General features: G+C 35.9%; 1 protein-coding gene across 1 annotated transcript; it reads left to right on the top strand.

Moving 5' to 3' along the window:
• The first annotated feature begins 77,163 nt into the window (after positions 1 to 77,163).
• On the top strand, positions 77,164 to 112,197 carry LOC131067384 (uncharacterized). Its single transcript, XM_058002362.2, has 8 exons — positions 77,164 to 77,327; positions 77,417 to 77,748; positions 79,429 to 79,649; positions 79,976 to 80,134; positions 80,591 to 80,621; positions 111,071 to 111,206; positions 111,326 to 111,409; positions 111,586 to 112,197. The coding sequence occupies exons 1-8, from the start codon at positions 77,281 to 77,283 to the stop codon at positions 111,650 to 111,652; spliced, it is 1,077 nt and encodes a 358-aa protein (XP_057858345.1). The 5' UTR covers positions 77,164 to 77,280; the 3' UTR covers positions 111,653 to 112,197.
• The last annotated feature ends 31,982 nt before the right edge of the window (positions 112,198 to 144,179 follow it).

Here is a 144,179-nt window from a genome sequence, read left to right as displayed (position 1 = left end):
TATATATACATATATATATATATGTATATATATGTGTATATATATATATGTATATATATGTGTATATATATATATATATGTATATATATATATATATATGTATATATATATATATGTATATATATATGTATATATATATATATATATGTATATATATATATATATGTATATATATATATGTATATATATATATATGTATATATATATACAGTTCCAATACTTGCAAAATTACTTGCAAAATTATTTTAATTATTCAAAAATAAATATTTTTGTTGTGGTTACGAGGCTAATTATTTTAATGTGGAAGATTTTATTTTTTGAGAAATAGGTGATAATATTTTTCTTTTTGTTGTTCTTTATTTATAATATGTTTGACTTCTTCAACTTTCTTATCATGTTTATATTTAGTTAGGATGGAGTCTTCTTCTTTTTTCTCATCATTATCATCATCATTCTTTATTTCATATATTGGTTGTTTTTATTTTTTGGTATTTGTTTAATGTCTTGTAACTACTACAACTTTGTTTTACCTTTGTATTCTACTAGATCTTTTTGTTTTGGCTTTTATTTTCTCTTTTGGTAATCATTTTCTAGGATTTTTGTAGATACTTGAAATTGACCATGCCCTTCATCACCTAGTAATTTAGACTCTCAATTCCAACTTATGTCACCTTGTGACATACTTATACTATTTCTCAAATTAATTAAATAAATTATATTTATTTAATTAATTTAATCCATTTTCTCCATCACTTGATTAATTGAATAAAACAAATTTTCCATCTAGCCAAATCAATAAAATAAAGCTTATTTATTTAATTAGTTTATCCTCCACATTACCCTTCTTCAATAACTAATTAATTAATTATATTATTATTGAATTAATTATTGGGAGTCACATGAATAAATAAGATCCTGTCCAAATTTATTGAACCTAGACACTTGCCACAAAAGTCAAACTTACTTTGCATCTTAACCACTCATTCCATTTACTACATCTCCAAATATCATTCACATAAGTATATTTCCCTAATGTTAATCCTAAACCTAGTTCTAACACCTCATGTGACACTTGTCACATAATTACTTTGATCTTAACCCTAATCCTCATTCAATCCTAGCCATCCATCAACTAATCTATCTAGGCCCTTAATTTTCCTCTTGAAAATTCTATAAGTTAGAGGCATCTCATACTATTTGTAAACAAATCCAATCTTATCATATTGTTATGCTAACCATTTGTCTATTGGATCATCTCCATCATACTATCATACTGCTGGAATCTTGAGAAACCGTGCATCCATCTATCAAAGAATCTACATCACTTGATCTTCTAAGATGTGCATGTATTTGGTTTGAATAGGCTATATTTGATGCATATTTTATTTTTCATTTGCATGCAATACATTTTGGTGAACTTAATGTGAATTTTTACATATAACACTTGTCTTTTTGAGTTTTATCTTTTAGGTGAAGTGCTCCTTTGAGGGAGTCTTTTAGGTCAATTTTGTATGCAAGTCTTAAATCATTAAAATAACCTCACGATTAGTTTTGAGAGGCCCAAGAGATTAATTTTGATATATACTTGTTTATATTTTGTTCACTATCAATTTTTGCAATTTTTTTGAGGGCCCACCATATGAAAATTCATAGAGCTTAGAATTTCTTATACACTTTCCAATATTATATTTGTAGAACAATTGATGTATATATAGTGAGTATTTTCATATGGCTTCACAAAAAAATGTACATAGATCACAAAGGTATTTCTATCACAAGTATGTTACATAGTTTTTTGCCAGACAAGTATATAGTCACACAATATTCACCTTGTTGTAGGTATATACACATGTTTAACGTTTTTTTAGTATATATAGGAGTATATCTATGTTGCTTTATTCATATTTATATATCATTAGATTTGGTTATATTTCAATATTTTGTGTATTTTGTAATAGTGTGAGCCCTTGGTTAATTTTAGCAATATATACAAAATCCATGATGTGTATATATTGTGGACTAAAAATGCATGTGTTTTTTTAATAATAGTCACAAATTTATGTATGAAATAGGTTTTATGAGTTTTAATTCATGGATTATTTTATTATAAATTTAAATTTATTCTCTTTTTCATTTTTACAGTATCATAGCCCTTGGTCATATGGGTGACCAGGGGTGCCACTAGAACTTGGTTCCAATAACATATAACCTAGTTCATGGTCACGAGGCAATAAGAAATTGGTTGTGGGGGCTTAATCAAAGCCCCTTACCTTGTAAAACTACCCCTAGTCTTGTGGATCGAGGGCTAGACTATTAATCCCTTTGTTATGGGCTTGTGTTGTAGCAGGGCATGTAGAGCCTAATTTCCAACGCCTAGGAGATAAATATACCCCCCTTTTCATGCCTGATTTTAAATAGCTATTTTAAAACATCAAGTATACCTTGTTGACATATTAAATTTTTAACTTTTTAAAAGCATTGGAAAGTTGGTTTCAACTACTCAAATTTGTCTCTTCTTTTCAAACTATAAATGTTCATAACTTCTTCCTACAAAATTGTTTTTCAATAATTTTTTTAAATTATTAAAAAATCATAAGAAATCCATTGGTGGTATCTATTTTTTTTTAGAATATTCTATCTAGTGTCTTTTATCACATTTGAAAATGGTCTAAAATAAATACCCCTCACTCTTTATGCTTCACATTACAAGACCTTAATTTGATCTCGTCCTTACCTATTTTTCTTAAATAGTCTATCATAAGTATAGTTAACAGATCCTATCAACTCCTGAGTAAGATATTCTCCTATCTTAAATAGAAATCAAATCCATTCAACTTATGCTAAAAAAACTATCTATAATGAGTATAATAATCATCATTTGTTACATTCAATCATTTTAAGGTCTTGAAATTTTATATCCAAACATCCACCACCCTTTGTCTTCCAAATCTCATCCATATCCAATATCAATCCCCATCTATGACATTCCCTAATGCTAAGCTAAAATCTACATACAGACATCATGAATATGATTTACAAAATGGTTATGGAAGTTAAATCATCTATTTAAAACCCCATCCATCAAACCATACCTTCCAACCCAACTCAACACCATCCAATAATTTCTAACTATATTCATCCATTTTCATCCCATCCAACATCATGAGCCCATATCTTACCAAACAAGGTTGAAAATAGTGATCAACGGTATCCCAAATTACATTGATGATGCTGACCAACTTGAATATGATACCTATAATGATAATAAGACTCTTGTGGACCAAAGTAATATGTCCCCATCAACCACTATTAAGCTCAACCTTACCCACCACTTTAATAATGATAAAGATGTAATTTCTAATGTCCCCTTCTTAGCCAGTGTCAATCAATCGGGGTTAGTCTATCACTATGGCCTTGTAGACTAACAAGATGGATATAGGACCCATGTCAAGTTGACTTTATATTGGTTCAAATGGGTTCCTTGAGTGAATTGGGAGGTATCACTTATTAATTTAATGTTTGAATGTTACCAAGTTAAAACATTAAAACCTAAGTTATACTCCTCCAAAGTTCACTTAAGTCCAGAGAGAGTATGGACACCTTAGGAGAGAGAAAGTGGAGTTATTGGTAATATTGCAAATGATATTAAAAGGTGACTTCAAAAATATAGAATAATAATATTATAAAAATGACTTTATAATAAAGTCACTTTCCTTGGACACCACCCCAAGTGGAATTAGAAATGATAAAAAGGTGTTAGTGAGATATTAAAATTAAATAAACTCAAATTAAAAGTATAAAGAGAACTCAAGAAAGAAACCCTAATAAGGGAAAATGGTTTTGGAGTTCTATAAAAAGGCACTTGGAAAATATTTTGGGGTATGTTATGTTATGATGGTTATTTTTTATTTTGGCCTTCTGAGAGGAGCTTAGTTGAACCCGAGGGTTTGAAGTAGCTTGTGGAGACAAAAACCTTCATAGGTCATCACACCTGCGGTTGTGAAAGATCTTCCAAGGGTGTTCAAGGAAATCCTACTTCAAGGGTTTCATTTGGGCAACAAAAAAAATAGTTTTTGAATCTTCATTGATGGTTTTTCTGAGTAAGCAGCCTACGTGCCTAGATGCACCCTTTCTTGACCATTTTGGAGTTGAAATCAACTATCCTATTGTTGTTTGATGTTGGGTTCCATCAATTACTTTTTGCACCACAATTTGGAGCAAGTTTACTACAACTTTCAAAGGTTCAAGGAGTTATTAAGATAAAAAAATTAGACTCAACCAACTTGTGCCAACTCTATAGGAAAGTGGTGATTTCTAGGCTAAGTTGTCTATGTTTTGACAACTCTTTGTACTTGTTGAGTGCCAAGATGAGACTACCTTGTTAAGAGGATTTTTTGAGTTGAAAAGGGCAATTTTGAAAGAGCTGCAAGTATTTTATGAGTGAACTAAGTGGTTGCCAATTTGGTGTTTTCTAAGTATCCTATGTGGCTATTATCTTAGCGAATCAGACCTACAAGACAACTGTTGGGAGCTTTCATTCACCAAGTTTCAAATGACTTTATCTGGGTAAGCTTATTCTGATAAGTAACAATTCCTTGAACTGGGTTGTTCTTAGAATCACCAAATCTTGTCATTTCACACCTGCAACTAAATCTGGAAACTATTTTTAAAGAGGATATTGTGTTGTTGCATCCATTTCTCGTATTAAACAATCATTTCTAGGGAAGCAACCATTAAAGTCATTGTAACAACTCCTATATGTTATTTTGTTATCATAATTCATACCTGAACCAAGGAGCTATTAAATGGGCATGTCTTTCATATGTTGTATGTTTAAATTATTAACTTGATAAGGTTTACCGGTGCCTATTGCAGTTTGATTTTCATATGAAAACTGAACTATTTTGTAATCAGACTCATATCAGTAGTAAATAAAGTTCATTTGAAGTTGGGTTATCATTTTTATTGGTGGAAAATAAGTGGTATATGTTTATTATATGTTGGTTTATACATTTTCATTGAAAAAACCTCAAAATACATCCTACAATCACACAAACATCAATAAATCAGTCACAATTCAAAATACAGAGGATTTATGTGTCGTATGTTTGACAAAATTCCAAAAGAACAATTATGATATTTTAAGACATAACTAGACTGGGAAATTACACAATTTTTAGATACTTCCTTAGTATTGGTACCAGAATTTCATCCTCCTCATCCCCGTCCAATCCCAATCCATCTATTATATCTTATCCTTCATCTTTCACAAGGGAAATCCATCCTATCTCCCATCTATGTCTTCTTTGTAAACCTCACCTACATATACACTCCATCCAACATCAATACCCGCATCTTCAACCTTGCATAATACCCCCAACACCCCCATACTCCAAGCTATCATTCTAGTCCCCTAATCTATAATTATAGCTCTTCACCTAATTCTAATCATCCAATCCATAACCCTATACCCCTATCTAGTCATAATCCTCCTTATAAGCCTAAACTATTTACTCCTAAATTTTTCTAAGGACTATTTGCAAAGGAGGCTAAATACCAACCCACAAACAAAATTATGAAAACTCCCCATGTCACATATCCACCTCCATCCCCTCTAAATCAAGATAAACCCAAATCGCCTAAAATTAATGAATCTCTCATCCCTCCATCTACCCAATTTGAAGAGTCTATCCCAAACTCCTCTTCCATCACACCATCCACACAAATAAAAATATGCCAAGAACATAATACAAATTATGCTAACATATATTCTACTATATAACAAGATCAAATCCTCCTTTCCACTCCATCCAATGATCCCCTTCCATCTCATGATTTAAAGGAAGCTAAGGTAGAAAAACAAATTCCTAGACTAATCTTGAGAGGAGGGTTATGCAAAAAAAATCAGATCTTTACAATAGCTATAGAAATTAAATAGTAATAAAACAAATAACATTAATACCATAATATAATGATTGACATGGGGAAAATTCTTTCGAGACAAAAACACACAGTCCAAAAGCTGCACAATATACTATTTAGAAATCAACAACTGAATACAATATATTTTAGAGAAAGCTTCTCACAAGAGTATCACTAAACAAATATCTAGAGATAGATCAAAAACTATAAGAGTCTTAATCACCTCCATCTCATACACCTAATATATAGGAGATACAATATATAAAACCTTCAAACAATATTACAAAACCGTGAGCTAAAACCACCAAAAAGTGACACCCAACTTATCTTCAATCCAAGATGCCCTATGATGTGTCAAAAAACACACCAAAATGTGTAACTCCCCTTTACTACTCATTTATGTGTCACCACTTTTAGGGAAAGCTTCTCACAAGAGTGTCACCCACCAAAGATCCAGAGATAGCTCAACAAATAAAAGAGTCTTACTCATAACTTCCATCTCTTAAACCTAATATATAAGAGATACAATACATGAACCTGCCAAACAATATTACAAAACTATGATCTAAACCACCAAAAAGTGACACCCAACTTATCTTCAATCCAAGATGCCTTATGATGTGTCAAAACACACACCAACATTTGTAACTCCCCTTTACAACTCATTTATGTGTCTAACACATTTTTTATATTTCCCATTTCAATAGAACCAACTTTTGGAGGCCATAACTTTTGATTCGAGATTATGATTAATGAAGTCTTTGAAGCACCAGAAATCTTGTGAAGTTATCTACCAAGCTATAACTAGCTACACCAGTTATGACCACTTTTGGGCCTTAAAATGCCTCTAAGGCCTTCAAAATTGACTTTGAAACTTTAAAAAATGGAAACTTTAATATCTTCGAATCTAGCTATGATCTCACAATGAAAATTTACCATCATTCTTATTTAACCAATCCATAGCTTTGGGATTTTTTTTGGATCAATCCATTCTCAAATGTAAAATTACTATATATAGTAACTTCATATAATTGCAAGGTTGGGATACCATTTTCCTAAAATGATCTCATCCTTTCTACTCCATTACATGATCCCATTTTATATAAAAATCAAAGAAATCCTTCACCTCATTATGACATCCCTTCCATGACCTTTCATGATACCCATCCATCTCAATATCACATCATCCCTTTCACTCCATCCAATCACTTCCTCCTTTCCTCCCCATCTCAAGATCCAACCATCCCTTCCACTCCACCACAAGATCTGTTAGCAAGAGACACTATACCGATAGGAGTTAGTACATGAGGATTTTTTTGAGGTTGTCATTGATGGAAACTCAAATCAGAGATCACATCCGATAATAGTATATGCAGAATTGATCTATCAGAAGTTTTGATATTCATTCTACTTAAGTCTGGAAGGTGGAATACAGTATGCGATAGAGTATGAGTACATTGAGTAAAAACCAAATTTGGTTGTATATTTTTTATTGTAGTAGAAGATTTAGGTGATTGGATATTCGAGATAGTTTATTTCATGATTATAGCCTCTAGTATTGATTCTCACGCAAGTTAGAAGATCCGGTATCCAATATTTCAAGAAGATCATAATTATTTTGGTGTAATGTGTTATGCAAAATCCTTGGGATGATTTCGGTGATTGGTTTTGAGTTTGAGGTGATTGAGCTGAAATGTGTGATGCATATTATCATTTTGTTTAGGTCCGCATATGGATTTGTAATTGGATTGAGCCAACTTATTGTTACACGTTTCATGTTGTGTGTTATGCGATTTTTAGGCCGACATGGATTTGATTTAATCTGATGGTGCACATATATAAGACTGATTCATTTGATCTTTTTGGACATAGATGTGAGTATGCAAAGAGTGTATGAGTGTCGATGCACAGTCTCACATGCATTATCATTGGATTAGTGCTCCAGTATATGACATATCAACATAACAAAGTAGTAAGACAAAATAGTGAAAGAAGACCTTTTGTGCTTAACCAGAACTGCATTTTAGCATTAGTAGATGCTATCCATCAGTTTATTCAATCAGTTGGTATTTATAATCTTTTGTAGGAAAGTGAGTCCTTCGGGGTTGTAACCCTCTTTTATAATTGAGCAGTGAGCTCTAGGTAGTATGCCTGAATGCATGTGCATTCCCCTCTTGTAATATTATTATACTCTTGATCATAATATTATAATATTGTGGGTCTCAATACCACCATGGTTTTTCCCTTTTCTGGTTTCTATGTAAAATTACAGTGTTATAGTTTTATGCTTGCTTCAATTTAGCTTCTGCACTTAACTCTTATTTGATTACATCTGGTGGTTTAAGAATTTGATTAAGAAAGTTATTAATTGCACAAAACTGATTCACCCCCCCCCCCCTCTCAGTGTTCATTGATTCCAACAATTGGTACCAAATTCTAGTTCCTCTAAGGAAGCCTAACAACTTGAGGAAGATCTGAGAGATTAAATCAATGGACTCCAATTTATAGAGAGAACTTATTGTGGCACTTGAATAAATAGATGCATCAAGGAAAGAAGCAAGTAGGCTAAGAAGAAATATAAGTGATGCTGAAAATTTCATCGAGTCATTAAAAGAACAAGTAAACACATCCAAAGAGAAGAGAAAGGAGATGACTGGGAAACTCAAGGAGAAAGAAGAGAAAAGTATTAATGATCAAATTCTGAAAGACAAGATAGATGAATGTTAAAAACATGTTAGAGATAATATAATCTTGAAGAATGAAATGCAATCCATTGTGATGAAGGTGAAAAAGGAGATTGAAGACAAGAAGAAGAATGGAGAAAGTCTAACTCAGTCATTGAAGGATAGATCCAATGACTGTTGTAGATTGAATCATGAAAATGACCTGTTGAAGCTTGAATTGATACAATCCAAGAATATTGAGCAAAAGCTTGAAAGATAGATCATAATTTTGAGAGATGAATTTACCATTGCTAATGAGTACAAAGAAAAATTCAATGCTAGCTCAGCTAGGTTGGATGAAATGAGATGAAGTCAGAAGAATAAAGGTGATATGGGAGGACGTGGATTTGAGAAAGGAGATAGCTCTGTATTTGGTCAAATAAATCGTCAGAAGAACAAGAGATCTCTGATAAGATAACCTAATGCTTATAAATTCAATGGAAAATGTTTTTTTTGCAATAAATTTGGTCATATGACAAGTTAATGCAGAAATAGAGCTAATTAGAATAATTCATCATTCTCCGGACAATGTATTGCAATAAATATGGTCATAAGTTAGTTGAATGCAAAAGTATGGTAAATAGGAGAAATGTGAGATGATATGCTTGTGGAAGATTTGGACATATTGCTAACCAATGTAGATAAAAGGGAAATCAAAGTAATTTTAGGGTTAATCAGAGAAACAACATTGTTTGTTATGCTTGCCACAAATCCGGTCATATTGCAAAATACTGTAGAAGCAAGAATATGGATAAGAATGCTCCGACAAACAAGAAAAAAGCAGATAATAAGGGAAAAGAGAAGGTTGGAGAAATCAAAGAGCAACACAAGAATATGTGGTAAAGAAAGATGATTCAGATGCAGCAAATGGGTCGAAACTTGATTCGGATGTTGGATCCTCATCCGGTAACTAAGGCATTTGGCCTTAGGGGGGAAGCTTTTCATGCAGATCCTTACAACCCCCTTTCTAAGATCTGTGACAGACTACAGAAGGTTGCAGATGATCCTATTTGGTTTTGCAGATGATCCTAAGAGATATTCTGAATATTTCATGTCGATTTGATGCCTCGACACGATATTCATGAGATTCAGGGTATCTGGGAGAACTTTAGTTTTGATAATTTATTGCACCTTAAAGTTAGGTATGCAGAAGATAAAAAAGTGTTTTAACTTTCATTTACCACATTACGTTTAAAGAGGAAGAGCAAAATAGTGTGGTGAAGAAGATTGTGCAACTAAACCAAAGCTTGTGAAGATTTGACGAAGATTTCTAGCATCTAGTTGAAGTAGAAAATATATTTTCTAAGTTTGGGCTATTTGTTCATAACCTAGAATTTGATAATGGCATCATCTAGTTCTAGTGTGGTGAATCTGTTAGTTGTCGAGATAACTGATAGGGCAAGGCCAAAATTCAAGAAGCATCCCTACAAATCAATGGAAGATGATCTGAATGGAGCATTTTAATCTATTATGTATGGGTTTTGCATGTTGAAGATATTAGGGCATACATCCATTTCAATATTGAGGAGCTTGGGAATGTTGAAATGCTATCTCTATACACCAAGCACATGATAGATGGTATGGGCAACCTTAAACCCGATTTCAAGTCTTTGTAGGATAAGGGTTTCATTCAGTTTGTGAACTTTCTGATTTTTGATGAATCCAAATGGGTTAGGTATATTTTGAGCAAGGTCTATGATGAATTCATATGGCTCGAAAAAACATACAAGATAACCAAGAATAAAATCAAAGTGGTAACATGTCTGAATGGAACCGGTGAAGTTCCTGGTATGAGAAATGTGAAGAATATGACAGTGAAAGAGGTAGTTGGTTCCCAACATGATACCATATCAATGACAATAAGTGATATTATTGAATATGATGTTAGATTTGAATCCATGGTTATAGGGTACAAGGTATATTAATGTAGCGGACAAAACTCAGTCTTCGATACAACTATTTATGCAGCCTTTCAAATTATTAAGGAGAAAAAGTTGTATGACTTGTGTGGAGTACTTCTGAGTGAACTCATGAGCAATTTGAATAAAATAAAGTAGGATAAGAAGCATGTATTTAAGTTTGACACTTTGATTATCTATTTATCCTTCTACTTCATGAAAGAGATCCCTAGTATAGGCAAAATTCAATGGGCATATGACAAACTGGTGGCAGTATAGATCAAGGAAGCCTTACAAGAATTAGGAGATGCTCAAACACAAAAAGATATCCTACGAGGTTACTTCAAATCCTTTCAAGGCATGATGCAGTGCAAGGAAATTATCCCAAAGGAGATTTTAGAGAAGTATGAGGACACCATATGCTTCATGGTGGAAAATGACCAATGTCGAATGGGAGTTGTTGAACCATGAACAATGTGGATCATGCCCATGGGTATGAAATTGATGCAAATACTCTTGATATGCATGCTCAACATATTTTGAGTAAGCAAATGGATGAAAAGGAAGAGAGATTTGTGACTTATAAAGAGAAAAGTTCAATTCTACAATCCCAATTCACTAATCTCGGAATGCAAAAGAGAGTGATGAAAGAAGTAAAACAACTTGTTGAAGATATGGGAATGACAAAGGAAGAAGTCCATAGAGCCCAAGAGAAGAACATCTTGAAAGAGGAGGACATGGTCCAACCCAAGAAGACTAAATCGACCTCTACTCCTCCTAAGCCAAGGCAAACCAAGTCACTCTAGTGCTCAAAATCCTACCCCTCCACCTGATAGTCCTGCAAAATGACCTAGCTAAAATTTGATGTTCTTGTGAAAACTTTGGTCATTTCAAATTAATTATGCTCTTTGTTATTTCCCTCAAGCTTAGGATTTAGGATTTATGCATTTTTTATTAAGCCTTATTAATCAACACCTTAAACATGTTATAATTTTGCGTTACTTCATTAAGTATGAGGGTCATCTTGTCATAGAAGGGGCCATGTCATTTTCCTAGGTATTAATTTGTTTGGTTGGCCCCTTGTTATTTTTCCTAAGTATAGCACGCTATATTTTTATTAGCCCCATGGTCGGGTCCCCCTTTATTTCCTAACGTTATGTCTATCTCTATCATCCTAGGCGGGTCCCCTTTGATTTTAATTAGCAAGTGCTTCAATTTTTTCCTAAGTCTGAGCCTTATATTATTTTTGTCGGTGTCTTTATGCTAAAGATCAAGCCACTTAAGATTCTTCTATTTTCACATGCATTAAATGGACGGGGATGTTTCAATCACAATAAAAAAAGGTGCTTGATGGTTAAGTGGCTAAAGTGGGCAGTCAGCGTGGCAGGAAGATAACATTCAAGCAGATAAGATAGTTCTTGCGACCCTGCAGTCAAAGATGTGAGGAGGATACTCATCATGAGATGATGCCACGTGTCTAAGGCAGGCCGAGGTAAACCGATGGAGGGACCGTTCACCGCGGTGAGATGGCAATGAACTGGATATGCTACGTCATACTTTTGGCGTGCTTGCTTGCCACATATGATAGTCAATGTCAGATTGGCCAATATGGTTCATGTGATTTGCCAGCGTGGAAATGATCAACGGTTGAGATTTAAATTTGATTCAAATGCAAATGGAGTCGTTTTCTACACTCTCATGAGCAGTAATGGTAGATAGGACGGTGACTCTTCATTCCAAAAAGCAAATAAAGACATTTTCTAAGTTATTTTGAGTCACCAAAGCATTAAGAGGAGATTGAAAACCGATTCCAGAGCCAAAGGAGATTTGAACAACTTCTTGCAGAATGAAATTAGGGTTTTCTGGTGAATTTAAAGGAGTAAGTTCGTCTGAGCTTTTTTGATATGTTTTAAAGAAATTAAAGTTATGAATTGCATGCAAATCGTATGGTAAGAGTTATAAATTATTCTAGGGCTAGAGATTAGACAAAAAGAAGTGAGAATTTTACTAAATTGTTGTTGCCATTAAGTTTTCGTGCTAGCCCTAGTCTTTTCCTTCTGGATTCAAAGAATTATAGTAGAAACCCTAGTCTAAGAGATGACACCTCAAAGAAATCATTCAGGACAAACATAATACTTGAAAAGAAATCTTTATGATGATTTCTTGGATCAATTGGTACCTTAGACCAATGAAAAATATCAAGGATAGATATTGTTGATGGGTAATACCCTAGGGGAGGGTTTGGTAGATAAGGATTTTAACATTGTGAATGCTCAAATGCCTATGTCTGGAGTTGACATGTTCAAATTGTGGTTCAAGGAGAGGAATTTAGCTTCTCCATTTTCTAGTGTATTACGATAGTATGACATGCAAATTGGTTTTGCCTAATATGTTCATGGATGTTGATCTACTCAGAGCAGTTGCAGATAGATATGACCCAATTTTGAGGGTCATAAGAAGAAATGAGGGAGAAATTCTGTTGTCTCTCACAAGAGAGGAATTTCAGGAGGTATTTGATTTATATAAGCCCTCTACTCTCTTGGTACCTATAAAATTGGAGGAGTTGAAGGAAGAATACCAGAGAATGAAAAATTTTAACAGACCTAACCTTCTTCCAACCCATTTGGCAAAAGGCAAGTGAAACAAAATTTTATGTTGGCCCCAGTTCAATCGAGCCATTTCCAATTGATACCTTTTCCCCATATTTCAAAGCAACATTTTATTCACTATCAAGTCTTAGGATTCCATCCTATTACAGTTATACCTATGGAATTCATGCACATGTCAATTCAGATTCAACATCCTGATTTCATAATGGTTTTTTACTATGCCCAATACCTTGAAGACAAGATTCATGAGGGGTTGCAGGACATTAAGAGTAGTGTGTTGGGCAGAGATTTCTTCTGGTATTCATTGTTGATACACATGTTCCTATATAGGAATGCAGATTATTTTGAAGGCACCATGAATTTAAGAAGGACAATTGGTGGTGAAGAAATGCACGTGCAACTTTGGAGTATGGACATGTCTTGGGATAGGATAGAAGCTAGTTTTGTCAGATTTGACAACTATTTTGCATCTAGATTAAGGGGAGGAGTGACAATGAATCCACCTAGGATTCCAACATAGTTGCATGATTTTTTAAGACCTAAGGAAAGGTTGCCACTTTTGAGAATTGAGCATAATTGGGGGGATACTATCCCCTATCCTCTCAACATAGTGATTAGAGTATATGGTTTCCCTGGTGAGCCTCATGTGTTGCCTTCCGTGTACCTTTTAGATTGGGATTTGCAGAGGTAATTTAGAAAATTTGATGCTTTCGTGACAAAGAATTGAAAGGGAGAGGTAAAGGAACCATTTTCCCTGATTTCACAGTCATCCCATATTTTGTGATCACTAAGGGAGGGTGGATTCATTTTGACAAATTGTTTGCACCATATCATATGGGTGTCATCTCAACAAGACACAGTGACCCCGAAGGTTTCTACATTTTGTTTAGGACCAGAATAAAAGGAGGTCCACTTCCCCATGAGAACAATTTACCTGAGGATATAATCAGGAATGAATTTGATTTTATGGTTCATGATGAAAAGAATGAAAAGTGGGTTGCTTACAGGAAACTATGGAATATTGTTCAAAGGATGGGTCCAAGTTATGATCCATTAAAATATTTTATCCCATTCTTTGCTAAAATTAATTTTTTGATGAATAACTTTGAGGAGGTAATGCTCGCCCTAAAAGATAAAAGAGCTAGGCTAGAAGAAATTCATGGAAAGCAAGTTGAGAGAAGAGTTCAAAAGGCTCCAACACTACAAGAAGCAACCCTGCTACAAAAAATGAGAAGAAGACCATGAGACCCACCACCTCCGCTATCACATAGAAATGATAGATTAGAAGAGGATAGACCTGTGTACTCACCTTCAACCAGTAGGCCCTTTTTCAAGAGGGTAAGGAAGGAAATAGACAATGAGGAAGAAAGCAATAGTGAGTCTGATGAAATGTTGAAGAGAAAAGGGAAGAAAATAATAAAGAAGGAACCACCCCCTAAAATGCAAATAAAGCCACTTAAGGGGATTAAGATCATTGATCTTGTGGAACCAAATAGGAGCTCTTCACCACCACATGTGCCCCTTTCACTTCCAATACAAGTAGAAGAACAAGTTGTTGAACAAATGGAGGAATCACATATAAAAAAGTAACAAGAGGAGGATACCTTTGTTGTAACAGATGTAGATTTGCAGGTTGGTATCCCTCCTATGCCAAGGCCTTTGGAATTATATTCAACTCCTTTGGATATCCAAGGAAGAGTTTTCAGAGATGTAAGAAAAGAGGCCTATGATAAATTTATTGAAGATGAGGCTTTTGTACAAAGCCAAGCTTTCTTGCAGCTAGTATGGAAGACAAAGATTGATGAATACAAAAGGAGATATAAAGAAAGGAAAACTCAAAATCCAGATAAAACTAATCAGGAGAATCAGAAGGAAGTAAAGGGTGAGATGATGGAATAATTCAGAATAATCACTGCTGAAGAAGGAAAAAGAATCATCAGCTAAGCAGGAGTCTTAATTCTGCCTAAATGGGATATTGTTGATGCAGTGGCCTTTGATGCCATTAAAAAATCAAAACAATGACCTTTGAATTCTAAAGAAGCTAGGTTGGCATTGAAAGGATATGAATTTGTGCAAGATTATGACACACAAGCCATTTGGCCATTGGAACAAGGGCCTAGAAGACCTGATATTGGTGATATCAACCCTAATTTGAGGGGAAGCCTAATAATTAAGAGAACTGAAGATACATAAAATGTGGAAGCTTCAAAGTTAACTGTGGATGTGGCCAAATTGGCCCATGAGACCGCTAAGAGAGAAGAGATAAAGAAGCAGGAACTTATGAAGAAGTTTGAACACATTTTTGGTGAATATAACAAGGTGCAACAGAGATGTATTGAGTTGCAGTCTAAGGTTCAACTTTTAGAAGAGAAACAATTGGAAGCATCCCCTGCTGCCCCTATTACTTCTTCAACACCTTCAACATCAAGGTATCCTCCTATTATCCTTGTTGATTTGTAGCAACTCAGTGTTCTTCATCAGAGCCATTTGTTGAAGAACCAACCAGGTCAACTAGTCCAACAAAGGCTCAACTGTTGGAGAAGATCACTAAATTGGAGAATAAAATGAAGGAATCAAAGGATTGGTCTACTTCCAAGCAAAGAGAAATAGTTAGCTCTGTGTTAACCTGTTTAAATGAAAAAGTTGACAGTAGGTTACACAATATTCATTCATTCTATTTTTTATTGTTTGAAGCCATAAATAATTTTGTTGGGGATAAAGAGGTGGCAATACCTCTATTTACCAAATGGTTACAAAGGGAAAATGAGCTTAGACTAATGTCAATGGCTTCTAAATATCATGTTGAGAGGCCACATACACTCCAACCAATATATTTGTTGGTGAAGTCAATGAAAGAAGATCAAATCCTACCAGAAAGCATAGAGATAAAAATAAGAGAGTTGATGAGGAATTTCAATGAGTTAAATAATACACTTCTGTCAATGATTTTGGATGAGAATGGAGTTGTCAAGCCTTTGCAGCTATGGAAGGAAGAGATAGAAAGAATCATCAACACTTGGGTGGAACTAATTTATGAGGATTTGGATACTGATATGCATGAAGATAATATGGATAAAATCATTAATACAATCACATTTTTTGAAACTTTTGAGAGGGAAGCCATCCAAGTAGTTGTTAAATATACTCCATATAGGACAAAGGCAAATGAGGTTATGAATTTTGAATGGCCATTAGAAGAGGAGTATAATAATTTGGTGAAAATGTATTTAAATGAAGAATAAAGCAGGAACAATCAGTTTGCTACTTACTGTCGAAAATAACAACTTGGTTCTCAGTTTTGGCATTTTGCAGCGGTTATTACCTCAGGAAGTAAATCGAGAATGCCATGAGCCAGCACCAGTATCATCTTCAACAGTTTCTAAGAAGGCCAAGCATAAAGAATATTTCAAGAAACAGTTAGAATATTTTGCCACTAAGGAATATTGTTGTAACAAGAGTCACAAGTGGTCCAATTAGCTTCTAACGTGTATCTTCTCAGGCTTGAAGCTTGTTCGCTCCCTTGTTTAATAAAAGGGAATTCAGGGCCGTGTAAAAGGGTCTTTTTTTGGTTTCTAGAATTCTTGGTTCCAGATGAGTCATAATAGAGAGTTATAAGTGAAGTTGAGAAAAGTTTGTAAATCTAATACAAAGCAAATAGTTTGAAAGTTTAGTGTCGAATTCTGTCAAGTTTTTGAATCATTTGAATGTATATTGTTTTTGGTAGAGCCTTTTATATGAGATTATTTTCTTTGTTGTAGTGTTATTTGCAATTGTGGTACAAAGGTTGTAAATTAGCTAAGGGATCACTCTCCCGGGTTTTGCAGAGCCCAAAGTGCAAAAGGATTTTTTAAAATCCTTGTTAGTTGGTCCAAGTCTTGGAGATTATTGAGTACTGGAGTTGGCTTCTCCATAGATAATTGAAAGACTAACTTGGTTGCTACATTAGATAACATAAATCATATTTGGGAACCAACACTGTTGGCCATTTGGTGGAATTGATTATGTGTTGCATTGATGTTTTGTCATTGATTTCAATACTAGCTATTTTGGATGCTTTACTGACACCCTTATGGTCTCGGTAGGATGAGTTGTTTCTGGTTGGTTTGGATCCGACATGATCCGATAGGCTCCAGTATGGTTTGGTTATGGAATTGGATTGTTCATGATACTCATGTTCATATTCAATCAGTTGGTTTTGGTCTGGTGATCGGATGCTATCATGTTTGCTTGGAAGCTTGGCTTGCGGTTCCGGTGAGGGTTTCACAAGTAGAGCTTTTATTGAAGATCTTTGATGATATGCATAAGTGGTGTTGGTGCAGCTTTTGGTATGGTTTCAGGATGTTGATGGTGGTCATGTTCGAGACTTAGCAGATAAAGATCATTGCTTTAGCGCGTGGACCTATATTGGCTCTCAATTGATCTAGGTTATGGAATGACTTAATGTAACGTGTGGATTGGACCTCTCGATGTGTTTATGGGATGTCTTATGTTTTGGATATTATTTGTTTGGTCTAAGGACGACATGTTTTGTAATTATGTAATTGGTTTATTATCTGGTAGCCAACTTGATTGTTTATGGTCGAGGGTTTGTATATATATATTTATATATATATGTTGTAAGATATCATTGAAGATCATATCATGGGAATGGGATATGGATATGTAATGTGAAAATAATGTAATATCATTCAGGCAGAGGATTTGGTCGATCATTGGAGATCGAATTGGGTTTATGTAAGAGGATTTAGTTGTCCGGTATTGAGCTTAACCAGAACTGTACTCAGGCATAGGAGATGCTATCTTTGCAATTCAAACACTTCTTCGGATTGTAGTATGGATTTCTATGTAGTCAGTGAGACTCCTTTTTGTGATGAGCAGTGCGCATGAGTTCACCCCTCTAGGCTGTTGGCCTTCCTACAAGTGCAGGCCCCTCAATTATAATTCACATACTTACTGCAGAAGTTTTATCTGACTGTGGGTAGGCTTCCCACCATGGTTTTTCCCTTTACTGGGTTTTCCATGTATAAATCTTGGTGTCATGTGGATGGTATTTATTCTCTATTTATTGTTTATGCTTAATTGGTTTAACTACTATTCTGATATTTGGTTTAAGCATTCTGGTATTAATGTTTTGGGTTCCGGTGTTAAAGTTTTAATTGCTAAATATTTTGATAATCTGAGACAAGTGAGTCACCCCCCCTCTTAGTTGTCTTCTGTTTAATTGAATTGTCTAACAATTGGTATCAGAGCTTTGGTCCTCTTTGTAGAAAGCTTAACCACTTGAGGAAGATCCTATAGTGACTAACAATTCAAGTTCATCCAGTTCATCTGGAGGTATCTTTCGAAGAGATATTCCTAGGCTTGATGGAAAAAATTACACGGTATGGAAGATTCAGATGGAGACTCATCTGAGATGTCTTGGCAAGGAGATTTGGGAGATCACATAGAATGGTGTTACACCTTATAATCTGGGATTTGGCAATCCTCCTCCAACAAACCTGGATAAGGAGCTTGAGAATGATTGTAGTGCAATTGAAGCCCTCTTGTGTGCACTTTCTGATCAACAAATAATGGGATTAACTAACAAATCATCTGGAAAGGGTATATGGGATAAGTTGGAGACTCTTAATGAAGGTGACCCTACAGTGAAGATTGCTAAACTTGATGGTTACCGGGTGAGATATGTAAACCTAAGGATGGAAGAAGATGAAAGGATTACTGCATTCATGGAAAGGGTAAATGAGATTATTATGGGAATTCAATGTTGTGGTGAAATTCTGAGTGAAGATGAAATTGTTTCTAAAGTCCTGAGAGCCCTACCACCAGCTTACAAGATGAAGGCTATTGCAACTAATAAATTGAGAATAATGGCTAATACATCTATCAACAGAGATACCTTGGTTGGGAAATTATCTGCTTTTGAGCTTGAAGAATTTGGACCTTCTGGAGCTGTGAAGTTTGAACCTGATTTTCATGCATCTGCATCATCAATCGGTAAGCAAGATTGGAGAGTTTTATATGCAAAATAATTAGATGATATGAAGAGAGAAGATAAATAATTTGAGCAACTTGAAGCCCTCTTTTCTAGAAGAGTACCTAAAGGACCGGTAGGAAGTAAGTATGAAGGAAAAGTACCTTTTAAATGTTTTGCATGTAATAAGATTGCTAATTTTGCATCTAGATGTCCTCAAAGGAATTCAAGATTTGAAGAAAGAGTTAGAAGATATTTTAAGCGTAACCCTTAATATCAAAACAAGTATAAGTACAGGAAAAACAAAGAAAAGTCATGTTACATAGCAGACGAGGAAGGAATTACTGATTCTGATGATGAACCGGTAGAAGACTTTGCTAGTGGTTCCGGAAATAGAAAGGAATGGGTGTTCTTGAAAATCAAGGAAGATGTTCTGGCACTGGAAGATAATGTACCTGAAGAGAACGCACTTGCTGCTAAAATTGAAGACAAGGATGAATGGGTAATTGACAGTGGTTGTTCACACCATATGACTGGAGATAAAGGGAAGTTTCTATCTTTGCAAGAATATGATGGTGGTCTGGTTAGATTTGGAGATGACAAAGCATGTATGATCAAAGGAAAGAAAACTATATCATTGGATGGTAAGAACAATACTGATATTTTTTATTATGTTGAAGGTTTGAGGCATGATATTTTGAGTGTAGGACAATTGGTGGATAAGGGATTTAAATTACAGTTGAAGGATGGAAAATGCAAAATCATTAATAGATCTGGTTTGGAGATTGCAACCGGTACACAAACAAAAGGTAATATATTTCATTTGAATTTTGGTGAGAAGACATGTTTGATAGCACAAATTGATGAGAGTTGGCTATGGCATAAGAGGTTGTGTCATGTGAATTTTGATTGCATTGTAAATATCATTTTAACTAAGGCAGTTACAAATATACCTAAAATGTGAAGCTCTATAATCCGAGATGTAAAGAATGTCAAATGAGTAAATAGGTCAGAACCTCTTTTAGGAGTATACAAGATAAATCTAATGATGTTCTTGATCTTATTCATACTGATTTGTGTGGCCCTGCTAGTGTTAAAAGTTTTCAAGGTGATAGATATTTTATGCTAATCATTGATGATTATTCTAGAATCATGTGGGTTACTTTTTTAAGGGAAAAATCTAAGGCATTTGAAAAGTTTAAAATCTTTGAGGCTAAAGTGAAAACTGAGATAGGATTGAAGATTAAATGTTTGAGGTCAGATCGTGATGGAGAATTCACATCCGGTGAGTTTAATAACTTTTGTGAGAAGCATGGTATTAGGAGATAATTTTTTGCTCCCCGGACACCTCAACAGAATGGAGTTGTGGAAAGGAAGAACATAACTATCTTGGATGCTGCTAGAACAATGATGATGGAAGCTAGTCTACCTCATATCTATTGGAGAGAAGCAGTGAGAACAACGGTTTATACATTCAATAGAGTAAATATAAAAGGAGAAACTGGTAAGACACCTTATGAATTATGGTTTGGTAATACACCTACAGTTAAGTATTTCAGAATCTTTGGTAGTAAATGTTATATCAGGAGAGATGATATTATTGGCAATTTTGATCCTAGATGTGATGAAGGCATATTCCTTGGTTATTTTAATGAAAGAAAAGCATATAGATGTTATAACAAAATATTGCAGAGAATTATGGAGAGCACTAATATCAAAAGTCAAATCAGAGCTTATGAGAAGGAACCAGCAGTGGAAATGACTGAACTGGTAGCACCTTTACCGAAACAGAGTGTTGAACCAATTACTCTGGCAGTATCAAAAAATTCTACATTAATTGAAGAACTGGGAAGAGGAACATAGAGTCAGAGGACTCCTAGGTATGTGAGATTGAATCATTCTAAAGATCAGATCATTAGGGATAAAAACAATGGAGTTATGACAAGAAGAAGATTGGCAACTAACAAGGTATGTTTAATTTCACAAGTTGAACCGGTATCAGTAATTGAGGTATGTAAAGATGAATATTGGTTGAAATTAGCTATGGAAGAAGAATTAGATCAGATTGAGAAAAATAACACATGGACTTTGGTTCCCCGGCCTAAAAATAAGAATGTTATAAGAACTAAATGGGTTTTTAGGAATAAATTGAATGCGGATGGTAAAGTTGTAAGGAAGAAGGCTAGATTGGTTTGTAAAGGATATTTTCAGAAGGAAGGAATTGATTATGGAGAGACTTTTGCACCTGTAGCTAGGATTGAGGCTGTAAGATTATTTCTTGCCTATGCTGCCCATAAAAACTACAAGTTTTATCAAATGGATGTTAAGTGTGCATTTTTTAATGGGGATCTTGATGAGGAGGTTTATATTGAGCAACCTGATGGTTTTCAACTATTAGATGATACAAACATGGTTTGCAGGTTAAGGAAAGCTTTATATCGATTGAAACAAGCACCTAGAGTTTGGTATGCAAGGTTGGATAAATATCTTTTGAAGCTTGGTTTTACTAAGGGTAATGCTAATAGTAATTTATATTATAAGATCATTGATGATGATATATTGATTATTGAAGTATTTGTTGATGAAATTGTTTTTGGAGGTGAAGATAAGTTGTGCATGGAATTTGCTAGAAATATGAAGAATGGATTTGAAATGTCTATGATTGGAGAAATGAGATTTTTCTTAGGTTTGCAGATTACTCAGACTGACAAAATTATTTTCATCTGTCAAACTAAGTATGCTAGGGAATTGTTGAAGAAATTTGGTATGGGAGATTCTAAACCGGTAAGTACTCCTATGATTACAAGTGAGAAATTGACAAGGAAAGATGTTTCTATATCGATAAATCCTACAAGATACAAATCTATGATTGGAGGTCTGTTTTACTTGATTCAGACTAGGCCTGACATAATGAATGTTGTCTCTATTGTATCAAGATTTCAGAGTGATCCTAGAGAAAATCATGAGAGTGCGGTGAAAAGGACTTTTAGATACTTGCAAGGTACATCAGAATATGGTTTGTGGTACCCTAAGGATGATAACTTTACTTTATGTGCATATATAGATGTTGATTGGGCTGGAGATGTTGATGACCATAAAAGTACTTCCGGTGGAGCTTTCGTTCTTGGAAAGAAACTTGTTTCATGGATCAACAAGAAACAGTCATGTACTTCTTTATCTACTGTTGAAGCTGAGTGTGTTGTTGCTACTACTAACTGTACAAAAATTTTATGGATGAAGCAAATGTTGAAGGATATAAAGGTGGATTATAATGAACTGGTAGTTATTCACTGTGATAACTCTGCTGCTATTGATATATCAAAGAATCCTTTATTTCATTCCAAGACAAAGCACATATCTATCAAGTACAACTTTTGGAAGGAAAAGGTGGAAGCAAATGAAGTTAGACTAGTTTATGTGAACACTAAAGAGTATATTGTAGATATCTTCACTAAACCTTTGCCTAAGAAATCATTTGAGTACTTCAAAGACAGATTGGGAGTTTCTGCCCCTCTGGTAGAGACTTGATTGATGCAGTTTGGCATCAGTCCGATATGCATTATCAGAGATACTATTCATTTTGGCATTAATGTGGGGATGGCACTGCTCAGGGGGAGTAGTTAGCTTTGTGTTTTAGTGGTTTATGTTTTTGCTTTGATATTTATGTCATATTTCTGGCATTGATGCCAAAGGGGGAGAGATATTGATGTGAAAAAGAAAAACTTAAGGATTTGTATACATTAGGGGGAGAGATATGTGTAATTTAGAACTTTACATAGATATCATTCACAGGGGGAGTTTGGTCTTTGTTTCAGAACTTCATTACTATATCTTTATGTGGGAGATTGTTGGCTATCTTCCATTTGGGGGAGACTTGTTTTGCATTTCTTGGTACTTAGATGTTTTTCACATCTAGTGTTTCCATCAATGCAAAAGGGGGAGATTGTTGTCCATTTAGTAGAATTGATTATGTGTTGCATTAATGTTTTGTCATTGATGTCAACACTAGCTGTTTTGGACGCTTTACCGGCACCCTTCTAGTCCAGGTAGGATGAGCGGTTTCTGGTTGGTTTGGATCCGGCATGATGTGGTAGGCTCTGGTAAGACTTGGTTATGGAATTGGCCTGTTCATGATACTCATGTTCATATTTAGTCAGTTGTTTTTGGCCTGGTGATCAGATGTTATCCTGTTTGCTTGGAATCTTGGCTTACGGTTCCGGTGATGGTTTCAACGGCAGAGCTTTTATTGAAGATCTTTGATGATATGCATAAGTGGTGTTGGTGTAGCTTCCGGTATGGTTTCAAGATGCTAATGGTGATTGTGTTTAAGACTTAGCAGATGGAGATCATTGCTTTAGCATGTGGACCTATATTGGGTCCCGATTGATCTAGGTTATGCACCGACTTAATGTAACATGTGGATTAGACCTCTCGATGTGTTTTTGGGGTGTCTTATATGTTGGATATTATTTTTTTGGTCTAAGGCTGACATGTTTTGTAATTAGGTATTTGGTTTATTGTCTGGTAGCCAACCTGATTGTTTATGTTTGAGGGTTTGTATATATGAGTGTGTGTGTGTGTGTGTGTGTGTGTGTGTGTGTGTGTGTGTGTGTGTGTGTGTGTGTGTGTGTGTGTGTGTGTGTGTGTGTGTGTGTGTGTGTGTGTGTGTGTGTGTGTGTGTGTGTGTGTTGTAAGATCTCATTGAAGATCATATCATGAGAATGGGATATGGATATGTAATGTGCGAATAATGTAATATCATTTAGGCAAAGGATTTGGTCGATCATTGGAGATCGAATTAGATTTATGTAAAAGGATTTTGTACTCTGGTTTTGAGCTTAACTAGAACTGTACTCAGGCATAGGAGATGTTATCTTTGCAGTTCAAACACCTCTCTGGATTATAGTATGGATTTCTATGTAGTCAGTGAGACTCCTTTTTGTGATGAGCAGTGCGCTCTAGGTTGTTGGCCTTCTTGCAAGTGCAAGCCCCTCAATTGTAATTCACATACTTATTGCAGAAGTATTATCTAACTGTGGGTAGGCTTCCCATCATAGTTTTTCCCTTTACTGGGTTTTCTACGTATAAATATTGGTGTCATGTGGATGGTATTTATTCTCTATTTATTGTTTATGCTTAATTGGTTTAACTTCTATTCTGATATTTGGTTTAAGAATTCTAGTATTGATGTTTTGGGTTCTAGTATTAAAGTTTTAATTGCTAAATGTTCTGGTAATTTGAGACAATTGATTCACCCCCCCTCTTAGTTGTCTTCTGGTTAATTGAACTGTCTAACAAACACAACCATAGCCTCAAACCAAATCATACGATGGAGCGGTGAATAGAAAGAAAGGGAAGCCAGAGAGAGTCTATGTGGCAACCACTACTGAAGAAGAGACAAAATCTGATGAAGCAGTGACGGAAGTAAAGAAGACTGCTACCTCTGCCAGGGTAGTCAAGAAGCCACTATCTGGTGAAGGTTATCTAAGAAAAAAGCCTAGAGTTGGAGTTGAGCATTTCTATAGACCTCGACCTAGCATGAATCCCAAGTCTAAGCTTGATGAATCTCTGAAGTCTGGAAAATTAGAAGGTAACAACACTATTTTGCCCCCAATTTTATTACGTGAGATAATTGATGAAGTGATAAAGGAAGGGAACTTGAAGCATATATTTGAATTCTATGAGAATTGTGATGAGATTGATCAAAGAGAAGTAGAAGAAGTCATTGTAGAGTATATGAATTTCAATAGCAAATCCCTAATAGAACTATCATCAATGATTTCAAAGGGTTTATATGAAATTTTAGATGCTAGAAGGCATACGACTAGTTTAGAAGATGAGAGAATAAAAAATATGTATTGGTTAATTTGTGTTCTATAATTTCTAAGAGTGCAATAGATTGACTCCTTAACCTTGCTAAGAGTAGATTTAGAAGTAAAACTAGAGTGGAAAAGATCATGTTTGGAAAAGTTGCTGAAGCAGCCAAGGAAACAAAAACAATTTTGAAGCAAGTTTTGGAAGAGCATAAGTATGACATCAATCCAGTGAAAGATGATACCCATTCGAAAGTGCATACACATGATACCTCCATTCCAGATGAGTAGGCTAATGAACAAGAAGTAGTTGGAGATGATACTATTGATAATTAGAAGGTTACAGACTCTAGTGAAGTTGATCAAACTCCTCCAGTGACATGTTGAATTAGAAAAGAATGTTGAGGAGGTCGATGGCATGAAGGGTGGAGAGACAGAGAAGGAGAAGGATGGAGATAAGTTTGAATAGGTTCTAGTAGAAAGAAACACTATGACTGTGGACAAGGGAAAACAAATTAGCAGTGACACAGATCTCACCAAAGGGCCTATTGATTGTAACTTTCTCCTGTCCAAGCACTCAAGCTTGCAACACTTGCACATGCCAAGGCGAGTGAAGACTTATTGAAGTATCACTCTGAGGATAAAGAATTGTTATCTATGGAAAAAAGTGTGTTGCAAAAAATTCTATCATCTTTTAATCAAGATACAACAGACTTACCCTCTGGTAAGCTAAGGAGTATGTTAAAATTAGTAGATTCTCATTTTGTATCTTTAGAGAAAGCTTCCAAGGGAAAGGTTCTAAGCCAATTCAATGCCACGCGATTAAGGATAATTTTGAAGATGGTTGAAGGTGATAGGGTTAGTTTGACTACCGGTTTGAAGGTTGTTCAAGAGGCACTAGATGAAGGTGGTAAGATTTACAAATCATGTCTTCTTTTACCTAAGTTCACAATTGAAATAGATAAGAAGATCAAAGAATGTGAAGGGAAAACAGCTGGTATTTCTCAATCTTTTTCCCCCCAATCAGTTTTTATTAGCAATATGGAAGCTTAGTTTGAACAGGTTTAAGAATCAGGTGATGGCTCTACTTGACAAAATCAAGAGCCTTAATCAAGAAAAAGACAGAGTACTTGGTAGAGTGGGAGAACTCGAGAATTTAATCACTCCCCAGTTGGATACCTTGTTGAGCAGTCAACAAGATTCTATGAATACTCCAAATAAGAGTGTTCTATTAGATCTGAGAGGAGCTAAGATGCATGCTTATCTATTTAGTTCTCTTACAAATATTTTGGATAATTTGAAGAAAGGTTGGGACGATCACCTACAATCCTTGAAGAACATTTTTGTAGACATTTTTAAATTTGTGTAAGTTATTGAGTATACCCTTGTACATAAATTTTGGTGGATACCTACCTTTTCCATTGATGTCAAAGGGGGAGAGAGAGAGAGAGAGAGAGAGAGAGAGAGGAATGAAAAATTATGTATATTCTCAAGGGGAGCTAGTTGAGTTGTTGAAGTTTTGAAGTTTTACAGTGCCATTTTTCATCAAGTGTTGCCATCAAGGCCAAAGGGGGAGATCGTTGGCAAGAGACATTGTACCGGTAGAAGTTAGTGCATGAGAAATGTTTTGGGGTTGTCATTCATGGAAACTCGGATCAGAGATCACATCTAGTATATGAAGAATTGATCTACTAGAAGTTCCAATATTTATTCTTCTTAAGTCTTCAAGGTGGAATACAGTATGCGGCAGAGTATGAGTACATCAAGTAGAAATTAATTTTAGTTGTATAGTTTTGGTTGTGGTGGAAGAGTTAGGTGATTGGATGTTTGAGACAGTTTATTTCATGATTCTAGCCTCCAATATTGATTCTCATGCAAGTTAGGAGATCCTCTATCCGATATTTCAGGAAGATCATAATTATTTTGGTGTAACGTGTTATGCAGAATCCTTAGGATTATTTTGGTGACTAGTTTTGAGTTTGAGGTGATTGACCCGACATGTGTGAAGCATATTATCAATTTGTTTAGGTCCCCATATGGATTTGTAATCGGATTGAGCTGACTTATTGTTACACATTTCATGTTGTGTGTTATGTGGTTGTTAGACTGACATGGATTTGATTTAATCTGATGGTGCAGATATATAAGACTGATTTATTTGAGCAATTTGGACATAGACGTGAGTATGCGAAGAGTGTATGAGTTTTGGTGCATAGTTTCATGTGCGCTATCATTGGATAGGTGCTTTGGTATATGACAAAGCAACATAACAGAGAAGTGAGACAGAACATTGAAAGAAGACCTTTTGTGCTTAATCGGAACTGCATTTTGGCATTTGTAGATGCTATCCATCAGTTGTCATTTATAATCTTTTGTAGGACATTGAGTCCTTCAGGGTTATAGCCCTATTTTGTAATTGAGCAGTGAGATCTAGGTAGTGTGCCTGAATGCATGTACATTCCCCTCTTGTAATATTATTATACTCTTGATCACAATATTATAATATTGTGGGTCTCAATCCCATTATGGTTTTTTTCCTTTCCAGGTTTCCACGTAAAATTCTGGTGTTATGGTTTTGTGCTTGCTTGCATATAGTTTCTGCACTTTAATCTTATTCATTTGTATTCGATGGTTTAAGAATTTGATTAAGAAAGTTATTAATTGCACAACGCTGATTCACCCCACCCTCTTAGTGTTCATTGATTCCAACAAGATCCTCTACCATATCAAGAGAAAATTGTTCCTTTTATCCCATATCATGGTCCCCTTCCAAATCAAGATCAAGATATCCTTTCCATCCTATCTGATGACCTCCTTCCATCTCAATATTGCAAAACCATTTCCATCCCATCTAAAGACCCCCTTCCTAGTCATCATCAATACATCCCCCCTCATCACCCTCATGATGCCTTCCAAAATCAAGATAAAAATATTCCTTCACTCCCATATCATGATCCTAATCCATTTCAAGATACCAAATACTCAAAAAATCTTCCCTCTCACATGATCCCTCCTTAATTTGAGATCAAAGTCCCATCATCCCTATTCAAGTTAACCATGAACCCCAAACCTATTAAATGGTTTCTTCCACTTTTATCCAATATTATTTACTTCATGAACCTATATTTCTTTACATGTCATATGCCCCTCAAAATGGACTTGTGTCTGTTTTTCAAAACAAAAAGTATCTCATTGGCAAAAGGATTTGTCAAAACATGGACTATCAAGGAAATGATTTAGGTCTCCATGAACAAGGTATATTATAACCCCTTTGTATCAAAGAAAATCTAAATTAGTGTTCCCTTGGATACATTTCTCATACTCAAGATTTTGGTTTTCATCTAAAATCCCAAGTTTAAATATCCACATTCTCCATCCTCCAAATCTATCTTCTGTCCTTATATTTGAAAGCTCAATCCTTCATCCATTCTATTTATTTTGTCTCCTTTAGTCCTAAAACAAAGTCTTCAATCCCTTCCATCTATCTTGGGTCCTTATACTCCACCAACCATCACTTTTATCTCAAAATTCATTGATCTTATTTATTTATCACCTCAAATCTCAAAATAACACATCCTTGAAATTCATCCAATATCCTACCTACATCAACTTAAACATAAAATATCTTAATAATTCATATTCATTTACCCATACCATTTCTATTGCAAGCAATTTGGATTCCAAATCTAAATGCATAAAGCAAAAAAATTATAAAAATTGAAGGATTAACATGTCCCCTCAAAAAGACATGCTAAAGAAAGTCCAAATCTAAGCCAAACAAAAAGATAAATCCGAAAGTCCACAAAGGATGATCAATCAAAAATAAAAAACCATGTTGATTCCCAAATTACTCAAAGAAATAATGAATCCCCAAAAAAATTAAAATTGATATAAAATCTTGCTAATCCAATAGCATCATCACTCCTAAGTCGTTCATTCCTCCATCTAAGAATATTCCATCCAAACCTATTTTAGGCCCTTATGTCCCAAAAATTGTTATCCTAAATCTTACATTATCTTATTCGTCCATTTTGGGTCCCTATGTCCAAAAATAAATATCCACTCCTCTATCTAAATATTGAATTTCGACAACCTCATCTCCTCCATAACTCCACCACCCCTCAAGGTGTGTACCAATGTTGGTCTTGACACCACTCCCATCCACTCATCCAAAATTATTCCAACAACCCATCTATTATCCAACACCCATTACACATCATCCTTCTTTAATTCAATCCTTTGCATATATCCTTATCTCTTTCCATCTTCCCATCCATTTCATTCACCTTGCCATCATTTTACCAATGTCTATGTGCAATACTTTTAATTTGAATCATTATTTAAGGACTTCTTCAAGGGAAACTATCCATGGAAATAGATGTTTGATTCTTTCCTCCATCCCATTATCACCCATCCATTATCTTCCAAATCCATTTATCCACATCCCTATCCACATGCCTCTTCATCCATACTATTTCAAAAAATAAAAAGTAAAAAAGTAAAAATAGATCATTCATCCAATGGTTAAAACTACTTCTTATGGTGCCTTGAGAAAATATCATTACAAAATATTAGCAAAAGGGTTGCATGTGTAGTCCACCATCCTCATGCACTCTACAATTGGGAGAAAGATTCATCCATGATATCCTAACCGCTCATCCTAACCAAATCCACCCTCCTTTCCAACATTTGATCTTGATTATAATATGCACTTCCTCCATCTTGTTGGTTCCCAAATCAAAAAATCATTAAATCCTAAAGATTAACCAAGTATTATGCTTAGATATAATATTTAATCTAGCCAACGAACGAGATTCAACCATAAGACTAAAATCTCTTATACTTCATGCTTTTCTAGACCTAGAAGGTTGAACCTTACAACATCCTAAAACTTAACACAAATTTTTACAAATATTGTACATTTACAAGATATTTCCCAATGAAAATATATCAAGAAAAGATGATTCAACCTTAATTTTGCCTACACTCTTGGTTTATCAACATTATATCAGCAATTGGGAGAAATTCCTACACTAAACCTAACTCTAATAAAAAAAATTAAAAGGATTTTGATAAATGAATATTTATGAACCAAACATGGACACTTCAACAAACTAATGCCTAAATCCTTGGGTATGGAGTCAAGCTTCAAATTATGAACACATTCACGTAACAAATATAATTCTAATTAGTTGGAGTTTGACATCTATGCCTTACATAAATGAATCCACTCATGTAACTACAAAATCCTTCTTACAGATCTGTATTGTTCCTCAAATTCACAACAATTTACATATATAATTTCATTCCTTAAAATAAACCCATAAACAAATTACACAACCACAAAAAAAAATTGCACTAACAAATTATTGTACCCTTGATATTACTAACTTGAATATGAGATTCAAGAATACAATATGGAGAAGACTTTTTGGGGGCCAAATCGGGTAGTGTTGCATTCAAAATGGCTTTAGGAAACTAATCAAACCTGATCATGAGGTCACAATATTGGACAAGAACACTAGCATTTGACATGAAAATGTTGTTGCCAAACATTTCTATGTGATTCCTTCTAGCTTGTAAAATTTTAAAGGTCAAAGGTGGGCTTTGAGGCTAATTTGATAAAATGCAGACATCAAACCTATCTAAACCCTAATCTCTTTGGACTCTAAATACTTATCAAATCAAGTCCTGGGGTCATGAAACTGAACATGTGTACTCATGTATGTCATGATAATATGGATACCTAGGGGTACCTCATGACAATCAATAGGTTTTAAGATATTCACTACCAAAGTGGGAACTTTGACATATTCAACAATTGCAAACATCAGAACTTCCTTGGAACTCGCCAACTAAGGGCATAAAACACATCAGATTTGATCTTGGTGATTTGTAACTGGTTAGATGTAGTTACATATGACACATGAACATGATTACAAGTCCATTTCATATGACAATCAACTAGGTGCAAATTATGACCTTCCAAAGTAGGCTACTCAAGTAGATTTGGCAGGGGTTTTTTGAGTGCACTGCCTCAAATTTAAGATACAATGACACTTCAAATTGTAAAAAATTAAAGTTCCACAATGGCTCTAGTTTGGAATTCATGCCCCTTGTAGGCATGTCAAGAATTTAGATCTCCAGGACATATACTGAGTGCTTACTCCATTGGGTGACAAAATCAAAAGCTAACCTCTGCCTATTATTGTTATGGTTTAAAAATAAAACCATGGTTGATGGCCCAAGGCCATCAGAGAAGAGAATTTTGTTCTTACCTCTGACTTACACATGATTTTAATCTAATTGCAACCAACCTAATTGGAATGAATTATTGCATTTCACCTTATCAGACACATTATCACTAACATGTTTCACCATAATGTTGATTCTACCACTGCCAATGCTTCCCTTGTCAATATGCATTAAATAATTAGGACATATTGAAAAAATTTACCATGATATGACAAGCAAAATTCATAATCATCAACCAAGCATACTTAGTTTCAATGCAATAGTTTTCACTGCTTTGTTTATTGTCACATACAAACAAATTTTCACCTAATTGATCTAGAAAATGAAAGCACTTAAATTTCATAACATAACTAGGATCATTAGGTATGATTTCATCACAAATTTGTAGGTAAAAAATAATTTCATCATTAGAATATTGTTGCAAAATTGGACAAAGAACTTTCAGGTTTATAACAAGGAAAATATTCATACATCGATTTATCTTGTGACTGCAATCCATGATACAAGCAAGAGCTTTCATCTTGACACTCTAAATCTCTTTCATCACCCTTTTCTTTATTTGTTGGTATGTGGAAACTAATCATGCAACTGTTGTACACTCGTAGGGGATTCAGAGCCGTATCCCTCGAGGAAATTTTTCTTTTTGACATCGATTGTTTTTTGAAAAACTGACTTTGGAAATAGCCCTAAAAAGCCAATTTGTAGGTTTTCCTAAAATTGTATGTTATAAGCGATTGGAATGAAAAATTCTTTGTAATGGTCTTATTTTGTTTTACTGGATAATAAGAAAAGATTGGAATACTATGCTATGTGGATGTGGCCCACCTTGGGTGAACCACATTAAATCTCTGTGTTATTTGTGTTGTGTATGTTTCTTCATTTTTGTGTATTCTAATTTGTATATAATTGTTAATTTGTATTTGCTCTGGATCTGCCTAAACCTTAACAATTGGTATCAGAACCGTGTATTTCTGTAAATTGGTAGGGACTTTAAGATTTGAGTGGGAGCAATGGAAGAAACCAAATTAAAGGTCGAGAAGTTCAATGGCTAGAATTATTAGTTATGAAAAATACAAATGGAGGATTACCTGTATCAAAAGGATCTGTGGCGGCCATTGCAAAGAAAGTAAAAGAAACCTACCATGATGTCAAATGAAGATTGGGAGATTTTGGACAGAAAAGCACTAATGACCATTTGGTTGTACCTTGCACCATCTATAGCATTCAATATATCAAAAGAAACAATGATTGAAGCCCTGATGGCATAAATGACTAGATTGTATGAGAAACCCTCGACCTCAAATAAGGTATTTCTTATGAAGTGTTTGTATAATATGAAAAATAAGCGAAGAAGGATCTATAACATATCATTTAAATGAATTAAATACAGTTACCAGCCAGTTGACTTCTGTAAATTTCAGCTTTGATGAAGAGGTTAGGTCTCTCTTAATTTTATGTTCTTTGCTAGAAAGATGGAATAGCTTGGTTATGGTTGTAAGTAACTTTGTCTCTGGTACAAGCACTTTGAAATTTGATGATGTTGATGTTGTTGGTGTTATCCTAAGTGAGGAAATATAAAGGAAAATCATAGGTGAGACTTCAACATCGTCGGATACTACTTCGAATGTAGAGAAGAGGGGAAGACCAAAGGAAAGAGGGAAAAACCCAAGAAATCATGAGAACTCACAAGAGAAGTCAAATAAAGGACTATCTTGATCCAGAGGAAGAAAGGATTTTCGGTACTGTGAAAAGATGGGATATTTAAAGAAAGATAGTTGGTCTCAGAAAAACAAACAAGAAGACATAAATCAAGATGACGGTAAGGAAGCCAACGTTGCAAGTAATACCTTACAATATGCCTTAATTTTGTGTTTAGATAATATTAATGATTCTTGGGTAATAGATTCAAGGGATTCATTTCATGTCACACCCATAGAAAATATTTTCTAGATTATGTTCAAGGTGATTTTGGACAGGTACACTGTTGGAATTAAAAAACATTGAGAGGGGGGGTGAATTCGTGTTCTGCAAACTTTAGTATTATTTTATCCTTTCAACCACTTAATACATTTAATCAAAAGAAAGATGCAAGAACATTAAAAAAAAAAAACCACAACACCATAACACAAAAATTTTGTGTGTGGAAACCTGGTTAAGGGAAAAACCACGGTGGGGATGAATCCAAAATATAGGTATACTTTGTTAAAAGTATTACATTGGGGAATGCACATGCATTCGGGATCACTACTCAAGAGAGAGACTTACTGCCCAAAAGAGAGGCTCACTGCCTACAAATCAATTCCAAAATATCACTAGAGTGTTTTAACTGAGGAATAGCATCTACAAATGCCTAATTATAGTTTTGATTCAACACATTATGCACACTTTTCCACTTTATCTTATCCTACCCTGTTTCACTGCACTGCTATGATCTGGAGCACAAATCTTTATCCTGCCCACATGAAACTGCACATACTCGATCACTAACACCTTTCACCTCACCAAAATGATCAAAATAATCGATCATATATATCCACAACAAGAAATTAGATCCATTGCCAATCATCTCATGAAGACTTAGAACAATATTCAAATGAGTAATGAACAATCGGCGAAATTCGAGCTCTAATGCTTATGCAAACCAAAAATAATTGTTCACACATTGACACAATTATCGACAAAACCTCCTCGATCACTAAACCAATCACCAAAACTGCTCCATCAAATCCGCACAAAGATCAACTACACAAGTCGGCTTGTTCTTTACCAAGCAGAATGAAAACCGGTACTCATAAGCTTCTATCTTACACACCAATCATCACCAAAGACCAAAACCCTGGAATAGGGTAGTCCAGACATCCATCAACCTTTCGTCAAATCTGCAACACAAAATGTTAATCAGAAAAGACGTATCGACCAAAATATTGAACACTATCAGATGCTCTGTTCTTAGCTTGTCGGACTTGAACAAATCTCCAATCTGACTTCTAGTAAGATCAAATAATGCAATGTGGATGGGTACACTGACTTTGGTTGCCATCAATGACAACACCTGATAACATGTGTAGTGTCTCTTGCCAACATATACTTGGGTGATGATGAGCCCTATCAAATTGTTGGAAAAGAAAAGATAAAAATCAAGTTGCGGAATGGAAATGATTGGTTGCTAAGGAGGTAAGGCATGTCCCTAATTTAATAAGAAATTTAATTTTTGTAAAAAAATAGGCAATGAAGGCTGCATAGTTACCTTTACAGATAATGTCTGGAAGGTCACTAAAGGTGTATTAGTACTACGTAAAGGTACAAAGGTAGGCACATTGTATTTGTGTATTGGTAATACTTATTCTACCTTAGTTTCTACAAAAAAAGTTGTTGCAAGGACAACTACTATAGATGTTGCAAGGACAGATACAAAACTATGGCACCATAGACTTGGGCACATGGGTGAGAAAGGGATGAAAATCCTTCACTCTAAAAAATTGTTGTCGGGATTGAAGCAAATTTATTTAGAGTTCTGTAAAAATTATGTTTATGGTAAATAGAATAGAGTCAAATTTCTCAAGGTTGGGAAATAGAAGAGTGAGAAGTTAGAGCTTGTGCATTCAAATGTATGGAGACCAGCTTAGGTATCATCTCTTGGTGGCTATTGTTATTATGTTATTTTTATAGATTATGCAACTAGGAAAACATGGGTGTATTTTCTAAAACAAAAATCAGATTGTAGCTAGGAAATCGGGCATAAGATTCATAACCTATGAGTTAGCTAACCACAAAAATTAACAAGTTATGAAAATGAATCCTAATACATTCAATGAAGGAATGAAAGACTACATTTCAAAACAAAAGCGCAAAATATATGTAGAAATCTCCTTCATTGACTTCCATTGTCCTTCTTTCTCCTTCAAATATGATGTTTGTGGATATCACCTACAAGATTGCAAGTGTGATTGGAAGCAAGATTACAAAGATAGAGCGAAATCAACAGAATAAGGGTACTCGAAGTGTGGTTGAAAATGATTGATGAAAGAGACTAATTTATAGATAAATTGACAAGGATAAGAAATTAGCATGAAAGATGATAGAAGAAGCAACTTAATTTGAAATTGGCCAACTGATTTGAAAGAGGCATGATTATGAAAAATTAATGACACGTTTCTATGTCAAAAATTATGACATGTTGCTAAGCAAGGATAATGACAACTTGCAATGAAAGGCCTATGATTACTACTTACACGAAGAAATAAGCTAGCTCCTAATCAGCTTTGTTTGCTCATAATCTTCCGAAATGCTAGAGATTAGGGATGATTCCAACTTATGACAAAATGAAGCATGAAAATAGTAGAAATTAGGGGAGAATAATTAGTGGGAATTTGAAATTTGAAAATTAGCAAATTAGATGGCATTAATTAATACATTTATTAATTAACTCACAAAAAGGGAAACAATTAGCCAGTTAAATAATTCATTTAATTGTGACATGAGAGACTTAGGATAAATAGAATTAATTCATTTAACCTAAAGAAAAATGTTAATAGGATTAAATGAATAAATCATTAAACCCTAGGGGACAAACTCGAAATGGAATTAGGTCATGACATGATTAAAACCAATAAATGATAAGGATCGCAATCAAAGGGAGAAATGACAAAGATTTGATAATGATATAAAGCCAAAATTGACTGATAAAGGTCAATGACAAATTGGTCATAAAGATTGAATTGATAAACGACAATTGATAAGGATCAATGACTAATCGATCCAAAATTGATGATAATTGATGATTGATTGAGATCAATGATGAATCAATCAAGGATTGACAAAATTTGATTTGATGAAGGTCAAATGACAAAAGAAACCGATAATAAATCGATCGCAAATTGATATGGGATTGATAATTGACGATTGAAAAGGGATCCAAAAATGATTCAAATTGATTGAAAATTGATGCAAGATGATTGATAATTGATTGAAAATATGAAGACCTAGGTCAAAACTCTAATTCAACACAAATTAGGATTGACGATGTCCAATTAACATGATAAGGTTGATCACGACCCATGATTGCAATTCGAAGATGACATTGACAAGACCTAATTTGAAAGCGAGAGAATTAGGATCGAATAGGAAAGAAATGGAAAGGAAAGATGCAATGTCAACAAACAATGAAGATCGAATTCACAACATAGAGGAAATGTCAATAAGATTTGAAAACCCTAAAAGAAGGTCACGCAGACATGTTAAAGTATGGCACCACAACGGATGTTTTTGAAACTTTTAAGAAATGGAAAGCTTTGGTTGAGAATGAGATAGGAAAAAAGTTAAAGTATTTCAGATTTGATAATGGAGGCGAGCATTGCAGAAAAGAATTTGAAGATTACTATTCTTACAAAAGAATCTGAAGGCAAGATATGGTTCCAAGACCCCCTCAAGAAAATGGTGTGTCTTAGAAAATGAATAGGACCATCATGGAGTGTGCAAGGAGCATGAGATTGCATGTTGGACTACCCCTACATTTCTAGGTAGATGTTGTATGTACTATTGTTTATTTGATAAATAAAAGACCTTCAAATCCTTTAGATGGTGGCATTCCAGAGGAGGCATGGACTAGTAAAAAGGTAAATTATTCTTTTCTAAAAAACCTTTGGTTGTGAAGCTTTTGTCCATGTTGATAAAGAAAATAGAACCAAGCTTGATGCTAAATCTCAAAAAGGTACCTTCATTGGATATGGAATAGATAATTTTGGTTATCGATTATGGGATTTTGAAAATTAGAAAATAATTAGAAGTAGAGATGTTATATTTGTTGGCATTACATTAAGTTTGTTGGTATGATGATATTGAGAAGGTTGTTGGAGATTGTTGATATAATTGATAAAGGATGATTACTGTCTTAATAATATTATTTTGTCATTGATGTCAAGCAATTGATTTTATGATTCAGTATGATGTTGCCATATCTTAAAAAGTATGTTTTGATGAGTATAAAGATGTCGGTGAGTGACGCAGAAAGAATGTGAAAATGAAGGGGAGTAATAAGTTATTCAATGGGAAACTATTACCGAGTTAGACAGTGATGAGATTATGTTATTTTGATTGTTTTGATATCCTATATATGTGTATTCGAAGACTGAATAAGAAGGAGAAAAGATTTCATGCATCAGAATGAGTAAAGGTTTGATACTGTTCTATTTTGCCGAGCAAGGAGCTAGTCGGTAAACACCAAGGTTATCAGTGTCGGTTAAAGTAGAAAGAATGTCTATCGAGTATCAACCGAGCAGTAACAGAATGCATTGGATGAATAAATACATTATTAAATGAAGGATGCCAATGAGTTGGATATTTATAGGAGATTGGAATGTCGTGCAAGAAGTTTGTTAAGGATCAACGACAATGAAAATTCAAGAGTTGGATCTACAGCACAGATTGAACGGTCATAACCGAGCACAAGTACCAAGGAAGGTATACAAGTTCCAAGGCAAGATAAAACATTTTTCAGTTCGAAGGATTCAATGAACCTAGTCAAGTTTGAAGATTTGATGACTGAGATTAATCATGGGAAATGTGATTAAGGAGATTAAGCGGTTTGGAATTGCTTATAAATAAGGAAAAGTTGATGAACAAAGAATGCGGGCAAATAGAAGAGCAGTGATACTGCAGAGGTGATTATCGAGTACAGAAGATTGGAGATCTGATTGAAAAATAGATTGAGAAGCCTAGCAAGGAGGAAGATAAGTCTTATGACAAGATTATTTTGAGCACATAGAGTCTACTTGAGCATTTCAGATGTGAAGTTGCATATATGTTTTATTACTGTTATTTATTTTGTAAGTGACAGGACCGAGTGGACCTAACAGTCTTATTTGTAAATCCTCTAGCAAGGTAACATTCTGAATGAGTGTTTGAAATCCTTTGACAAGGTCACTTCTAACAAAGTGCAAGATTCTGATAGATCTGAGGGAAATCCCTTGACCAGGTAACATCTAGCAATGTATTTATGTAATCTTTAACAGGATTGGCTTTTAACCGAGCATACTCTAGAAGAGTATATTTTCTTAGTGGGTCCGAAATCCCACAGTGGTTTTTCCCTATTTGGGTTTCCACGTCAAATATGGTGTTAAATGTGTTTTGTTGTTTCAAGTTTATCAGTTTATGAGTTTGAATGATTTACAGTCATAGTTTCATATCAAGTAAGTTCTACCAAGGTTGAATCTGATGAATATTTTGTATTGTGAGTTTATCTGATTCACCCCCCCCCCCCCCCCTCTCATCTAACTAACAATATTCAATGAGAAGGTCATGTATAAAGAATAGATGCAAGAAAAGAAGCATGGATTGGTCAAAAAGGAATATATGGTGCTGGATGAGATTCCTAAAAAATAAAATACCATTGGTACCCTAATGCTCAGCAACAAAAAAATATCCACAAAATCTTGCAAGTGTTGGACATTCTACAAGGTTAAGTAGATCTCCTAGAATATTTTCTCCTTCTTTGTATTCTATTTTATTAATTGATTCTAGTGAATCCGAAGGATATGAAGAAGCAATGTAGGTGGATGTCAACAATAGTGGGAGCTAGGCATGAAAGTGGAAATAGATTCCTTGATGCAGAATTGAACTTGGGACTTAGTCCCATTACCTATAGGAAAAAAAAGCCTTGCCAAATAAATGGGTTTATAGGCTGAAGGAGGAGGAGACTCATGGTAAAAGGTTTTGCACATAAAAAAGGTATAGAGTTTGATGAAATATTTTCTCCAGTTGTAAAAATGACTTCAATTAGAACTGTTCTAAGTCTTGTGGTTGCAGAAGACTTGCATCTTGAACAACTAGATGTTAAAATAGATTTTATCCATAGGGATTTGGAGGAGAAAATCTACATGCAGAAACCATAGGAAAATGAGGTCAAAGGTAAGGAAAGAGTTAGTGTGCAAGTTGAATAAGAGTTTGTATGGCCTAAAGCAAGCACCCCGACAATGGTATTTAAAATTTGATAGTTTCATGGTTGAACAAGGTTAGCATAGATGTCATTTTGATCATTGTGTATATTTTAAGCAATTGGATAATGGTAGTTATATTATCTTGTTACTTTATATTGATGACGTACTTGTTGGGTCTCACATGTAGCATATAAATGAACTTAAATAGAAATTAGAAAAGTCATTTGCTATGAAGGATTTGGGTGCAGCTAAGCAAATACGTGGTATGAGGATTTCACGATACGAGAAAAATATAACATTAACTTTGTCCCAAAGTGAGTATATAGAGTAGGTGTTGAAAATAATTAACATGCGGAATGCAAAAGCAGTTGGTACACCTTTGGCTAGTCATTTCAAATTGACTAAGGAGATGTGTCCAAAGACATAGGAAGAGGTAAATAAAATGTATAGCATTCTTTATTCATCAACTATTGGCAGTCTGATGCATGCGATGATATGCACACTGCCATCTATTCCACATGCAGTGGGAGTTGTGAGCATGTATATGAGAAATCCGAGAATAGAACATTGGAATGTAGCCAAATGGATTCTTAGGTATTTAAAGGGTACTACTACCAAGGCATTATGTTTTAGAGGATCAAACTCTGATCTACAAGGGAATGTTGACTCTGATCTGGCTGGTGATATTGATATAAGGAGGAGTACTACAGGGTATGTTTTTACTATAGGGGAGGACTGCATTTAGTTGGATTTCTAGGCTACAAAAGGTTATTTCACTTCAACCACTGAAGCTAAGTATGTGGTTGCTACTAAAGCTGGCAAGGAGATGATTTGGTTACAACGTTTTTTTCTAGAGGAATTGGACAAGACGTAGGAGGATATCCCATTGTACACTGATAGATAGAGTGTCATTCATCTTGCAAATAATTTTTCTCTTCATTCAAGGACAAAACACATTCATCTTAGGTACCACTTCATACAGTCCATTTTGGAGGATGGCCAGTTATGGCTTGAAAAGATTCACACAAGTGACAATCCCAAATATATGTTCATGAAGGCGATCACATGGAAGAATTTTATTTCCTCATTAGTTTCCATTGGCCTTCTTGACTAACAATCATAGAATTAAGGGACAGTTGTGTTCAAGTGTTTTATCTAGTGGGAGCTGCAAGTGCAATAGTGTCATCTAGGATTAGTCTCCAAGTGGGAGATTGTTTGGTGTGGAGCCTGATTAGTCTCCAAGTGGGAGATTGTTGGTATGTGGCAACTGATCATGCAATTACTGCACACTCATATCGTATCCTTGTCGAGGTTTCGAGGGTGGTAGCCCCTGAAGGAAATATTTTTTTGGCATCAATTATTTTTTGAAAAAATAACATTGGAAAAAGCTCGAAAAAGCTAACTTTGTAGGTTGCCTTAAAAATTGTATGTTATAAGTGGTTGGAATGAGAAAGGTTTTGTAATGGTGTTGTATTGTTTTACTGAATAATAAGAAAAAATTAGACGATTGTATTATGTGGATGTAGCCCACCTTGGGTGAACCACATTAAATCTCAGTGTTATTTATGTTGTGTATGTTTCTTCATTTTTGTGTATTCTAATATGCATAAAATTGTTGATTTGTATTTGCTTTGGATCTGCCTAAACCCTAACATTAGTACCTTGCAAACATAACTAACTTGTGTTATCAACATTTTATATTTCAATATAATCATACAATTCTAGTTCTAAAATATAATCTAATTTATCTTTCAAAATAATACCCATGTCCATATGAAAAAACACATGATTAGGCTCATCTAAACTAGATTATAGACACTTGAGAAAATTTGCACTTGAAACATTCTAACTTTGACCACCACTACAATGAATCTCACAATCATCAACTATTTCTATTTCATCAAAACAAATTTTTGAATTTACATCAGCATGCACTTTTTCAAATTCATCATGGCCATCACCAGTACAATCCAACAAACTCGTGCCTTTATGGGCATTGTCATCCTGGAAGTTAACTGGTCCATATGTAGAAGGAAGATAAAAAACACATGTGTCATATTTGGTGCAACCAAAAGTACCCTCATTGTCTAAAATAATGTGTGATGGGCATAGGAACTTTTGACTACTCTCATAAGCATATCTCTGATATTCTATAGCTAGCAAATCTAAGATTTGTTCATTACTTAGTGAACCAATGTCCACATCTACATCTTCCATTATTTCTTCCTCTTGGCTTCTACAAGAGTTGCAAATATCACCTTGTTGTTAATCAAACTCCATAATATTATCATTGTCATCATTTAAAGCTAAAGATTCAATAGATTCATCATAACATACATCTCTCAAATCAGGTGAAATTGAATCTCCAAAAACCTTGTCAAAATTGCAATCATAATCTTATATAGAAAGTAAATCTTCTATTTTCTCATCTTCATTTACATTTGGATTGTCATGAGAAAAAAATACACTTGTACATCCATCCTCTACAAGCATATTACAATAATTACCTTCTTCATTGTTGCAAGGTACATTGTTATCTTTTTCTTTAGCTCCTAATTCATCATTATTAATACTTTGGAAATTCATTAAAGGATGCACCTCTATTGTTTGATCATGAAATGCACTCAAATTTGTATACATCATTTTCAAGTGCACCTACCATATCACTTGGCTAACTACAAATGTTATTCACTTGTGTATGAGACAATACCTCAACTACAATACACTCCTTGCCTTCATTAATTTCATTTACAACCATACTATCATAATTTGATCTATATTCATCAATAGTGTTATTATTATCAACATTACGAGGCTTCACATTGAATGTATATTCATACCTAGTCACTTCACCAAAGTCAATCAACTCAACTACTTGACTTAGGCAAATTGGCTTCCCATTTTCAGGTAAAAGATTTGGATCTAAAACAAACCAATTAAAACAAACTCATGAGGCCCAAAGCTATCAATAATGTTTATATAAGCATTCAATATCCTTTTCTCATAACTATTCTATCACAAACTCATTGGGGTTGTCTTTCTTTTCCTCGCCTACCACCAATGTTCAAGAAGATCGTAACTATTCTACTGTACTTATGTCAAACATTTCCTAATTATTAATCAACATCAATAATGTGTGAAGTTTGTTGATAATTCATTTGGGGCTAACTATGGTGTGAAAGGTATTGAGGTGGACAAATTGGGACAACAGGTGCATTTTTGTAAATTGAAAGTTGCTCTCAACCCCTGATGTATATTGCACATTTACATGTCTCATTTCACTGCTTGTTGGAACATTTACAGGTCTAAAATCTTGTGATTAACCTTCACTAATGGCTCCAAAATGACAATAACATTATCTTAAAATCTTCCCTCGAAGATATACTTTTCATGGGTAAACCACTGCACCATTCACTTGCATCATCTTTCAAAGACCTTGCAAATATCTTCATGGCTAAATCCTTTGCATGAATCTAAAAGTCTTTTGCAAATTCACAAAATGATTGTACATGTCTACAAGCCGATTCTTACTCTCCTCCATGAAACTTAGGCACATGCTTTTTAAGATCAAGGGGGTAAGGGTTTGGGTAACCCTAAATATTACTGAAGTTCAATGGGTTGTATTTTTCTAAAGCGATTGCCCCTCTTTGTGGATATAGTTGAAGTTGCTCATTATTCATTATATTACTAGAAACCAGATAAGGACTATCATAAGGATGATACATCTTGTTTATGACTTCACAAATATTTCATATAATCTTTTCATATATTCATTTTCTAACACTTTTCCTTTACAACAAGGTCTCAATAAAAAATAATACATAAACTATTTCAGACTAGGCTTGAGATGATTTCGAGTTAGCTTAATTATTTGAAACCAACATAGTTCTAATGTTATTTCTAACTGAAGCTTGCAACATAGAAAAATGAAAACTTAATACTAAAACTCTCTTCCTTTTTGAGCTACAACACTTGATAAGGGACTTGATTCAGACTTAAATATACATGGTTTTCACATGAATTTTTAGTAAACCAAAAAATAAATACCTAGAAAAATTGTAGCAATCGCTCACCCCTTTTCTTTAAGAAAAAACTATAAGGCTATGATATTCTTTATGCCTTCTTGAAGGTTCACTTCACAGAGGCACCACCTTTGTTAAAGAGGACTGAATTTCAAGAAGGAGGAGGCTCCTTAAAATCTGATTTAATCTTATGGGTGTCTTCCAACAATAGATTCATTTGAATCTTCTTCATGTATACCATAACAAAGCTTTTCCAAGATGAAAAACTTTTAACCAGAGGCTCTAGACTGGAACCAAAATATTTCAGATCTCTTCCCCAGTAGAGTCACAAATTTTTTGGTTCCCAAATCAACAAATCATTAAATCCTAAAGATTAGCTAATTCTTGTGCTTAGATTTAATGCTTGATTTGGCCAACAAACAACATTTGGTCATAAGATTGAAATCTCGTGCACTTCACGCTCTACTAGACCCACGTGAATGAACCTTATGACATCCTAAAACTTAGCACAAATCATGACAAATATTGTACTTTCAACTAATATATCCCAATAAAAATATACCAAGGAAAGATCAATCAACCTTGAGTCTAGCTACATTCTTGGTTCATCAACATTACATTAGCAATCAAGAGCAATTCCTACATGTTATCCTCAATTTTGGCTTGCTCAAAATTGTTGGATAACCCTTACAAAATTTGTCCAATTTGTAGCCAATATGTTCTAAGCATGTTGATCGAGGTAAAATTTTGTTGTGTCCGTTCGTGACTTGGTCCTTGAGAAATCATCTTGATTTGAAGTCTCAAGTTGTCAATTTGAAAGATTGAAAAAATGCCTTTTGGGAGTTAGTTTTATTTCATCATTATAGATTTTGGTGTCAAATCAGGTCTTATACCCAATTCTACACTTGTGCACCTGTCTTGGTGTAGTTCATATCCGTAGACCTGAACTGCACCTGCCTTGGTGTAGTTAGGATCCGTAGACCCGAATTGCACCTGACTTGCACTTTTCTAGTGTAGTTCAGACCTGTAGATTTGATCTACACCTGACCTTGGTTTTTCCTAAGTTTAGTTCAGGTCTATGAACTTGAACTGCACCTTTTAGCCACACTTAGTCTTAAGTGTAATTCGGGCCTACAAGCCCGAATTACACCAAATTCACACATGTAAATAGGGCTTATAGGCCCAATTTACACTTGTTGTACCATGATACAATGAGGGTTTTTGTAACCCATATGACACCAAATGTGGCATATGCATTATCATGTTTAGTTCAAAATAATCAAGATAATTAATGTTCACTCCTCTCAAGTGTTGATGATTTCTCTATACTACAATGCTATTTAGATGTCAGAACCATCTCTAGGGAAAAGACAATAAAGTTCAAGAAGCAAGACTCTTATCCTCTCTTCCTCCCATCCTTAGTGGTATCAAACATCACAAACACTAGATGATTCTGAAATACGGCTACCTGGCAACAATATGAAGATTTTTTGAAGAAGGATGATCATAATAAAGATTTATCTCTGGATGCTTAGTCATTTTTATGCATCTCTAGTGCAGTGGCATTTTGTAATTCCAATCAACACCTCAAGTGTCATTCTATGTATGCACTAGTACACATATAGGATTGCATGTGTTCTAAGTCAAATAGGTCTCTACTTTTGACTTGGTCACAAATTAGTTGCACTTTCCTAGTTTCATGTTGCACCTCTCCTCTATATATATGAGGATTTTTATTGCAATAAGGATCTTTTTCCATTATTATTTTATGCAACAAAACTCTGCCAAAGTGAAGAGCAAATTGAGACTTGGTGTTCATATTGTGAATTTGCAAACTTATTCAAAGAGAAGACAAGTTTGGCTTTCAATCTTTGTGTTGGAATCACTCTTGAGTATGATATAAGTTTTCATATGTCATTTATGTTATATGTTCTTGGAAGATCTAAGTTGTGTATTGTTATTGCTGCAAAATATTGAGGAATATTTTGAGTAACTTATAAAAGTAGACTGTGTTACTTTGAGAATTCAAGAATAGGAAATTAGGGTGGGCAATATTGGAAAGTCTTTGAGATTTTGTTTATTACCTTTGGAGTTTATATTAAGTAGATAAGAAGGTAAAGTCTTTGTGGTATACTGGGTTATCTTATTAGAGTAGAAAATCTTACGATATATTTGAGAGTCTTTGAGCTAGCAATATATCGGTTTTTTGGGTTACAATGGTTGATAGTACTTAGGTATTTAAAAGAAACTTTGAGTTCTTCGTATACATAAGGCTCGTCCCTAAATCATTTTTAGAATAAGGAAGTAACTAAAGACTTTGTTCTTTCATGGACACTTTACTTCCTAATTAGCATAGTTTTCATATTACTGCAAATTTGAGTTGTTTCAATTGAAAGAAGGAATCTGTTCTAAATAGAGAATTAGATAGAACTTGTTTTGAAGAAAGAGAATGAAGTTGTAGTGACATCTTGGGTTAGTGTAAAGTTAGTAGGTAGAAAATGGAAAATATAAATTACAGTAGAAAGGGGGAGCCTTCCCTTAGAATGAAGAGAGATTGTACTTTGCCTTCTAAGAAGTATTATCTCATGTACTATCATGAAACTCAAATTTTGTAACCCTTCACCAGTTTACAAAATTTTCACTCAACACTACACTAAACCTAAATCTAACAACATAAAATTAAAAGGATTTTTATTAATGAATGTTTCTAAACCAAAAATGGACACTTCAATAGTTAGTGCCTAAATCCTAGGGTAAGGAGTCAAGCTTCAAACTATCGACACATTTACATAATAGAGTTAATTGCAATCAACTTGAATTTGACATATATGCCTTACTTAAATGCATCCACTCATGCAATTACATAACCCTACTTACAAATCCATATTGTCCCTCACATTTACAACAAGTTGCATATAGAATTTGATTCCTTCCTTAAAAAGAACTCATGAACAAATTACACAACCAGAAATAGATTGCAATGACACATTGTAATACCCTTGATATTACTAACTCATATGAGATTAAAGAATGCAACAAGGAGAAGACTTTGTAATATTTCTCATTATTTACTCAAAATTTGACTAAAATTGTTACATGAATATATACATTTTCTGCAACCATCCTCTATTCATATGATAGACACTTTTTTATATCAACCTACCCACAAATGAAATTTAGAACCAATACAAAAGAGAAAGGAGGAGAATTAATATAAGGAGAAGAAACTCTAAACTAAACCTAGAAATGACACTTGGCTCCTCCATCTTTGTTTGACCTAAAACTAGAATCCGGAATCCTTCTCTTTCTTCTTTCTTCATCTCTTCCCTTGATCCTCTCTCCTTCTAGTTACAATTGAATTCATTTGTCCTATTTGCTTGTGTAATATCTAGCAGCTTGAAGAAGCTTCAACACTTCCCTCTTTCTTTCCCTCTTGCTTCAATGAGAAATGATTTTGATTTTCTACATTTTTCCTTCGTTTGATCTAAGAAAAAGGCCATTTAATCATTAAAAATATCTCTTCTCGTGAATTACTTTCATAGTAAAAAAAAACACTTTGCAGTTACAATAATTATCCATTTTGGCTCAATGCATTTGTAACTCCATCTTGTTATTTTCTCTTACGTAACCTTTCATATGAAATCCATTTCTTTACTTTAGATGTAAAATTAATTACTGTAGACACCTAAAATTGTCCAGTCTAATTAAATAAATAGTTTATTTATTTAATTATCTAAGCCTAATTCTTCTATTAATTAAATAAATATTTATTTATTTAATTAATTCATTTATCCTCTTCTAGCCTTATTTCTCATTTAAATAAATACATTTATTTATTTAAATTATCCTTTTCCTAAATTAAATAAATATTCTTATTTATTTAATTATCCTACTTCTTCTATTAATTAAATAAATCTTTATTTATTTAATTAATTCATTAGCTTTTTCTACCCATGACACATGTCATTCATCTCTTAATTCATACACTACCTACCCCTTTCATTATTTTATTATTTCTTTTACCTACCCTCTAATCATAGCCGACCTCCTTTTACACCTCTCAATCTTATCCCTCCATTTCTTATAGTGTCTTCTATATAAGGAGATGCTTCCTTCATTATCAAACCCTAATCATTCTATGCATTCTAATCAATCATCCTAATCAATCACCCTAATCAATCATTTTAATCGTTCATGCTAATCAACTTATGCAATTGACTACACTACGATCCTACTTGCAACCACATTTCGTTCTTTGTTGAGCTCTTGTGCATATAAAATCTGAGAGCAAATATATCAAGCAAGATCAATGGAGATAGGAAGAATGGAGATCAAAACCCTATTGGACATGTGATGGTATAATATTTGTGATTTCATGTGATTTGCATTGTCTTAGGTAATCTTCATATGTTATGGTGGATCTTTGTTGATTGTTAGGCTAGGGTTTTGTGGTTGAATTCATTTAGCCTTTCAATATTGTTATTATTGTTATCCATTTTCACCATATACATTTTGGCACGCCCGGTGGGACTCTTGTCCCTTTTTGCATTTAACCTTTTGTTGTAGATTTTGTGTTTGAAGTTGCAGATCTGGCATTTTCAACAACATTTTCGACATTTTCGCGTTTGCATACTTTCGGATCGCGTTTTTAATTTTTTGGCGCGTCTGCGACATCTGGAATCGCGTTTTTGATTTTCTGGCGCGTCTGCGACATCTTGAAGTGCGTCCATGTCTTCGACAAAATTTTATTTTGCAGGTTTCCGGAAGGCGCGTCTGTGTTACGGAAACGCGTCTGGGTCATTTTTATCCGCGTCTGTGTCTGGGAAGCGCGTCTGTGGTTTTTATCCGTGTCTGTGTCTCACAGAACTGCGTTTGTGTCGCAAAGTCACGTCTGTGTCAAGGGTAATCACGTCTGTGTATCACCTATTTCAAAATTTTGAAGTTTTATTGATTCAATTTTCGGATTTTGCATTTAGGGTTTCAGATCTGGTTTATTTTTGGACTAACATTTTCAGATCTAGCTAACAAAATTGGTGCAGCTTGTCTTGGAAGCAAAATCGTTTGGTTGAAGGCCCCTATTTTCATAAAGTCTTTTGGGTTTTAAAATTTACCTAACTTGTGTGCTTGCAGGAAGGGGTGATCATTTGAAACAACCCAAACTACTAACAAATCTTTGGTGCAGGTCCTTGGCAAGGGTTTTTGGATTTTTATTGTGTGCCTTGTTTTCATAGACTAGCAAACACTTCAATTGGTGCACTAAAATTGAATCATTGTCTTTTGTGTCTTGAGCAATAGGCTCTTTTTGTTTAATCTTTAGAGGGCCTGTCTTCCCGTGTGGTCATTAGAACTACTAGTGAGAAGAGAACGACCCAAGTGGTAGCAAAAGAAAAGCCATCTTCTTCCAAACCACTATAAATAACTGTATTCATGGTGAAAACTATGAATAACGTGTGTTGATTAGTTCATACCGACACTATGTCTCCCCATAAACCCGTTTGATCAAATTTATTTGATCATTTGTAGGGCGTAACCCCTACCGGCTGGGAGCCTTCTGTATTTACAGAGCTGAAAGTGCCGCATGTATGGCCACACGAGCGGATGCCCTTACTAGCACCTTTTTGTTTTAGAAGCCCAAATCCTTCTAGTTGTTGGGGCAGGAGGTCGGACCTCTGGTAGCGGCCCACACACATACGGTTCTTAGTAGAGATACAAAGTTCGCCATGGGGAGTTTTCATGGGGACTGATGCTTGGCTGACCCGAGAAGTGAGTGCCGAGGGTGGAGCCAGTGAGGTCAAGCATCTAAGTATCCGCTCTGAATAGCGTAGCCTCGGGGGTAAAACCCCATGTGGGATCAACAACTATTGTCTTGGCCAGCCATAAGAATTGTGCTTGACTTATGTTAAACATTCAAAACATTGAAGACCAAACAACAAAACATTGTGTCTTTTGTGTCTTCAAGTATATGCAAAACATTTTTACATCAAACAACACACTTGTCTTGGAGTCATTTTGAGTCTAGACACTTGCAAACATTGGGTCTTCATCAACACTGTGTCCTCTTGTCACGAAAAATAGTCAAACAGTCAGATTGGGTCACAACAAAACAACTTCACAGATTGAAAAAATTGCATAAAATTTGCAGAAACGCGTCTGTGTCGGGCATAATAGCGTCCGTGTTGTCTAGCCGCGTCTGTGAAGGACAAAATCGCATCTGTGTTCCAACAGTCAACATTGCATTTGGCAAACAAAAAATCTCAGAAGCGCGTCTGTGTTACACAGAGCAGCGTCTATGTCGGGAAACTGCGTCTGTGAAGTATACAGGCGCGTTTGTGTCCAGAATTGAAAAACTGTTACAGTCCAGCAAACATAAACAAAAAAACTCAGAAGCGCGTCTGTGTTAAACAGAGTAGCGCCTGTGTCAGGAAACCGCGTCTGTGAAGTATACAGGCGCGTCTGTGTCCAGAATTGAAAAACTGTTACAGTCCAGCAAACATAAACAAAAAAACTCAGAAGCGCGTCTGTGTTAAATAGAGCAGCGCCTGTGTCGGGAAACCGCGTCTGTGAAGTATACAGGCGCGTCTGTGTCCAGAATTGAAAAAATGTTACAGTCCAGCAAACAAACACAGTCAGTTTCGGAATTCTTGAGCTTCCTAGGTCATTTCTCCAGGGTTTCATTTAGCATTCAACCTGTCCTTGGGTCTCACAAAGTCAATCATTGCTTTACATCTCTCATTACATTCACAATTGTCTAAACTTGAGTCAAAAAGGTCACTTGCTTGTCCTCATCATACTTTGTCAAAACACTACATACAACAACACTTTGCTAAGTGGTCCCTCATCAAGGTTTCTTACCTTTGGGTCTCATTTGGTCTTACTTAGAGTCAGGGTCAACTTACCTCATCAAGAGAAACTATCCTCTCTTTGGAAGTCACACCTACTCTACTACATACATACTTGGTCTTACACTTTGGACATTGCAAGTACATTTCAGATTCATTTACATTCCATCCAATTCTTAGTCTTCCATACTCTTTCCATTTTCATCTAGTCTCACACATCTTGGTCAATACCTAGTTCATGGTTGAAACCCGTCTTCAAAAATCTAGGAGAGAAACTAAAGAGGCTCAAGAGTCCGCAAACATGAGTTCTTATGAGTATGACAATGATATCTTTTTCAATTCCGATCATACTACATTACCTGACATGGATGTCTATAGAAACATTCCAAATGTTGAGAACATGGACACTATAAACAACAATGTTGCACACAATGACAATGTGGACAACTTTTCAGTACATTCAGCAGATGTGGAAGAATCCATTATGAATCCCCATTTCAATCGATTGGTTGAGGAAATAATGAGGAGGGATAGACAATACTTCTTACAAATGATGGCACAAAGTGGAGCCAAGATACCTCATGATTTTGACATGTCTCAAATAATGGAACATAGACCTTTGCAACAACCTCACTCCAATATGGATCAAAGGAGACCTAATAGTGGAGGAAATAGAGGACCACATATGGTACCTGAATCACCATCAGCTTTGCTTCAAAAACCAGAGGTCCCACATACACATGGTCAAACATATGATACTTACCTTCATAGACCATTATGGAAGTCTTATGCAGACAAATATGCTCAATCACATACTAATGCTAAGGATCAACCACCAAAACAATTGGATGTTCAAAGGCATGCTCAAAATTTGGACACAAGGAAACCTCATGTCAAATTTGGGGGCAACACAATGGAACATGACATGCCTGTAGAATATGGTATACATGCACAAAATAGATATGGTGTTCCTCAACATGAATCTATACCAAGTGGTCCATATACGCAGCATCATTACAGACCTCCTCCATATGAACATGTGTATGATCAATATCATCCATATATGCAACATGCACCTCCTCCAATGGGTACCTCAAACATGGGATATGGTCCAAGAAGTCGATCTCCACCTAAGAGCAATTTGGAACAACAAATCAGGGACTTACAAAAGAAAATGGAGGACATAAATACACCGAAGCCAACATACACAATGAGAGACATATGTCCTTATCCATTTGACAAGAGCATTCCAATGCCTCCTTTTCCTACACACTTTGTGACGCCTAAATTTGATAAGTATAGAGGAAAAGGGGATCCTAAGGCACACATAAGACAGTTTTTCATAGCTTTCATTGAGGTAGCAGCAGAAGAGACATATTTGATGAGATTATTCCCACAAAGCTTAGGTGATCAAGCTATGGAATGGTTCTCCCAACTTCCACCTGCATGACAAGGGAAAAGCTAAAGTCACAGAGGATCAAACCAACTATACCTTCTCAGAACGCCCTCAGACTTCCTCCCTCAACAGCAGTCTGAACGCCCTCAGACTTCCTCCCATCTTCCTCACAGATTTGTTTACCTTTGTCATGGGGGGGGGGAAGTTGCAGATAAAGGGGAGGTGTTCTTACTTTCTTCCTGCAAAGTCCTAGAGTCAGGAGCATTGGTCTCTAACTTAAAAGACTTTGAAACCTATGTGGTCTCCATGTCATCCTTGGTCTTATCATTATCCTCCTTCTCTGGGTCTTCCATATCATCATCGACATAGTTTTTTCTCACAACAAGTTGTTTCATGCAGGGTTTAGTAGCAAATCTATTGGACCTACAAGGGGTCACACCATCTTCCATGTCAAACTCAACTAAAAGGACCTTGGGATCATTTCTGGGTTTTTTTGAGGCGACTTGAGCAGCAAATGGGTTATATTTTTTTTCCACAATTTTAGGAAGGGAAATGGGGGGGTGTGGCTAGGGGAGTGACAAGGAAAATTGGGCTTTTTTGATGTCTTCTTATTACCCATTTTAACACCAACAGGGTCAGCAAAGGGGCCCGAGTAGGAGGGGGCAAGCTGGACAAAGATAGGTTTGGGTGGACAGAGGGCCCGACGGAAATTGTAAAGACGAAACATTAAACCCTGGTGAAGGATAATGAAGTTTCTATCCCGACTCATACATTGTCGAACATTGTTAATAGTGGACTCCAAATCATGCAGTAAAAATAAGGGAAAAGAAATAATATCATGGTTACAGAAATGATTAAGCAACGGGAAGTGGTAGTAATAGAAAACCCCATATGTACCTTCTAGGGTAAAATACTTCATGACAATTTTACACACCTGGTCCCACAAAAAAGGAAGATAGTCTCTGTCAAAGCCCCCCTGCAGCTTAACAGGATCCTCACCATTTTTGAAGAATCTATTCATGTTGGTTTCGTCAGTGACCCTGCTAGTCTTCTTCCATTTCCTTCACTCGGTAGATAGTCCCATAGCCTGGGCTATGACATCTTCATTAATTTAAAAAGAGATATCACCCATGATGACTCTCCTATCATTCCAGCTATTAACAAACTACATGGAAAGGCTTTCGTTGAACCCTGTCATGGCTTCCATGAATGAAACAATGCCCCCTTCCTTGATATACATCCACACACAGGGGTCATTTCGGATGCTCTCATCAATAATGTCTAGCTCAACCCAGACTAAATCCCCACCATATTTGTTTCTTCCAGAGTGATGTTGATAAGCAGCACTGAACAGATTATGGACTTGCAGAGAGAGAAACCAGCACGAAGAGCAAGAATGGCCAACATAATTTTAGACAAGGTGTGATAAACATGATAATAATTATCATTTGTAGTGCTTCCCAAGGCAAGTACTTGCCAGATCTGATAAGCTTGTGAAAGGACACCTCTTATCTCCTCCGCTAACTTGCATAAAGCTTCATTTTGGAAAATTCTCGAACTCTAGTTTAAGAAATAATTATTGTACTTGCTAGGGCCTATCTTATTAATGATTAAAGGATGAAGTTGCAAACCGTCGACATCACTTGTGCACGTGGCCAAGCACGTCATCGCCAGGTCAAAGCGGTGCAGAGTATGGGGACCACCGTTGGCCACCTTGGCAAAACTCGACCAATTCAAATGTGAATTTCCCGCCTTCATCATCATCCCCCAGATAGACTAGTATATCCACCCATAAAATAAACCATAGCAATTAATTGGTCGGTAAGGTAATTTTGATCTCTCCCTATGAGGGATTTCTATCTGTCAGAGAGCAAGGCCAAGTGTCTCCAGCACCTCATACCCTTCATCTCAAGGCCCGCTGCAGCCAGGGAGTCTGCCACCAAATTTCCCTCTCTATAAATATGTTGAATGTGAAATTCCTCCAGCCAACTAATCATAGACCATATGCCCTTGAGAATGTTGTGAATCATCCTACTAATCCTAGAAACACCTTTGGTCGCCTCAATGATCAGCTTAGAATCTCCTTCAATGACCAATCTTTTAGAGTCAATAGTGAGAGCCAATTTAAGACCCCAGAAGAGCGCTAAGGCTTCAACCATGTTACTCGAGGCTGAACCAAAATTGCCAGCATAGGCCAAAACCAAATTGCCCAAGCTGTCCCTTATAATTCCACCTCCCATCGCAACCCCACTGCGAGTAGCACCATCAAAGTTGAGTTTAAACCATGATGGGGAAGGGGTCGACCATCTAGTGTTGAATCTCTCCAACCTTTTAGAATTATCATATTGGAGGAATTTATCAGGCAAATTCCATTTCCTAACCCAACTGCAATCCATCTCCAAAGGGGCATATTGTGGCTTTTTTCATTTGCAGACCAGAGCATTCTCCCTAAGAATCTTCTCCGTTATGTCGACCACAGTGTCCACATAGTTGTTGGTATCATGGAAGATTCAGTTATTTCTTTCTTTCCAGATGTTCCAGTAGATATGAGGAGGGATGGGTTTCCAAAACTGTCTGATCAGGGGGTGAGATGACGGGCACTCCCAGTTGATGACAAATTGTTACAAGTCTTCTAAGAAGGTCCAGGCGATGTTGAATTTTTGTAGGACTTTGTACCAGACCATGGAGGCGAAGGGACAATGAATAAAGAGATGATTGATACTTTCCTCAGCACGATTACACAACACACACTAATTGGCCATCAGAAAGCCTCTCCTCTTAAGGTTATCAATGGTTAGGATCTTCCCATGGAGAGTCATCCACCAGAAAAAAATTATTTTTGGGATAAGCTGTGAATTCCAAACTTTCCTCCAACTGTAGCAATCATTGATAGGAGTGATGAGAAGATTGTAGGCCAACTTGATACTGAAGGACTCGGAGGAATTCTTTGCCCAAAATAACTTGTCAGCATGGGGGGATAGGGGAATCCTGACCTCCTCAAGAATGAACTGAAGATCCCTCACCAAATGACCCAAATGAGTGTTATCCCTCAGGCCATCAGCAAGCCTCTTCCAGTGATGAAGGGGGGATATGTATTTCACCGTGAGAGGACCAAGCGAATCCTTGAGATTCCACATGAGGCAGTTGAAGCTAGGGGTCTATCTCGAATCCAGTTATCTTCCCAGAATCTAATCTTCTCACCATTGCCCATCTACCCTTTTAGGCCTTCCTTAAGCAGTTTCTGACTTTTGACAATGTTGTTCCATATTTTAGACCCTGAAGGGAGGTCATGAGAGGATAAAAGGGAAGAAAAGGGGGAGTGGTTGAAGTACTTAGCCCGCATAATCTTACACCAGTCAGCACTACCCATCGCAAGATTCCATCCAATTTTAGTCATCAAGGCCTTATTCAGGTCCAAATTTTTTCTAATCCCTAGGCCTCCCATGTACTTGGGTTTGCACACCACCTCCTAGTTGACAAGATTGAGTCTAGATTTTTCCTCCATACTGGTCCACAAAAAGATTCTTTGGATTTTTTCAAGTTTCTCAGCCATAGCAATAGAGATCTTAAATAAAGATAGAAAATAGACAGGGACACCCTAAAGAGAAGCCAACAAAAGTTGAAGTTTGCCAACGCTGCTCAGACTTTTGCTTGTCCAACCAGCAAGTTTCTTCTGTATTCTTTCCAGAATAGAATCCCAGAACAAGGGAGTGACGTCCTTAATCATGAGGGGAAGACCCAGGTAGGAATTGGGGAGATTAGCAGCACAACATCCAAGAATTGGGATTAATTTAATGTTGTATGCATAGGTTGTTTTGCTTGGATGATCATAATATTTGTATTTAGACTATATTGAAACTACATTCTTTTATTTCTTAGCGGGTGTTTCTTGTTTGAAGAACCCATTGTTTAATTCATTCACAATGCTTAGCCCACAATCCATATATTTCTTCTACTAGCCATTCACATGATGATCCTGGCCAATTTATGTGTATTGTAGGCATTTCCCTATATGTTCACCCACCCACCATTCAAATCTCCCACATATAAACATGACAACATACCCAAAGGCTATGGCAACGTTGTTTCATACAAGAACACGAAGGTACTAAGAGCTCCTTCCACTATGCCCAAAAAACTCCAAACAAATAGGTAAACCCTAACTTGACCAAGGCACGATGGCACTCTAGTGTAATACACAGTATGCAGAATGGTTCAACCTTCACTTTATGCTTATCCAAAATTTAGGACAAGACACTATGCAAGGATTTGTAGGTCTAAACAATTTTCATATCACTAATCTGAGAATAATCAAAGTCAAAATCTCATAATGTATATTAGAATGCAATCCTCAACAAGCATTACCAATAGCTTGGCTCTTAATTCCCTATGCATCATGATCTTCACTAGCTTGTTCGATATGTTTCTTGTTGCAGAGATTTTTGCTCCTTATACTTGTGATGGAGAATCATTCACATGAACATGTTAATGAGAAACCAACACTTTATTTACTCTCCTCATATCACAATTACAAAACTAGGTCAACTTTTCATTAGAACAATCAAAGTCTTTGTAACCATAAAATATCCCACTGATCCAAAGATGAATTGAGTACTACCTTACTTGCATTGATGGTCTTTGTAATCGTTGGGACCATGTTTTCCGCTAGAGCCTCCAAACACCTCCAATGATCCAATGAACATGCCAAAGGAGCTTAAAATTTTCATGTGCACAATAAAGAGTTTAAATTTTTTATAAAAGTTTCAATTTATGAAACCACCATTGTGTTGCCCTAAATTACCCTTTTAAAACATTTAAAATGTTTTAAATTTTTGCAAAATAAACTATAAAAAAGTTTTGAAATTTTAATTTCTCTTGTGGTTACTTCAAGGTAAATTTGACTGCGAGCTAATCAGGTGTCTTAGAGCCACAAAAACATGTGAGTGGGTAATGATAATTTAAATAAAATATGGGTTTTGTGCTGGAATTCAAATAGGTAGCCAATTTCATGTACTTGCTTTGTAAATGGGGCCTATTGGCCACATCGCTCAACATAGAAAACTTTTAACTAATTTACTAGATGAGCTCGGATTGTCACAAAATTGAAACAAGAGGCATTTGATGCCAAAATATCAAGTGGGTTGCCTTCAGATTTGTGAGATTTGCAACATTTTTGGGACACATTTTTGGGTCAAGTAGCAATCTAAAAACAATTAAAAACCATATTAGCACTCACTTGGGAACCACGTAACTAAGTGGGCATATTCATCTATGTCACAAAAACACTTCACCAAAAGAATTTTTATGTAGACACGTGATCTAAAAAAACTTAATCGTCAAATATGAGCACTCAAGTAGATTGCACACTTTTTCAAGACCAGATTTAGGTATGTTACATTCAAAATGGCATTAGAAAACTAATCAAACCTAATCATGAGGCCACAAGATTGAATAAGAGCACTAAAATTTGACATGTAAATGTTGTTTCCAAAAAATTATGCATGATTCCTTCTAGCTTGCAAAATTTTAAAGGTCAAAGGTGGGCTTTAGGATTGATTTGACAGAATGCAAACAACAAACCTAGCCAAACCCTGATTGCTTTGTGTAGATACCTAAAATTGTCCTGTCTAATTAAACAAATATTTTTATTTATTTAATTATTTTATCCTAAGGCTTCTATTAATTAAATAAATCTTTATTTATTTAATTAATTCATTTATCCTTTTCTAGCCTTTCTCCTCATTTAAATAAATACTTTTATTTATTTAAATTATCTTTTTCCTAAATTAAATAAATATTTTATTTATTTAATTGATCCCACTTCCTCTATTAATTAAATAAATCTTTATTTATTTAATTAATTCATTAACCTTTTCTACCCATGACACATGTCATTCATCTCTTAATTCCTACACTGCCTACCCCTTTATCATTTAATTATTTCCTCTACCTACCCTTTAATCCTAGCCGACCATTTATCTTTTACGCCTCTTAATCTTATCCCTCCATTTCCTAAAGTGTCTTCTATATAAGAGGATACTCTCCTTCATTATCAACCCTAATTCTCTATTCAACTAATGAGCATTCTAATCAATCTTATGCAATCAACCCTTTTTGCGATCAAGCTATCAACCATATTTCCATTCTTTGTTGAACTCTTGTGCACACATAAAATCTGAGAGCAAATATATCAAGCAAGATCAATAGAGATAGGAAGAATGGAGATTCAAACCCCAGTGGACATGTGATGGTATAATCTTTTTTTATTTTGTTGATTTGCATTGTCTTAGGTAATCTTCATATGTTATGGTGGATCTTTGTTGTTGTTAGGCTAGGGTTTTGTGGTTGAATTCATTTAGTCTTTCAATATTGTTGTTTTCATTATCCACTTTTCACCATACACATTTTGGCACGCCCAGTGGGACTCTTGTCCCTTTTGCATTTAACATCTTTTGTTGCAGATTTTGAGTTTTTGAAGTTGCAGATCCGACATTTTCCAATGATATTCTGACTTTTCGCATTTGCACCCTTTGAAATCACGTTTTTGTTTTTCTGTCGCATCTGCGCATTCCAAAATCGTGTATGTGTTCCCAACAACATTTTTATTTTCCAAATTGCAAGTTTTCATTTCAGTCGTATCTGCGCAGTATTTAGGGGCGTATGTGAGTTTAAATCGCATCTGTGTTCCCAACAAAATTTTTATTTTCCAAATTGCAGGTTTTCATTTAAGTCGTGTCTGTGCAATATTCAGGGGCATCTGTGAGTTTAAATCGCGTCTGCGCATTCCAAAATCATGTCTATGTTCCTGCAAGCATTTTTATTTTCCAGATTGCAAGTTTTCATTTCAGTCGCGTCTGTGCGCTCTTAGGGGCGTCTGTGAGTTTAAATCACGTTTGTGATTGGTATAATAGCGTCTATGTTCTCTGCATTTTTTTCGTGTTATGCATTTTTTAAAAATTTTCAGTTCCTCATTTAGGGTTTCTATTTCGTCGTTTTGTCTTGCATTTAGGGTTTTAGATTTGGTTCATTTAAGCTAATATCTTGTGATCCAACTAACAAAGTGGTACAACTTGTCTTTGGAAGCAAATCGTACGTCAAAGGCCCCTATTTTTCACAAAGTGTTTTGGGATTTTGTTAAAATAAATCTAACTTGTTTTCTTGTAGGTAGGGGCAATCATTTGAAACAACCCAAACTACTAACAAAACTTTCTTGTAGGACCTTGGCAAGGGTTTGATTTTGATTTTTCTTTGTGTGCTTTGTTTTCATAGATTAGCAAACACTTCAATTGGTGCACTAAAATTGAACCAGTGTCTTTTGTGTCTTGAGCAATAGGCTCTTTGTGTTTAATCTTTAGAGGGCCTGTCTACCCGTGTGGTCACTAGGACTACTAGTGAGGAGGGAATGACCCAAGTGGTAGTGAGGAAATGCCCCCCTCTTCCAATCCACTATAAATAATTGTATCCATGGTGAAAGCCATGGGTAACATGTGCTAATTAGTCCATACCGACACTGTCTCCCCATAAACCTGTTTAATCAAATTTATTTGATCAATAGTAGGGCGTAACCCCTACCGACTGGGAGCCTTCTGTAATTATAGAGCTGAAAGTGTTTTAGAAAGCCAAAATCCTTCTAGTTGTTGAGGCAGGAGGTTGGACCTCTAGAACGACCCCCACACATACGGTTCTTAGTAGAGGTACAAAGTTCACCACGGGGAGTTTTCATGGGGACTGGTGCTTGACTGCCCCGAAGAAGTGAGTGCCAAGGGTGGAGCCAGTGGGTTCAATCACCTAAGTATCTACTTTGAATAGCGTAGCCTTGGGGGAAACCCCATGTGCTATCAACAACTATTGTCCTGGCCAACCATATGAATTGTGCTTGTCTTCTTTTAAACATTCAAACATTCAAAACCAAACATCAAAACATTGTGTCTTTTGTCTCTTCAAGTGTATGCAAAACATTTTTACATCAAACAACACACTTTATTTTGAGTCATTTTGAGTCTAAACACCTACAAACATAGAGTCCTCATCAACATTGTGTCCTCTTGTCACAAAAAATGGTAAAAAATTTAGATTTGGTCACAACAACAACTTCACAAATTGGAAAAATTGCACTTAGGCTTTAGAAACGTGTGTTTGACAAAAATACATTTGTGTACTTTAACCGCTTCTGTGTAGGATAGAACAACGTTTGTGTCGTTGTGGCAAACTGTATATTCACAAGATTCTTAGAAACGCACTTGTGTAGTATCTAGTCAAGTCTATGTTTAATAACCGCGTTTGTGAAGGATACAGGCATGTCTGTGTTCAGTATTGGGAAAACTTGTAATCCAGTCAACAAGAGCAATCAGTTTTGGAATTATTGAGCTTCCTAGGTTATTTCTCCAGGTTTTCATCTAGCATTCAACCTAATTTTGGGTCTCACAGAGTTCATCATTGCTTTACACTTTGCATTGCATTCATATTTGTCTAAACTTGAGTCAAAAGGTCACTTGCTTGTCCCGATATTACTTTGTCAACATAATACATACAACAACATTTTGCTAAGTGGTCCCTCATCAAGGTATATCACCTTTGGGTCTCATTTGGTCTTACTTGGAGTCAAGGTCAACTTACCTCATCAAGAGATCTATCATCTCTTTGGAAGTCACACCTACTTTACTACATACATACTTGGTCTTACACTTTGGACATTGCAAGTACACCTCAGATTCATTTACATTCCATCTAACTCTTGGTCTTCCATACTCTTTCCATTTTCATCTAGTCTCATACATCTTGGTCAAGCCCTAGTTCATGGTTAAAACCTGTTCCCAAAAGTCTAGGAGGGAGGCTAAAGAGGATCAAGAGTCCACAAACATGAGTGTCTATGAGTATGACAACGATATCTTTTTCAATTCTGACCATACCACATTACCTGACATGGACATCTATAGAAACATTCAAAATATTGAGAAAATAGATAATACAAACAACAGTGATGCACAAGATGACAATGTCGACAATATTTCAGTACACTCAGCAGAGGTGGAAGATGCAATCATGGATCCTCATTTCAACAAGATGATACAAGAAATCATGAGAATAGATAGACAATATTTCCTATAAGTGATGGCACAAAGTGGAGCTAAGATACCTCACAATTTTGACAAGTCCCAAATAATAGAAAATTGACCTACTCAAGAAAATCAAGTCAACATGGATCAAAGGAGACCTAATAGTGGAGGTAATAGAGGACCACATTTTGTGCCTAAGTCACCATCATCCTTGTTTCAAAAACATGAGATCCCAAATATGCATGGTCAAGCTTATGATACTCAAGAAAGAACATCTCATGAACAATCCTGTCTATACAGACCCTTATGGAAATATTATGCGGATAAATACACCCAGCCGCATACCAATACTAAGGACCAAACTCAAAAGCACTTGGATACCCAGAGGCATGCTCAAAATTTGGACACAAGAAAACCCCGTGTCAAATTTGGGGGCAATACACAAGAGCAAACTCATGATATGCCTTATGACCCTATATCAGGTGGTCCCTACACACATCATCATCATTATATAAGTTTATAGTCCTACCTTTTGGTCTCGTCAAATCCCCAACAAAATTCTAATTTATTCTAAGAATGAGGAAGAGCATTATTGACACATGCAAATAGTTCTTCAATAGCTGCGAGAATATAAACTATATGATAAAATATCCAAGTGTACCTTCTTCCAAAAGGAATTTCAACATCTAAGACACAATTTTTTTGTAGAAGACACAATAATTGACTCAGCTAAGATTAAGGTTGTACTAGAATGATCGACCCCCAATAATTCTTAAGAAGTGTGAAGTTTTATGGGGTTGGCAAGATAATACAAAAAAATAGTGATGAATGTTCTCGGATAACTAGTCTCATCTCTCTAGATGAAAGGGAAAAGGTTAGAATGGATTAAGAAATGTTAGAAGGCCTTCAATTATCTAAAATAAAAAATAACTTCAACACCTATTCTAAAGGTGCCAAATCTAAAGGGTCACTTTGTAGTAGTCACAGATGCCTTAGAGAAGGTTTAGATGGGGTTCTTATGCAAGAGGGGCAATTAATCACCTATGAGTAAAAGAAATTGAAAAATTATGAGTAGAACTATGCTCCCCATAATCTTGAACTGGAAATGGTAGTGCATACTCTCCACATGTGGCATCACTACCTTTTGGGCAAACCCTTTGAGCTTAGAATGAACTACCAAGGTCTGAAATACATGTTCTCTCAACCAAATCTAAATTCCCATAAGAGAAGATGGTTGGAATTAATTTTTGACTATGATTTTATAATTAGTTACATTAAGGGAAAGGAAAACTAGGTATCAAATGCCCTAAGTCGAAGAAGACATGTATTTTCCATGGTTTCCATACACACTAGTTTCAAAACTTAAGTCCTACATCAGTAGGAAGGATATGCATATTATAAGAAGGTTAGGGAAGCCCTTTAGACTAACCCATAGGATCTAAGATATGATGGATTCAAGTTTGAGATAGGTGGTATTTTGAGATATAGAGGTCGTATGTATGTGTTGAATTCAATGAATATGAGGAAGTTAGTTTAGAAAGAGGTGCATTTAACACGATATTCAAGACATCTAGGGGATAAAAAATTGTTAGCAGGTGTCAAGCCCCTTTTTTGAAGGAAATGAATGAAGAAATATGTCACAAGAATTGTGGCAAATTGAAATGAATACTAGAGGGTGAAGGTAGAACACCAACACCTAGTAGGACTTCTACAACACCATGTCATTCTAAATTATAAAGGACATATTATTAGCATGAATTTTGTTCAAGAATTGCCTACATGTAGAAATAGGAACAACATAGTTTTGGTTAAGGTATATAGGCTTAACAAAGTCATACTTCATACCCAAAAACCTGATGGATGAACCACCTTCATTGCCTGAAAATTTGTGCAAGAGGTATTCCAATTGCATGGAGTTCTAGAAAGATCATTTTAGGCAAAGATACTAGGATGATATAAAGGTTTTGGAAAAACTTGTCTGCAAATTAATTTTTAAATCTCTATAAATTTTCAAATCTCCAATCTATTTGATCATTGTACCCAGAACATCAATTCAACATACCACCTAGAGAGGGATGACCAAATAGAAAGAGTAAATCAGTATATAGAAGATCTACTGAGAATGTATTGCATGGACCGACAATACAAATAGGATGATTACCTACCATTGGTGGAATTCACATGTAACTGTGGCGTAGAAATTAGGATTCATCACAAGATAAGTAGATCAATCAAAACACTAAACAATCAAAGCAATATCATGAGAACATTCATTGAAATGAACCTAACTCTAAAGCACATTCAATGGAGGTATGAAAACGAAGCATTCAAAAGAAAACATTATGCAAACCAGATGTAAGATTGAATACTCCTTCCATGCGGCTCCATTGTTGTTCTTTCCTCTTCAATGGGTTTGTGGATCTCACCTACAAGTGCTCACACAATTGAAAGCAAAAAGCTCAAGAGTACTAGAACGAAAATTCGGTAGTTTGATAGCAATTCGGATTTCAAGAAGTAATTCGAAGCGATTCAAGGGATTCCAAGGGGATTGATTGAAGAAAATTATCCAATTTATAGAAGAATTGGATAAGTGACAAGATTGGCATGATGCAATTCAAATAGAAATTGCAAATCAATATGACAAATTATGCATTTCCATGCACAATTTGATTGATTGATTATGACACATTTCATGTCAAAATTGATTGATTAATCAATTATGACAATTTCATGACAAATTGAAATGCCACTCCCATAGAATTAGGAGATGAATTAGGAGGGAAAAGGAATTAGAAATTTGAAAAATTAGGAAATTGAAATTGATGACAAATTAGGAATTAGAAATTTAGGATTTAGTGAATTAATTAATAATTTTTCATTTATTAATCAATTCACAAAGAGGAATGATTAGCCAATTAAATAAAGATTTAATTGTAATAAGAAGACCTAGGATAAATAAATAAATTATTTAATCCTAGAGGAAGAAATGACACATTAGGTTAAATGACTAAATCATAAAACCCTAGAAGACGAATTAGAAATGCGAAAATGACAATTAGGTCTTGATTGAGGATAATTAATGTCATGATTTGATTTTGATAAATGACCAATGCGACAAAATGATTTGATTGATAAATGCGCCAATTGACAAGGAACAATGACAAATTGATCCAAATTGACATAATTGAGATAGATAACGATCGATGACAAATCGGTCGCAAAATGACAAAATCGACAAGAGGACAAGGATCAACAACAAAATGGATTGCAAGATGACAAGATTGAAAATGACCACGATCGATGACAAATCGATCACATGATGACAAGATCGAACATGACAACGATCGATGACAAATCGATCGTAAAACGACAAGATTGATAAACCGATCGCCAGATGACAAGATTGAAAAGAGGACAAAACCCTAATTAGGATTGACGATGTCCAAAATGATGACAAATAAGCATGCTCATTGATGCAATAAGATAAGTTCGATCAAAATCATGATTGGATAATGTTGTCGACAAGACCAAATTCGAGGACGAGATGAATGAAGAATGTAGAAGAATGACTCGATGTTCGCAAATGATAAAGACCAAGTGTGAATCATAGGAGAAATGTTAATGCGACGCAAAAACCTAAAATGAGGCAATGCACAAATGTTAAAGTATGACCTCGCAAGCGTTGACCATTTTTGGGTGTCTATAGTAACAATTCTCACCAATTAGCCACTAATATGACACTATTTAAGACATTATATGGAAGAAGGTATCAAACTCCTATCAAATGGTATAAGCTAGAAGATAGGATTAGCCTCGATCCAGAGATGCTCATAGAAATATAAGAATAGGTTAAGTTGGTCAGACAGAGGTTAGCAAAATCTAATGATTGACAAAAGAGTTATGTGGATGCAAAGCACACTCTAAGACAATTTATGGTAGGAGAGAAAGTGCTCTTAAGGGTAAAACCTTAGAAAATCTCTATCAAGTTTGGGAAGTCCTCCAAACTAGCACCAAGATACATGGGGCATTTTTAAGTCCTAGAAGTTATCAACCTAGTGGCATACAAAAAATTTATACCTTTAGCTCTTGCCCAATTACATAATGTGTTTCATCTTTCCTATTTGAAAAAGTATGTAAAAAGTTTTGATCATATGTTTGGCTACAATCTTTGAGGGTGTAAGACCCAAGCGTAGTCATGATTGAGCCTCTCAAAGTGCTCGAGATACACAAGATCCATTTGCATAACCATGAGGTTAAATAGTGCAAATTCCACTACAAAAGACAATTTAACTTGGGAAGATTATGATGAGATCTGTCAAAAGTTTCCCTGTCTTTTTAATGTTTTCAATAGTTAAAGAACTATATGAGATGTTATGTTTAAACTTGACTCTTTGATATTTTATGTTGATACTCAATCATAGAGGATGTGTTTCCGCGTGAGATCCTCAACCCTCCTCGATAGCCTAACCTCTCCAATGGTGCTCTCACTAATAGTTTGAACTTTTGGTGTAGTGGCACCTAGTTTGTGTTAACAAAATTGGTGATTCTGTTGGGGAGGACTCGACTCCCACCAACCATAACTTACTCACCTCGTGGTCAATTGTGTCTAGTATGGACCTCTCGGCTCGAGGGGCTAAATTATTGTTGCGTGGGACCCTCAACCTTCCTCGACACCCTAACCTCTCTAGTGGTGCTCTCACTAATAGTTTGAACTTTTCATATAATGGAAGCTAATATGTGTTAACAATTATATGTTGGACTCTTTAGATGAAGCTTAAATAGTAGTTATCTTTCATGTCATATTTATATACCTTTCATAACTTGTTGGTAGTTTTCACATTATTTTACCTTTCAAAGAAGGGTTCAAGGTTATAGTTCTTGCAAGCTTAATAGTTTTCTTGAGGTTTTAAGAATTACCAAACATACTTAGAGTTGGCACTATATTTCAGTGATAACTTTAAGAAACCCCCTTAAAAAAAGATACAAAATATTGGCGAATATTTTATTTTTTAAAGAAAGATATTAATTTTATTGTTGGATTTTTTACAAGAATTATTTTTGGTAGAAAATATTGACAAATCTTGGAAAATAATAAGAGTATACATTAATTAGTATTGCAACTCCTTTCATTTAAAAAAATAAATTATTATAGAAAAGTAGAGGCCTAGAAGTGGAAATCATTTATGAGTGTAAGGGGTAGACTCTACTTTATTTAATAATAACATTAATTTAAAATAATCTAATAGCCTTCTTTATATTTTGTGACATAAAATGTACCAACAATTTGTAATACTCATGGGGCTCAAAATTGCTTTTAGACCATTGATTTTCATTGAGGTCAACAATTGAAAAGCAATTTCAACCCCCATGAACATTACAACTTGTAAGTACAATTTACATCATGGAACACAATGATGGTCATTATATTATTTTTTAAATAAATGTTGACAATTGAAGATTGTTCTTTTTTTTTTAATCGGTAATCGCTTTTGACTGGAGCTACAAACTAGTGAGGGTCACATTTGGGGACCCCCTCCCCGTGGTTACATTTTTGTTGAGGTATTAACACCTCCATAATTTATTTCTTTTTTGCACCTATTCTGCCACCTACTTTATGGATGATTGAGTGCCTCCTTATCACTCCATAACTCCTTATCCCTCCATGGCTCCTTATCACTCCACTTCTCGTATCGTCATAGCTCCTTATCACTCCATAACTAGGAAATCATCTACTATCTTGCATCACATAGTGTCCATCATCGAGGCCTTAACACCTCATACTTTAACCATCACCATTGACCACCGCAAAATATTTGATAGATAAGGAACATGTATAGTCACCATTGTAGGGGAACAAATGAACCCTTACATCGTGGCATGTGGGGACAAGAGGGCATTGAAACCGTTGGGCATCAACATCTCTGAAATGACCTTCACAAGACTCAAACTCATGATATCATATCACCACGACCTTTCAGCTTACTGCTCCATTGCGGGGTGAACCCAATTGAAGATTGTTGACATAACCCTAAAGTAACTAATAATTATGACATATTATTGGTGAAATATTTTAAATTTTTTACAATAAATTATAAAATTTTGACAAATCTGATCCAATCATGTATCAAATATTGTGGTGAATGTGATCCAATCATGTATTGAATATTGTGAAAAATATTTGAATTCAAAAATATATTAAAATAAATTCTCTAACAATTTAAACAAGACTAAAATAAAATTTTGTAAAAAAATGGCGATTTAGGTCACCTTAAAACTTGAACTATTATCCAAATTTTGATTCCCAAATTTCTAAAAATAGTCAATTGGTGAGTATTAGCCACTAAAACAATCACTACTATACTCTTTTCCTTCCATATTCTTAAGAGAAGGAGGAAGCTTCTTAGTTTGAATTCATTTCATAAAGAAAACCATTTCATTCTAAGTCTAGAAATAAAAACAGACTGGAATATCTTTCATTGCCATTGAAATAATTTTGAGTGTAATACCCTTCAAATACTACTCAGAACTAGAGCATATTATTCTAACCATTTTACAAAAGAAGAACTTGAAAAGAGTGAGATAATTTTCACATGCTTGTGTATTATAGCAAAGGTTATGTATTTAGAAGTTAGTAGCACTAATCCACTCAAGCTTCTAATCTTTGTTCTTGCAACTATTACAAGCGGTATTCACTAAAACAAAAGAAAATTTGTACCTTGTCCAGAACAAAGTATTTGTTTCTTATATCACTAGATCTCAAATCTTATTTTATTTTTCTCTATCAAGATTCAATTAAGAATAGGCTCAATGAAGCCACTCACTTATCAGCTCCCAATGATACTCTCCCTCTCCTTTTGGAGGTTAGTGAAGTAACTTGCATCCACTTAGATACACAAATGTAGTTAGACCAATCATAAACCATCTTAGGCATGACATATATCAAAACTTCAGGTACACTTCTAATCATTTGAGTCATATGTACATTCATTATAACGCAAACTCAATTAAACATTAACTAATAAATCTACGCAACCACACATCCATTCATCTCAACATTATTGTGCAAGAAAAGAAAATTGAAATTGTTCATGTGAGAGGGATGTGACAATAAATATTTGAATCGCCTAAATTAAATGCAATTTCATTTATTTATTTTTATTTTCATTTTTACTTTCTAGATTAAATTAAAGGCATTGAAGCTCATTTTTTGGTTATGGATCATTGTAGTAGTCAAAATTTCACTCAATATCTTTGTCATGATTTCTTCACCCAAATAGACGAAAAAACTATTAATATGAATTCAACGAGAGGTTAAAATTAATGTAAACTACACCTTAATTCATACAAACCTTCTCAACCTTGAATACAATATTATGATTAGTGACTAACTCTAAGAAATCAACTAATTTTAGAAGTAAATAAGGAATGAATATCTATAAAAAAATTAGGTGGCTATTGTACTTAATTTTAAAAATTAAAACTAATTCATTTTTTTTTAATGAAAAGACATAAGGTCGGCTAGATTGGATGAGGGATACTTATATAAGGGTGAGCTTAGAAAAAATAAGAAACTACTAAAATTCTCTAAAACAATGATAACAGAAAAATTAAAACCAATAAAATAACTAAATACAAATGTAGAAACACGACGAGGCATACTGAAAACTGCTTTCACTTAGAATAAAAATAAAATACAAACATGCAATAAAAATTCCCTAAATTATTTGCTTGTGTAAGTACAAATATTTAAGATACTGGATAATGAATCTAGAGATTCAAAAAACATATATAATTACCTTGCTCAAATAATCCTATTAAATCATTAAGAAAGGGCTTGTATTCAAGCTTCGTTGTCTCCTTCCTCAAAGTATGCATCTTGACAAAATGATATTACCAAACCCATACTTATTTTGGATAATATCATTGTAGTGTGGGTAGGTATGGAATGGTTTTGATTTGGTCCTTATTTTGTTCAATATTTCTCTATATTATGGTGTATGCCTTAGCTTGTCGCACCATTAATGGTCATAAATCTATTAGTTTTGGCCTCTTTAGGTTAATCCACTAAGGATTCCATTTAGATCTATCTCTACACATGTTAACTACTAAAGGTTTTGGTTACCTTTTCACCCATTCAGTCGCTCAAGGTCTAGTTAAAGGTACTTCTACCTAACTCTTTAGCTCAACTTTTTAATGGCTATTTTGATGATGATTCTTTTCTAAGTCTCCTAGAGGATGAAAATGACATTAATCATTTTCTTCAATTTTTTAATTTTTTTTTGTAAAGTCTCAAGCTAATATATTCAATGGTAAAAGACTCAATATTACAAATGATCATTTTTACCCAAGCTTCACTGTCTTAATTCATATGGTTGGAAATAGATTGAGCATTGAAAAAAAATAAAATTGGAGAAATGTTTTTTCTTCTCGAGCTTCTCCTGCAGCTTTGTGGTAAATTGAGCTTACTTGAATCAAGAATGAATTGGATTATTAAACCTTTATCTCTGGTTGAGAATTTTCATATTTTCTCAAATATTCAAGTGTTGTCACTCATATCTACTATTCTTCCTATTGGGTACTCTTTGAATCCTCTTATTTAAAATTATAAAATCTTCTTTGGGATTTCCTTTATTCTTCCTTAGAGAGTGAGCATGGTTTTTTGTCAAGTAGATTGGGAGTATTATTATCTTCTTTAGTATTCAAGTGGAATATGATTAATCTCCACTTAGAACTAGAGTTTAACTTTTTGCGCCGATTGGATAATTCATGCCTTACGAGGGTTACAGAGCTTGAAATTTTTTGGTGTGATATTGTATTTCTTTTGGCAATCCTATTGTGCAACTAGCTTGGAAGGGGATTAGTCTCCATACCCTTATTATTATGAATATTTGGTTAAATTTCAAGGGACTTCTGTGATAAAAAGTATATGGGTGCCTAGAAATCTATGAATCCTTGGCTTATTTAGAATGATGCAAATTTTCATAATGTCCTTTCCATCAATCAACACAATTTTTAGTGTTCTCTTATCTTGTAGTTTCAAATTTTACCTCTTGTTTAGACTATATGGGTCCATTCTTTATAGTTTTTCAAATATGATTAAAGCCCTCATTGATCTATTTTATAAGATTACTAGGAATCTTTTAGATATCCTATAATGAATCCAATACTAAAATTTATCTTTCCAATCAACATAGTGAAGCTTTTGATGCATTTATCTTAGACAACCCACTTTAAATGATTCATAAGAGTTAGATATTGTAAACCTTGGTGGAAGGATTGGAAGTGGTATTTATATACCGTATTTAAGAATTATGAGCCTCATAAATACTACTCATGGCTTTCTCCCCATTTACCTATGGTGTCTACTTTGAACCAATGATGAAATTTACAATCTTTATTTTCAATTTAGTAGTGCAAGTTTTAGACTGTTGGTATATTTTTCTTGAGCCAAAGTTGGCTCACTTTTTCTGGTGTATCCTCTTTCAAGGCCTCCCATTAATTCTAGATTAACCCATTTGGGCATTTCATATCCTTGATGTATTTTTTATGGGCATCAAGAAACTCTCGAACACCTTTTATAGATATTTCTAGAGCTTGAGATGTTTGGACTTGGAAAATTTTAGGCTTTAAACTTTCTATTGGCATATGATGTCATTATGGGAATGGCCTTGCATTCCCTTCAAGTATACTCAAATTTGGTATAATTTTAGGGTGTAGGTTATTTTTAGCATCTACAAAGATAAAAATTCTACTCTTTTTTCATCCTATTGATCTCTATTGTTTGATTTACTCTGACATTGTATTGTAGATTCAAGTGTAATATTTAATAAAGTTGTACTTTAAGTTTCCTTCTTATAGGTTTTAATGTATCATCAAGGAAATACCCCTTGGGTAGTTATCAGGGTGCCTTTGAATCCTAGTTATTCTCAAGGCTATTATAATCCTTGAGGGTGTCATTTAGAGAATAACCATTCTTCTCATGGAAATTAAGAGGCTCATTCTCTAGCTTCCACTCCTCTTGTTAGAAGAGATCATTCTCAATGAGGCCAGACATGTTTGCTTCTCACCACTCTACCTCACATCTACTTCATATTCATTAAAATATAGGCTGGCCTTGATCTAATAAGTTCCCTTGGATGGTACTTGTTATTTGTCCTTCTCATGTGACTATTGAAGAAACTTAAGAGGATAAATACAAATGATGGATATGACCTACCCATCATTGCTTTGAACATCGCTTTAATGTATGGGACAAAATGGATGATTGGAACCCTCCTCCTCTATCTTCCTTAGCTCCCACTTCTTAGAAGTTATTTGCTATTTTTATGTTTTAGGTTGTAGTCTCACATGGACTCCAGAGGTGTGAATTTTTCCACCCACCTTATTATTTATGAATATGTGCAATATTATTTTTTAAATGGTAATATAGACAAACTATTGATAAAAAAAATAGTAGGATCTCCATGGTTAATGTCATAAACCTACTAGGTCTATCCTTCAATTTTATAATTAAAACATTAGGCAAATTAGGTTCATACTCTATAATATTATCATGTAAAACAATTTTTTGGGTAATTCATCATTATCATGTTCAATCAACAAGAAATTTGTATCAATCAAATACTTGTAGTCAAAATAATAATAAGGTTTTTATTTTTCATGTTTATCGTTGAGATGATTGTTCTCATGAATTAATTTAATTTTCTCAAGTTAAAACATTACTTATGTGATTATTCATCAAACAGGTCAAGCTAAAGGAAGCCTTACTCATTAATTCCTAGAGGGACAACTTATTTTTGGCATTGCTTAAATTGAAGCCATAATTATGAGCACCATTATGATTTATCTTCTAACGTTCACCAATTATTTAATTAGGCAACACAATCAAGGTTTCATCACAATTACCATAAAAACATACACACGAGTAGTTTGGAGATATCCCATATTATGATGGGATTTGCTACTAGTGTATGATTTTTGTTGTAGATCATGTAATCATTAATGACCCATCTGTCATCTCCAACATCAATACACTCTTTAGGTACATGAACATTACACATAATAACTAGTCAACAATATACATGGGAAAAATCTAAACCAAATCTAGATATTTTTTATTTGAAATATTATTTTCATTATTTTTAGTTAAAGTAACAGAGTATTCATGTAAATTCATTTATTGGCATTTATTATAGTGTGATTTAGAAAAACGCAATACGTAAATTGACAAACATTAATATATAATTTTCAAGCTTCTCAGTCATTTAGAATGAAAATAGATTCATCAATAAAGTTCACAATAAGAGGATGATTATCTATGAGAGGTGTGTTTGCAAGTTGATCTACCATGAACTATCCTTTGATTGTTTTCCTATCTACATATTCCATATAAAATTCACTAAACACATGACCCATTTTTTCAAACAAATTGTGAGATGTGTTTTTGAAAGAATATACGTGATTGGGTCAATTTTAGAGACAAGCTTGATCTTATAGCTCAACATGTAGTGTCATAGTTTTGGAAAGTTGAAAATTACAAGTAGACATGCATGTCACATGGGTGTATAATTAAGCTCATAACCTATTAAGGTATTGATAATGTAATAAATAGTTGTTTCATGATTCTATAAATCATATTATGCTAGGAGTTCCCCTAGCGCCTGATATTGTAGAGATATAAAGTACTAATGGTTTTCCTAGGATTGGTGGCATGAAAACCAATGATGATGCAAGATACTCCTTGATTTTACTGATTACTTTTCGACAATATTAATCCTAGTAAAAGATCCATTTTTCTTCAGGAGGTGAGAAAATGATTGACATTATTTTCTTTTTTATTTAATAAACCTTCAAATAGCTTGAAATTTTCCCTAAAGATTTCATAATTTATTGAGAGTGTGTGGAGGTGACATACCTAAGATAGTGGCGACTTTGGCATATCAACTTCTATGCCTCACTAAGAGATAATACAACTTATAAGTTTCCCAAATGTTTTATCAAAGACATGTTTCTGAAGGTTGAGGTGTACCTTATGTTCCCTCAAATTTTCAAATATATGATAAAAAACTTGTGGGTGACGTTATCTTGTTTACTTATCCAATACATTATCTACATAATATTTCATATGTCATGCAACACATCATGAAAGATGATTGTCGTTGTGCTTTGATAAGTAGCTTTTGTATTTTTAAAATCAAATGGCATGAGTTGTTAATAAAAGGTGCCCCAAGGATTAGTAAAGGATATTTTGTATTTATCGTAAAAGGTGTTATACCTCAAAAATCCATCCATAAGAGATGGCATCTCAGGTTATGCAATAATATGAATGTTCGTGTTTATGTTTGGAAGCGGAAAATCACCTTTGGGACAAGCTTTGTCGAGATATTTGAATTTTGTGTAAAATTTGTTTCCTTTTAGTTTTACTAACATGGATGATGTTGGATATCCATTATGTATATTGGTCTACTAATTATAGCCTCCAATAAATTCTTAAGCTCTTCTTTAACTAACAATGCAACTTGTGGATGCATCTTATGAAGTTTCATTTCACTAGTTTGAAATTTGGATACACCATTAAATGGTGTACAACAAGCAAATGATCTACAATTGACATGTCTACATAGGACCAACCAAAATTATCTATATCTTTTTCAAAGATAGTTAAGGTGGTTTCTCATTCTTTTATCAATATACTTACTACAAGATAATTAAGTCACCATTGTCCCTTTTCTAAAATCCACTCTAAGGGAGTCTATGATAGAGATTATGGGAAATTCGAAAGGAATTAATTAATAATGGAGTGTTTGGAGATCTACTCCAAATGTTACAAAAGGAAGTAATTTGATGAATGATTGGACTTTAATTAGCCTAGCCCCAAAGATATTTAGAGGAAAATTTATGGAAAAAGATAAGACAAAACTCTTAAAAGAAGAAAAACTTATACACCCACGACAAGAGGATGATATTACAAGGTATCATGTTGAATATAATACCTTGGATCCTACTGTTTGTCATGACATATATTTTGTTGAGTATTGTTGGTGTAAATAATTATTCATCTTGGATATTATTACACCTTACTTAAGTTTACTTAGGAAATACATTTCATAGTAGTTTGGGTATGAGACACTTGGGTGTTTGTGCCACATCGGGATAATGTGTGTAGGATAATTTCCACCTTTTGTGGACTTATCTTGTTGTTACATTCCACATTCAGTGGGTGATCCACCTCATGTGGAATATTATATTGTTTCTCCTACCTACCCACACCTATTTCCTACCTACCCTTGTTTCTTATTGAGCCACATGTCATGTTTGTGTGCTCACATATCCATATAGCCTTGCCTATATAAGAAGGCTTATATTCATTGTATGTAACGCTTGATGATCCAGTTGATCGGTATTTTTATCTTGATAGAATACAATTTATTTCTATCATCTATTTTGTCTCTCTTATACTTTTCATTGAGCTCTTGATCTTGGAAAAATCTCACATGGTATCAGAGCCAGGTCCAGGCTAGGAGCCCCAAGCACACGAGAGGTATGGCTTAAGGGGGGGTGTTGGTGTTGGAAATAAGCCACATCCGAACCGACGATGGACTGGTCCAAGAGGGGCCAATAGCTCAGTGGTAGAGCACTCCAACAACGTATGGAAGGTCCTAGGTTCAAGTCCTAGCTGGTCAAGATCTGCAATTTCTGAAACATTCGTCAATCAAAATTAGAAAATTCTTCCACCACTGCGAAGAGCATGAAATTCTTGCCCATTTAAAAAAAAACTGCACTGAAAAATGATGTCATATGCCCAAGATATCACTATTTGAAGTTTGCCTATCAAACTGAAAAATACAAATGGAGAGGGGCTAAAAATACTCTTTCAAATGATGACGTGAGCATCATATAAGTAGAGAATATTCCTTTCATCATGAATATTTTTCCTACATCTTCCTTTCATGATTGGGGAGACTTCATGGATACACCTTTGGTTTTGTTTCTTCCTAAGGGGAGGAACGTGGTTCGACATTCGTGGAGCAGTTTCTTCATTCATCGAACTTCTATCATTGGTGCAGATTCCACATTGAGGGGGGGCTTCTTACTCTCTCTTCTTCTTCTCTCGTATGGGGGGGGGGGGGGGACTTTTTCCTCACATGGGGTTTTGTCCTTCACATACTTCTATGAGAGTTCTTTGTATCTAGTTTTCATCTCTCTTTTGGGGGAGGGTTTTTTCCCATTGGGTTTTTCTCTCTTTCCCCGCTTTGTGAGAGATTTCATTGCATTGGTTTGCATTCATTTGCATTTGTACATGGGTACCTAACATGGCCTTGTAGTCGGGACTCATCTTGCATTGTTTAGTTGCATTGTAGACTTAAGTGCATTCCCCTAAGTTGCACTTGAGGGGGGGTGTTGGTGTAAATAATTATTTATCTTGGATATTATTACACTTTACTTAAGTTTACTTAGGTACATGCATTTCATAGTAGTTTGGGTATGAGACATTTGGGTGTTTGTGCCACATTGGGATAGTGTGTGTAGGAGAATTTCCACCTTTTGTGGACTTATCTTGTTGTTACATTCCACATTCAGTGGGTGATCCACCTCACGTGGAATATTATATTGTTTCTCCTACCTACCCACACCTATTTCCTACCTACACTTGTTTCTTATTGAGCCACATGTCATGTTTGTGTTCTCACATATCCATATAGCCTTGCCTATATAAGCAGGCTTATATTCATTGTATGTAACACTTGATGATCTAGTTGATCAGTATTTTCATCTTGATAGAATACAGTTTATTTCTATCATCTATTTTGCCTCTCTTGTACTTTTCATTGAGCTCTTGATCTTGGAAAAATCTCACAAGTATTATGAGATGAAGATAATAATTGGGCGTAGAAGGAAAGCGTATGAGGACTATCCTCACAAGAACATTCAACAACATTTGGTAAATATCAATATATCCACATATGATGGATTGGGTGAATATTAGCTAGGGTGTGGTTGCAAAATTTGGATTCATATTTATCCTTAAACCCCATGTTTGAATAAGAAGCCATTAATTTTACCATCTTACCCTTGAGAGAACGTCTTATGAGTGGTGGTATCATGGCATGGTGCCCTAAGGTGACGTAGAGGCATCCTAGAAGAACCCAAATTGGACCAAATTACAGAAGCATACAAACCTCTCTCGAGCTTCACAAAGTTAATAGAGTGTGTTGTGTGATTCATATGGGGCCGAGTGACATCTAGTTAGGTCAAGACCTATTCACACTAGCATTTAGATCTCGCTTAAGCAATTGGGACTCATACCCATGTTACACCAACTTTGGGACTTGGGAGGCCGATGTGGATCACTTCTAGTGTTGGGGATTAGTATTTAAACATGTTATGAGGTATAAGAGAGCATTGGCAGTAGTGAGGGTAGGTAGTTAGGAAGTAGTAGATAGGGGAAGGTTGATTCAAAAGACTTCCATTTTATTGTTAGCATTGTAATAAGCCCATGAAAGATTGTGAGCTTGCATGTGGGGCCAATGGGAGGTTCAACTTCAATACTTATTCTTGGTGTGTAGTACCCAATTTTTTATATTGTATAAATTCAATTTCAATACCTACTCCCAAAGTGTTGCACCTAATTTGTGCATCTACACTTAGCATATGGTGCATGTGGCCTTTAATGAAAATTTATACATTATTATGTGGATTTGTCATTTACTAATTTCAATACAACATTATATTTCAATATGTTAATTTCTCAATTCCAACACATTACCACGTCACTTGAGGTTTATGTTTTTGACTCATCCATGAGAATGTGTTGGTTTCGGTATTTACCCAATTTTTGTAGTTTATCATGTTGTCTAGAATTTAATGTTGGATTTATTCTTTAACAGTTCATATTGAATATAGTAAACAATCTCCTTCGATTAAATCTTAGGGCTCTATTTTGAGAGCCCGTTTATTTGTATTAGTTGAGCTCATATTGTTTGATTTATCTTTGATGAACTTTTATTGTTTAGTATTTGAAGTATTTTATTCACTACTCCTTAATTTGAACTATGACTCTCATTTTACTTTCAAAAGTTTATGCTACAATGTTGCCTAACTTGTAGGAGAAATTCACTATGGAGTACTCAAACTCTACTCTATTATAGCGAGATAATCACATGCTTTGACTCCATTATAAGCACCCACACAAACGCTGTCAACTCAATAGCAATTTACTGTTTCAATCCTAATTATAACCTACAATTTTGATGAGTGAAAATAGTTCAAATGAAAGGTCAAAATGTATTGAATGTGTTTATGCTATAAATGGAGATTTTGTTGGGTAGTGTACAACTTTTAAGGCTACTTGATTTTGATAAAATAAACATGTATTTATGTTAATTATATATAGAAATGGTTTTGTAAACACGCCTTAATAGTTTTTCTTAAGTATTTAAAAATTTAAGTTTGATTATAATAAGCATCAAGTTTTTTTGAGAATGATATTTCTCAATGTATTTTAGATAAATTTATCAAAATATAAATATACTAATTTATTATGCTTAATACCATGCCAAAACAAAAAACCTAGAAATAATGATCAAAATTTGATCCCTACAAATTATAATCCTTAAAATTTAAGATTAAGATTATGCATTACTATTGCATATGCATAATTTTGATTTACAACAACAATTTGCATTGGCAATAAAACTGCCTTCCCAACATTTAGAAGGAACTTGTTTGCATTACAACTCCTTTGTAAAAAACACATAAAAAGATTCGATAGCATTTTTGCATTTAGGTCTGAGAAAAAGGCGCGAGATTTGAAGCTCACCAGAAAAGGAAGTGAGGAGCGACATGGGGATATCACTTGTTCATGTCAACTACTTACTCAATTCAACAAGGTAAATCCTGAATATTCAATCCACAACATCGTCTATATAACTTTCAACTTCTGTAATTTAATTAGCGGCACCTTTTTTTGGGTTTGGAGGATGGCGCCTCTCAATGAACTTTTCCAAGCGCCCAAGCGACTCAGAGCTGCAAATTCCGGCTCTGGCGCCAACGCCATTGCAATTTCCCTCACTTCACATAGCTCCATCAAAGACCAAACGCTCGAAGCATCACACCATGACAAGGCGGGTGACCAAAATTCTTCCTCTTTCATCTGTGAAGATAAGGAGAGCCAAGAGTCAAAAGAAGCTGCTGCTGGTGTTCAACTGCAATTGAACTCTCAACAAATTATGCGAATGGAAATGAACAAATCACAAGCGAGAGCCAAGCGCATGCGCAAGATATGTGAAGAGAGAGTTGCAGATGCCAAGGGTAAGGGGTTTACATCTTTGTTTTGTACTTCAGATGGATTTTTCATTTTTTGGTGAAAATTTAATGAATTCGTCTGGAAAACTCTTAGGTTATGATGCTAAGACGGGAGCTAGAATTTGTCAGCATCTGCTGTGAGGGAAATAAAGAGCCTTTACATGCCTGCTTTCTTGGCTAGTTATCCTTTGGTCTTATAGGGTGTTTGGCCTTGTTATTAAATTATAAATTCTCGTGATGAAATTCATTGATCAAACTACACATATATGCAATAGGATTCACAACTGAATTAACTAATCAAGTAACTAATCAACTAACAACAATTAATCTTAAAAGTATCTGCAACTAACAATAATTAATCACAATGCTTTTCATCTTACACAGTTTATAAATGGTAGGTTAATCTCTGCTTCGCTGTTGGTTTGTTAGAAGCCTTTGATTTGGATCCAGTTCAAACCTGGTTTGGGTCTTGGGATGGGTCCTTTGTGGGGTCATCTACGGTCCTGGTAAATGAACTTGCATTTAGTTGGGTTTGTGGCAAGTTGAACCTACGCAAATTTGGGTTTGTCTAGCAAGACCTGAACAGAACTAGGATGACTCCACTCCACCTCCCCCCAAAAAGGATCCTTCAATTGTTTAATGTTTTTTCTCAGTTTTGCTATGTTACTTCAATTTTCTAGGACGAGGCTGGCAGGAAACAAGGGGATGAGTTTCTTATATAGCAAGGAAGCGGTAATAGTGTTGTGGGATGTAGGGTTAGAGCATATTGACTTGTATGCTTCCACTTCCTAACATTCTTCATTTTTAGAGGAGTCAAATAGCCAGCCGCATACTGTAGTGTGAGTGCCATTGGCATTCCTTGTGGTTTTTCTAATCTACCTATATCATTTAATGTCAATGATGATCTTTTTGAAAATCCATGACATTGGTTGATGATTTTATTAATTTAATTTTGAATGATGAATATTTATCACAATGTTTGAGTTTGACAAAATGACATTGACTTGGTAGTTAGTATTTTTAATTTTTATGGCGGTTTGGTTTATGATGCTAAGCAGTATTCTGAATTTGATTCCTGTTTTAGGCTGCAATTTTTTTGTTGTATGGAATGAACCCAAATTAAACCTAACCCCAAACTTTTTTTTGCCACTGGAGTACCTGGCCTAAACCTGAACCAGTAACTACCTTTGCATCACTTAAAAATCCAAATTAAACTACATAAATGCATCCTACATTTATTTTAGGGCCTTTGGATTGGTCTTACAACCACACAAGCTCCTCTCTCTATCTATGCTTTCTAATCTATATCAAGGAGATAAAGGTTGCAGCTATGTTCAAAACTCTATTTCATTAACGACAAATTTGGAAGTGTCCACTCACCTAGGGCTTATAGTTGCGATTTTAAAGTCACTGCTCAATACATTATGCCATGTTTAGCAATTTTTTTCACAGTAAATAGGTAATATGTATAACTGCATTAACATGGAGAGCATGGCCAGTGTGGTTTGAGTTTCATCGCACCAATTGATCTGTCTTACAAATAGAGCAATGCCTGCTGGCCTTTTTTTATAAAAAGCAATTTCATTCTATATGCATCAAACATATGTGGGATGGGCTACCTGTTAAGACTGTTGAATGGATTAGCTTAAGGTTACGTTGGTTGTATTTTATTGTTTTTGGTTTCAGCAAAAGGATTGCCTTTTCCAAAGCTAGAGGACCTCATTGTTGAAGAGTCTTGGTTGGATGCTCTTCCAAGTGAATTTCAAAAGCCCTACATGCAAAAGCTTTCAGAATTTGTGACACAGGAATCTAGAGGAAGCATTCCTATTTATCCACCTCCTGCTCTTGCGTTCAATGCCTTGAACTCATGCCCATTTGACAAAGTGAAGGTTGTCATTATTGGTCAAGTAAGTTATATTTTGATCCCTCTTGTTATATATGTTTTTATGCTTAGACCAAAATTTCCAAAATGCTATGAAGTTTTAACAGATTAGCTGTGTGCTTGCTTTTGACAAAATAGGTTTAGTAGACAGTTGATGAATCAATTTCTTTAAGGATTAGAGAAAACAATTCCTTCGTCACTTTCAGAACCAAATTGAATAAGACTTGTTACTGGTTCCACACAATAAATATCTCAACCATGAAATAGTTTCAGATTGATATGGTTTTATTTCCCTTCTGTTCATTGTTATTTTAACAGTGTGTGCTACTTTGTTTCCTGTGGTTGTTTTAGGATCCTTACCATGGCCCAGGCCAAGCAATGGGGCTTTGCTTCTCTGTTCCAAATGGTATCAAAATGCCTTCAAGCTTAGTAAATATATTTAAAGAGATCCAACAGGATATTGGCTGTTCTCTTCCCTCTCATGGAAACTTGGAGAGATGGGCCGTGCAAGTATGTGCACATTTTATAATGCCCTTTTAATTCTTTATTGTGACTATATATATGGGTTTATCTCTTTAGTGGGAGTGTTTTGAATTTTGAAGTGATTGTTCTAGTTTATCTCATATTTCAGTTGCAACCTAAGAATTACCGGTGAACACTTCAGAGAATTCTATGTTACATGTATGAACTTGTGCGAAAGAATAGTTTATAATGTACATCTTTAATTTTACTGAATATCTTGCTGCTTGCTCTTTCTAAGCCTGGCATTGTTATTGTATTTTAATGAAAGTATTATTGTTGGTGTTTGTTTTTCTAAACTTTTGCATTTAGGAGCTCTTGTTCAAAGATTATATTTTCTCTCATTTGCATGTTGTTTCTGTTGGTATTATCTTTATTGAGAGTTAACATCAATAGCTAGAATATGTAGAATGCAGGCATGACAAATTTTGTTGTCTTTGTCGACAGGGTGTTCTTTTGCTCAACACTGTGCTCACTGGTATGTTATGGTCTTATTTTTCTGTAGCTCGTTTTTCATATTTATTGTCAAACCGTTTTGAACACAGCTGATAATTGATAACCAGCTATAGCTAGCATCTTTTGTTGATAATCAGCTATGCCAGCTATCAACAAAAAAATAAAATAACCATAAATTGCACTTTGAGAACACAGCTGATAATTGATAATTCAATATATATTGTCAAATCACAAATGTTAAATCAAATTGGTTTTATCATAGTTGAATTACTTGAAATCAAGATTGACTTGACAAACCAAAAGTATAAATGGAATTCAATTTCTTGGGAAAAAATGGGAAGCTAAGAAACACTGAAAACTTAATAAAGTAGGGAGGAAAATATTGTTTTTGTTATTTCAATACAAATAAAGGATAAAAAAATGGCACTTTTCCATCTAGAGAAGTGCAAATTTTTATTTTTTTTGCTTTCTAAAACTAGAGCGAGGGTGCAGCCCCCCAATGGGGTTGAAAGACATCAAATTAAGACCTTTGATGCCAAAAGGATCTTCATGTTGCATGCCATTCATAATTTTGCTGCTTTTAATCAAGTTCCAAATCCTTCAAAAACTCAATTGCATTTTTTTAAGTTTCTTTTGAGATCACTTTATATTAGTGTAATTGCACATGGAAAATCAGTACAAATCAATAATCATCATGATAATTACAGCTAGTTATGGTTTTTTACATTTTTTTTGCTTTTATTAAAACCTGGTGGATTTGTCCTGTGTCTGTCCTGGGATTGCACATTCAGATTTGATACATGTCAGGTGTACTCAGGCCTGATGCGCAGGCCTGGGCTAAAACCCAGGTCAGACATATAGCAGTATCAAAGTTGGCCTAGATTGCTCCTAGTTTGTGCATTGTTATTGGCAAACCCAGCTTTAGAGTAACTTTTAATATTTATTTTTGTGTGGGATGAATATAGTAACATTGGTTAAACTGTAAATTTGTGAGCCGGATTGCAAATTAGATTCTGACAATGACCATTCGGTGATGCCTATTGGGGATTGTCACTACATTTGGTTATTATTGACAATTTGTGGCACCCTTGTTTTCCAATTGTTGATAATGAATCTAAGAAATCTTTGTGGGTATCTAGATCAGTTTCACTTCTGTGTTGTATTTTCCCTTTGCTATTCCCTAGCGAAATCACCCAAATGCAAAATATCCAAAATTTGGCTAAATGTTTGAATGTTATGAGTCTTCCATTTGATAGAAGAGCCAAATGGGTGCTCAAAATTGCAATTTTGATGAAGTTTGGGGCAAATTTGGTTAAGTTATGGCTAATCAAAGCTTTTTGTGGTTCTTGGAACTAATGCTGACAATGATGGTAGTTCCAGGATTAGTCAGAATTGCCGATGGTTCTTGGTTCCTCACCTAGGCGCGATCATTGACAAGGAGCAAAGTAAGGATTGGTCAAGGTAAGAAATTGGCTGAGTACAGAGTGTTAGAGGTTCTAGTGGTTCCAAGCACTATTGTAATCGTCAACGATGTTCCTAGTTCCACGTTGGGATCCAACCCCAACTCCAAGGCAAGATGGTGTCGATGGAGAAGGACAAGACAAAGGGATAAAGGCACCAAGGTGGCAGCGTGAAAGGAGTTGGGGGAAGTGAAGGAGTTAAAGATTTAATGATGAAAATAAATCTTTTAACTAAGTAGATGTTCAAGGTTCTAGTGGTTCTTGGATCTGCTAGAACTCCTGGTGGGGTTTTGAGTTCCTCTGGAACCCTCAATCCTCAATTGACGGGCTCCTAGGAGAATTGCTTAAGTGAAAAGTTAAGAAGGTATTATAAGATATAGGTCGGGTCCAATGCTTGACCCTTGAGGAATAAAGACTCAAGAAAAGGACTAAGGCATTGACGATGGGGATGTCGTTGTTCTTGGAACCACTAGAACATTGATGGGTTTTTGAGTTTCTTCGAACCCTCAACGTTGATCGGCAGGGTCCTAGGAGAATTGCTTAAGCTAAAAGTCAATAAGGTATTATAAGATATAGGTTAGACCCAATGCTTGACCCTCAAGGAAGGAAGTCTCAAGAAAAGGACTAAGGCATTGACATCGGGGATGTCGGTTGTTCCTAGAATTGTTGGAATCCTTGATGGGGTTCTCATTTTTAGTCGAGCTCTCGACCCCTAATCAATTGGGTAAAGTAGAGGGACTTTGCGTCAAAGGAAAATGAATGAAAGTAAAGTGAACTCAACAAAGAAGCAAAAAATGTCGTTGGCTGTTCTAAAGGTTCCTGAGACTGCTGATAGAGTTCCTAAGTGGCCCAAAATTGCTGATAGTGGCAATTTAATACCCAAAAGCACGAAAAGGAAAATTTTAAGCGCAAGAGAGTTTTTAGGGCGTGAAATAGGTTCTTGCCAACTCTCCTACAACACCATTATTGCTCACCGACATCTTCCTAGCTACTCGAGTCAGATCTTTGGTGGCTACAAGGATGATTTGGTTGTGTTTTTGATGCAAATTTTGGGGGATATGATATGCCATGCCTCATTTATTTTTGTAGTCTCTTGTTATCAGCAAGTTATCTCCAGATCAAGATTTTGTGCCAGTTTTTACGGGCACCTCTTTGGTAATATTCAATGCTCATTTGATCACGTCTTTTCTTCTCTAGGCAAGCTGGCAGCTAGGGTTTCACTTGGCCTACCACGTTTCCCTTTTCTAGGCTTCCTCTTTGTGAATAAAAGGTAGTTTGTTGTTTATTGTAAGGGTCCTTCCTTTCTTTTCCCTTCCAGACACATGCGTTTTGCAGCTCTGTAATTGTAACAGGCCCTGGGCCTCTATATTAATGAAAGGTAGCATGTTTTTTACCTCTTCGCATCTTCCCTATTGTGCAAAGCTTTCGCCTTCATGGTTGCATGATTTATGTGTAATATTCTCCTGTTTGACTAAACAGTCACTAAGGGCTCGGAGACAAGAAACAGGTTCATACTTCATGATCATTGTTGGAGGGACGGAAAGATAAGGATCAGATGCTAAATGGCGGTTCAAATAATAAGAAGATTATTAATTTGATTTAGAAAGCATACTGTGTACATCCAAAGAGCGATTTAAACATTATTATATCTTCACTAGTGCATGAATAATACACCATCAAACCATCCAAGGGAATAATAATTTTATTGACCCAAGGGATGGCAATCGAATATTATGACTATGAAATAATTATCTAAAGCAAAATACAAGAGGAAGTCCCTCACATTAATTAGTTAGTAATGCACACATTTCTGTCGAAGAAGAAAATAAACAGATCGATCAAAGGCATAGGGACGTCTCATACACTATCGCTGCCCAAGGAAGGAACTACTACTATCTGAAACTAATCAACTAATGACATTGTTAGCAACAAGGAGGAGGCATTATTTGGCACATAACTAATTCAGTTGTTTGCATGGGTTATGGATGTTGAGACACAACTTCTCACATGATGCCCCTTCATTGCATATTAAAGGAGGATCATGGGTTCATCATAAAGCAAGTAGTTTTTTGTTTTTTATTTACATTCATTCCAGATTTTGGGAGCGCTCAGAAGGAGCCTTTAGTAGTCGAGAAAGAGGTGGTATTTCACCACCCCATTTGCAAGGCTAAGGTGCACAAGCATAAGGCAATATTCGGGCAAGGCGTCAAGTAGATATCACATTAGCATAAGGCCAAGGTTCAGGGAAGGCGATCAGATTGAGACAATTGTCTCTTGTATATGTATACTCGCATGATTGTAAAGATATCACTCTGAAACAGTGATTGCATATATAACAAATCTGCTTTTTTATACACCAATATACATTTCTGATCCACTCCATAGTATTCGCATTAAGAGAGGATTGGTTGGTAGATATATCATACAGCCTTTCATTCTCAGACTGGTGAACATATCAGTCTTCTTATTTGGATTTCAGAATCAATAATAAACTTGATCCTTTTCATTATGATAATATTTCGCAACATTATTGATTGAATTCCACATTCTCTTACTAAGCCATTATATATATAGTCCATTTGTACAATTCTTTAGGGATAATTTATTCATTGCAATATTAGACACTTAATCTTCAAGAAATAAGGCAAAACTTAAATTGGCTCTACAAGGGACATTAAATTATGTTATATTTCTATGCATGCATGTTGTGTGAACTCTCTTTGTAGGGGACATTTGTGGATAGTTCTTCCCATTCAGCACTTGTCCAATTCCTTACCCTCATATTTGCCTCTAGAAATCTTGAAATAGAGAATTGCGTGAGTTCCTTAGGTAGTTTCATTGATATTTGGTGCTGCTAGTGAGGAGGAAGACATCATATAGTCTAGGTGCATCGCCACCCTTTCCCTTTCATGCATTTCTTCTCTCCTTTTCCTTGGGGATTAGACAAGGAACCAGCCCTTAATTTGGAGGATTGGCTTCTTAGCAAGGTTCCACACCTTGAAGCCATTCCCATGTTTTACTAACATGTTGGTTTTGGAATCCAACAAAAGGGTGTAGTTCATATCGACAATTGGGAGTGAGATTTTAGCCTTTCAGGACAGTTTCAACAAGCACCTGGTGACTTTGTTAATTCAAATTTGGGTGACTTTGCTGGAATGTACCCAGTTCTGTGTTTTGAGTAGATCTTTTTTCCCTGTTTAAATATTATTAAAATTTTTCCTAGCTTCCTTTATGCTTCAGCATTTCAAGATACCATGGACAATGCATGTTTCCCCCTACATTCCATGAAAATGCAAGTTTCCACCTCCCTATCATCAATATCAAGTTGGAAGTGCTGCTGGTTTCACATCATATAGCTCTGCTACAGCAGGTTATCAGCACTTTCCTAGTGCTTGCCTCTCAACCACCTTGCCCAGTCTTCTTGGCAACCTGCATTTGATTACTAGCAACCCTAGGAGGCTTATTTTATTGCCAATGAGCATGCTTAATCCCCCCATTTGGCTGCAGGACACTGATGACTTGGAGAATCCTAGCTTCAAAGGTATGATGTTCAATATACAAGAACAGTTAAGGGCTTTTGAGTTGCAACAGGAGTATGATTTGCAGCAGGAGGAGAGTGCTGACCAAAACTATCTTCATCCCTAGCCCTTGCCTCCATGCCCTAGAGGAGAATCAAGTCCATTTGTGTGAAGAAGAGTCATTGGAAGGTGTTATTAAATTTATTAACAAGATTGTGGAATAGTTGGCATAATTGGTGAGGAAGCAAAAAATCTCCATTTTGTTTCTAAATGGTTTTCTATAGAAATCCATAGGCGTGATGTGTGAATGCCCATTTTGAGCTAGAAATATGAGGTAAAGGTGCTTCTACTTGAAAAAGATAAATTGACCCTGAAACATTGGGAAGTTATGCAAGAAATAAACCTCCTGAAAGTGGAAAATGAGAAACAAAATCATAAGATTTTGAAGCTAGGAGAGGACATAAAGAAATGTAAGGATAGATTGAAAAAGGTGGTGGATTCAAGTAAAGCCTCTATCGATTCCAATATTGGAAATCTGAAATTTTTGGAGAACCTGTAGAGTGCAAAAGGGAATGCTAAGTGGGAGGTTCATGAAAGCTAAAAGTGTCCAAATACCAAACTAGGGATAATACAAGTAAAGCTAAAAAGGGGAAGGACAAGATAAACATTAAGGAAGTCTAGTTTATGCATGAGGAATTGGAGATGGCTAAAGCCTTGTAATACAAGTCCTTTCTTGTTTTTGTGGGTTTTGGTGGGCTTTTTTCTTCTTTTTTGTTGGTTGTTGTTTTGGTTCTTGTGTTTGTTATTCTAGGGTCAGGTTTTGCAATCCCTTTGGGGTTGGTTCATGCAGCGGCCTTATTGTAGGTTTGTAGTAGTGTTGCAACTGTTATTTATAGCGTTTACGATCCTTTCAAAACCATCTCATTTGAATCAAAACAAAGAGGATAGGGCCAAAGGTCAACCTTGTCTAATGGATCTTTGTGTCATGTCCCCTTTTCTATAACCTATGTTGTAGTCCAAAATGCCCATTTCCAAACTCAAGTGTCTTCCTTGATAAAAATTGTGTATGAGTTCTTCCCCTTCATTCTCCACGTGTTTGCTGAAGATCCCCAAAATTCCCAAGTATGAAGGCATGGCTGGTTTGCTAAGTTTGTGTAATCCGTTGGTGTTGTGGAGTTTCCCTTCTCAATACAACTTTCCTCCCAAGTCTGCTTCCTCTCCCAACTCCATCGGGGTATTAGACTTCCCCATCTAGTCATGCCCTTTGTCTATTCCCCACCTTCATTCCCTTTTCCATCGGGACTTTCAGGAAGGCGAACTTCCCCTCTCCAAATTGGCCCGCTTTCATACCCCGACACTTGAACTTCGACTATCCTACCTCTTTTCACTGTTTACTTTCACCTACCTCCTTGTATGTCTAGAGTGCCATCGATGCTTAGAGTGATGACATGTCATTTAGAAGAATTTCCCATGGCACATAAACATTATATAATAAGGAGGGTGTGCATCCACATGTACCTCTAGCGATGTACACAAAGAAGATGAATTTGATCATGTTTCAATTCCAAAGGGGTTACTTGCCATACTTGTTTGAGGAGAGTTGTAGGTTGCAGGGAACCCCCCTCCACAACTTCCAAGCCCATTTCTGCCAAGAGGGCACCATTTTGGGCTCGATGCAAAGGGGAATAGAGCTCACAAGTACATGAAGCCATCTCTAAGTACTAGGCCTATGATAGAGACCATTGTGCAGTTTTCAAGGCTCTTCCTAGGTGTTTAAGATTGTAGAGAAAGGATCGAGAGATCATCATGAACAACCAACAGACACCCTCAACAAGCAACTGCAGAGAACACTAATTATTCAGGCATCTAGATTCGAGGACGAAACCCCTTTGACAAAAGGAGTGGTTTCACACAAAGCTTGCGATGAATTTCAATAGTGGCCGATATCGGTATTTGAGTTTGCATGACACTTGTAGTGTTGAGGATATTAGCATTTGTGTTTCAGTTTTCCGTAGCTGCTGTAGCAGAGTATCGTAACATTTTACAATCTTGTTTAATATAATAGATGGTTTTCAACTTGGGTTCTTTGTAAGCGTGTATCCTTAGTTTGTTGTTGTGGTTGTGCACTCTTGGGTTTGTTATTATTGCAATTGTTCCATTTGAGTCTTTTATTATTGCAGTAGCAGCATTTTTTTTCTATTAATAATAGTATATCAAAACAGAGTTGCATTACAAGGAGCATCTGCTCCAGCATAGTTCAGTATCGATCACTGGGTAGCCAAAAAAAGTAGCAGCATTTTGTAAAGCATTTCCGACCTGTTTAATATTAATATAGTTTGCACTTTATCTTCTTTTGTGGGTTTGATTTGTGATTAGGGCTATCCATGTAAATGCAAGAATGAAACAAGTTTTTGCGTGTTTGCTAGATTTGGGTAGAAACAAATTAGGATTTTCTCTTTTATGGCCCAATAATGAAATCTGAAGCATAAAACTAAGTTATTAGAGCTGCTACATAAACATTAATTCAATCTAGGGTTTTTGAAGGTTCTAGTTAAATATTTAAGCTAGAAATTTAAATAGCCAAATATATTGCATTATTATTTGTCAGGGACGTTACACTTTATGAAGAAAAAGGGGAAGAAAGCTCATTGTTAACATATATGTGTGCAAAGGCATCTTTGAACAAAACTTCAACAAATCTACAAAATAATTCTCAAAATCCTAGAGCACATAGAACAATAATTTTTAATCTGCCATTCAATTGTGCCATATGCTTTTTCAAAGTCAAGAAGAGCCATGAAAGCATTTTTCCTAGAAGCTTTAGCTCAACGCATCCCTTCTCAGTTGGTAAGAAAATTGTCTAGATATTTCTCTCTTCAAAAAAACGTGTGTGAAAGGGAGATAACGTGGGATAAAACTTTTTTACCTGATAGCCAAGACCTTAGCAAAGATCTTGTATAAAACATTCAAACGAATAATGGGTCTCCAATTCTTAATCTATGTAGAGTCACCATCTATAGGGAGAATCTTGATCATACTCCTATTGTTAGAAATCAGGGTTCACATGGATAGCATTATTAATATGGTTAATAATATAGAATTATGCACGTTAATATTAAGTAGTTGAGAAACAATCTAATGCCCCCTTTTCCACTCTAGTTTGTTTTGGGGACCGTAAGCCTATTTCGGAGACCCGTGGGTTAGTCTAAAGCAAAAATTAGGGTTTCCTACCTTTGGGAGGATGTTTCTGCATTTTCCAAGGCTTGTATGTTGGAATTTGTCAGTTTGGGTTTTGGATTCCTTCTGGGTTTTCAGAAAGCTTCGCAGTGAGGGTACATGCATGGCAAGTTATGGAGTTTGATTGACTTACTATTTTTAGTAAGTGGAGACAGAAGCAGTTGAGTTCTCTGGATTTTTCGGGGTTTTTTGTGAGCTTTGCAATGTTATAACATGCAAACCAATCTGAGGACCTTTTCGGGACTTACTATTTTTAGTAAGTTTGGCAGCTTCTCAGAATGTGATAAAAATCACATTGGAAACACTTACTATTTTTGGCAGTATGCTATTTATAGTAAGTACTATTTTTGGCAAGGGTTCTGCAACTCAACTCAGTGGCTATTTCTGGTAGTATTATTTTGGCAGGATCTTGTGTTCACTCAGATGACTATTTTTAGCAGTTCAGTTCAGAGCTCCAACTCAGTTCAGTTTTGGTGATTTCCAGCATTTCAGTCCCTGGCTCAATTTGGCAATACTCAGTATTTGAGGAGAAGGTATTTTTAATATATTAATACCTTACGCATAAGGTTTTAATATTTGATTATTTTATGGATGGACGACTTAGGAAAAAAGAGAAAATAATAATTTTATCCTAAGTCTACTTTGGGCGAATTATTTCAGCCTCTTGTTGGACACCAAAATACAATGCATCATTATTATTTCAGCCTCTTTGTTTGACTTAAGGGTGGACATGTTTGGACGCCATATGCTAAGGGGAAAATATGAAATGCAATGCCTAAGGGGTGAAATGAAATGTAATGGAATTTGGGCGCCATTTGAGTGGAATTTGAATTTGAATTTGGCTGGCGAAAAGTTATAAATACAGGCCTTGGGCTCTCATTTGGATATCCATTCTTGTTTGATAACGAAGTGTTGTTGAAATGCTGTTAGGCTTTCTACTTCGAGGGATGCTTATCTCCTAGTGCTTTAGTTTCGTACTTGAGGGATAGCACCTAGTTGAATCTGAGACTGTTTCTCATCCAGAGGAGCAGATTGGAACTCATGGAAGATGAAGATTTTTGTGGTGTTCTAGATTTTGGAGTGCTGTAGTGTGTTTTTCGGGTTGCTGGTTTGGTGTGGCTGAAGCGTGTTTTTGTTCGTAGCTCCTTGTGTGTGCGTCAGATCATTCTGGGTATTTGCTCATTCATCTTCTATGTCATGGGCAGTTAATCTTGTAAGTTTTCGTTGGTTTTCTTGGAGTACTGAATTTTATTATGCAAGTTGAAGTTTTTTGCTGTAAACGCCTTATGCTGGGAGTGCTTTGGGTTGTGTGCCATGGGTTTGGACATTGTTAGTTTATGTCTTTTATTTCCATCCTTATCGCCATCATTATATCTATCATTTGCATTTGTTTGGAGGTGATTCTGTCAAGTGTGGAAAGAGTTATGAGTAAATTAGTGAGTTCCTAGTTTCCTGGTTTGTGTGTTTTCAACGTTTTGGGGATATATCAGATTTAGAGATTTTCCGTTTTGGAGTGTCTTCTTGTGTGGAGTTGGTCATAGGGTGTGTGGGTTCTTAGGTGTGGAGAGACAGTGATCTTGGTAACTGTTTGCAGCTGTTGGTTCTTCATTCTTATCTTCTATGATTCATATCGTAATGTTGGTAGTAGTACTAACAGCAATTTCTTTGATCTCTCCTAGTCCCACTACATAAGTGGAAGAGGCTAGCCTTGCCGCCTTGGACAATGATTCTAGTAATTTTGTAATCCATGTTTGCATTGTAAAGCTGATTAGTAGTACTAACAGCTATATATATTTGGATTGTTGTTCTCTAGCCCATTGCATAAGTGGAAGAGGCTGGCTTGCCGCCTTCTTATCTATTGTAACACTGTCCTCCCGTTGAATAAGCGGTCGAGTAGATTGTACTCTCATTTTTCAGTCCTCCTGTTGAATAAACGGTCGAGTTGATTGCTATTCCATTTCTAGTCCTCCTGCTGCATAAGCGGTCGAGTGATTGTTGTTCTTCAGCTTGTAATCTTATAATTGGCTAGTTGCACTGCCATACTGCTGTAGTAGTTCTTACACCTGCTGGATAAGCGGAAGGGGCTGGCTTGCCGCCTAGTATTGTATTTGAGATTTCATTTCCCGCAGTAATTTGAGCTAACGATCCCCTCGGCACCGTATGCTCTCACCCTCCTAGAATGGGCTCTCGGTGATCGGAAAGTGAAAGGGTTACAATTTCAGCATTATTGTATCTTGATTTCCTAACCTTAACGGATTCTTGTTGTGATTGTAATTGGAGATAAGTTGGGAAAAATTGTGGGGACATTACAGTGGTATCAGAGCTGGTTTTCCTGCCAACCTGTGTGTTTCAATTGATCAGAGCACAAGTTCTCGCTGCCATCCTGTTGGGTCGTGGTTTTTTCTGGTTGCATATATGAGAGTTTGGAAGAATGTCTACAACAGATAAGTCTATGTGTGCGAAAATGCAAAGATTGATTAATTTGATGAAGGATCCAGATATTAAAATGTTCATAAAGGTTCTTGCAAAATCCAAACATAAGGAAGAGTCTGAAAATAATATCTTTAATACAAAGACAAATGATGGAGTTGGTACTTTGACACCTAACTTTGAGACAATGCTTCATGAAGACTCTTTGGTGACGCATGCACCTACCATTGATGAGGTTGTCATTCAAGAAGAAGAAAAATCAATAGCTGAGGTTGTGCATGTTGAGCTCTTTAATATTTCTTATGTAGCCAGTGATGGGTGTTGAATGCACTAATGTGCTTCCAGAGGGAGAGAAGTTGAAGATTAAAGAAGGTACTATAGAACCAGCTATGTTAGATCAGCCACAAGAAGGTGTGAATTCTTTGGGTTCCCCTCTAATTGAGTCTAGCGTTGTTTCATCACCTTCAGCTCATCCTGGCTAGGAGTCAAACCATAGTTTGGAATTTGATGATTATGATGATGTTCACCAATTAGCTAAACATGATGATGAGACACCCTTTGAAGAGGAGGTACATGAGACTTGGGTCAGCCTTGAAATCATTGCTGAAAGGTATGACAAAGATTCTGATTTTGGTATTCATCATAGGAGCAGTTCACTTTCTTTGGAAAATCAGTTTGTGGTTTCGAATGATAACCCATTGTTTGAGATGGGTATAGAGAAAACATATGACAATCCACTTTTTGAGTGGGAAGATGGAACATCACTTGGTTCTAGCATTGCTCTTGGTGAGGATAGCAATGTGTGGAAACCAAGAGAAGATTCAAGATCTAAGTTGGAGTTTGGTTTTCAGCCTATTGATGATCTATGTCCACATTATGAAGTAATTGGTTACCCTCATGGTAGACCACCAGATTTGGATGATACTTGGAGCTACGGTGAGCACTTTTTAACTGAACAAAGTAATCCACCTTTCAGCATTTGGGATTCAGGTGTAATAGAAACTAAGTATGAAGAGGATCCAACATGGGATGAATTTCCCCTTGATCTTGATGAGGCTCAACAAACAGATTGTGTTGTAGAGCTAGAGGACCATATGGTTCTTGATGATGGAAAGTTTAAAGAGGTTCTAAAACACAAATCTGATTTACCCATTCATGAAGTTGGTGGTAAGCGAAAACTTGAAGATTTAGTAGAATCTGATCCTCTCCATGATTTTGAGCAATTGCAGCTAGTGGGTGGTGAAGAAAAGGAGTCTTGGAGCAGATTTGAGGGCAGCAAAGACAAGAAACAAAGTTCTGATTTTCAGTTACCACCTTTGCATGTTCACAAGTGGAAGGATAAATTAATGAGGTCCTTTGAGAATGAGGTACGAGTTCTATCTGGGTTTGACCATACACATAGTTTGATAGAAGAACTCTATTGGAAGGCTCAAATTGAAGAGAGACAGAAAGGAGTTAAGAATGAAGTTGCTCTCCCTAATCTACAACTAATCAAAGACTGTTTGGAGACAATGAAATCAGAGTGCATACAACTAATCATAGATCGTGATTATGCCACCGAGTTTGCAAAGAAGATCCTTGGTGCTTTCCAAGGAAAAGAGAGGAAAGTCGAAGAGCTTACTCTTGAGCTTGAGTCAACAAAGGACATGTTAGAAAATACTCAATTGGCTCTAATGGAGGTAGAAGATCAGTTCACTGATTTCAAACTTTTCAGGGAGCAAGAGAATGCACAAAGGGTTGAAGAAATCGAGCAAGTAATTGGTGAGATTGATAGTCTTCGAGAAGAGTTTGATCTTGAGAACTTCACAAGAAAAACAAAAGTTGCAGGTGCAGATTCGGATTAGCAAGATGGAAGTGAGAAAGAGGAAAGGGATGGCTTCCAGGTTCTTGATAACCCTTTCTTTGAAGTGGGTATTGAGAAAGGTTATGATAATCCTCTCTTCGTGATGGATGATTTCAATATCTTTGACATCAAGGTGTTGTCGAAACACAGTTTAGTTGCCGTACAAGGTTTCATTGCAGCAGCAAGGAGTGAAGATTTCAGACTTGTTACTCATGGAGTAGGGGAGAAAGGACCAGAACGTGGTGATTGCATGCTTGATAACCTATTCCTTGGGTTAAATGATAATAAGGTTCATACTAGTCCATTTTGTGAGTTGGATTTGAGGATACCATTTGTTCCATACTCCAATGTTGTTGAAGCTTTCATGGTTAGGCTTCAAGGGTTTGCTAGAGGAGACATCAATTTCTTAAGTACGCACATGGTCCTTACTAGCACTTGGGGATGTGTTGAGTTTTCTTTTTAGTGTGTTGAAGGTCACTTTCGATTGGGTATCCAGGCTCGAGATCATCAACATGATCTGATGGAGCTTATTACATGTGGAAAGAAGGATCTTTGGAGGGATAAGGAACAAATTTTTAGTCATAATGGTGCTGTTCCCTTCTTTAGTGGCCATTTAATGGTTCCTTTTGCTCATCTAGTGGATTGGGAAGATATTCTGAGCAAAGGATGGTTCTATGTGAAGTTGGAGTCATTGGAGAGGATATTTCCAGCCTTAGACGTTAGTAGATGTGTTGCAGCAGCTGTTCATCTTCTGGGATGCTGATTTTCCTAAAATCAGATCTCAAGTCAATCATTTCAGACTTGGTGGGCTGCTGGTGTACTCTTTTTCAGACTTCACATTCTCTTGGCAGGGCAGGTTTATGGTCTCAGATGAGAGAGGTATGGCGAGTTGGGGCAATCAGTATCCATGTATGAAAAGTGTTCAAGCTCTAATTATTGGTTATCTTTATGCCCTCTCTTCTACTTATGATTGGGACAATGAACCTTTGCTTTCTATGGTTCATCATTTTGAGGTGCTTGGAGTGGGAACTATAAGAGATTTCAGAAGTCTCAATGGTTGTATCAGAATAATTCAATTGAGGCCTAGTAGATTCATGTGGAGTTATGAGAATGAGTTTGTTGTGGAAATATGTTGTGGAGTTTGATTGTGAGTTGAGTAGATTTAATTTCCTATTGCCTAGGCTTGTGATAGACAGTGGCATTGTTGATATTGATTACTCAGAGCTTTATGGGCAAGAGATGCTACATGATATTGATTTCAGTCCCTCAAGATTTTTTCAGTCTAAGCATCATGCATGGTAACATTTTGGAGTTGCTAGGGAGGTTAGTGTAGTTGTGGTGTGATGTTTTCACTAATGTGATCAGAGTGGCGCAACATCAGCATGGTGGGTTCTTCCTGAGACGGACATGGGACCCTGGGATCGTACTTGCTTTGGTGTGGATCAGTCTAAAATTCTCTGGAGTTGTGGTGGCATTGCTCGAGGACAAACAATTTTGGGAAGGGCGGACTGTAATGTCCCCTTTTCCGCTCTTGTTTGTTTTGGGGACCGTTAGCCTATTCCGGAGACCCGTGGGCTAGTCAGAAGCAAAAATTAGGGTTTCCTACCTCTGGGAGGATGTTTCTGCATTTTTGAAGGCTTGCATGTTGGATTTGTCAGTATGGGTTCTGGATTCCTTTTGGGTTTTTAGAAAGCTTCGCAGTGAGGGTACATGCATGGCAAGTTATGGAGTTTAATCGACTTACTATTTTTAGTAAGTGGAGGTAGAAGCAGTTGAGTTCTTTTGGGTTTTTTTTTGTTTTTTGTGAGCTCTGCGATGGTATAACATGCAAACCAATCTGAGGACCTTTTTGGGGCTTACTATTTTTGTTAAGTTTGGCAGCTGCCTAGAATGTGGTAAAAATCACTTTTGAAACACTTACTATTTTTGGCAGTATGCTATTTATAGTAAGTACTATTTTTGCCAGGGGTTCTGTAGCTCAGCTCAGTGGCTATTTCTGGCAGTATTATTTTGATAGGATCATGCATTCACTCAGATGGCTATTTTTAGCAGTTCAGTTCAAAGCTCCAACTCAGTTCAGTTTTGGTGATTTCCAGCATTTTAGTCCCAAACTCAATTTGGCAATAATTAGTATTTGAGGAGAAGGTATTTTTAATATATTAATACCTTAGTGTTGTGACCATTTCACACATCGCCCCATTAGAATGGGGACCCCCTCTTTTTTGCGTTTGTTTTGCTTTCTCTTTGCTTGTTCTTCTCTCTGCTTTTAGGGTTTTGAGTGAGTGAGTTGTCTGTCTGGGCTAGGGCTAAACCTTAGGGGTTCTTTTTTTTGGCATCATTCAAGCTAAGTCCAGTCAAATTTTGGAAAATTGTTAAGTGTCTCCCTGAAGAATTGAGATTGATGGAATTGAGGTAAACCTTTCAGGGGAGTCAAATAGGTCTCGGGTTAGGTCTAGATTGAATAGGGGTTTTTAGGGTAAGGTCCAGTTTGTCTCTAAGTCTGAGTTAACTGAGCATGGTCAATAAGGAAAGTGAGTCTAGTCGGCCAAGTGGAATAGGGAATGAAATAGATCTAGAGCCTGAAACTGTCAAATTCGCTCCTGGCCCTTGCTGAGGGTCCAGGGCAAAGTTCCTTGTAGACTGGATTTCCTTCACAATTTTGACTATGTATTGACATGCTTGAGGGTGAAATTGTGTGTTCTTGCCGGGAGAAGTTTTGATCAATTTTTGGAAAGTAAGATGATGCCTGAAATGCCAAATTCGCTCCTGACCCTTGCTGAGGGTCCAAGGCGAACTTCATCCTAAACACAATTTCTTGTTTTTTGATGGATTTGCTAAAAGGTTCCTGGCCTTAAAAATGACCTGACTCTGCCTTGTGAAATAGTTTGAGACTTAAAATTTTGAACAGTTTAGCCTAAAATGAGGAATTCGCTCCTGACCCTTGTTGGGGGTCCAAGGCGAAAATGTTGTTTAAGCTTATTTGTCACTGACTTTGGCTAACTTGTTTTGTGCAGGGTCTCTCGAAAGGAGGAATGGACGTCACTTGAGGCAATTGAAGGTTTGAAGACATGAAAAATGATGAATTTTGGGCACTAAAGACAAATTCGCTCCTGACCCTTGCTGAAGGTCTAGGGTGAAATTTTGATTTTCCTCATTTTTGTAGTGAAAAAAGACCAAGTTTTGGACATGAGTGGAAAGTGAACAACTCTCTCTACCCGCCTGAGAAAGTTTTAACTTGAAATGATGAAGGACTTTGTTGAAAACCTTAATTTTGCTCCTGACCCTTGCTGAGGGTCCAGGGCAAAAATTCTTATTGGAGTCATTTCTAGCCCTATTTGGTCAAATTGAGATATCAAAGGCATGATGAAGGGTGAAATGAGCATGACGAAGCCTCCTAACTTGTTTGAAGATCAAAGATGAAGAAGTTTTGCCCAGGAAAGTCAAAATCGCTCCTGACCCTTGCTGAGGGTCCAGGGCGAAATTCTCTATAAAAGCATTTTTTGACCTTTTCTTGGACATGAAAACCTATTCATAGCACAATACAAGATGAAATCTTCCTTAGCAAAGAAATTTCAAGGTGGAAAGTGAAGCATTTTGGTCTAGATGGCAAAGTTCGCTCCTGACCCTCTCTGAAGGTCCAGGGCGAGATTCTCAAAAACACATATTTCTTGCAAGGTCAAAATGATTTTTATGGTTGGAATGGATCTGAAGAGGCATGTTTTACCCTTTGAAGATAATTTGGATGGCGAACAAGAAGCAAACAAGCTAGATGAGCAAAAATCGCTCCTGACCCTTGCTGAGGGTCCAGGGCGAAAAACACCAAAATCACACTTTTGCTCCTAAGTTGGATAGAGCTAAGTCTGGAATTCAGTGAAAGGACCTATTTGAGATGCCTTGAAGAAATTTTGAGCTTTGGAAAATGTCAGTTTTGAGCCAAATTAGGAAAATCGCTCCTAACCCTTGCTCAGGGTCCAAGGTGAAATTCCTCTAAAAGCATTATTTCCTTCAAGATTTTTGGATGAGGTAACTTGGTGATGCAAGGAAATAGATCTTGGAAATTGCTTTGAGAGTTTGACAATCAAAGCTAAGGTGGATTACAACCTAAAATGAAAAAATCGCTCCTGACCCTTGGAGAGGGTCTAGAGCTAAATCCACACTTCCACCTAAATTCTTCATGCAGAATGTCAAAATTTGAAGTGCAACACCTTAACTGGATACGAATTCACCCTCCAGGAGATTTTGGAATCAAGATGCGAAATATTCAAGGCTAAAATTGGAAAATCGCTCCTGACCCTTGGAGAGGGTCCAGGGCGAAATTATTTGCAAGCTTCATTAAGACCTTGATCAAGAAATTGATATTCTCCAGTTTGCACTAAATCGCCAAAATTGTTAAATTTGAGACATGTGGGAAATTAAATTTAAATTCGCATTAATTTCAAAGCATTTTGCATTTAATAAATTAATTTTAAGCCTTGAAAAAATTGAAATTTTACTTTGGAGGCATCTGAAATTAATTTTTATTAAATTAAAATTTATTAATGAGCGCTCAAGGCATTATTTTGCCTTTATTTTGCAAGTCGGCCACCCCTTTTGGAGATTTTATTTATTTTTTACTCCTTTTTTTGCCAAGTCGGCCTTGAAGGAAGTAGGGTGAGTGCTCTATATAGTGGAAGAGTGTTGCTTCACATTTTCAATCATTCAATCATTCCTTCTAAGTGCGAAATTGGAGGAGCGAAATATAGCTTGTTTGGAGAGAATTTCTACTAAGTGTTGAAGGGTAAGGAAGGTGGAGTTTATTCTTTTTGAAGCTAGAGGAGGCGCAATTCATCCAAGAGAGGGCTATGATTTAAACTTTGCCTAGTGAAGTCCATTCTTTCTTGCATCATTTTCAAAGGTCTTAGAGTTTAGTACTCAAGAGGAGGTATGGCGAAATTATCTTAACATCCTTGTTCAAGACTTGATTTTTGGACACTTTTTTTAGAAAAGTTGTTGATTAGTTAATTAGGAAATGATAACTCTAGATTTATCATGAAGTTTCCTAATTAATATCTTAAATCTTCCTTTTGAGTCTTATTTTCTACCCTTTAATGCCCAAGACTAATTTTGAAATGTTGTGTAGGTATCAAGATGGCGACTCCAAAGGCAGGAGCATCTACTAGTCGCCCAGCTCTCATCAAGGAAGATCAGAAGAATGACGAATTGGAGACCAGGATCGTGTCCAAATGGAGTAATATCGGAGACACCAACTTGGGAAACTTTAATGTGAAGAAGTTTCGAGAGGTCCCCTACATTGGCAAGCCATCACCTGTTGCGAAGAAGATAATTGAAAGTGGCATCATCAAGGTGGCAGGTTTCCCTCCAGCAGTCAAGTGTCATGAGCTAATGATCGAGTGTGCCCGCCACTATGACTCACAATCAGGGTCGATCGTATCCAAGGAAGGGAACACCTTAGCTTACCTTTCAGAGGAAGCTATAAGTGAAGCTCTTCATCTTCCAGAGCATAAAGATATGATTTACAAATGCTTAGAAGGAGCCAGTTCAATGTATGAAGATGATCCCGACACCTGTCTGAATCTCATCAATAAGAATTGGTTGCTCAAAAGTCGGCCTCGCCTGAGCAAGATTCCCAATACTCCGCATAGGGTTGACTTCCAGGAGGAATACAGAGATCTGATAACTTTGCTCAATCGAGTTACTGGGGCTCCTCAAGCCTTCTACTTCGAAAAGTGGATGTTTTTCTTCATTCAAGTGATAGTCCAAGGAAAAGGGATGCTTCATTGGGCCAGAATTATTAGAAATAGTCTGGATGTGCAGTTGAGAAGGCTAAGACCTACCAAATCATTCCACATGAGCTCATATGTTATATATGCCTTGATCAAGAGTTTCGAGTATGCAGGGCTACCTTACAGAGGAGTGATCGGAAGAGGACCCGGAGAAGTGAGAGTTTGTGACTCTTATGTTCATTTGCATCATCCGCCTAGAAGTGACTACAAGTTAGTCAATGATACCTTCACGATGAACATCACTAGGATATTGCAAGGTGGGATTCATAATCGACTATCTCTGGATGCACAAGAGCTTGTGAAGAAGTATGGTGCATGGTTCATTCAGTTTCAAAAGTTTACATACATCAGAGTTCATGGGTGTCCATCACCTCCCTACATGTTGCCAAGGTATCCGACAGACAGGATAGTGCTACTTGAGGTGACTAGACAGTTGGCAGCTTATGCAAAGGCATCCAGACACAAGCATGGAAATGGAATTCCCGTGCCCATCATACTAGGGAATTCACTTGAAGTATGTCCTAACACTCAAGCCTCGGAAGATGCAGAGAAGGAATTAGCCTTATATTCATTCACATCCTTTGCCTCGCGGGAGAATTTTGATCCTCACGGTTATATGGAGGAGACAGTCGGTAAGAAGTACAAACATGAGTTTCAGGTGGAGGACTTTTGGATGAATCTCTCAAGTGATTTAGAGGTTAAAAGGAAGATGCATTCCAGGCTACCCTTAGATCTCATCAGGAAATGCAAAGTTTATAGAGTAGTTGATCAAGCCCAAGATAATGGCAGATACCTCCAGTCGTCCTATGACAAAGAAGACAAAGCAGTGAAGATAGATTGGAATGAGCTTGAGGCTTTAGATTTGAGAGTTTTGATGGCTCCTGTTTTATCATGTACTCGCAGATGGGTGGACGTACAGCATTAGAAATTGAGAGAGCAGAATGTATCAATGACTTTTACTTTAGAGGCGAGACCAGAAGAAGGAGAAGCAAGCGTGAGTGAGAACACTTCTCATCCTAGAGGTGCAAAGAGGAAAGAAAGACCTGAGAAAAGGGAATCTTCTAAGAAGAAGCAAGAGGCCAATCGTGATCACCCATCAGGCACATCTTCTCGACATGAAAAGAAGGCAAGCCAAGGGGAAGGTCAAGAGAAGATGGTACCTGAAGTTGATGAATCTATGGAATCTATGGTACAAAATGACAAGCCAGAGAAGGGACAGACGCCTCAACATTTATCAAGTCAATCTCCCCAAATTGATGCTAATGAGCTACATGAAGAGAAGAATGATGATGAAGTGACATCTCCTCTCCGAGAAGATGAACCACTGCCTAAAGAGATACAAGTAAGAGAGGCAAGATCTGCCATTCCGGATTGGTTAAAAGAGAGATTGACAAGAGTGATTGTGGTTGAAGAGGAAGAAGATGTATTTGATTTAGAAAGCCTCATAGGAAATTCTCAAGAGGTAATGGAAAAGAAGAAGGCCACAAAGATGTCCAAGGTAATAAGGGATGAAACGGGATCCAGGAAATTGCAAATTGCTACACCAGTGGTGGACAAGTATGAGGATGAGATTCTTGCAGATGAGTATGACTTAGAGACATTCGAGCTTGGTCCACTTACCATCGAACAAGCGATGGAAGAGGCAACCGATTCATTTGAAGCACTTAAAGACAAACTTAAAGAAGAAATGGAAAAGAATAGGAAGTTTGAGAGAGAGGTCGGTGCTTGGAGAGGCTATTTTAGTCATCTCAATCAGCCCTTGAGACGTCAGGATCCAATAGTATCTCCTTTACAAGCACTTCCTCTTGAATCAGTTGGCGAGCAGAAAGTGTCAAAAGCCTGGTTCAGCTTATGAGCTCTTGGATTGATAAATCCCACACGGTAGCCATTGAATTTGCAACAAGGATGATGAAGACAATTCACCGAGCTATCCAGGTCCTTGAGATTGTCCATAATCTAATGATAACTGTAGCCGCTTTCACTCACACTAGAGATGTTATCATTCCTGTTCTGCAAGTAATAAGACAAACACCAAGACGGATCCTGGCACAAGAAAAGATAATGGATAGAGGAACTCATAACCTCCTACAGTGGTCAGCTCTGCTCCAGATGAAAGAGGTCCTTTTTGAAGACATCAGCACCAAGTGCAGTCAAGTTGAAGGTATCATCCATCCAATTCAAGATAAGGTGTTCGAGGTGTTGTGTACTATTCTTGGCAGGCGGATCGAGATTGAGACAGATGTGGACATCCAAGAGTTGGAGGAGAGAGTCAAGGTCATCTTTTGCAAAGAGGAGAACGTCATCACAGATGAGCAACGAGACCTGATGTTCACTACCATGTTCTTGATTGAGAAGATTAAAGAACTTGAACCTGGATGGGAGACAACTCTTCTCACTGCTTTTGATCAGGTCATTCACTTGGAAGAGCGGATGAAGAATCTTCCTGAGATTCCCATTGCTGAGATTGAAGGAATTGTGTCCAGATTCGTTGGATATGCTAAGAAAGAGCATAGGAAAGGGAACAAGGTTCTAGAAGAGAAGTTGTTATAGGATGATGTGGCAGCTTATTTCCTATTGGTCTATGTTTCTTCGATATTTGTGCCAATTAAATATTTGGCTATGCATTTAATAATGTTCATCTAAATGGGGACCTTTTTGTAACAAACCCTAATTAGGGTTTAGGTGTCAAAATCTTAGCCGTTGATCTTCTTTCGATCTGGGCCATTCATTGTTTTTGAGGATGCTATATGTACCCTCACTCATTTTCATTTTGATAGTAGTTAGAAGTTAGAGAAGAGAGAGCTTAGAGAAGAAAGTTATTCTGTAGCAAGATTGAGTAGTGAAGAAAGAATTTTGAACAATTGTTGTCTATTTGGCTTTGAGATCAATAAAATATTGAAGTTATGGTGTTTTATTGCAATACTTGTGGCTATCCTCATGATTGTTTATCTTCTTGAATCATTCTCAGTCGAAGTAGTATTTAAGTTTAAGTTTGAAGGACTAAGTGTTGTGCTTGATCTTTGGTGAGATTCATGTTCCAAACCACTAGCTTCTTACTGATTGTAAGGACGCCTTGTGTGGTCAACTGGAGATATTGAGATTGCTTAAACATTCAATCATTGTTGAAATATTGATATGTATCTTTATGATAGTATCTATATCCTTGATGATTTGAAAATCACTAATCACCTTAGAAGATCGCATCAATTCCAGTAGAGTTGTAATTCCTTGACAATACTGAAATTGGTAGAATCTTACCAAGTCCAGCTTACATTGAGTCATTTTTAGGATTAGATTAGCATTCATCTCTTGAAACCCTTATCTTTTGCTATTTTTGAGAATCTGTTAGTATTAGGAAAATCCTGTTCCTGTAGTCAAACGAGAGTAACACGGACCAGCTTTCTCAGAAAGTGCGTAAGACCCCTTGAAGAAACAACATTTACAATGACCACTGGTGCTTATCCACACGTAGAGATCCTACAACGAAGAACCTTGAAGTCACCCTGATTGATCCTTTTAGCGATATCTTCAGCATTCAGAGGCTTTAATCAAGAGAGGATAAGGTACCATTTGGGTATTTTATTCTGTGTTTGGTTGTGTACAAAATACACGTCAACACTTAGGCATAAGGTTTTAATATTTGATTATTTTATGGATGGATGACTTAGGAAAAAGGAGAAAATAATAATTTTATCCTAAGTCTACTTGGGCAAATTATTTCAGCCTCTTGTTGGACGCCAAAATTCAATGCATCATTATTATTTTATATACTTTATGTTATCTCCAAAAGTTTGACTTAAGGGGGGACATGTTTGGATGCCATATGCTAAGGGGAAAATATGAAATGCAACGCCTAAGGGGTGAAATGAAATGTAATGGAATTTGGGCGCCATTTGAGTGGAATTTGTATTTGAATTTGGTTGGCGAAAAGTTATAAATACAGGCCTTGGGCTCTCATTTGGATATCCATTTTGTTTGATAACGAAGTGTTGTTGAAATGCTGTCAGGCTTTCTACTTCGAGGGATTCTTACCTCCTAGTGCTTCAGTTTCGTGCTTGAGAGATAGCACCTAGCTGAATCTGAGATTGTTTCTCATCTAGAGGAGCAGATTGGAACTCATTGAAGATGAAGATTTTTGTGGTGTTCTGATTTTGGAGTGCTGTAGTGTGTTTTTTGGGTTGCTGGTTTGGTGTGGCTGAAGCGTGTTTTCGTTCGTAGCTCCTTGTGTGTGCGTCAGATCATTTTGGGTATTTGCTCATTCATCTTCTATGTCATGGGGCAGTTCATCTTGTAAGTTTTTGTTGGTTTTCTTGGATTATTGAATTTTATTATGCAAGTTGAAGTTTTTTGCTATAAACGCCTTGTGCTTGGAGTGCTTTGGGTTGCGTGCCATGGGTTTGGGCATTGTTAGTTGATGTCTTTTATTTCCATCCTTATCGCGATCATTTTATCTCTCATTTGCATCTGTTTGGAGGTAATTTTGTCAAGTGTGGAAAGAGTAATGAGTAAATTAGTGAGTTCCTAGCTTGCTGGTCTGTGTGTTTTCAGCGTGTTGGGGATATCTCAGATTTAGAGGTTTTCCGTTTTGGAGTGTCTTCTTGTGTGGAGTTGGTCATAGGGTGTGTGGGTTCTTAGGTGTGGAGAGACAATGATCTTGGTAATTATTTGCAGCTGTTGGTTATTCATTCTTATCTTCTATGATTCATATTGTAATGCTGGTAGTGGTACTAACAACAATTTATTTGATCTCTCCTAGTCGCATTGCATAAGTGGAAGAGGTTGGCCTTGCCGCCTAGTTTGGACAGTGATTCTAGTAAATTTTGTAATCCATTTTTGCATTGTAAAGCTGATTATTAGTACTAACAGCTATATATATTTGGATTGTTGTTCTCTAGCCCACTGCATAAGTGGAAGAGGCTGCCTTGCCGCCTTTTTATCTATTTTAACACTGTCCTCCCACTGAATAAGCGGTTGAGTAGATTGTACTCTCATTTTCAGTCCTCCCGTTGAATAAACGGTTGAGTTGATTGCTATTCCATTTCTAGTCCTCCCGCTGCATAAGCGGTCAAGTGATTGTTGCTCTTTAGTTTGTAATCTTTTAATTGGCTGGTTACACTGCCATACTGCTGTAGTAGTTCTTACACTTGCTGGATAAGCGGAAGGGGCTGGCTTGCCGCCCAGTATTGTATTTGAGATTTCATTTCCCGTAGTAATTTGAGCTAACGATCCCCTTGGCACCGTTTGCTCTCACCCTCCTAGATTGGGCTCTCGGTGATAAGAAAGTTAAAGGGTTGCAATTTCAGCATTATTGTATCTTGATTTACTAACCTAAACGGGTTCTTGTTGTGATTGTAACTGGAAATAAGTTGGGAAAAATTGTGGGGATATTACAAACAATTTAATATTAAACTATAATAAGTGTTTGTTTGTGAGAACAACTCACAAATATGGGGGAGTGGTTATAGGAGGTAGAACAACCTTCCTATAATATACGTAATGAAAACCACCTATATATATGTATTAAACGAATGTGAAAAGCAAGAGAACAATATAATATTATTGTGTATAATTTTTTGTTTATCTCTACTCAAATTTCTGATATGGTATTAGAGCGAGGGTGATAAAGGGGCTTGAAGAATTAGAGAGAGGAGAGGTTAGCAGATTTGAAGATCTCCATTTATTGTCTGGAGGTTTTTTTGTTTGGGGTGTTTGACATTTCGCCACAATCGGCAAGAATTCATTCCGTGCGTGGCTCTATGCTAAGTGAGATTTCCTTCCATTAAGCTAGCCTCAAATCGTTTGTGATATTGTGACAGCAAAGTTTGCGGGTTTGGTTTTCTTTGAACATTCCAAACTTCTGACCTAGACAAACAATATGCCTTGAGAAATTGTGAGATTGATGGGGAAATGGGAGGAAGCACAAATGAGTTTGAGAGCCTCATTGACACAGTCAGGTTGAATGAGGGCCACCACCTTGCAATGCAATGCACCTTGGCACCCAAAATATGATTGCTATTTTAATTATTAGCTTGTAATCGATGCCAAAGGAGCTGTGCATCAAGATTTAGGCTTGTGGTATGTGTTTATGTGGGCGGATCCAAATCTACATGAGTTTTGAAAATCCTTGATCGCTGATTTGGAAAAAGGGAAGTTGTGGGCGGATCCAAATCTACAGGAGTTTTGAAAATCCTTGATCGCTGATTTGGAAAAAGGGAAGTTGCTGATAGTCTCGAGAAGCCTTGGCAAAGGCGTTAATACAAAATCGAATGCATTAACCTTATGAAGTTTGTAGTTGCGTAGAAGTATTGATATCGTAGAGCAAGCAGCGATGATAGATGATCTTGAATTCAACAATTTTACTGGAGGTGTGATAGGAAATTCAGCGACCTCTCGTCAGTCACTAGCGACAGGGTTGCAAAATTGTTTTAGTGACAAATCAACTTGTGCCAAAATGACTAAAGCCAAGATCGGTTTCCTAGTGGCTACGGAAACTGTCTCATATCATTTGTGATTAGAGTGGCAATGATCTATAATGGTGGCTGCATACACGACATCGAAGGCTTGATGTTGAGGATTTTTATGTTGTGGTTGGATGTGTATGTCCCTAATCACTATTGCTGGTTGTTTGTGAATGGATGTGTTTGTCCACATTCATAGGATGATGTAAATGAATTGATGTGTTTGTCCCTATCCTTGGATGAAAGTACAAAAGTGTAGTGAGGCTAGTTCCACTATTACTTGTCAAGAGTAGATGTGTATGTCCCTACTCATATCACATGATGAATTACTAAATGTGGACATCATGTAATGTTGGTCCACTATCCCATTTGGAGAATGAGGAAAATCATCGATGTTGTAAATAGTTGTATAGGAGAGCAGCTGACTACAAAGATCCTCTGACTGTCGGACTTCTTGGAAGTGTGGTTGATTGGTGATGAGTTCATTGGAAGTGAAAGCGAGATAAGTTCTCGTATGTAGGTGACCACGTGTAGCAAGATTGAGATACCAGTATGCAGACCTAAAGTATGCATAGGCATATGATTCTGTTTCCAGTTCATGTGATGTACTTTATTCCCATGTTGCACTAAGGGGGGGTGTTAGAAAGTGTTCACTTGGACAGCATTATTAATAAGAATTATGTACATTAATATTAAGTTGTTGAGAAACAACTTAATATTAAACTATAGTAAGTGTTTGTTTGTGAGTGGTTAAAACAACTCAGAAATATAGGGGAGCGGTTATAGGAGGTAGAACAACCTTCCTATAATATAGGTTATGAAAATCACCTATATATATACTAAGTCACCAAGTTCGGCTGAATTTGAACCTTGAAGTTCGAAATTCGCCGAACTTGAAACATTCCCTAAAAATTCAATTAAATTCGAATAAAAAATTAGGGCTGGCGGAAAGCGTTTTTTTTGCGTGTTTTTTTGGGGCGTTTTTGTTGCCACGGACGGAGTTGCAGTCACGGACGGAGTTGTAGCCACGGGCCACGACCACTGCTACCCGCCACGGACAGAGTTGCAGCCATGGGCCACGGGCCACGACCATTGCTACCCCGACCCGACGTCGCCCACGGTTGACCTGCACAACCTCTGCCGAGTCTCGACCTGCACAGGTAGGCTTCGACTTATCTTTTTTTTTTTTTAAATTTTAGGTTTAATAATTAAACAACATTATAATTAAATTTTTTTAGGTTTATTATTTATTTATTTATAATGTTTATAATGTTGTTGAATGTTATTATTATATAATTTATAATTTTATATTATATATTTTTATATTTTTAAATTTTTTTTAGGTTTAATATTTTTATAAACAATTTAATAATGTTTATTATAAATTTATTTATTATTTATTTAATAATGTTGTTTTTTTTAATATTTTTTTAGGTTTATTATTTATTTATAATGTTTATAATGTTGTTGAATATTATTATTATATAATTTATAATTTTATATTAATAGTTATTAATTTTATATTATATATTTTTATATTTTTTTAATTTTTTTTAGGTTTAATAATATATTAATATTATTATTATATTATAGATATATTACATATATTTATTAAAAGTTTTAAAAAATTGCATATGGCGAATTTAATTCGAATTTTTTCCGCATCGAACTTCATTCGAATTTCAAAGCTGTCGAACTTCAAATTTGAATTCGAACCTGGTGACTTAGTATATATATGTATTGAACGAATGTGAAGAGCAAGAGAATAATATAATATTATTGTGTATAATTTTCTTTCCATCTGTACTCAAATTTCCAATACCTATTTATATCAATACCAATGAACCAGCAACAACTGTTTCTTTGTATACCCTCTGAAGCAAAGGGCTGATCCAATCTTTATTAGCTTTATAGAACTCAGCTAGAATGCCATCACATAGGAGCTTTCTCATTACTTAAAGAGCCAATAGCCTTGAAGATTTCATCCATTGAAATATACCCATCTATCTGCCTAGTTGAATTGCTACTTAGTTTGCATGGAAATACCTTTGCAACAGTGCTACGTGCTGTGAGAACATCCCTTCCATGCAATCGAAGGTAAGTAAATTTTTGTAGAAAGACTAAAAGGCATTCCTAATTATTTACTTAACCAATACTCCTTGCACATGAATAACATAAATCTTTTCCCAGGCTTGTTTGAACATCACAAAATATGAAGAAGTAATTAGTACTTTTGTCGCCCAATCTTAACCAAGTCAGCCCTAGACCTCAACATGGTACCTCTCCCTTTATGTGTCTGATCACACCCCAAATTGTGCTTTACTGTTATGGCGTCCCTTTGCAAGCCCTTGTTGAATAAAAGCTCTTACAATTGCCTCTTATTAACAATTAGATCTTCTTGCCACTTGCAGCCCTCCATCCAGATTTATCTTTGCCAAAAATCCTGAGGAATTTTGGAGCAGCTTCAATAACGCAATTCCATTTGGAAATGTTGGAACTGCATGCTACATACAAAAAATTAACTTCATATTTTGACCAACCCATTGACATGGGAAGAATGTTTCAAGTGATATTCATTTTGGATAGATCTTTGAAGGCTGAGACAAAACCTTAACCACATTGAAATCTGACATAGGGGGCACCCCAAACAAATTTTTATCAAGAAGAATGGTCTAATCTAGAGAAAAGTTATTTCAAGCGAATCAAATACATTTTTCCCTCAGCCTTGCACCCAAAAAGAGGGTTACAAACATTCCTTTTCCTTCTGAACCTAGACCAAAAAATTGCTCATTACCTTTCCACCCTGACTAGTTTGTCCTCTCTACATTCAACCATATTGAAATCCACACCTAAATTCCATGGGACATATTTAAGAGGAGTAGCCAACCAATTCCATCAATCAGCTCTTTACCTGTAGTCATTAGGAGCATATATTGAACAAATACCAAAAGCCTTACCTTACAGAGAAATAACAGTCCACACAGCTGTATTGCAAGGAGAAATACACGTTTCATAAAAAAAGAAGCCTAAAGGGAGCCAAGCAAGATGGTAGCTCCTCCCTTACCTTTCCCACACTTAGTTGAAAAACACATGGAACTAGAGCATATAACCTTGAGCACCATCCAAAGCCAAAACCCATAAACTAGACTTCTTGCAGACGAAGAATACCATCCTAGATTTGGGTTCTGTCACTGGCTTTAAGCTCTACATTCCCATTAATATTCTTCATCCATAGGAAAAGAATTTTTTTTTAGAAACTTAGGGATTGGAGGTTGAAACCTCCTCATCTTTACACAATCTTTCAAAACAAGAGGGAAGCACAGAAACTTCAGAATCCTTCCCTTTAATATGACTGTTAAACCCACTCTGACCTTCATCTAAATAACTATCTAATCATATATTTGTCATCATTAATATTTTTTCTATCACAAGCCACAATATTAGTTTCCCCAGAAAAATTAACATTAGATTAAAATGAAAATGGGACCAGAAGAAAACACAAAATGGAAATAGGATCCTCGATAGAGGGGGAACACACTTGTCAGAATAATCCAGGCCTCTCTTCACTGCTTCAACAAGCACCTTAGGAATTGAGGGCTGGGGAGGAGGGGCACTCTCGGGAATGCATCTTCACCAGAGAGGGATTGCCAGCCAGAATTCCACTGTCAGAAGGAATAACCACATACTCATCTTGGTAAAAGAAACAATGGGATTCAAATCCATCAGCTTCCCAAATATTGGACTTCAAACCATTCTTGTTAAAATCTATATCCATATTCACCCCAAAGTGGTTAGAACCCCCGGTATCTTTTGACCTCAAACTACGAGGGCCTTAATAAGCATAGGTAGCTCCTTTGGAAATGTCCATTCTTACAAAGGAAACAAGAACTCAACCCACCCAGATCAATACCTTAACAGTTAAAACAGTCTTATGCAGCCGAAAGGAAAGAGAGCTAGGGAAGCAAGTAGCAGGTTTTGAAGAAATCAGCACACAATCATTCATTTGAGTCAAGAAAGATCTCATGTATTCGACTTTAATAAGCTCACCTAAGGTTTTAAAATGCGAGCAAGCAGAAACCAAACATGTGGAGGAACACCACATGTTTCAAGCCATCTAGGGGAAGACTGCATTACAACATTGTCAGGAGTCATCACAGGGGCTCAAGGAAATGCTCCAAAAATTGCAGCTATCCTTTGATCAAAAAGTTTTCTAGAAGGAAGAGCATCTTGAGAAAAGCAAACAAAAATAATTACAATGTTTTAAACTATTTTATTTATTCTCTAAAACAGATTGCATAGCAACATTAGGGATCTGGGATGACACCAAAAGGATCTCCCTGTCCCTGCCATTTGCTTCCCTTTCCTGCCATGGGCATTTCAAATCTCACAGGAAAATCCCATTCATCTCTTGTATTTGGAGAGAAGAGGTTGTCGTACTGCTGCTAAGTAATGCCCACAAACCACTGCACTCACATGCTAACACAATTCCCAAATGAAGAAAATAAAAAGACCACAGACGGACCACAGACGGACCATGAAGAAGAAGTCAATCAAACACCTTACTAAGAAAGCAACAAATCAAAGAACACTAAGGTAACCAAGAACATCAATTAGTAGCAAGAAGGACAAGGAGGATGACTTTGTCTTTCTAACCAGAGCTCCTATTTTTAGTTCCCTCCTCTTCGCTCTCTGGTTCACAATATTTGATTCAAATGTATTTTAACATATGCAACAAGGCAACTAAAATGCTTCTTAAAACTTGCTAATATACAATCCTTTTTTGGTTCATGTTGTTCTGAACTTTCTTTGATTGGAGTTGTATTTGTCAGAGCTTGCGATGTATTATCCTTTTGAGTGGTTTTCCTTGTAACAGAACAATCCTTTTATTTCCTCTCTCATTGTTCCGACTTATTTTCCAGATTCTGTTTATATTTACCTTTAGGTTTGTTTTTTGTGGCTACATTGCGTAGCGTTGTGTCAACTGTTTCAATTAATGATACTTTGTTTTTGTATTATATCTAAAAAAAGTATGGTTTACTGAGGTTATATATAGTGGTAAAAATGAATGCACATTTTAGATCAAAAAATATTTGATTCAAATGTCTTATAACATATGCAACAAGACTGGAAAGCTTTTTCGAACTTGTTAATATTTAATTCTTCGAATATGATGGGCCCAGCTAATGCTACAAAGCTGTCTCGTCTTCCAAAATTTCTTTTCCCTGGCTTGCATTCCAGCCTACGTCGGGTTTTTCAGATCTCATCTTTCGTAGTCTTTTCTTGATTTTAGTAGAAAAGGATTCGGCATCTAGACTTGGGGATTTCTCCTTGGATAGCTAGAATGGAATTACAGGTAAGGAAGGTGTTGCCGTTATAGCCTCGAAAGAGTGGGACTTTCATGGTGTGATGGCCAGTATGTCTATTTTCAGTCTTTTCCTTAATTTTTTTTCTTTATTGAATATTTCAAGCCACAAATGCTGTTTGTGCATAAAAGACTCAAAAGAGACAATTGGAGCTCTTTCAAAGCACATTAGGAATGCATCTTTGAATTTTAACCTATATTGACTAATTATAAACTGTTGCATAGCATAACAGAAAAGCATAATGAACAATATGGTTATAGGAAAGGGCAAAAGTTTATAACTATAGATGTCTGATGATTTGAAGTACGTTTGGGCTACCTTGTATAATTCTGCTGGCATTAAGGAGTTGGGCACTTAACTGTGGTAATTTTGTCTCCAGTGCGGGCACATCAAGCAAACTCACATGCCAAAAGGGGTTGGGAGGTTTTTACTGATGCTGTAATTCGTGCAATTTCTTTGAAAAGATCTGATGTTATCTTTATTCTGTGGGGAAACTCAGCTCAAGAGAAAATACGGTACAGTTTGCTTGACTTTATTTAATTTCTTTGATAATGTCATGCAGTCTGATTTTCTTGGCTCAGCTCACGTGCACATCTTATAATTCTCATTTTGAAGTGCTTTTTCTTTTTGGAAGGATAATTGATACAAACAAACACCATATATTAAAAGCAGCACATCCCTCTGGACTTTCCGCCCACAGAGGGTTCTTCCAGTGCAGGTTCATTTCATTCCTTGCCAAGCACTATTTTGCTTAGTTCCAATAGGGTAGGAAGCATTTAGAAATAGAATGTGGCCTGATGGTGTGGATTAAATAATTATGCAACCTTATTTTCTTGTGAAGGTTTATTTCTTTTGTAAGCCTTACACATTTACAATGGCTTGTTTGTGTGACAGACATTTTTCTCAAGCCAACAAGGTTTTGGAACGATTGGGTTTAACGCCGATTGATTGGCAGATTTAAGTCACAGCTCAAAAGAGTTTTTTGACAGTCATTTATAGGAATAACTGCAGGGGATTCTGAAGCAGTTGAGGTGCTTGTATCAGGAAAATTGCTTTTATAGTATTACTAGTAGTTACCAACGCTCTATTATAAATTTCAAAAGATACACAAATTTTTGAAGCCTGAAGGTGAAGATTGATGAATGCCATGATCTATCACTTGTATACCGGTTCAGGCTGATTCCCCAGGATTTTCGTAATCTATGTGGAAATTTGATATCTGGACTGCTGGGATGTGGGTATGAAGGTAGCTTCATTTAATTTTGTTGTGGATGGTGGTAAATTATAAGGCAACAGTTTCATAAGGAATGCTGGCACTGAAAGTGACAACTAAGATCACAATCGGCAATCTTGTAAGGGGTGGTTGAAGTGATGTTTAAGATCATAACCAACAATCTGCTAAGAGTAATGATAAATAAATTTTGCTTCGTCAAACTATATTTGATTTACGGTTATATAAAAATACTATTAACTTTGGTTGATGGAGATAAAATTGGTTGGACTGCACATTAGTGTAGCCTTGCTGCATTGAACATGAGAGTATTTGGAATATAAATCCGCACAAATATTACTTGAACTGAATAACAATTGAACTACGTGCAAATCTTATATTATAAACGAATGAGACAGTACCATGCAATAATATCTCCAAATAAGTACACATTGCAAATATCCATCCACTCATTCCTGACCTCTTGTGAAAGAGGCCTAATAAGGTAATATCATATATCGAACATGACCTAGATGAGTAGATTTAATTTAATTTTTTTTCCCAAGATAAGTTCACCACTCTTCACTTTACATATAGAAAGATGGATATTTGAATGGTACAAGAACATTCTATCAAGTTAAAATAAACAATTCAGTGAAAACATCAAGTACATATCATCTTACTGAGACCATAATATTATTTTAAATTTTTTTATAAGTTAGAATCTAAAATTAAAATAATAATAGCAATTGAAATGTTTAACTGAACAGGTTTAAGTTGAACAGTTATTGGAATGGGTAGTTAAACAATTCTGAGTTTGATATAGAATAAAACTGAGTTGAGGATTAATGATATCAAATTTCTACAATCTATATTGCTGTTCAATATTATTTTTTGGATTTGCTTGTGTTGGAATTTTTTGCATCAGTATTTCAGATCACACTTTGTGATCCGTCATCACAATAATAGAGAGGTAGAGAAGAAGAAATGCATGAAGTAAAATATGGGAGAGTAAAAGTGTGTTTTGAAAGGTTGATGAGGGCTTTGAAGGATGAAGGATGCATAGAGCAAAAGATGGGAGAATAAAAGTGTGTTTTAAAAGGTTGATGATGGCTTTGATGGATGAAAGATAATATTGTGTTGTGGAATCAGACTCAATTTTTTTTCTGTTCTGCTTGTGCTGTCAGTGAAGGGAGCACACTGGTGTTCAATGTGGTGGTGTTTGTATTTTTGCAGTTTTGCCTCTTTATGGGTTGATTTCCTGTATGGTTCCTAGCATATTGATGTCACACATGGCTGACGTGGTGTCTCTCTATTTTTTAATAGAAAACTTACAATTTTTCATAGATTTGTTTGTACTTGTACTTATAATTGGTATTTCTATTTTTGTAAAAAATATGTTTGGAATATGAAGTGTGTTTTGAAAGGTTGATGAGGGCTTTGAAGGATGAAGGATGCATAGAGCAAAAGATGGGAGAATAAAAGTGTGTTTTAAAAGGTTGATGACGGCTTTGATGGATGAAAGATAATATTGTATTGTGGAATCAGACTCAATTTTTTTTCTGTTCTGCTTGTGCTGTCAGTGAAGGGAGCACACTGGTGTTCAATGTGGTGGTGTTTGTATTTTTGCAGTTTTGCCTCTTTATGGGTTGATTTCCTGTATGGTTCCTAGCATATTGATGTCACACATGGCTGACGTGGTGTCTCTCTATTTTTTAATAGAAAACTTACAATTTTTCATAGATTTGTTTGTACTTGTACTTATAATTGGTATTTCTATTTTTGTAAAAAATATGTTTGGAATATGAGATCTATCTTAATTATATTGTTTGGTTTATTTAACAATTTTATAAAATATTATACTTTGGATATGTGAGTAGTATAAGATTTTAAGTGTCAATTGTAATAATGGTAGTTTTTGTACAGCCTGAGTTGGCCTAGTGGTGGAGAACTTGTGCTCTTGAAAGAAAGGTCACAAGTTCAAATCTCACAAGGGGGTAGGGTATGTACACCTTATCGGCTTCGGCCCATTACCGATAAGGTGTACCTTTACCTTTAGATGTTTTTGATGTTCAAGTGTGTGTTTAAGTGACTTACCCTTTGACTAATGTTTATTTTCTAGCTAACATTCTCTTTTATAAGTATACTTTTGTTGTTTTGAATATTGGAGGTGAATTAAAGGTTATGGGTGTGAAAAGTTAAGTGTTCGGGTGAGAATGTGGAAGATGGACATGCCAGAGCTTGTTGGGAGGATAGAAGTGTGATGTACTACTATACCAAAAACTTTTAGAAAATGAAGGTGTTTTACTTGGATTTAGGGTCAGATTTTGGGACAAATAACACATCAAGTGGTGGTAAAAATTGTGCTTAATATGATATATAAGAACACTATAGCAATTGCAAAATTAAAGAGAAATTTTAAATCACTCTTTTCACCTCTACAATATCAAGAGAGAAAAAAAATGTTAGTCTAAGAAATGTTGCTATAACTTAAAATCATCAAATTGATTTTTTAGTGCATTAATCTTTTTGATAAAAAATAATGATTCAGCTATCATTTTTTAATTTGGAAATTAAATAGATATTAGCTATGAATGAATTTACTTAAAGCAAAATGGTCCTTAAAATTTGAAACATTTCATAGAAAAAAACAACAACTACTATTTTTGACTCTAATTGAAGACTAGGAACTATGAGAATTCCTAAATAAGTTAGTTTTCAACATGAATTTCATAGTGGGTGTGCCATTTGAAATAAAATGATTGTTAGGCTCAAACTCAAGAATTTTTTTCCTCAAAATATTATCCTTTTGAGTTAAGGTGTTAATTAGGCTGCATCCAAAGCTAATGAACAAACCAATAATTGTGTTAAAAGGATAGCCAACAAAAGATCCCAAGTTCTTTATAATTTGATTATGATCATCTTTGGGAATAGAACTCCACACAATGTGGAACCTTGGGTGTTAAATACTCTTTTAGACTTGACCAACTTATCTTTTAAGTGTTATATCTCCTAACAAATTCTTTTATTAATTTGATGTTTTATGTGTTGAAAAATGACAATGGAGAACTCTAGAGGGGGAGTCTCTAATGTCAATGTGTAGCTCTTGAAGAAGAGTAACAATTTAGTACACCATTAATATTTACATTGGTGTTTAGCTGACTATTTGGGAGTTCAGAAAGCTAATTGAGATATTTGTTGTAATTCAAGTGAGGACATGTCATAGTATGAACCTTATGTAACATCATCGTTACATATAACATTAAAAACTCAGGAATGGCTGACCAAAAAATTATGTAAAAATGATTACATGCATAATTGCTTTCTTTTCTCAAATATATCATCATAGCATAGAGGGTAGAACTCTCATAATATGACCCTCCTAGTTAAATCCTAAGTATGACTTGCAATGGCGATGTACATTAAGAAGTGAGGAAATATAAAACTGATAATCACATTTGAAGATGCAATTGACATGTTGACAACTCTAGAATGAACATATTTAGATTGCAAGTGAAGTAAGTGGTATATGTATTCGTTTTCTATGATGTGATTAAATCTATGAATAGATATTATTTTGCCAAAGTGTGATATGAATAGATCCATAAAGCTAATTGCATAATACATCAATGAATAGACAAGCAATAACTTTCAACTAACTTAACAATATTTAACAACCATATGTGAATTCAAAAACATCAAATGTCTTTATTTTGTTCACATCCATACTTGTGAATTACTTCTATATTTGATGGATTTGTTTAATTGATTACACACATACAATAAGTGTATGCCATTTTCAAAATTTATCCCATAAGTGAAACATAGTCAACCATAATTAGAAGAGTTTTTGAATATCTATGTAGTAGTGGACTTTTTACATTGATTGATGATTTGTGGGGACTACTAAATTACTCTTCTTCATTGAAATTACTTTTTCACCAAGTTCTTTACTTTTGCCCATAGCATAATATATACACAAATACAAATATTAGCAGTACTCCCCTTACATTATTCAAAGCATTAATGAAAAATCATGGTGTGAAACAAGCATTAAAAGTATTCATTTTTTATAATTTATAATAAATGTTCTGATTAATATGAAAAACAGGTTTTAAGGACCCGAAACCTTTAACAAAGGAGCATAAAATAGTTCATCAAAAAGCATCCAAACCTGCTCGAAACAACATACAAAATGACTGGCAAAAAGGCCAGTAATCCAAACAGACAACAAAAGAAAGGAACATCAAAGCGGAAAAACCAGTGAAAAGACAAACAACAACTATAAAGACAAGAAGATCCGCCGCCTTATTGACCAGCTGGTCATAGTTTTCCGAAGCAGCTTTGAGTTCTTCCATATCCTTGTTTGGCTTCTTCTCCGTCTGTTTGCCTCTAGTCCTTGTTCTAGGTCCTTGCACTTCTCCCGTACCTTCAATGTCTGGTTCCAGCTCCAGGGAATCCTTCTCGTCCTCCAGTTTACTGATGAGAATTTTGGTATTGTCGGCCGAGGACTTCAGAATGCTATAGCTTTGTTCAACAATATGTTTGAGGCATTTTTCAATTTTGTTGAATTTGCTGTCAGTATCCGCCATTCTCTGGTCCATAGAATTATCATTAGTTTTTATCTCTGTCAGGTCCTTCTCAATTTGCTCAAACCTAGGGTTCAAGGAATCTCTGATCTCTTCGGCTCTGGCAATAGTTTTAGTCAGATCCTCAACATATTCCGCCATAGATTTGCCTCCACCAATACTGATTGTCTCCAAAATTTGGACCTTGTGGCTCAGCTTCTTATTATCCTCCACAACTTTCTTGTATCTGTTAATTAACCAATCGATGGTGTCCACAAAACTGTTCAATCCCTCAGAGGGAGGATTTGAAGGGGGAGTTTTCTCACCAGGATTGTCCTGTTCATTTTTGGGGACGTTGCCACTAGTGATCTTATCAACATTTCCTTCAACCCTCTGATCAAAACCTTCCCCTATGGTCTCCTCCTCCAATTTTTGGTCAACTTCAGGATCCTTTCTTTGCACTTGTACCTCCAGCTTCATAACATTATCTTCCTGCCTCTTCTGTTTGTTCCTTGTCTGAATAGAAGTTTTAGTTTTCTTTTTCCGAGGAGACTAGGGTTCATCCTTCTCAGAATCCTCAGAGACCTCCTCCTCCTCCTCCTCCGAGCAGATCTGGAATACCTTTTCTTTAGATTTTTTCTTACCCTTCGAGGAGGAGGGCCTGGTACTCACTTGTTTTCTTTTCTTACCAGTTTCAGCTTCAGAGTCATCCAGACTCTCCTCTGACTCACTCATTGAATCATTTTCAGACTCCTCACCCATAGAAAAACCAGAATCTGACCCTTCCTCCTTAGACTCAGAGATAGAAGGCTGAGGACGGGCAATTTGGTTGGCTTTTATATGGTCATAAATTAACACCATAAGACCTTGATGCATGGCTGTATCACCCTTAGGGTTCTCTCTATGGGCCTTAGTGGTAGCATTCATTGAACATAGCAGGAAATATGAAATATTAACTTTTTCATCATAATTGAAATGATTAAGCAATACAAAATGATAGCCATACACTTTTGTGAATCTGCCATCCAAGGTAACATAACGCATAATAGCAAACAAGACCTCCCTCCATGGCTTAACAAATGCCCTACGTGGGTAGTAGGTTTTACTTAGCTTTACCAGGCACTTTTTCTCCTTTGCCGTTTCGGGGTATCGCTCAATAGCCTCCTTGCTCAATTTTCTGTCTCTGTAGTAATTGCTTCCTTCCTTGCGAAGACCCGTGACCTGAGCGATGAGGTCTTCATCAATGGAGATTGTTTGATCTCCCATCTTCAGGGTGCCCTTCCTCCAGTTTTTGCAGAAAAAGTTAGTGATTGTGGCATCCCTCCCATGGAGCCTCTCCATAAACTTCGTAAACCCGCCCTTCTGCAAAATGTTCCAAACAACCTCCTTTTGTTTCCACTCCTTACAGTTGCTGGGTTCATAGCGACGTCTTCCTCCCATTTTTTTTTTCAGAGCAGAAGGCCGAGAGTTGCAGAGAGCTATAGGCAAGAAATTTCTCAAAGCTGCCACATATACCCAGAAAGCGTGGGAAAAGGTGGCTTTTGTCTTGTAATAAATGGTACTGACATTATTTTAATTACTCATAGCCCTCCTATTAATCCGTTTAATCATTATTTTGTCCATTTATGATATTTGGGGTACTATTGTATCGATCCATGAATATGATCGATTTGACATCATCGAGGAGACCCTCTTGACCCTTCCAGGTAACCATATTGTTGTGTTTGACTGCCACATTGGCTGCCCAGTCAGTTGGACCATTAGCTTCACGATAAATGTGGGAAATGAAGCATTTCTTGAAAGTGTTGATGAGATCTCTAGCAGCCTTTATTATGTTGTTGATAGTCCATGAAGGCTTAGAAGTTCCTTTTAGGCACTTGATGATGTTATTAGAATCCCCCTCAATCCATAGATAGGGATAGTTCCATCTTTTAGCCAGGAGAATACCTTGGAGAGAAGCCATAGCTTTCGCCATGTGGTTAGTTTGACAACCTATAGGAACGACAATCATTTCCTTACAACTGCCATTTTCATCTCTGAGAATTGCACCACATCCCGCTGGGCCAGGATTTCCTTTGGCAGCTCCGTCGAAGTTGATTTTGAGCCAACCATGAGGGGGAGTGTGCCATCTGGCTTCTAGTCTCTTGTTTAGTTTGGAATAAGTACTACCAGCACACTTCAAATTCCAGGAGCTGAAAATGTGAGTTTCCAAGGGGTTGGTAGAATTGCAAGGATCCCCACTGATCTCAAAGTTCTCCACAATAGCCCTTTGAATTTTCTGGAAAACAACAACTTGGGTGAGAGAAGTGTCCCTGAAGATGCAGTTGTTCCTTTCTTTCCAGATCCCCCACAAAATATGAGGGAGAGATAGCTGCCACAAAGATCTCAAAGAGGGGTTAGACCAATGATAACTCCAAGAATGGAACAATTCACTGATAGTGTTAGGAAACACCCAATCCATGCAAAAATTCTTAAGAAATCTTTCCCAAATTGAAACAGTGAAGGAACAATGGATAGCCAAATGGTCCATAGACTCTTCCTCCTCAAGACATAAAGCACATCTATTTGGGAAGGAAAAGCCTCTAACCTTAAGATTATCTAAGGTCAAAATTTTGTTTTCAAGGATTGTCCAATAGAAAAAATTGATCTTAGGGATAAGACCCTTTATCCAGGATTTAGACCAAAAGGGATTCTCTGAGAGGGCAGGGGAAAGAACACCATACATTGAAGAGACAAAATGTTGCCTTTAGGTTCAAATTTCCAAATAAGGGAATCTTTCTCATTGTACAACCAGGCATAAGATAGATGGTTCTTAAGATTGATAAGGTCAGGGTGAATAATTTCAATGTTTTGCCATTTATCACCTATCCAATACCCCTTAACCAAGGAGCCAAAGACTCTAATACAGGGGGCAGCAAAAGGGGCCCAGTCAGGGATTTCAATCAAAGGCTTATAAAAAATCTAGGAATCCTCCCAAAATCTAACTTTATTATAAATCTAACTTATAATAAATGTTAAAAAGAGTGTAGCTAGCTATTAATCTAAATTTGGGATTTTTACATGTGAACAAACAAGTTGTGTAAGAGAAGAAATCCTAGAACATTAAATTATATTTTACTAAGTATTCTAGTCTATTATTGTTAATCACTTTGTCCAACAATAAGAAATTACAAAGAATAAAATATAGTCCATATAGAAAAATTTAAAAGTTCCCATTTATTATTCCATAGTAAATATGCCTTGAAGTGCTAAAAGAGATAATATAATATATAGTCACAAATTGTAAAAAATCATGTGCTATGTACAAAGCTCCATAGTTGTTGATCACTGTGAGTATGCAAGCATAAGTTGCATAGTTGACTCTACTCCTAATGATTGAGATATTTTAACCTATCAAAGGTTCTTTCAACATGCCCCTTTTGTGCATAGCACAAATTCCTTGTATTCATAGCTGCAACAAATGACAATTTTTTTTTTATTATTGAATGCATTTTCTTATTCTATTACAAAATTAACAATTTGATGCATGCTCAAACGAATCTAGAAAAAAGATGTTAAGAATGACATTACACTTGTTAGTGACATTTTCATATCTAGTTACGATTATATTCTATGGAATCACATCTCATAAGTTGCTTATATTCTAGTGTGTGCTCCTAGATTGACAAAACTAGGTAGATAGATTGTTTGAAACAATATTCTTAAACAATTAAACTACAATACATAAGAATCATTATTCTATCTTCTTGCAAACCTTGTGGTACAAGACCATGCAAACTTTCTAGGTCTTTTAGCCCAGTCTAGTCTTGTATTGTGATAAACTATGAAAAACCCTTACACTCACCTTAAGCCCTGGTTTCTTTTCTATTCTATTTTCTTAGTGACTTGTTGTTGCTTGTTGACACTTTTTAAGTTATAATTTTGAGCCCTATAATATCATCTGTCACCAACTCCTTTGTTCTAGGTAACCAACCTATTCTGTTATGTTTTAATGTATCTAGCCTATGCCTAAGTCTTTCATCTATATATGATGCAAGACAATGATGACAATTGGTGCCTTGCACATGTTTGTGGGCTCAGAACTGCACTGCTGAGGTTTGCTGCCATTTTTCTAATGGACCTAGTCTTCGACAAATGAATGAATGAAAGAATTTTAATGACGTCCATAAGACCTTTTGAACAACTCCTCATGCATTAGTGCAAATGTCAGAATGTTAGATCCTACTAGGTTTTGCACTGCTATGGTTTTATGCCACGTGTCTTAGGAACCACCGACAGTTGACCAAGCAAGGAGATAGTGCATCCACACAACAATCGACCACAAGCTCACAATTTTAGAAAGGAGGAGGGACCCGACATATGGTGCAAGTGTGCAAATGATGACACGTGTACACGGTTTGAGCCAAGGTGTGTAATTTGTATGTTGAAATGGAAAATGCTATCTCGCATGACAAATTTTGATAGGTAGAGACTTTTCAATGTGCATGGTGGATTTTTCGAATCCAATCCAGTCAATCTGAGCCATAGATCTTGCCACGCTGAGCCAAAATCAATGGTCCACATTCAAACTTTAGAATGATAGTTGTCCTGCATATAATTCGTCCAAGCACGTAAGTAGTAATGGTGGAGATGACAATCGTCGATCCGATTCCAAGTCGTTTGGAGTAAATAAATACTGCATTTGGGTTGTTGTAACATCTACTTTAAATTGCTTCAAGAATTTTGAGAAGAATCGAGCTCTTTGTTACGTTTTCATGATAACTATAGTTTCAAGAATAACTTAGGTAAGTGGTGATTTTATTTTAAAAATTATTCAATTTTATGATATCTTATGCTCTTGGGTTCTTGTATGCTTGCATAAGTTTGAATTGCGTGAAGAAAGGGTCGAATTGTGAAGAATTAATGAAGCCTAAGTGTAATAAGGAACACTGAGCTCTATATTTATTTATATGAAATGAAATGAGTTGTTCAATTGGCCAACCATCAACTTCAAAGAAAGCACTTAATGAAAACTTGGTCATCCAGTTCCCAAGATCATTGAGGAGTCTTGTAAATGTTTGTGGTCCTAGTGGTGTCATTGACATATCATTGCAAGTTGGTGCAAAGATGTTGATATCTTTGTGATAGGGTGTTTCTTGTTCGAGCACTCATACACAAAGAGATAGTTTTGGGTCCAATATCAAATGCTTGGTTTCTCCAAGCTAAGCTCACGATTTCAAATATTTTTGTGAATATTGATTTTGTTAGAGTTGTGACAAGGAGATATGATGCATAAAGTAGGAAAGAACTGGCACACAATGGTGGGGAGATGATATATTTGATGAAAGCTTATATTTCAAAAGTTTTTGGACTTAATCTAGCTTCCAATAAAGTCATCATAATATAGATTTTCATGGACAAGTATCAATTGTGTAGAAGCAGTTACCCTATTTTTATTTTATATTCCCTAAAATCACATATTTTTTTAAAACACTCAATGATTTAAGCCTTGAGAAGTTTCATCTAAAAGGTTTTAATTGAAGAGTTCTAGATCAAACTCCCTTGGATAGAACCCCTCTAGTCTTAAATCATACTCACAATGGAGTATTCTCCGCACCTATCAAAATGCTAACCAAATACCACTTTTTCTTTAACTTTTTTAGGGGATCAATAAAGTCATTTAGAAATCATGCTTTGTAAGTATGTAGCCATTATTATAATATTTTCAAAAAGTATAATTTTGAATGTATTTAATTTGATTATTATATTTATTTTTTGTTTCTTGTGAATATAGTTTTTCACCAAACATCAAGGTAATTGTTTTATAAACACAAAAAATAGGAATATAGAGAAAAAGTTCTAGAAAATGTGTCCCAATTATTGTTGTCCTTGTTTGAACAAAAGAACAAGAAGTTGATTAAGATGTATAAAATAAAATTTATGCTTAATCAAAATAATTTATGTCTAAAAATTTATTAGTTTATCCTATCTACAAAGAAATTTATGCTTTATTGAAGTAATGTCATTTAAAAAAAAAGTGTTATCTATTAAAAAACGATTAATAGTTATGCAAAAAGACTCAAATTTTCTTAATTTTTTAAAAATATATATTTATAAACTATAAGAAAATATAAAAATCATTAGTTCTTATCATCTTCAAATTCTTAATGATTTAGTTTCCATTGGTGTTAGAAAGTGAAAATTTGGTGAAAAATGCTAATTTTAGTGTCCTACTTTGATTAAAAAGGGACACTATTAACATCCAAGATGTTATCCCTACTAATAGGTTGGTATGACACTTTCTCACCCGTGAATTAAATGGTTTACAGTCGTAAATTAAATACTTCATCAATATGTCAAATTTATTGTTGATGTAAACCTTATCATGATACCAAGATCCCATTATCAATCTATTTCAAACCATGCTAACTTCACAATTAATAATTTTTATGCCTGAAATAAAAGTTCATAATTTTTCAAATGCCAACAAGAAAGAAAGACAATGTGGCTTGAGATAAATACCTATAAGATTCCAAATATGTCAACAAATAATAGGCACAAATCAGTACCGAATCAAGGATCTAAACTGAAATCTAATAGCATATAATCACATGGGCTAATGATTACGAGAAAAATATGAGTTGCCTATGCTACATGATCATCTAGAGGCTTGTCTAGAGATACACCTCAACTTGTTAATTTTAGAAACTTCACTTTAGATGTGTTGAGGAATATTAAATGGTAATAATTACATGCTATATAGTAATTGATAATCCAATATTATTATGTATTTGTATATTTTAGTATTTTTCTTAATTTTTCATCTTATATTTTTTCTTCTCATGTTCATAATTTATGAGCATATGACACAAAGACACTTTTAAATAAAGCATATGACAAAAACTTTTTGTTGTGCATATTAACATGATTAAACATAAACAATCATCGTTTATCACATTTTTTTTCTTTTTATTTTTCACATGACCTAAGATGATGCAAATTCATAAATTACCATTAAAAACACTTTCATCATGTTGACAAAAAATAATTGCCTTTAATTTTTAGTTTTATGATTAACACTTTTTATGGAGCCATAATTGTTGTTCTCCTAGATTATTTTCCTCCATTTTAAATTATTTAATGACTTTTCTTTATTCTTGTAATTTGTGCTTCCCCTCTTTTATCTGGAAGTGGCTATCCTCCACATAAAATAGCACGCCGTACTCAGTATGGGCATTAGGCCATACATAGGTGGAGTTTCGTGGGCCTCGCGCGAAGTGCTTCGTGTTCCAACATGGACGTTGCACCACATCGCGAGGACATTTTCGATGACGAAGACGGTGCCGAGAAAAACAAATGTCGGGCTATCGCGAGGACATTTCCGACGACGAAGACGGTGCCAAGAAAAGAAAACGTAGGGCTTCGATGGTGTCGAGAAAAGTGAAGTCACTGCACGTGTATTTTTGGCGGTAAACGCACAGTTAGTAGCTGGCGACCGTAACTTGCACGGTTAGCGAGAGGTTTATGTTGGCAACCAGCTCTGTGGTAAACACAACGTTTTCATTAAGCCTCCGGGTGGGAATATTTGGACGCCGTAAAAGAGAGGAGGGAGAGAGGTTGTTGCAGATACAGGATTGGGACTGAGACATGGGCTGCGAATGTTTTTGGATGCAGGATAACAATGGTTTTTTGCACTGGGCGAAAGTAGGTTGGAGAGGGTGAAGGAAGAATTCAAGAGAAAAAAAAGTAAGGTATGCACCGTTTTAATGTTTCAATTTTTCAGTTATTCGTGGAGTTTCTTTAAGGTTTTAGGTCTTTGAAAGGGCATTTTTATGGTGTTTCAAGTATGGATTTGTAATTTCGACAAAAAAATGCAGGGTTTTGTGCGTTCGACATTGGCAGAAATGAGGGTTTTTGTCACGTGGGAAAGGGGGTTTGGATTCAGCGAGGGTTAGCGAAGATTTCGACACAAAAAAATGGGTGTCTAAGGAACCCATCTCTTGAATGTTGCAATTTGAGTTATTCGTGGGAATTGTTTGGGTTTTCGGCCTCTCAAGTTGCATTTTTGGGTGAAATAAAGTATGCATTTTTTATTTCGGCCAAAAACGTGCCTTCGGACTATGCTCGCCCCCATATTTGGCATACCTAAAATTATAATTTCAAATCGATCTCAATGTTGAGTAAAGATCCAATGAGTGTTTATGCATAAGTAATGAGCACATTTTCCAAGGTCATTACTAGTCAAAATATGAAAAATGGAAGAATTTTAAAAATTACCACAAATTGAGGGAAATCAGTTGACAGTCAGGATCTAAGCGTCATTTTGTATCAATTGTTGGCATATGTGCAGAATATGTTGACATGATGATATTGTGTTGTCATTGATGTCAATATGCTAAAAGAGAATCGGTAATATGCTGAAGAGTGAACCGGTAACATGATGAAGAGTGAACAGGATTATTGAAGTTAAGCAACTGGCATAGTGAACCGGTATAATGATGAGAACCGGTACATGTGCTAAAGGTGAAGCGGTTTAATATGGTATGACTACTGGTTGGTAGTCTCAGCTTCAGGGTTTCCAGTTGAAGTGTTTTGAGCCTGTGTGATTCAACCGATGGCATTGTGTGATGAGTTAGCATTGTAATGGAGATCAAATTGTGTTGTCACGTCAGCCTCATTCACGTGAAGGATCTTGCATGAAGGAGATTGATCCTATCTACCTCGGGAATGTGCGAAGTCTCTGCAAACGGTGGAGAATGCGTGATGGGTTATCACCTCCAAGAAGCGGTGAAGAACGAATGATGGAGAATGTCTTGAGATCTGTTCAAGACCATTGTATTCAAATGCAAAGTGTTCAATGGCCAGGATTGAACCGACTGAATCTCTCAACCTAAATGTTTAAGGTTTAGGGTTTATGTTATCGAACTATCTATTTCCTATAAAGTCGATGTTTTGTTTCATGTTCAAATTGTTGGCAAATGTTGTGTGTGTATCTAAGTGCAAAGATACGTGATTCTTGCCAGAACAGATAAAAGGGTTGATACCTGCAGAGTGTGTATGCAGAAGAAAGGAACTAAAGCGGGTCTGCATTGGCATTGAGTGCTATTACCAGATCATTGTAATACCTGTTGATCTCTAATCACTTCAACAGTTGGAAAATCCCTTAACAGGGTAGCTTTAACTAGCTTGCTGTAAATCCTTGAACAGAGTGACTCAAAGCCATTGAGTTCATAAAATCCTCTAACAAGGTAACCCTTAACAGGGTTTAACCCTTAACCGAGTATTCTAGCCATCCCTTAACCGGGTGATCCCTAGCAGGATCAGTTCCTAACAAAACCTGTTGTAACAGTCTTTAACCGGACTAGGCTTCTAACAGAGCGGACTTCTAAAGAGTTCAAAAACAGATTGTGGGTATTCATCCCCACCGTGGTTTTTCCCAGTTGGGTTTCCATGTGAAAAATATGTGTGTCATATGTGATGTCTTTTTCATGTGATGCTTTGTTGTTTTCTATCAAGCGGTGAATCATGTTGATCTAGCAAGTTATTATATTTCTGTTGATAGATTACCTGTCTATGCACAAGGATAATGTGGAAATGAGGGTGTAGGTTGTGTGGTAAGATAAGTGTTTCCAGTTTATATCTTTCACAGTCATATTGTGCTTAACTTGTAGTATTTTGGTTTATGACCGGTGTTAGTGATTGGCAGTCAAGTTCTCCGTTTGCAGTTAAACCGGTTCAGGAAAAGTTTTTTTACCTGTACTGATTCACCCCCCCCTCTCAGTACTGGTTTGGTACTCACTGTTCATCATTGTGTTATCAATTGGTATCAGAGCATCCTCCAGGTCCTCTGTGTTGTAAGCTTAACCACTTGAAGGAAAGATCCTATTGTAATGATGAAGAGGGAAGGTCCGAAATTCAACAGAGATAACTTTAAAATATGGAAGGACATAATGAAGATATACATCAGAAGCATGGGTGCTCAACATTGGAGATATGTTGAGAATGTTTATGTTATCCCTAGCGGTACTCTCACCGATGACCAAAAGAGAGAGATTCAGGAGAATGGGAAAGTCATGGAATCCCTAATTAGAAGTTTATCTGACATTGAGTTTACTGATGTCCAGGATAAAGAAAATCCCAAAGAAGTATGGGATACTCTTGAGAATATCTATGGCGGCGATGAGCATGTGAAACAAGCTAAGGAAGAAATCCTTAGAGGAAAGTTTGAAGACATGCAGATGGTTGAAGGAGAGACCATTCAACAATATGGAATAAGAATCAAAACTGTTGTTGGAGATATCAAGAGTGCAGGTGGTAAAATGGAAGATTCCACTGTTGTTAGCAAAGTTTTGAGATCCTTATTACCGCTCTATGCAATAAGGGTTGCTGCTATTCAGGAGTTGAGGTCAATAGACAAGACTAAGGTGTCCCTAGACTCCATCATTGCAAAGTTGATAGCCTATGAGCTAAATAGCTTTGATGGCAGTGTTCAGAAGATTGAATCAACCTTTAGAGCATCTGCTGCACCATCTAGAAAAGGAAAAGAAGCTAGTACCAGTGGCGAACCAAGACAGAGTAGAGAAATGGATGATGAGGAGATCCTGATGGAATTTGAAGCTTTTCTTGCCAAGAGACTTCCTAAGGGAACCGATAAATACAGAGGTAAGATTCCTTTGAAATGCTTCTCTTGTAACCGGATAGGACACATTGCTGTAAACTGTCCTAATGGTGATAGCAAGGACAAACCGGAAAAGTTCAAGAAGTTCAAAGGAGGAAACCGAAGAAACTGTTTTGTAGCAGTTGATGAAGGTGTCACTGATGAGGAATCATAAGATGAAGAAAATGAGGATATTGTGTTTGTAGCAGTCAAAGAAGATGTGTTAGACAAGAAGGCTCTTGTCTCCCACTTTGATAATTCCAATGAGTGGATTATTGACAGTGGCTGTTCTCACCATATGATTGGTGACTGGAGTAAGTTTCTTTCTCTGGAAGAGTATGATGGTGGTGTAGTTCGTTTTGGTAATGATGCACCATGTATGGTCAAAGGCAGAGGGTCCATCTCTCTAAATGGAAAGAGTAGTGCTGACAATGTGTATTAGGTAGAAGGTCTAAGGCACAACCTTTTGAGTGTTGCTCAACTGAATAATAATGGACTCACTCTGGAATTCAAAAATTGAATGTGCAAAATCAAAGGAAAGAGTGGTGAACTGATGGCTACCGGTATGTAGACCAAAGGTAACCTATTTAAGCTAAATGCTAATGTCAGTACATGTCTTATGACTAAGTTTGAAGATAACTAGATATGGCATAGGAGACTTTGCCATGTAAAATTTGACAATATTGTGAAGGCCGGTAAGATCAAGGCAGTTAGAAGATTGCCGGTGCTGAGCAAGCCGGAAAATCCTCTATGCAGAGAGTGTCAATTGGGGAAAATGTCCTCCTCAACCTTCAAAGGTAAATCTTTCACTGCAGACAATTTACTTGATCTTGTGCATACTGATTTGTGTGGTCCTATGAGAACTAGGAGTGTGTAGGGAGATAGGTATTTTATGATTCTTATAGATGATTGCTCAAGAATGATGTGGGTCACATTCTTGAAGGAAAAGTCTGAAGCTTTTGGAAAGTTCAAAGCTTTTAGAGCACTGGTAGAAAAGGAAAGTGGTAGAAGAATCAAATGCCTTAGAACTGATCAAGGAGGGGAATTCACTTCCGGTGAATTCAACAAATATTGTGAAGAGAATGGCATCAAGAGGCAACTGTCTGCCCCCTGAACTCCACAACATAATGGCTTAGTAGAAAGAAACAACCAGACTGTGGTTGAAGCGGCTAGAACTATGTTGATCCAAGGAAAGGTTGCTCACACCTTTTGGAGAGAAGCGGTGAGCACTGCAGTCTATGAACCGGGTACTCATCAAGAAAGGAAAGGACAAGACTCCTTATGAGTACTCGACTGGTAAGACACCAGTGGTAAGCTACTTTAGAGTATTTGGTAGTAAATGTTATATCAAGAGGAGTGAACATCAGAGCAAGTTTGATGCTAAATGTGATGAGGGAATATTCCTAGGGTATTCCACAAAGAGAAAAGCTCTCAAATGTTTCAACAATAGGACTCAGAGAATTGTTGAAAGCATCAATGTTAGGGTTGATGAAAACTCTGAGAAACCTGAGGAAACTGGAAGAGAGCATGTAGGAGATGAACCGGTAGTAACCTTCTGGGAACTGGTTGCAAATCAGCCCAGTACCAGTAATTATGCTCCTACACCAGTGGATGTTGATGCTGATGACGATGAGGATGAAGAAAAAAAGCAAGAGGAATATGTTAAGAATATACCTAGGTATGTAAAACTCAATCATGATCCAAAGCAGATCATAGGAGACAAAGATGCAGGAATTCTTACAAGAAGAAAGGTCAGAGAAAACTCATGTATGATCTCAGAATTTGTGCCTAAATCATTCAAAGAGGCACATAAAGATGAAGACTAGATCAAGGCAATGGAAGAAGAACTTGACCAGATAGAGAAGAATGGTACATGGTCTTTGGTACCCAGACCAGAGCATAAAAATGTCATTGGAACCAAATGGGTCTTCAGAAATAAACTGATTGAGGATGGCACAGTGGTAAGGAACAAAGCCAGACTAGTATGTAAAGGATATGCCCAAGAAGAAGGAGAAGACTATGGAGAAACCTTTGCTCCAGTAGCAAGATTGGAAGGAGTTCGTATGCTCCTTGCATATGCAGCTTTTAAAGGATTCAAGGTATACCAAATGGATGTAAAATCTGCATTTCTAAATGGAATACTTGAAGGGGAGGTGTATATAGAGCAATCAGATGGGTTTGCCCTATCAAAAGACAATGACATGGTGTGTAGAGTACATAAAGCCTTGTATGGATTGAAGCAGGCACCTAGAGCATGGTATGAACGCTTGCACTCCCATCTTGTGAAGATTGGATTTAAAAGAACAAGTGAAGATAGCAATATCTACTTAAAATTAGAATTAGATCAGATTCTGATCTGTGAAGTATTTGTTGATGACATAATCTTTGGTGGAGATGACAAGATGAGTCATGACTTTGCAGATGAGATGAAAAAGGAGTTTGAGATGTCACTCATAGGGGAGATTAACTTCTTTATTAGACTGCATATTTAGCAAATGAAAGATGGAATCTTTATTACTCAGTCCAAGTATGTCAAAGAGGTGTTGAAGACCTTTGGCATGGAAGACAACAAACCGGTTGGTACACCAATGGTGACCGGTTGTAAACTATCAAAAGAGGATGACTCAGCATTGGTAAATGAGAAGGAATACCGATCAATGATTGGTAAGTTGCATTATATAGTGCATAGCAGATCGGACATTGCACATGCAGTGGGTATTACTGCTCGGTTTCAGTAAAGCCCAAGAGAACCCCACTTGGTAGCAGTCAAGCGGATTCTTAGATATCTGAAGGGAACTATTGACTATGGATTATGGTATCCATACAATGATGATTTCAATCTGAAAGTGTTCACAGATGTTGATTGGGATGGTAATGTGGATGACCGGAAGAGCACAACTGGTGGTGCATTCTTTCTCGGTGGTAGACTGGTCTCATGGATGAGTAAAAAGAAGAGTTGTTTCTCTCAGTCTACAACAGAATCGGAGTATGTTGCAGCTTTTATGAACTGCACCCAAACTATTTGGATGAAGCATGTATTGAATGGCTTTAAAGTTCCTGTATCTGAACTGGTAAGTATACTTTGTGACAATACAAGTGCAATTAATATTTCCAAGAATCCAGTTTTACATGCTAGAACCAAGCACTTTGAACTCAAGTATCATTTCTTGAGGGAAAAGGTTTAGAACAAAGAGGTGGTATTGGAACATGTTTCTAGTAAGGAGTAGTTAGCAGACATATTCACCAAGCCTCTACCGAAGGCTACTTTTACCTATCCGAGAGGTGAATTAGGGGTGTTGCCCCTTCAAGAGGTAATCTAAAGGTTTGTGCTCCACACCAGTCAGATATTACTTTGCTATATCTTTTCATGATTGATGTGTTGAAGGATGCTACTCCTCAGGGGGAGCAACATAGTGGAATAGGGAAGCTTGTGCCTCCACTTTGGCATTGTTGTCAAAGGGGGAGAAGATGTGAAGTGGAAAAGATATCTGCAATATTAAGGAGAAGATGTGATGTAGAAAGAGAAATATCTTTGTATATTGTCATCAATGCCAAAGGGGGAGATTGTTGGCATATGTGCAGAATATGTTGACATGATGATATTGTGTTGTCATTGATGTCAATATGCTGAAAGAATGAACTGGTAATATACTCAAGAGAGAACCGATAATATGCTGAAAGAGAACCGGTAATATGCTGAAGAGTGAACTAGTAACATGATGAAGAGTGAACAGGATTATTGAAGTTAAGAAACTGGCAAAGTGAACCGGTACATGTGCTAAAGGTGAAGCGGTTTAATATGGTATGACTACTAGTTGGTAGTCTCAGCTTCAGGGTTTCCGGTTGAAGTGTTTCGAGCATGTGTGATTCAACCGATGGCATTGTGTGATGAGTAGCATTGTAATGGAGATCAAATCGTGTTGCTACGTCAGCCTCGTGCATGTGAAGGATCTTGCATGAAGGAGATTGATCCTATCTACCTCAGGAATGTGCGAAGTCTCTGCAAACGGTGGAGAACGTGTGATGGGTTATCACCTCCAAGAAGTGGTGAAGAACGAACGATGGAGAATGTATTGAGATCTGTTCGAGACCGTTGTATTCAAATGCAAAGTGTTCAATGGTCAGGATTGAACCGACTGAATCGCTCAACCTAAATGTTTAAGGTTTAGGGTTTATGTTACCGACCTATCTGTTTCTATAAGGTCGATGTTGTGTTTCATGTTCAAGTTGTTGGCAAATGTTGTGTGTGTATCTAAGTGCAACGATACGCGATTCTTGCTAGACCAGATAAAAGGGTTGATACCTGCAGAGTGTGTATGTAGAAGAAAGGAACTAAAGTGGGTCTGCATTAGCATTGAGTGCTATTACCAGATCATTGTAATACTTGTTGATCTCTAATCACTCTAACAGTTGGAAAATCCCTTAACAGGGTAGCTTTAACCAGCTTGCTGTAAATCCTTTAACAGGGTGACTCAAAGCCATTGAGTTCATAAAATCCTCTAACAAGGTAACCCTTAACTGGGTATTCTAGCCATCCCTTAATCGGGTGAGCCCTAGTAGGATCAGTTCCTAATAGAACCCATTGCAACAGTCTTTAACCGAAGTAGGCTTTTAACAGAGCGGACTTCTAAAGAGTTCAAAAACAGATTGTGGGTATTCATCCCCACCATGGTTTTTCCCAGTTGGGTTTCCACGTGAAAAATATGTGTGTCATATGTGATGTCTTTTTCATGTGATGCTTTGTTGTTTTCTGTCAAGCGGTGAATCATGTTGATCTAGCAAGTTATTATATTTATGTTGATAGATTACCTGTCTATGCACAAGGATAATGTGGAAATGAGGGTTTAGGTTGTGTGGTAAGATAAGTGTTTCCAGTTTATATCTTTCACAGTCTCATTGTGCTTAACCGATAGTATTTTGGTTTATGAACGAAGTTAGTGATTGGCAGTCAAGTTCACTGTTTGCAGTCAAACCGGTTTAGGAAAAGTTTTTTTACCTGTACTGATTCACTTCCCCCTCTCAGTACCAGTTTGTTACTCACTGTTCATCATTGTGTTATCAGTGGCCAACTTTCACTTGAACCCAGTTCATACTTTGTCATATTTTGAAACTTCAATTTTTGTTGTCTGTTGCCTAGAAATGATTAAAATCTCTCATTTTAGGATTCGTCATGAGGAATAAATGGTGTTGTTGGCTCATTTTCCTATCATCAATGTGTGTTTCAAATTTCAGGACTTAACTCCCTACCGTTTGGAAGATATGGTCATTTTTCTCAAGCCTGTGCATTAAATTAAAAATATTTAAATTATTTTTCAAATAAATAATTTAATATTTTAGATTATTTTAATATTGTGTCCATTTGAGGGAAAAAGTTGTCTAGAATGTCATTTTAATCTCTCCTTTATTCTCCTCCGTGGTCGATGGTTTCTGGAGGTCAAGGTCATAATCTTTAAAAGAAATGGTTAAAGATGCTCTGTTTTTTAGCATTTTTAACCCATAATCATAACCTTTGCAAAAATGGTTAGAAATGCTCCATTTTGGAGCATTCAATCCATATTCATAACCTAAAAAAGAAAAAAAAAGGTTAAGAATGCTCCAAAACGGAGCATCTCTAACCTTATTTCCTAACCTTGTGGGCCCACCTTGTCAAGAAGGTTAGAAATGCTCTATTTTGGAGCATTCTTAACCTTTCCAGAAGAGTTTTTGTGTGTACAAAGATGATGTTGTTGCAACTGCTCTGATCGACATGAATGCACATCATGAAAGCATAGACACTACATGTGAAGTGTTTGACAAAATGTTGCAGAATGCAGATCATGGGACATCACCAATACACATGGACATGCCGTGAAATGCGGATATGTGTGCAAAATGTGGAAGGCGTAGATAAGGAGAACAAGGAATGTTGTGAGTTGATTGACACAATGCCTTAAAGAAATGTGGTCTCATTAACTGCAAATCAACATTGCAAATTGTCCAGTGACATGAATACAAATCATAGAATGCATCATAAAGCCGTTAATTGCTTTGTCAAGGTGCAGCGGCTCTGGTAGACATGAGAGAAAATCCTGGAAGCTTAGTCAATGCGTGATTGTTTGACATAACACCACGTATAATGCAGAAAGTTGAAGCTTAGACACAACATGTGAACTGGTTGACAAATACCTCAAATTGGTGTCATCTCATATAATGCCAGGATTGCACGATATGCATTGTATACATTTGATGCAAATGCTTTAGAAACTTCAAGCAAATGCATTTGGCGGGTGTAAAGTCAGCCACCACAACCTCTCCTTGCTCTTTCTTTCTTGCACCAAAAGATAGAGGGATTGCATCAGATGTTGTAGTCGCAGCCGCTCTGGTAGTTATGAAGGCAGAATGTGGAGGCATAGACAATGCACGTGGAGTGTTTGGCAAAATGCCACGTGAAACACAATAGTGGAAGCATAGACAAGGCATTTAACTATTTGACAAACCGCCTCAAGGAAATATGTCACACGGTGAATGCAAATCATGGAAGCATTGACATGGCACATGAACTGTTTGACAATATAACATGGCAAACACAAATCTAAATCATGGGGGGCATAGACAAGGTAAGTGAAGTTTTCAGCATAATACCTCAAATCGATGTCACCTCATTACATGGAATGATCGCAAAATATGCATCAAGTTGTTAATAGAAATTTGACAAAGCATAAAGGATAGAGGAATTTTGTCAGTCATGTAGTTGTAGCCGCTTGGGTAGACACACATGCTAAAATGTGGATTCATAGATAGAGGACCTGAATTATTTGCCAAAATGTCTTTAGAATTGGCATCTCATGCAAAATGCATTTGAAGATAATCTACATCTACAGACATAGAAGGTTTGCGCAAAATGGATTTAGTGAAGAGGCTTTTAAAAAAACTTCCAAACAAATGTATTTGCAGGCATAAATCCAAACATCACAATATTTACAGTATAAGGTCTTTGGAATAGAGTATGGACATTCCTCGAGGCATATAGAAAAATGTAATTGTTTGACAAAATTCCTCAAAAATATTTCATCTCATGAATTGCAATGATTACAATATGCGTTGTCCTCACATCTGCACAAAAATGGGAACTTATAATGGCATATGGACACCATCAGAACATAAACTAGGCCGTGTTGGTCATCTTGATGAAGCCAGAAGTTTATTTACAAAATGCTAGAAAAAAACCCAGTGCTATACTCTAGGGATCTTTGTTTGGGGCATGTAGAATTCATAACAATACAAAGCTTGGAGAATATGTTGTAGAGAACCTTATTTAGTTGGATCCAAAAATAATTAAAAAATCCGCACATTATGTTAAGTTGTCCAACATCAATGCAACAAATGGCAGGCACGACAAAATCAAAAGGGTACATAAATTTATGAAAGAGAGAAGCATAAATAAACAACATGGATGCAGCTAGATTAAGATCATTCATACACTGAACGCTTTTTTTGCAAGAGATAAAATTCATGCACAAACAGACAATATCTAGGCAAAAGGAGTTGATCAGTGACATTAAGATGTTCATCTCCAAGATTGTTGAGTGAGAACTATTTGTGAGGAATGTCGATTATTTCTGTCAATTCGAAGATGGATCCAATGTTCATAGCTATTACTATTGTGAACATGTAGAAATTTTTGAAATTTGTTTTACATGGGAGTGCTTATAACATCAACATAAAGGAGGAGAAGAGGTGGTTTGAAAAGGATATTAAGAACATTCAAGCAAATGTAGTTAGCAGGCGTAGAAGCTAGCATGCTCGCACAATATATAGAAGTTTTGAAGACATCGTATGGGCATTCATTGAAGTATGGTGGTCCGAAGATTTTATCAGATGTTGTAGTTGCGATTGCCACAATAGACATGCATGGAAACAATCAAAGAAGAAGACGTCCAATTGTTTGACAGAATGCCATGTCAAAAAGAATGCAAAAGTGGAAGTTGTGATACCTAATGAATATTCAAGAGATTGTGTTGGTGAGCTTAATTTGAAGCATGATTAGTTCCAAAAATTTAGTGAGAAGCCAATATGATTAAACTTCATTAATGCATTGGTTCCAAAGGCATAGATGTTTCAGTATGCAGCTACACTCCACAGTGTAAGCAGAGAGTTGATGATGAAAAAGTTACAAAGATAAAGATGCAGATGAAGACATGGAGGTCACCTCGACAAAATTGACAATGAGTTATTTCTTCAATGTAATGGGTTTGAGATCTTTTTTTTTGTAAAAAGTGACTTATGTCACTTATTGTAACCAAAGGTTAGAAAGTTGACATCTTCTGCGCATAAAAGTGTAATTTACTAACTCATTGAAATTTACGCAGAAAAGAGTTAGTTATTAACCCAGGATTGAAGTTGGTTATAAGGTAGTTATCCTACAAGCCTATAAATACAAGGCTATTTGTAACCAGGTGGAAGACTTTTCACAGGGGGGAAAACTCTGCTGGAATTCTAGCAGAAACTTGTAATGACATTTTGGTTTGCACTATGTAAAGAAAGGATTTTGGACTTATATATTTCCAAAAGGATAATGAAGAATACAACTTAGTTCATGTGTTCTTAAATGTATTCACGTGTTATCATTGCTGATTTCTCGTATGTCAAATTGAGAGTCTTTTTATGCATATGTAATTTGTACAATTGATGTGACGATGCACAAGCAGCCTTTGGTATCTCAGTTTGAATGTGTTGAAGTATCTTATTTCTCCATATGTTGAGATTTTTCATTCTTCTTTATCATCATCTCATGGCTAAGCATATTACCTTATAAACTCCCCTTGTAATTTGTTGCTAATGTTGAGAAATCTCAGTTGATGGTCGTATGTCTATTGTTGGGGTTTCTATCTTTATTTCTTTTTAGTTTTATGTTTCCTCCTTTATGTACTTTCAGGTTAAAAGTACACAAAAATCCTAAATAACCCTATCATACGAGGGAGACGCCCCTCTCAAACGCAGAGGAAGATTGTGGTTTGACTTCAATCTCTCCAACTGTTGGAATGTTTGTCACTGCTCATCAGGCAAATAGGGTTAGTTTCAGATAAACGATCGCAGCGACAAACCTGTTTACCAACATGTCTACAAAAATTACTGTGTGGAAAACCGTCATTGTGTTTACTGTGTTTTGAATTTACATTGTGTATCGTGGCATTTATCACTACTTCAACTTATTTTACTCCCTTTGAGTGCGTTCATCCTTACTCTTGTTATTTTGGGTTTTATGTTGCTTGGCTTATATGTTTTTTTTTAAAATTTCTAGCAATGTTTCCTAATAGCTTTTGTTTCAATATGATTTCCACATATCTATAATTATTAATGGTATAGTTATAAGCTATAAATATTTGCCTACCAGACAGTACCATGGAATTTTTGCATAAAGTTGTAATTGATCTTTTGTGAAATACAAGTATATATAGGCTTATGCCTTTTATTTTTAAAAAATAATAATATATAACATTGAACAATAAAATTATATAATATAAATGAGCTCAACATATGCACCCCATAATTCATAGTCAAAAAACTAATGCCAAAATAAAACCTAGTTGGAAATACCTCAATGGTCATACAAGCATCTCTATAATTTAGCATCTAGAATACACTATGAAAACACCTCAATGACATAATAAACCTCATAATTTGTTTAGTTGAATGGATTGCTTCACATGAATCATATAATAAATTGATGAAAAACTCAATATAACATAAATCATAAGAATAAAAAAGCACACAAGAAAAAAATGAGAGTGGACATTACATTGATTCTCATATACATGTGTATAATTAAAATACCTCTCTATTTTAACTACGTATTCAATGTACCCATTTTTCATTAAATTTTTATACCCTTTTATTGTTTCTACTCTATCTACTAAGGGAAATACCCACACTTACATCTAACTCAAAACTATTTTTGGTTGTATCTCATACATTAAATCCTTGACACATGCTTATGAGCTATGAAAAATATGTCATCTAATTAAATATTTGATTTAAGAGGGTTTATAGATTTGAACCCTAAAATTTTTGCTACATCTCTAATAGTGAATCCTCATAATAACTACATCTTGATTATAAAATACATATTAATTAAATTGTAATGAAAGTATTTAAGAGATACATAGTGATTCTTCTAGGTTGTGACATTACCAAAAGGTGTCCAATAACTAGTTTTAGAAAAAAATGATGTAATTGAACTAAAATTGGACAAACATTGTATGAGAATTATTTCCTTTATGAACTCTACTGGTGTTGGTATTAAGTAGGTACACCTAGGAATGCGAGGATTTGATACAATACATGCCTATGAAGTGTAGAAAAATGACAATTTCATGACCCTTGCAAGACCCTCATACTTAGTGCTCTTTCCACTGATTGACCAATACAATGTGGTTTATAGAGTTTTAGAATTCCACTTATAAACACCATGTCTCTCTTTTATACATGCTTCCCAAGCTCCAACACCTAACCATATCATATTGATTGAAGTATGATCCCCTTTGTCCTTGATATTAAATTGATATATTAAAGATAATATTTTGGTTATTAAAAAAACTCCATTATATATGCACATAATAAGGTATTGCTTAAGAGATGAATCACCTAAGATATAGACAATTTGTCGTAGAGGATTCATGCACATGTATCACTTGTATACTAACAAATATGTCAAGATATCTCTTAAGCCACAAGTAAGCTAAATTGTAGATTAGACCTAAAACTTGATTATCTTTATAACCAAATATTTATAACACCTAATAATCCCTTCTTTACTAACTACTCTCATTTTTATCATGCTATTAATCTGCTACTGATAACCTTCTGGCTATGTTAAGAGTCACCTTTTGACTATGTTAAGAATCAACACCCTTGTTAATGATGCTTTTATTATCAAAAACTTAAGTGTATTTAAGAGACCTAGAAGATCTAACCCTAAATAACAATTACACAAGTTTGTGGCTTTATTAAATTTGAAAAAACCATATGATTGTTACTTTCTCATATAAATTTTTACTGTATTAATTTATCATGACAAAAACAAAAAGTTGTATCTAGTCATGATTACAGTAGCAAACTAAAAAATTCAATGGCTCGTTGCAAAAGAGATGTCCATGAAACACGCTAATTGAAAGTGCACCCGACTATGCTCCCCTAATTTACCAAACAACCATCGTGTTTTCTACAAAGAAGATGTGTGTGGAAAACCGTAGTTTTTTTTATTGTGTTTTGAATTTACATTGTGTGTCGTGGCATTTATGATAGTTTAATTTAGATTAAAAAATGAGTTTTAAAAAAAAATTTCACGTAAGATTTTGACAAGTGCAAACTTGGTGTGCTCAATTAGTACATCCTCTATCATAAATAGATGCCAATTTGATAATAGACAACCTTGAATTGTGATCATAGTCTTTAGATAAAAGAAAAGATATGTGCGTTCAGTGCAACATATAGAGGCATTACATATAGCTAATCACATTGCATTTCAAGGCATTACATATAGTTGATGATGTTGCATATGTGAAATTTTACAATTTTGCATTCAGTGTAACAATTATAGGCATCTTCCTAGTCATTAACCAAGTGCTAAACAAGAACAATTAAGGAGCACATCTCATTAAGTTTTAGTGTTATTCTCAATTGCATAGTTGAATTGAGATCAATTCTCTTCATTTTTAAACTGTGTAGTTATTTAATTGAGTCAATATCAATTTAGTAAAGTGATTTAATTTAAGTGTGGACAACCTTTCTGTTTTCAACAAGAAATGCAACGGAATTTTAAATGAAACGCAAAGCACTAGAGATACAGACTGAGTAGATTTGAAAAGTTCCAATTTATTTTCTAGTTGTTTGAAAACCCCAATCGGCTCCCCTTACAACGTGGGCATTTCTTTTCAAAAGTTGAGTTTTGTTTTAAGTTGAATATGATTCGAATGTTGCAGGTAGGATAATCACTCGTGTTTTCCAACCCTCGGAAACAAAGTTTTTGGTTTGTATGATGTGCAAGCACAATTTCAGTGCCCAGCAGGAGAGATGGGCTTAAGCTATTTTTGATTAAAGTTAGGCCAAACACAGAAACAATATTTGGTAGTTAATGAAAATGCATTTTTTGCAGTTGCATTTCTTGAGAGGCTCTGAATTGTCATTTCTATACCTCGTATCTAAACTACCCTTTGTTTTTGGTGGTGTTGGAATCTTTAGTTGTGCAGTGCGGTACTGGATCATTGTTTTGAAAAATGATTCTTGTATTATTTGTATACCATCATCACCTCTTTCCGTTCACTACACAAAATAAAATACATTACTAATGAGAGAGGTGACAATTGATCGTTGAATTCTCTTCGCTACATGCACAACTTCTAGTCACCGTTTGTAGGATGCATCATATTTTTAAGATTTCTCTTCTTTCTATTATTGATTGAGATTTATGTCTATAGATGAAAATAATGAGATTTATGATTGAGGTTGGTGGCAATAATGGACATATGTGGGTTTTGGAGGTTACCGCATGGGTTTTGGTGTACATGCCTTTCATCCTTTCCATGTAACATTTTTAAATGTGAAACACAATGTCATTCTCTTGTTATATGCTCTTCGATTTTGTTTGTCATCTACATGGTATGTTTACTCATATTAGAGGTTCTTGAACTAATTCATGATAGAGGCTTGCAGGTTGTATATCACGTTATTTTTTACAATATGACTAAGTTAAGTTCATGGATGATATGAGGTGTACTTGATAGCGTACGATGCACATTTCTTGAAACCATTCATTTGGTTTGTGAAAATCTCTCCTTAGGTAAACGAGGTTTGTACACCCCTTTAACAAAAATTACCTCTATGCAATTAGCTACATGATTACAATGTTGGATTGATGGAATGTGTAAATAGGGAGTTAGTAGTTGCTGGGAAACCGATATTTGGAAGCCCCGTTAGAAGAGTGTATCATTTAGTTTATGTTGTTGGCCATATTTTACGCACAAATTGTAGGATGTCATTCTTTTTTACGCGTTGTTTGTTTCTGTGAATTGTTAATTTCATTTTTTTTCAAGAGATGTCAATGATTTCTTTGATATCTAAGGTTGCTTGCAGCAATGCTACTTGTTTTACATTATTGGAAATGTTTCACACGGTTTCCCAACATCTTTCATGTGGGGAAATTGGTCATAGGGCTAAGATGTTGCATTCATTGTATATGTGTATTTAAGGTATGTAGTCCTTGCCAAATTCAAGGTCATCAACCCCAAGAGACAATGTATTCTTCAGAATACGTCGATGTGGGGTGGCCAATATCCCTAGACTGCAAATGTCATTATGCACTGTGTAGAACAGTAAGTGCTCTTCCACTTGCACACCTTCCACACTTGCTAGGGTGTCATTCTATAACACACTTGCTTTATTTCTCTATAACATTGATTCAACATTTTATGTGCAAAATGCAAAAAATTCTCTTTTTTCTGATGTTATTTTTTATGGAACCAATGGAACAACATACATAGGCAACATATTCATAACACATATAAAGATTGATATTGTTATGTAAGGTTAATTGCAAGAGTGAATCACTTTAGCGATGGAGGATATGATTACATTTATGGTCGGAATAATACATTATTGAAATACCTCCAAACAACTATTTGAATGTGTTAATGATGAATTGTTATAGACAACGAACCAACGTAGTTTTTAATTAATTTATTTTTTGTTATATGTTTTCTTTCACCTATGGGAAGCAATAATGTCTGACATTCATGCAAATATTGTCTTTTGGTGTATGTTATTAGGATGGTGAGATAATGCAAATGGCATTTGTTAATGGACTTACAAGTTCAAGATGTTGGCAATGGAGTTGGTCGTTTTTTAGCCAACAATCTCCATTGGAGTCCAATTGTTGTTGAAGCTGATGGTCATAATGACCATTGTGCAGAAATTCCTCTTCATAGATTGGATGATTTTCTTACAGGAGAAGCCTTCGTTGAAAGTGCGGAAGCCGCATTTATCCATACACATCATAATGAGAAGCACAATGGAAGCTTAAAAGAGCAATCGACGATGATGTATTCATGGTGAGTACATTGCATCATTCATGTAATATGTACACAATATTTTCTCTGTCTTTAGATTGGTTGTTGACAACATGACAATATGCATTTCAGTTATTGGTGTGCGTATGGTCCAGACAACCATAGGAACGATCCTCCCACAAAGGAATGAGCAAGGAACTTTACAAAGAAATGGGGTTGCCAGTGCCACATTATCGTTAAGGTGATAAAAGGTAGACCAAATGTAGCTATACTGATATTCAATAAAAGGATTCATGTGGATGCAAACGATCAATTTTGTCATAGTGTTGATGATATAATGAACGAGTCACATTCCCGATTTTCTCCAAACCTTTTAGCTAAATGCAGAAGTTATGTTGAAAGCTTGTTGCTAATTTATTTTAATTTTTGATGCTATCATGGATAGACACCTTTTGGATCATCATTTTTGTACCTTGTTGAGGAAGAGAGATGAATTCCTAACACTTAAGGACGTCTTGAATGCATGGAGAAGGGGTGAAGTCCAAGTGCTCACAGAAGCATGCCAATGATTCTAATAGTATAATGCTATTGCAATTAGAGGATGTAGCTAATTCTTTTTATTTCCAACCGCCTCAAGGCACTGACCAACCTTTCATCATGGGGATCCAAACTCCATGGATGCTGAACATGATGGTCGTACAGTCCCACAACTCAGTTATTTCCATGGATTCCACCTTTTCAACCAAGAAATGTGGGGTTACATCCTCTAAATCCTTTCTATGCACTGTTATTTATGTTTTTTCAAAAACATGGATGCATTGATGGCAGTGGCTAATCTCCACACAAAATAGCACGAAAAATAAATAATTAAACTCCCAGATTTGCAAAACACAGTGTTTTTTCGTGTCATTTTCGTGATGTTGTAGGGATGTAGATCATGAAAATTTAGGTACTCAAAATTATGCAAAAAGCCGTTGTGGTTGGAAGATTTTTAGAAATTGTACAGAGTGTTGTTTTGTGCGGAGATTAGTTGCGCACTGTCCTTATTTGAGCTAATGATTGTGTTTGGTTGATTTCCAAACAGTACCAATTATATTCGCTACTAGTTTTCAATGAAAAACAATCCAGGGTGCCTACTGCATGGGCAGTGTGCTCACCGAACAAGAGATAGGACATTCAAGATTGGTTGGCGGAGTTGTAGCGACAAGGAAAGCATGCCAAACCTTATTGGAGGATCAATGCCTTTTGATCGACGATTGCGCTGTAGAGATACAAGCCATACAGTATGTCATGTTTTGTTAGTTGCATTTTTTTAATCTTAATTGTTATCACACGTCTCATTGTGCTTGGATGTCTTGGTTATATCCTTTTGTTGTCTTTTTACAAGGGCTGTATTTGGGTGTCACATTTTGCTTTGTATTTGGCACATGCGCCGCGCATGGTTGAAGAACGTGTATACGTACGCTTCGAAGGATAGGGCAATGGACATATTTCACCGCCTAGGGATGATCATGATGGAAATGGATGAAAGTGAAGAGAGCACTATCTGCCATTTGGACAATTTCTTTGATGAGTTTAGTGACCAACCTCATTTCCTTGACTACTTCTATAGAACTTGGTGCCAAGGAAATGGATGTATAGGTGAGATATAGCTTCATTTTGTTTTCTCATAGACCATCTAATGATGCATACATGCATTTGGATTCATAGTTGTTATCTGTGTGGTTTGCAGCGATGTGGGCAAAAAACTTCAGACATTTCCCACATGCCATCCAGGACACAAATGCTGCCATCGAGTCTTATCATTGCAAATTGAAGATACACTACATGTGTGATCATCAAGGAAAATGCACTAAGAGAATGGATCACCTGTACTATAGCCTTTCCCATAAAATGGAGCTATCCTATAGACATAAGCTGATTTTGAAGCAAAATGGCTTTATCAACAACTATAGGGTGCACCATTTGCAGAGCAGTATTGAGAGGGCAAGGGAAATCCCCAATACTAACGTTGTTGCTGATGACAGTCAACCTGGATGGTTTTGGGTGAAAAGTCAGTCTTCATGAAATTGGTATTGTCATAGGAATTTTCGGTTGTGACCTATACGTTTGTGACTGTCCTTGGAGTTTGCAAGAAAACACTTACAAGAACATGTTGAAGGTTATTGCCATGCAAAAGGATGTAGGCGATGGTGGTGATTTTGGCTCTTGTATGTTTATATTGTTATACTTTTTTCCACGGCCTATTGAATCTTGTATGTGTAGAATTACTCAATTATAATATTCTTTTTTCCTTTTTTCCTTTTTATTTTTGGAAAGGTATTAAATGAGCGTTTGAAATTATTAATGAAGGTGACAATGTTCCACGAACTACTGAATCTGCGGTAAATACAATACACACTGCCACACCTAAAGTGATCAAAGACAATAGATGTAATGTTGTTACTCCTCCATCTCCCATGCATGATGTTTCAGCCACACACACAATGATGTTGTGGAGTGAAGCACTTGATTTCTTGAAGAAGTTGTCAGAAACAAGGCCACAATCAACAACACAAATGCAATCCATCTATTCTTGTGTCCAGAAGTTAAGGACAAATCTACAACAATTGAATGCATTACCTTTTGATTTCAGTCCTAATTTGGATCCAGCTGCAATGAGCATTGTTCGATTGCGTCCATGGTTTAGTGCAAGTAGGGATCGTGTTCAGCTTCGTAGGCATCACAGGCAACACACTTCGGCTCCTAAAGTTTCTCAGTCAGATTTTTTCACATTCCCTTACAATGGTAAAATGGGGAGGAAGGGCAACAATCGATCTCATCAAATTAGGGGACCGCACATCGTAGGTATTGCCTCTTTTCCATGGAACATTGGTTTGGTAGGCACTCCCATTTTTGAAAATTCATGTGCATAATTTTAATGACTTACATGCTCAATGTGTCCATTTCTGTCCAATGTTTACAAAACATCCTCAACTTCTATCCCAAGAAGTCCTCATCGACGTCAACAATATGGGTTCACAACGCATGGT

Source organism: Cryptomeria japonica, chromosome 6, assembly GCF_030272615.1.
Source record: "Cryptomeria japonica chromosome 6, Sugi_1.0, whole genome shotgun sequence".
Taxonomy (NCBI): Eukaryota; Viridiplantae; Streptophyta; class Pinopsida; order Cupressales; family Cupressaceae; genus Cryptomeria; species Cryptomeria japonica.
The sequence above is the reverse complement of the archived record's forward strand: the minus strand, read 5'-3'. Positions and strand labels throughout refer to the sequence as shown.

Bases quoted from the DNA above. Each gene is read 5' to 3' on its own strand.
- LOC131067384 (XM_058002362.2), top strand. From the start codon at position 77,281: ATGGGGATATCACTTGTTCATGTCAACTACTTACTCAATTCAACAAG. The intron at 80,622-111,070 runs GTATGTTATGGT...TTTTGTCTCCAG, and splicing joins GCTCAACACTGTGCTCACTG to TGCGGGCACATCAAGCAAAC. The intron at 111,410-111,585 runs GTTCATTTCATT...TTTGTGTGACAG, and splicing joins AGAGGGTTCTTCCAGTGCAG to ACATTTTTCTCAAGCCAACA.